This window comes from Arvicanthis niloticus, chromosome 1 (assembly GCF_011762505.2).
Source record: "Arvicanthis niloticus isolate mArvNil1 chromosome 1, mArvNil1.pat.X, whole genome shotgun sequence".
Classification (NCBI taxonomy): Eukaryota; Metazoa; Chordata; class Mammalia; order Rodentia; family Muridae; genus Arvicanthis; species Arvicanthis niloticus.
In genome coordinates this window covers 97,373,043-97,517,221 of record NC_047658.1, presented here as the reverse complement: position 1 = coordinate 97,517,221, position 144,179 = coordinate 97,373,043, and the positions used below count along the sequence as shown (strand labels likewise).

Genomic DNA, 144,179 nt, shown 5'->3' with positions numbered 1-144,179 from the left:
TGGCAGCCACAACATCAACAAAAGGTCTGAAATGCTACTAATGACAGTTGACAGAAATATATTCTCAGCTATCTCAAGGCCAACAGCAAGATAAATTTTAAAATAACGGTCCCCCTCTGTCTTAGGGGCTCTCAAGTGATCATTCTGCACAACCACCAACACTTGGAAAGAACAGAACCTCAGAGCCCATGAGAAATTACTATAGTTATCTACTGCCTCATCCCTCATTTTATAAACGGAGGGACCATGGTCCAGATTCATGTTTGTATTTTACCCAAAGTAACCAGTAACGTATTAGAAAGAAAAAAAAAAGACAAATCATTTGGTTTAGAAGGCTATGTGGGGGGAGGGGAAGCACAGATGTGCTTTGAATTTCACTTTATAAGGAGAAACTTGTGAAACCCTCTAACCTCAGTAGCCAAACCAGGTTACCAGCATGCATCAAGGAATGAAGCCATCAGTCTGAGACTCACCCAGTGTCCTCCTCTTAGTGTGGAGAGAAGTAAGGGGGTAAGAGGCTTCTTTCTGAGGTCACATCAAAGCACTGTCCTCTGGCTGTGGTCTGCCTTCCACAGGATCACATGAAATTGTTCTATAAATGTGTACTGGCTTAAGGTTGGGAACACTGGCTTGGGAGGCAGCGGTGTGTAAGCAATCTGACCCGGGCCAGGCGGCAGCTTTCCAGAAGTCTCTTGCAGCCTGGGAGGGGAGTGGAGAGTGAGAAGGTTAACAAGGAGCAGGGTGCTTGCAGGTGCTGCCAGCTGCCTCCTCTTTGTTTTCCTCCAAGTTCACCTGGAATAGTTAATGTCTCATGCCACAGGCTGCAGCTGAATCCACCTGAAACGGTACCACATTGAGGGAGACAGCTAGTTTGCAAAACAAAGCAACCTTTAAAAAAAAAAAAAAACATGCAAAGACATGAGAAGTGTTTCTAGTAAATCAGACAGGTCCTTGTCAGCTTCAACTGACCTTACAATTATCAGGTGGTCCTTTCTGAAATGCCAGTAGGCTTCCTTGAGAAAAGAATGAGAAGCTATTACCAAGCACCAATTCCGAATGAGACACCTATAACTCTATCAGTTCTTAATGGAGTGAAAGAGTGACCATGCAATGGCAAACTTGAAGAGGAGATGGAGATCTCATTGGGCCAATGCTGAAAATTCTTCAACTCCTAAGTGACACGTGTAAGGCACAGAGAAATGTCTAGAACACGATGTCACTGGTGCAAAAGAAAGGAGAGTGGGACTGGCCTTGATCTTAGGTGATTCTTTTGCCACAGCCTCCCACCCCCAGATGCTAAGGGGGAAAAAAAAGAGTTTATAGGGAAATAATGTTACAAACTGGAGAGACCATCTGTTTATGGGAGGTTTCTCCGTTTATGTAGACACGGAAAGTGGGTGGTGGTCTGGTCACAGAAGCAAGCAGGAGAAATGAGGCTCAGCCTAGAATTGAGGTGACATCAAGGTAGAAAGGACCCAACTAGACAAGATCCCATTCCTGCCTTGACTTCCCCATGATAATGGAGTAGAACTTAGAACTGTAAGCAAATAAACTATGTTTTTTCCTAAGCTGCTTTTTGTTAGTTTTATGTTTTATCACAAGAGAAATGAAACCAGAACACAGATGGTTACATAAAGCTACTTTCCATGAAAGGCAGAACAGGGAGGGGTACAGAACATAACGACTACTCTGACTCTCTTGTTTTAAAAGAGAGAGAACTTTATTATATGCTGCAAAATTAGCCTGCTTGGGAATTTGGCTGTTATCGCTAGACCTTCTGCTTTCTCAGGTCAGTTAAACAGCTTGCTTCCATCTTGATGATGTGGTACTTTAGCATGAATGACGCCAGTTTGTCTGGTTTCTTGATCCTAGTGCAGGAGCTCAGTCCAAACCAATAACCTCCTATGCAGAGTTGGGCTGGAGGTCCGTAGTGGCTTGCTAACATGGCTGATGGGAGACACAGCCTTTGTCTGGGAATGCATCTGTGGCCTTCATGTGGCCTGTTCATGTGTCTTGGGTTTTTTACACAACATGGCAGGTGGGCTCCAAGAGTAAGGATTTCAGCAGACAATGTGGAAGCTGCCAAACTGTTACAGTCTAGACCCAGAAACTGGCACAGTGAGCCAAGCAAGCATAGGGAGTAGCTTGGCAAGCTGAGACTACATTTAGCTTGAGGTGTCATAACCCTCTTCTAACAATGCTTTGGGCAACATTGGACCCTCACATGCATCGAGCTGTGCACTGCCCCCACCCCAAGCAATGGAATACTTTTGAGGCCCCTGGCAACAGTCAATAACTTCCCTTTCCTAAATAATCTCTACTCAGATGTATTCCTGGATATATTGAGGATTAAGAGGGACTAGGTCTGGCCTAGAATGGTTTTGAGTGCCTGGGCAATAAGGCAAACTGCATCCTCTGAGTGAGTTTTTAGGAGGAGTCTTCTAGATACACCGATGCTTATGCATAAATGGGAGCATGTACAATTAAAATCAGATGCATCACAAAAAGCAGATGCACACTAGAGAAAAGGTTATGTAATTCAAACCTGTTCAAGAACTAAGCCTTAGTAACTGGCTCCTCCTTCTCTTGAATCCTATAAATGGAGGCTCCAAACACTAACCTGGGCTTCTAAATCCTCTCAGGGAGGCCGCTGCTTGGTTGGAGTGTGTTTCTGACACATAGTAACTCTTTGCTTTTGAATAGTTTCTTTTGCTCCTTTGCCTTTATTTCAATTCCAAGAACCTGGAAGCCCGCTGTCCAGACATTGACCATCAGTGATAGATTCTGAATTATAAAGGAATTCATGACCATTTTTTGTCCACTACAACTACTCCTAAATATTTACAGAAAACAAAAACAATACAAACAAAACAAAAACCTAAGCAGATCACTTGTCCAAAGGGGTCCAGAACGTACCACAGTGACAAAAGGATCATTTTGAGCTGCAGATATTGGAAACTCAACACATGCAGAGGGGTTTGCTGAACTCCCACTGTAGGCCTAAAAGCAGACCCTCCCAGAAACAAATTCATCTGTTTTCAGTTCTCTCTAATAGGCTTCCATTGACAAGAGGAGACCTGTCAGCACTATACCTAGACAGTCCCACATCCACATTTTTATTTTAATTTTTTAAAGACAAAGTTTTACTACTTTCTAACCAATTAGAAAAAAATCTAAAACTCTGTCCCATAAAGGGATCAAAAGATGAAAGCAGTTGTTTAAACCAAATCAAACTGAACTGATCCAAGCAAGCAAGCAGACAAGGCTCCCCTTTATGCAGCCCAGGCTGGTCTAGAATTCGGAGATCCACCCACCTCTGCCCCATAGGTGCTGGGATTAAAGGCGTGCCACCACACCTAACAATTTATTCTTTTTTTTTTAAAGATTTATTTATTTATTTTATGTACGTGAGTACACTGTTGCTATCTTCAGACACATGGGAAGAGGGCATCAGATCCCATTACAGATGGTTGTGAGCCACCACATGGTTGCTGGGAGTTGAACTCAGGGCCTCTGGAAGAGGCAGTCAGTGCTCTTAACCACTGAGCCATCTCTCCAGCCCCACACCTAACAACTTAAATGGCACTTTTTAAGTTGTTTAGTTTCCTTTGAGACTGTGTTTTGTGTCTTAGGCTAGCCTAGAATCCATTTGTAACTATGTCCTTGAATTTATGATCCCCCTGCCTCTACCTCCTCAGCACTCGGATTACAGGTGTGCACCATCATACCTGGTTTTATGCCATGCTGGGGTTTGAAATCAGTGCTTCCTCCGTAGTCGGCAAGCACTCTATCAATTTAGTCACATGTCTGATCCAGCACAGAAATATTTTTGTTTGGGGGGGGAGGTCATCACAACATGAGGGCCTGCATCAAGGGGACCACTGCTCTAAGCAATGTCTTAGGAGGAAGTCTCCTTTAAGTTCTTTATAGAAATTCATTTTCAACTAAGCATTCTATATGTAGTCAATTCACCAACCAATTAAGGGGTAAAAATAAATAAATTTTCTTTTCATTTATTTATTTATTTGGTCTTTTTAAGACAGGGACTCTCTATTAGGGTTAGGGACTCTAGCTGTCCTGGAAAATGCTAGGAATGTAGACCAGGCTGGCTCAGACTCACAGAGAGCCATCTGTCTCTTCCTCCTGAGTGCTGGCATTAGGGGCATGCACCAATATGCCTCACACAGTGGCATTTTTCTTGACTCTTAAAACTGTTGGGGTCCAGGAATTGCCTCACAAACCACAGGAACACTGATCTCAGTCAGACAGGGATCGTTTATTGAGCATATACCTCAGGACTTGTCAACCAGGGCCATGATCTAGATTTAGGAACTGAATGTGACCCCTGAGTTAAGATCCTACACGGTTTTTAAGCCCCAAATCCACAAACATCTGTGCCAAGTTACTTCACCAGTCAGGATCTAGGGATATGGGATTTCCTTGGGAGCATGTCTTTGTTGTATACTGATCCTGCTCCCATTGGTTGGGGTATTCAACTGTGGTGGGGGACTTGCCTTGTCTAACATTCATGTCTTAACTTGTCTACAAGGATGGGTAGCCTGGCCCTGCTTCTTTCCCTCCTGTGCCAGCAACTGCCCTACAGACTTGCTTTCTGGTCTGTGTTCTGGTCTGTTTCTGGCAGTATCTGCCTCCTGTGCTTGCATTTTTGAAGAGGGCTCCTCAACCCAACACATGCATAGGACAGGATTTACTGTGTCACCCAGATGCTATCTGAATTGTCTATGGTACAAGGTAACAGTGCAATGTTAAATGTTTTCACGGTGGTAGCATAAGTGGTATTATAGGAAGAAGATGGGATCCCTGGGATGTATCAGGTGTTAGAGGTGTAAAAAAAAAATGATGGCTGCAAGACTACTGCCAAGGTTGATGAACACTTTGAACAAAGATAGCAAAAGCTCACTGATTCATCAGCAACTGCAGAGGATGGAAAGCTAAGAGCCTTGCACAGCAGGGACTTCAAACGGAAGGATTAGGTAAACAAGGAACTGCATTGATGATAATAGAAACCAGACTTCTCACTGTCGAGGAGGAATTTATAAATATAAAACCAGAATGTATCAGTCAGGACTCTCTAGAGACACAGAACCAACACCACTTACATAGATACGAAGGAGGAGTTTTATTACCTGCCTGGCCTCATGCAGGCAGGGAAGCCAAGAAACCCATCAACTAACATATGGTCTGGAGAGTAAATTTAGTCTGTGTCTAAAGCTGATGCACCAGGGCTGCAGGTGGTGTATCCCCTACTCCAGGGTCAAGGGCATGAGTCATGGGTAGAGGAGGAGGAGGACAGGGCATTACTGGTCTGCAACCTAGAACCAAGAGTCCAATGTCTGAGGGCAGAAATAGATGTTGTTGCTCAAGAAGAAAGATACAAGGTTCTATTTGTCTCTGCCTTTTTCTTCCATTTGACCAGGCCCTCATGAATTGGATGGTGCCCAGTTAGATTTCTGACAACAGAGCTTCTTTAGGAATCTGAAAACCATCCCAGACTCAACCTACAAATAACATTTTTGCCAGCGTTCTGGGCAAAGTTATCATGTAAATAAATGGCGTAAAGTTCAGCATCATAAAGTGGAGAAAAGCCCCCTGGATTGCTGCATTAGACCCAGAAACACCGCTATAAGCTTGCGTTTTATTTCTTAAAGAGATTTCCTGTGTGTGTGTGCCTGGTGATGTTACATACATCCCATATGTGCAGGAGTTCAAAGAGGGTGTTGGATCTTCTAGAACTTTGTTCTAGACAGCTGTGATCCACTATGTGGATACCAAGGACTGACACCAGGTCCTCTGTAGGAGCAGTAAGTGCTCTTAACTGTGGAGCCATCTCTTCAGCTCCACGTTTTATTTCTTCTCAGTAGTATATATTAATATAGAGAATGGTAGATTGCATCAATCACACTCACCCCTTCTTCCCCTGTGATTTCGATGCAAATTTGTGTTTTAAGTTAACCCAGCAATAAAATGCAGTTATATAAGTGTAAGGATCTTTATGCATACCGTCCTAGCTCTCCCCTTCTCACCCCCCAGGCTCTAGAAGCAATGATATGTCAGTAGCAACGAGCCCACTAGGCTTTGGATCTCGGTTTCAAAATCCACTCAGTCCTTGGGAGGCAGATTCAGGAGGATCAGGAACTCAATAGTATCTTCAGCTACAGGGTCAGTTTGAGGTCAGACTGGGTTACATGAAATCCTGTGTGAGAGAGAGGAATGAAGGAAGGGAAAGGGGAAGTGGGAGGGTAGATTACCTCAAGATCCCTAAGGTGACATAAGGACTAGTACATGGCACTGTGGACCTATAATCCTAGTGCGGTGGAGGTGACGACAGGAAAATCCCTAGCTCTTGCTGGCTATCTAAGTCCTGTCAAAATGACCAGTTCCAGGTACACCTAGAGATATCTTATGGTAAAAAAAAAATGCGGAGAGTGGGCTGGAGAGATGGTTCAGAGGTTAAAAGCACTTGTTTCTCTCACAGGAGCAGGGGTCCATTGCCATTCTCCACAGGGCAGCTCACAAACTCTTCTTAACTCTGGTTTCAGAGGAGGGCTGCACGTACCTATGCTGACATCCGAGGGCACTGCATGCATTTGGTATACAGTGTGCATTCGAATAAAGCATGTATATACAAATAACAAATCTAAAAAAATAAAAAATAAAGTGAAACTGATAGAGGAAGACCCCTGAAGTTAACCTTCAGTCTACACTCTCAGATGCACATTTAAGCATGTGTATCTATGCACAGTGAGTGCACACACACAATTACATGGAATAAAATGTATACATGCATCTTTGACGCCACATTGCATATAATTATCTTTCTTGGACCTGTTATAGGGTATTTGTAGTCAGAGAATCAGCTGTGAACAAGCCATTGTGGTGCAGATACTTAGAAGGATGCTCAACAGTTTACTATGATATAGTCAAGGAACTCTGTTTTGTTTGTTGTGTCCTCCCCAAGGTCAGAGGAGCCAAAGAGTCGATGAGAAGATGAATGGCTAAGTGGTGTGGGCATCAGGATCAGAGCTCCAAAATCCTAAATCTCTTGCTTGCAGTGTGGAGTAAATGGTGACAGCAAGGAACCTCAGAGAGCCAATACTAGGCACATCTACAGTCAACAACGTCGCCGACCTCCGGGCCACAGGTGTCGCTGTGCGCTCGCGCGCCAGCCGGGGAGCTGCGTTGTGCCTGGAGCCGGCGCTCGAGCCCAGCTGGGGGTTTCAGTTTCTGGCGCGAACCTCCGCCGCCGCGAACTTGCAAAGTGAATTGGCGCGATGTCTGGGGACAGCAGCGGCCGCCGGTCTGAGGGCCGGGGCCGGGGTCGCGACCCGCACCGGGATCGCACCCGCTCCCGTTCCCGCTCCCGGTCCCCGTTGGCCCGCCGCGGCGCAGCGCCGGAGCGCAGGGAGGCGGCGGAGCGCCCGAGCTTGGAGGATACGGATACGTCTGATTCCGGGGACGAGCTGATGGACCCGGCCTGCTTGGAGGCCGAGTACGACCAGGGCCTGTGCCGCCAGATCCGCCATCAGTACCGCGCTCTCATCAACTCCGTCCAACGTAAGGTGGCGCTTTGGGGCTGCGCGGGCCGGCGGCGTTCGGTGGCTGGGGAGGGCGGCGGCGGTGCGGGCGCTGGCCGGTCTGCGCGGGCTCGCGGCAGCGTGCCTTCGCCTGTTTACTAAGTGCACCCTCCGCGACCTTGGCGGCGGGCACGCAGGTGCTCTGTGGCTGGCTGGAAAAGCGGGAGACCAGACCTGGTGGGGACTTGTTTGAGCTCAGTCAGCCTGTAGGGAAGGCAAGCAAATAACACCAGGTGCTTTTTGTTCAGTCTAGCTTGCTCCGCGTGGGCGCCTGAGCTATGGAGTCCCTTGGGATTGCTAAAATGCACATTTCCCTGCCCAGCTCGGATGCACTGACTCAGAAGTGCTGGGTAGGCCCAAGCGTTTGTTGTGTGGCTCTCCAGGTGAGCCTGTTGCTTGAGAAGTTGACAACCACTTCTTAATCAAGTCCTTGTATTGAGGCGCAGAAGAGTCATCCTTCTGGCGTAAGGTTACATACGAGGGAGCCAGTGTTTCCTGTTAAGAGTTCTAGTTTTAGAGGCTGGGGAGATGGCTGAATCGGCAAATGCTTTTCTTGCAACCATGATGACCTTAATTAGATTCTCCAGAACCCCCTAAAGTGTCCCCTAAAAATAGTGGTGTAAACTCGTATGCTTAGCTTTGGGAAAGCAGAGACCCTGGGTCTCTCTGGCCAGCTCACCTAGCCTTCTTGGCTAGTTCCAGGTTAGTGAGAGCCTGTCTCAAAAGGCAAAGGTGATGGTGAGCTGAGGGAATGACATCTAAGGTCGTCCCCTTCGGCACACACAGAAGTTCAATTTGCTTGAAACAGTAACATTGTCTCTTTCTGTAAAAAATAAAGCCTTTTTCTGTTAAAGAGATAAAGACATTCTAAGCAGGAGTGGGACTTAGCTTCATTACTGTAAGTGGCAACTCTCAGCTACTTATTAATGAAGCACAGCTCTCTTAACTTTGTCTTCTTTTAAATAGAAAACCGGGAGGACATACTGAGTGCTGGTGACAAACTAACAGAGGTCCTGGAAGAAGCCAACACTCTGTTTAATGAAGGTAATTAATGATTTTAAATCTGTTATTGCAGCGTATACTCATTGGATGACTTTTACAGGTGCCAGTAACTGTCATTCCACAATTCCCATATACTGGTGCACGTGACAGGCCCAGAACCATTTTCGTTTTAGTAACAATGCTGCTCTCACTGTGCTCTTACCATTTGAAATGCTCAGTGCACACTTTAGGGTTCTTCATGGATTTCTGGGAGTCAGGGAAGAGTTGTACCATCAGTTTTAAGATGCCTCTTCCAGGAGCTGAGCAGTGGTGGCTCACACCTTTAACCCCTGTACTGGGGAGGCAGAGACAGGTGGATCTCTGAGTTCAAGGCCAGCCTGGTCTACAGAGCCAGCTCCTGTGCATCTAGAGATAACACAGACAAAGCCTGTCTCAGATGAAGCCTCTTCCCTTGATTCTTTTGCTAGCTGGAATTTGAGAGCTTCACTTGTATGTTCCATTAAGCAGATAGATGAACTAGAGAAGAATGCAGCTAGCCTCAGAGATCTTCTTTCTTTTCCTGTCATGTAAAGGGTCTTCCCTCTAGCTGTTGGCCCACCTATAACATAGTGGAGGTGGTCTTATCTACAGGCACAACTATTGTGTGTGGTTGGGGGCAGTGGGGAAGAACTTTCGGTGTTGAAATCTGTCTCCTGGGAGTTTGTTTGTTTGATATATATGTGGGTTTGTGCACACGAGTACTGCATCTGTGGTGGCCAGAAGAGGATATTGGATTCTTCCCGGAGCTGGAGTTACAAGGAGGTTGTGAGTTGTCTGACAAAGGTGTTGGAAATCCAACCCAGAGGGCCTCTTGGAAGAACAGTACTCTGTGTTAACTGCTGACTCTCCTCCCCAGCCCCATGATCATGGGGATTTAAAACCACAATCTTAGTTTCAATTAAAAGCATCAACAGTCGGTTATAGTGGCAACCGCTTTGGCCGGTATCCAATGACGGAGGTGGGTATACTCCCTGACGGGAGCCCCGGGACAGCTACACAGACCGTGTCCTCTTCAGGCCTCTGTCACTGCTTTGGGGACAGAAAGGGGTGACTGCAGTGATAAGGAGAGAAGCCAGGGTGGGCCTGTTCCCTGCTAACCACAGTTCTTCATGTTCTTGTGGACAGTGTGCTTCTAGTCATCCAGGATGCCTGGTTGTTTGCATTGTCACAGCATTTAGTGAGCATCCTTCTTTCTGTCTTTCCTGCTCTGGCTGTGGCCTCCTTACAACTCACCTTCTTGTTCTAGAACATACATTAAGCTACCTCCAGAACTGAAGGGCTGGGGCTCCTCTTCCGCCCGCAGCAGATCCCTTTTTCACTGTCAAACTTTCTCTTCCATCATAGCCTGGACCCATGGTCTCATCTGTGATTGGCTTATTTGCTCCCCCACCATCAACCATACATCATACTGACTTCTTCCACATCACCTCCCTCAGCTACTGCCCACGTTTAAAGTAGAAGACAAAATTATTCACCCAGCTGGGCCCTCAAGAGCCTCCCTGCTTGGCATCCATGGGTGTTTCACCTGTTTTAATTCTATAGGGAACTTGTTCTTATCCAGTCAGATCTGCACTTTTCTTGCAGTAGCCCATGGGGCTGTTGGGCAAGGGGAGGTGTAGACGAGAGCCCAGGAGCCAGCATCTGCTTTCTCTTTCTCTGTCACTTCTGAAGTGACTCTTGAGATGATTAAAATCTTTCCTTCTGTAAAGAAAAATGATGGCTAAGAACAAAAGCCAGAGTCAACGAGTTCCCTAGCTGTGTGTTTTCTGTTTTTGTGAGGATTCTTCAGGAAATCAATTGGCTCAAATGAAAGTGGCCTTGAGGGGCATGCTGGGCACCGCATTTCTGTTTGAATTTGCTAGGGTTTGTTTGGCTTGTCTTGTATTAGAGTCTTCCTACATTGCTATTTCAGATCCTCTGTGATGCATAGGATAGGGGCTGTTTAACTTAACCCCCTTAGCTCGGCCTATCTTTCAGTTGAACCTTTCTTCCTCTATAGACTTTGTAGCATCTCTCCCTACCTGTAGTGGCCATTCCCTGTGACTTACCCCAGCTCAGGTGAGGATGGACATTAGAATGTGGGAGTCAGAGAGACAGGTGTTACGTTCCATACAAGTCTTTGTTATACTGGGGTTGTTAAGAGACTATGGCTCGGTCAGTCGGGGCTGGAGAGATAGTTCAGCAGTTAAAAGCACTTCTTGCTCTTGCAGAAGACCCGGGTTTGATTCCTAGCACCCACGTGTCCAATGTATAACCATCCATAACTCCAGTTCCAGGGGATATGTTGACTTCTTCTGATCTCCATGGGCTTCAGGTTCACACATGCCATGTATACATGCATGCAGGAAAACACTCATACACATAAAATAAATCTAAAAGAAAAAAAACCTTGAGATTCTGGTTCAGCGACCAGGAATATGAAAGCTGGAGAGTGAACTCTAAGGCGGACTGGTCAGCTGTGCTTAAGGTTTTGGGGTGTGGTGGGAACCGGTTTCCAGAGTCCCTGGGTCCGTTTCCAGTCTCTTGAGGATTATTTTGGCCTAGTGGAAAGATCCTAGTAAGTGCTTGGAAATTTGGGGGAGTACCTGTGGATTCTGTGGGTTTCTTAACATTTACTTCTTGTTCTGCAGTGTCACGAGCAAGAGAAGCAGTTCTTGATGCCCAGTTTCTTGTTCTGGCTTCTGACTTGGGCAAAGAGAAAGCCAAACAGCTGCGTTCTGACCTGAGCTCTTTTGATATGTTAAGATACGTTGAAACTCTCGTAAGTTCAAAGCTACAGAATTTTAATGAAATGCTTCTTAAAATGTCTTATTAGATAATTCTCTACTTGCCCATATCAGTTTGCAGATGGTTTCCTCTTATATTTTTTGGTCTTAGAGTGTTCTACAGAGGTTTTTAGGATGTTAACAGATTAAACAGATCTCTATGGAACTCATAGTGATCCCCCTGCTTCTGCCTTCTGAGTGCTGGGATTAAAGGCGTGTCCTTTATCCTACCATACCCAGCAGAACACCAAATTCTAATAGTGCTTTTATGCTTTAAAAAGTTATTAGAATGGCTTAAGCTGTGTGTGCTAGGACACACATGTCATCTCAGCTACTCGGGAACCTGAGGCAGGAGGATTGTAAGGCTGGGTTATGTGAAGAGGCCCTTTCCTTAAAATTGTAGGACAGGGAGTGTGAAGGTGCAGTTCAATAGTAGAGTACTTGCCTAGCGTGCAGAAGACTCTTGGTTTAATACCCAGTGTTGGGAAAAAGTCAGCATTTGTGAGGTTGGACCAGATAAAATGATTAAATTACTTCATAAAATAACGGGGAACACTATTATTTGCAATTTGTTGTTTTTAAAGTTTTATTGTTTTCTTAAACTAAGTCTTGTGAAGTACAACTTACTTTGGAAATGTTGACTGGTATACACATGCTAATTTTTTTGTTTTTTGGTTTTTTTTTTTTGGTTTTTCGAGGCAGGGTTTCACTGTGTAGCCCTGGCTGTCCTGGAACTCACTCTGTAGACCAGGCTAGCCTCAAACTCAGAAATCCACCTGCCTCTGCCTCCCAAGTGCTGGGACTAAAGGCATGCGCCACCACTGCCTGGTGCTAAGTGTTTTTAAAATAAAAGTTATGCTTTAACCTTTAAATAACATCACAGTAAGTTGAAGTCTTAAAGCAGGAAGTGGTTTTCTGGAGTCTAGTTGGGGACACTTTTCTAAGTGTAACATCACAATAAAACATTAAAGGAGAAGGCCGGGTATGGTTGCTCATGCCATTAATCCCAGCACTCAGGTGGCAGAGGCAGGCGGATTTCTGAGTTCCAGCCAGGCCAGCCAGGGCTTCATAGTGAGGCCCTCTAGATTGGATGGCAAAAGAGTGGAGGAGAGCTGGGCAGTGGTGGTGCATGCCTTTAATCCCAGCACTTGAGAGGCAGAGGCAGGCGGATTTCTGAGTTGGAGGCCAGCCTGGTCTACAGAGTGAGTTCCAGGACAACCAAGACTATACAGAGAAACCCTGTCTCAAAAACCAAAAAAAAAAAAAAAAAAAAAAAAAAAAAAAGAGTGGAGGAGAGCCATTGTCCCACTCTGATCAGGTCCTTGCAGCTTCCCTTCCCTCTCTCAAAGTCTGGGTACATTAAAGGCTTTCTAATTATTGTTTATACATACTACTTCCTTAAGAACTTGTAGGCATATTACCACCTGATATAATAAATGTATTCTTTCTTAAGAAACTAATGTAGTATAATACCCACTACACCTGGCTGTCATAATACACTTCTGTAAAATAGAGACAAGAGAATTGTTTGATTTGTTGCCAAGTCTCCTCAGGAAGAGACACTGTTAGGAGTTTCTTCTTGTGTGTTGCTGCTCTCTGGATATACTGAGGTCCCTTTTAGGAAATTGACCAGTCACTGGCATCTGAGAGCCAGCTAAACTTTTGTTTCTATACTGGAGTGCTCGGTTTGAGGTCTTTGGTTTCCCTGCTAGTATGGTTTTGCTCCTAATGGAGCGGCCTGTACCCCAGTAGGCCTCTCTGAGCTCAGTGCCTGCCATTCTCAAGCTCCTTAGGCTGGAGTGGAGAGGAACAGGGTTTCTCTGCCTTAGCACAAATGACATTTGGGTTGGGTACCTCTGTATTTTGAATGCTTCCACTGTGCACTCTAGGACGGTTTCCCTGGCCTCTACCTACTAGGTGCCACAGCATGTCAGTTGTTGACTGCCAAAAATGTTTTGTAGTGCCAAAACATCCTTTAGGGGAAAAATTGCCCTGGTTGAGAACTGCTAAACCAAACCATCTCACTGTCTCACCAAAAGTTCTCAGTATATTGAGGAATATTTTCTCACAACAGAAGGTACTTTTGAATAGGGATCTATAGGTAAGATTCTCGTTGCAATAAGAAGTCAAGCTAAGATGAAAGATGAAAACAGGTACTCCCTCTGGCCTCTGTTGACTTTGGAGAATGTTTGCCTGTGGTTTAACTTTTTTCTTTTGTTCTCTCTCGCTCTCTCTTTCTCTCTCTCTCTCTCTCTCTCTCTCTTTTTTTTTTTTTTGTAGCTGACACATATGGGTGTAAATCCCCTGGAAGCTGATGAATTCCTCCGTGATGAAGACAGAACTGATATTGAATTAATTGTCTATGACTCCTGGAAAATATCAGGCAAAACAGCAGAAAACATCTTTAATAAAACCCATACATTCCACTTTCTGTAAGATTATTTTCAAAAAATCCAACAGACTAGCCATAATCATAATTTGTAAACCTTAAACTATCTTTATGTAGTGACAAAGATTTTAAAGTAGTAAGGAAGTCACAATCATGAAGCCATTGTTCAGAGACTCCCCAGACATGAACAGAAATCCATAAGTGTGACTGGAATCAACAGGCCCCTGTACTCCCTTAGCAAGAGATGTCACAGGGCAGGACCCCTACCACGGTGCTCTTGGTTAGTTTGCTTTTTAGTTCAGAGATTTTGAGGTTTGTAGCGTGTTTCTGAATCTGTTTATCATACCTGAAATCTTTATCGTGCAGGAGGATGAAGGCTCCTACTGAGATTATCTTGCAATTATGGCAGTTTATTATTTATTAGAGCATCCTTTTGCATGATCACTCACTGTATTTGAAGACTGTTTAGCCAGCTCATTGTCTGGACCTAGGAAATGAAGTGGCTACTCTAGTATTGTGCCTGAAAACCAAGGATGCTTTTGCTGGTTCTTTTAAGGTAGCCTCCAGGTGTACAGCTTCTCTTCTGCAGTAGACCCTCTCCCTGGGGCAGCTGTCCAGTGTGGTCTAGTCCTTTCTTCCCCCATAGCTCCAGGATACTGGTCTTTAATTCCTTTAAGCCTGAGATTGGTAGAGTCTGTATTAGAGTGATTTGTGGAATTAGGTTGTAGCAGGGTTATAGGTCCTGGCCCAGGCATCTGTACCATACCTGGCAACTGAGATGCCCAGAACTATTGTATAAACGATACACACTTTTTTCTTGTGTGATAAAATCCAAGTGTGTTTTTGTTCAGTGTTAATCTCTGTCTTAAGTCCTGGCATGTAAAGGGAAAGCCTTAGCCTTTGTCAGCATCCAGTGCAATTTCTAGCCATATGAATTGTTCACAACTCTGCCCCATACTTATGTTGCCTGGTCCTCTGATGTACATTCCCTCATCTTTCTGGTGAGCTTTTCTCACCCATTGGTCCTAACCTGGATGCCTCCAGTAACTTTTCCCTAGTGGATATCAGCAAATGATCACATTTCCCAACTGGATCTTGTCTGTGTTTGGGTAGATATTTCTGCCAAAAGGCTCTCTTAACACTACGGTATAGGAGCTATCACATTGAGGTAATGTGCAGATTAATTTTGCTCCATCTGTACTATATACGTTTATCTCAAATATATCAAGGAAATGGGATTAGTTTCTAGGGACCTTGAACTAACTGTACATGATACATGTATTACTCAGCTGAAGGCTGTATTAGGATTAGTTTTTGTTGTTGTTTGCTGATTGGCTTTTGGGGGAGGATAGAGTCTTGAGAGAATCCCATCATTATGCTGGGTGTCGTCAGTTGTCCTCAGCTGTGAGCCACTATCCTGGCTTCCCTAGACCTGTGCTCATCTTTCTGAACACAGTTAGCTCTAACCAGATGTGGTGGTCACTCCATTAGTCCCAGCACTTGGGAGGCAGAGGGTAGTAGGCAGATGTGACAGTTAAGAGGCTAGTTGGGAGGACTCCACAAATAGCTTCAGCAGCTTACTGTAGTCTAGAGCACCAGGGAAGTGTCAGAGAGGGCATCTGAGTGACAAACTCAAGTTCTTGTCGAAACATAAATGGAGCAGACAAGATGTGACAGCCTGAATCTCTCTCACTAGTTTGACTCCAGCAACAGCTTTTATTTAGTCAGGGAAGTGGGGTTGTTTATAAAAGAAACAAAAAAGACATGAAAGCATATTTTTCACTAGGTTGGGTTCAATACATGGAGACTTCCCTGTGCCAAAGCCACGAAGTGACCGTCCAAGACAGCCTCGAATGATAGAAGAGCAGCGGGCAATGCCTGCTCAGGTTTGTTTTTCAGATATTGTGTTTTTAGACTAACCTATATTTAATATATATGAGGTTGGGTGTTGTTGGAGTTGGGGGCCAGCTTTGCTTACATAAAAAGTTCTAGGTCAGGCCATCTGGAGCTACATAGTAACACCCTGACTCTATTTTTAAAAAGTCTCTAAGTGTGATGGTCTAGAGTCAGGTTCTTGTCATTCAAACATTTTATTTCAAATGTCTCTTAACATGTGTTGGATTGTTCACTTTCACTTACTTGTATAGTCTTAATCATTTCTTCCAAACCAGAGTTTCTCAACCTTAGTGCTGTCAGCTCTTAGGGCTGGGTGATTCCTATTGTGAGGGAACTGTCCTGGGCATTGTTAAGATGTTTAGAATTCTTGCCTCTACTCACTAAATACTAAAAGCACCACACCAGCTATAACCAAAAATGTCTCCAATATTGACCCCTGTGGGACAAGATCATGACCACTCGAGAACTACTGTCCTAAACCATTGGTTGTGACTTTGTTTAATCTAAAGACAGTTGAGCTAGCTGTTTGGTGGCATTGTCCATCTACTAAGAATATAAGGATATTACTTAAATGAGAAGACTTTTTTTTTTATACTGTAAAGTTTAAGATACGTAAGTTAAAAAGCTAGCAAGCCCAAGCAGAACTTTGAGGTTTGGATGTGCAATAGAGAGGGAAAGATTGTTAACTACTGTGTGCCGGGTGGGTGAGCCTGTTGATGATTTGTTTCCCAGTTGAAGTGCATGGAAGAATCTCACCAAGAAGCAACTGAGAAAGAAGTAGAGAGGATCTTGGGATTGTTGCAGACATACTTTCGAGAAGACCGTAAGTATGGCGCCAAGTTAAAAAGTGCTGTCCACGGTGTTTATCGGGCGTGTCACTTTCTACAAGGTTATTTTATGTAAAAGGCATTTTCAAATGCATATATTTGAGTCATTGTGACTCTTTCCTGTTTTTCTTTTTTAAAGTAGTTATTGCCCAGACTGGCCCAGAACTCAGTAGTTTAGGCTGGCCTCAAATTCAATGGGAGCCTGCCTGCCTTAGCTTCCTGAGTGCAGGGTGTATTACAGGCAGAAGATACAACACCTGTCTCACTTTCTTTTTTTTGTTAAACATATTTTATGAAGCTTTTCCTCCTTAATATCTCATGTGATGTTGATAAAGTAACTTAAAAAGTATTTAGGTCACTATTTTTTTTTAAAGAAAGATTTGTTATTTTTATTTTATGTGTTTTGCTAGCCTGTATGTCTGTGTACAACATACATGCCTGTTCCTGTGTTCTTAACCTTAGAGGCTTGTCACCAGCCCCAATAAAAGTATCTACCTCCCTCATGTAGGCCACTTGTCAAACGGGTGCCTACTTAAGCAGTGTTTTCTGTTTATTTTGTGTAAATATACATGTCGTTAGTTTTTGGGGGGAGGGTACCTTTATTTTTCTTTTTCTAGTCTAATCATGATCCGCACCTCCGTGGTGTGGCTTTCCCTGTGGTCATTGTTCGACATCACACAACTGGCTCTTATTCTTTTCACGGTTTCCCATGGTATGGCTGTCTCATAAATGTAGTTAATAATCCTTATCACTGGAAAGGTTCTTTGTTGCATTTTCCTCTTGTACAAACTGCTAAAGTGGGATCTTTCCATGACTTGGTGTGTTTGAGCCACTATCTCTGAGGGTGGCTCTCTGGGTGGCTGCCAGGTCAGTTATCTATATTTTAATGGAAAAGCCTAACTGACCTTCAGAACAACTTACTTCCCACAGCAGGAGGCCTGTGTGTTCCTTTTTGTCTCTGGTGAATGTTAGGGCATAGACCTTGTTCTGAAATAGTTTTTTTGTGTGTTTTGAAGATTGTCTTTTTTTTTTTTTTTTTCTACAGCTGATACTCCAATGTCATTTTTTGATTTCGTGGTTGACCCACATTCTTTCCCCCGTACAGTGGAAAACATCTTTCATGTTTCCTTCATCATACGGGTAAGGCTTCAGGTTTCTCTAACATCTTAGATGTCTTTAAAATGATACACAGCTGATAGAGGTATTTGTCCATTATAGCAGAATATTAATTGGTATGTTAGGTAAACTAAAATTTATGGGTTGCTTTTAGTTTTTAAAAATCACAAGGTAAGCATTACCAACCTGAAATTCACAACTACTGAAGCAGGACTGTTAATAATAGAGTATGAAGTTACCTTCTGGAAGCATGAAGGGTATAGGGAGCAAAAATGAATTTAATTAAATAGATTAGGTTCCCAATTCCAAGACACCTCACTGTATCTATGCAGATAGTCCCATATTCCCCCAAATTTGAAATACTTCTAGTTCTAAGAATAACGGTAAAGCTTGAATATGAAATGATTACAATATGGTAGAGTTCCTGAAGTTTTCATGCTATTTAAAAATAAGCTTGCCAGGTGGTGATGGTGCAGGCCTTTAGTCTCAGCACTCAGGAGGCAGAGGCAGGCAGATCTGTGTGAGTTCAAGGCCAGTCTGGTCTACAGAGTGAGTTCCAGGACAGCCAGGACCACACAGAGAAACCCTTTCTCCGGATGGTGGGGAGTGAGACAGAAAGAAAAAACTTATTCTCAAGAAACAAGAGACCAAAGAAGCAGGAGGAGGGGGCAGTCTCACATCTCTCATGTAATGATAATAATAATATAGAAGTGATAAAGTTAATATGGTAAAACAGCTGGTGGGTGTGGATAAAGGCTCTATGGGAGGGCTTGCAGGAGTTTTGTAGTTCCTTCCGTGTGGACCGTCTACACATCACTAAAAGGAACCCTTCACAGTGTTAAAGATTTGAACTACGACCCAAGCTTCACCGCATGTTGCATTCCTGAGCATGTAAGATAAGTTTGATTTTTAAATTTAGACAAAAGCTTGTATTTACCCATGTACTCTGTCAAACAACAGAGGCATGTTTGCCAGTGGTCCCAGTGACAGAATAATGCATGTTAAAACGTGGAATATATGTAATAGAATGCATAAATCAGTTAAAGAAGAAGATGGTTGCCCCTGAGAGTTTCTCAGGGGAGAGGACTGCTGAGTTGGCACAGTGGGTAAAACTGCAGGAGAGAATCAACTTCACAGGTTGTCCTCTGATGTCTATAAGTCCACCGTAGTTCCGTCCATTCCTCCAAGGATTAGCATAGTAATAATAGTAATATAATAAAGTTCTATGGAATCTGTGTCTGGTAAAAGTCAATTAGAAATGTGAGCAATAATCTTTGTGACGGTCGATGTGAGAAAAGTCTTGTCTGTGACTTACGGTACGTTTTGGCTATCTGAGATTTTTCTAACTATTTTCATGCAGTAGATTTGGGTGTTTGCTTAAAATCATGTTTTTGTTTTAGGATGGTTTTGCAAGAATAAGACTTGACCAAGACCGGCTGCCAATAATAGGTAAATTGTACTCTGTTCATAGAAATTAGTTGGGGCTGGAGAGAAGGCACAGAGGTAAGAGCACTGGCTGCTCTTCCAGAGGTCCTGAGTTCAATTCCCAGCAACCACATGGTGGCTCACAGCCGTCCGTAATGAGATCTGGTGTTATCTGAAGACAGTGACAATGTACTCACATACATAAGATAAAATTTTAAAAAATTAGAGTTTATGAAATGCATTTATTCTGCTAAATGTATTCTTTTTTCTTTTCTTCTTCCACCCCCGGCTCATCCCCCCCAAATGGTCTAGGCTAACCTGAAATTTGTTTTGTAGTCTAGGCTGGCCTTAAACTCTCAATCTTCCTTACTCTTTGTGCTGGAATTAAAAGCTTCTGGGTTTTTGTTGTGTTTTTGTTTTGGGTTGTTTGCTTGTTTGTTTGTTTTGAGACAGGGTCTGTCTCCATAGTCCTGGCTGTCCAGGAACTTACTATGTAGACCAGACAGACCTGATACTCACAGTGATCCACCTGCCTCTGTTTCCCAAGTGCAGGAATGAAAGGCTCCTGCCACTACCTCTTTTTTTTTTTTTTTTTTTTTTTTTTTTCTGTTACTGAGATGGCCTTACCATGTGCCCCTGGCTAGCCTAGAGCTTGCTCTGTAGAACACACTAGCTTTGAACTCAAAGAGATCCTCTTGTTTCCGCCTTCTGCATGTTGGGATCAAAAGCATGTGCCATCGTGCCTGATTATCTGCCCTAGTTAACTGAAATTTCTGAAAGTAGTATGGTTTTAAAACCATCTATTTTAAAGATTAATAAAATGATAAATCCCCCTAACTTTTAATGTTTATAACTTTTGTTGTTTCCTTCTTTCTGACTATCACATGTCCGTGTTGCCAGCGCCTTCCCTCTGTGGTTCTGCACTTTTCACTCTTACCTGCATACAGTCTCTCTCGCTCGTGCCCTTCTGAAGCCCCTTGTGGAGAACTAAGGACTTCCATTGCAGTTATTTGTTACGTGCGCTCAGCTTCATCTTGGACTCACTAAGGCTTAGCTAAGTGCCAAGTGCACAGATATGTGAAAATGTTTAGAAAAAGACACCATGATTAACGTGGAAATCAGCGGGTTTACGTGGTATGCAACTAAACTGTTTGTAGTACGTGGCATCCTAGGAAGTACATATAAGTATCTTCAGTACCAGCTTCAATCCTGTGATCAATTGCTGTTCAAGTTACCTGTTCTGATTGATTATTTTTGAAATCTTTGTCTTTTAAACAGAGCCTGTGATTAATGAAGAAAGTGAGGGAATTGACCAAAACATTCAAATTAGGAGTCAAGGAATTATAGCTTTGAGTTATCATGACTGGGAGGTAAGGCCCTGCAGCTCACCCCAGTGCGGTTCTGATCTGAGCTTCCCTTTGCTATGAATCCATTGCCTAAATGTTCATTTCTGAGCAGGAGATTGTGAAGACCTTTGAAATTTCGGAGCCTGTGATCTCTCTGAGTCAGAGCCAGCAGCGGCTAAGTGCCTGATGCCAGCTGAAGGTAACATTTCCAAGACAGCCACACAGTTGTATTAAAATTCTATTAGGCAACCCAAGCCTTAGTAGTTCCTCATTCCCATGACATCTGGGGTTTGTCTCCCTCTAGCGTCCAAGTCCTGAACTGTGTAACTGGTAAAGGCAGGCAGGAGTGTGAGGCCCGCTACTGTGGTGGTCTTGAGATCTGTAGATGCAAGAGCAGGGCAGGAGGATTCTTTGTGGGTTTGTTTTCACTAATGATAAGTACGTGGAATATGGAGACCTCCCCAGTGTTGTGACTGCACAAAGCAGAAAAGGAAGATGGGATAGAATTCCTATCAGAATAGAATTCCCTCAGAGGGATGCTGGTAAATGCACATTTCAGAAATGAATTATGCTATGAAAAAAATCCCATTTTTACAAAGGTGGATATTTCTAGAAAAAAATCTTAGTAAACGAAATGGTATTCTTTCCTGAAGACAGCAATGGGTGGAATCAACCTTGGATCTGTTGGCTCTGCCCCTTGATTTTAAAACCTTGTGGGGTCACTTCATTTTACACATTTTCTTTATCTGTAAGTCTGTTTATAAAATAACTAGATATATCATTTAGCTTCATTTTTTAATAATTTTGAGAAAATGCGCTTTTAAAGTACATTATGTAAACTCAGTGTGTATTTCAATTAACTGAACTTTTGTTCCGAGAGAGCTTACCTCTGTCAGACGGTCTTGAGGGAAAGGGAGTTAACTCTATGAGGAATGCAGTAGTTTAACCTGGTCCTACTCGGTGACGAGGGGCTGGTCACTAAATTGCATTTCTGTGTATTACGTGAGCTTTGGCTTATCTGCTATTAATCTCTTTTATTTTTATTTTTATTTTTTAGAACTGAAGGCAATAGTGAAATCCTGAAAGGAGACCAGCATGCATTGTATATATGTATGATTAAATGTTTTTAAAGATGGAGATTTGTTTTTAGTAAGATGTAGCTTTTGATAGTTATTGGATTTGTCATGGTTGTCTTTGATTAAAGGAAATCCACTGCCATATTCACAAATGATTGTCTTTATTGTCTCTGGGAGTGTGTGTTGGGGAGTGGGGGTCCTCTTTTTTTCTAGTCCTTTCCCAATAAGAGCTTTACTTAGGATGTTAGTACCTGATAACACAGTGCTTCTTATGTCTCTGTAGTTGTAAAGTTAGCTGGCCAAGCCAACAGATAGGTTGTGCCAGATGAAAATTTTTTCTTTTGTCAGTTAAAAATAGTTAAATATTTTTGACGTGGCTTGGCCTATGCTTTCCACCCAAGGAGCTATCACATCATCTGGCAAATCATGCTGGGTGATGCCCCTAGCAGCACCAAGTGTCAGTCCATTCTGCTGCATGTTCCTCTGCTCTGCCCATCCATGTTGGGCTTTCTAGTCGGCCCTTTCTGGGTTCCTTCTCCCGAGCTTTCTGCTTTAAGTCTTTTTCTCTTATTTCAGGTACTCTTTCAGCAGAAGGCTCTGGATTCAAGTTCTTTCTGTCTCCTAGGAGACTGCCCTAGCAGCCATCGATTCTACTTTGGGGATTACCCTGCACCATACTTCTCTCTTTAAAAAAAAAAAAAAGATTCTATGATTTTCATCAGGCTGTGTCTTACTTTAATAAGAATCACTTGGTGACTGGAGAGATGGCTCATGAGTGAACATTTCATACCCACACTAAAGTGGAAGGAGAGAATGAGTTCTACAACTCTGGCCTCCACCTGTGTGATGTGGCCCCTCCCCATGATCTGCCCACACAAGTGATGCATAAGCATTTAGTAGGAATCACTTGGAAATCTATCTGCTTGTGAACCCTGGCCGAGGAGTCCCTCCTTTCCTGGATCTCCTGAGTCTGTGTTATGCTACTTTTACTAATTCCTTTCCAAATGAGCTCTAATGGATAATGCTGTATATTTGATGAGAACTTTTGTACCTCATTCATTTTTTTTTTAAGATTTTATTTATTTTATGTATATGAGTACACTGTAGCTGTCTTCAGACACACCAGAAGAAGGCATCAGATCTCATTATAGATGGTTGTGAGCCACCATGTGGTTGCTGGGAATTGAACTCAGGACCTCAGGAAGAAGAGTCAGTCATCTTAACTGCTGAGCCATCTCTCCATCCCATCTCAATCATTCTTAGTTGATGTCTGTCTCTCCCTGGTTTCCTCCCACTGTTTTACTCCGGTACTTTATATGATAATACATATATATTGGCAATAGTCCCAAAACCTTTTATGTGTCTAAACTTCAAGAGGCTAGATCTAATGTTACCTGATTATTGGTCAGCTTATGGACCATTTAAAAACATATACTAAAAACCACTTCCCAAATCTTAAGATTTTTGTACCAACATTTTTACTGTATTTCACAGAATGTTTTTCATTCTATAACGCAACCCCCACTTTCTCATCCCTGACCTGTCAGTACTTCCCTTGTAGTCTGTAGTCTGTCTGTCTTGCACCTGATACTGCTCAGACACCTATTTAGTATCCATTAGTCTATCCAAACCACTTGCCAGTTTCTCAGTGATTACCACACTGCCTTCAAGATTTTATTTCTTTTTGTGTATGTGTATATATGATATGTGTGTGTGCACATGTGCAGGTCTGTGTTTGGGCACATGGGTACCATAGTGCACATCTAGTGGTTAAAGGGTAACCTTGGGTCTCAGATCTCTCCTGCAACCTTTTTTGAGGCAGGAGTTCTTTTGTTTGCTGCTGTAGTGTGTAGTACTTACCGCCCATAAGGTTTCTGGGAATTTTATTTCCACCTTCTTTCTATCTAGCTATGAGAATACTGGGATTATGGACTTGTGCACCCATGTCTGACTTCTACATGAATTCTGGGGATCTTAACTTGACTCCTATGAATTGGGTAACAAGCACGTTTGCTTGCCGAGATGTCTCCCCTGCCCTATCTTCAGGGTTTTAAAAGTGAAGACTTTGTAATGATCTTTCGGATCTTGGCAGGATGATTGGCCCTTTGTCTACATTGTCGGGATTACTTCCTCTTCTCTAAACACTAGCAATCCTTGCTTTTTCTGTCAAAACAGCTTTGTTGAGAGCACACACATAATCCAACTCAATTAGGGTGTGATTTGTTGTATTAAAGTCAATTAATGGGGCATGTAACCATCACCAAAAAATACTACAGTATACCCCAATCTTATACCATAAGCTGTCATTCTGTCTTCATTTAAGTTTCTTACTCCTTATCCCAGAGACGACTATAAAAATGGAGCCATACATTTTGAGGTCTCAACACCACCAGGCTGTGCTTACAACACCAGGTATGTGTGTCTGGAGCCGTCATTTCTCACCTTTAATGTCTGTTTTCTATGAGTTCATTGTACTAATTACTATGAACTATGCTAATCTAAGAAAGAAATAACAATAAGCAAGGAAATAGCTTAGGCTTTTTATTTTTTTCTAGTTGACTTTTCAAAAACGGTGGCATGCACAGGAATTCCCTTTCGAGTGGTTTTAGCACGGTTTCCGCTTTCGACTTTTCCATCAGAACAGTCACTTCTATAAGGTTTTCATTGGAAGGCTGGAAGATAGGGTAAGCTTTGACCTTTTCCAATTCTTTCTCTTCCTCTTTCTTCACTTTTGACTTTAAGTGAGGGCGGACGTGGTTGGTGACCTTGCGAGTCGTCCTTTGGTCCTTTCTCTCTTCGGTGAGTGCCCTCCCTCTCATCATCCGGTCTTTATGTTGCTTCATCTGCTCCTTTGCCCATGCTACTTTAGGCTTTTTGGGTACAGTTTTATGTGGTTTTGGGATATATTTATTCTTTGCATCCTCTGGTACTAATGGTTTTGGGGAAAGTGTTTCACTTGAAATGTTCTGAGGGATTAGTCGGTATTTGTGGTCCCTGAGGCCTCTAGCCCGTTCAGCTCTGTGTATGTGCTTCTCTATGTGATTCATTTCCCTCTCCGTTACTAGATAGTCCCATTTTTTACCATTCTCTCCCCATTTCTTACCATTCTCTCCCCATTTCTTACCATTCTCTCCCCATTTTTTACTATTCTCTGGTTTTTTTGCTTTTTGGCTTCTCTTCTTCTGGGCTAGTGTCCCATTCTGCGTCTGGTTTGTAATTCCACGCTTCTCTGATCATTTCCTGACGCTGTTGATAGTAGTAGGAATCTGCTTTGGCAAACCGGAAGTCAAAAGACATGGTCTTAAGTTTATCAACTGTTTCACTCTCCTGTTGGAACTCCTGGACTAACAGTTTTCTCACTCGCGAAGAATAGGTGCCACCTAAACACTTGTCAGAGGGAGCAATCAGAACTTTTTAAGTTGGATGTTCTTTATTCTGGTTCCATCACACAGCTGTCAATGGGCTATCACCTCTGTCTGGCACTCCTACACTCCTCCCCCAAACCATATTCCCTCCTAGGTGAAGACTCGGATTTAGACTTCCCTGAGAAAGTGGAAGCACCCAACACACCCCCTTTCCCACCATCAGAGCCGCCACCCATCTACCCAGACTCTACCTTCTTGCTTTTATACTGAAGACATTATTGTCTATCAAAAGTGAATTCTTCACCTGTGCCTATTGAGCATCCAAGATTTCATTTCTGTATCACCAAAACTACCTACTGGGTCACTTGAATGAGCATGTAGGACATCTCAGCACAAATGCTCTCCAATAAAAGAGACTTCCTTACTTCATATCCTTGGCTTTTACCCTTCTCCTACCTCATTTGCTAAATAGCCCTGTTCTTTTCCTACCTTATGCCTACCCCTTTATCTGCCTTACTAGTCTGTCCTTAACACCAACATATTTAGCCTTTCTTATATGGACGCTCATTAAACGGTGCTCCTCATGGGTCAGGTACTGATTTCGAGCGGCAGTAGGGCTGAACCAAACTTGAAAGGCACAAAGACAAGGCCTGTTCTTGCTCTCACTTCTAGGCTTCAGACCTGGTCACTGTATTTGATATATCCACTTGCTTTTCTCCAGTTTATACCATTACAATCCTATCACTTGCAGCTTCCTTATCTTTTCCTTTAATCCTTCTGCCTCTGCCATGGGGTGTTAGTGCATATTTTTGTCCCAGCTTCCCCAAGCCCATCAAACGAATCACTGTAGCCAGACTGATCTTTTTATTACATAAATCTGAGCATTTTACTTTCTTGCATAAACCCTGGGGCGGAAGCTTCTCATTAACCCTCAAACCAGGTTTTCAGCTTACTGTATATTCCTTGTGCTTCAGCCACACTGAATTCTGTTCTCTAAGAGTCTTCTCTTTCCCACGCGAATACACCCTTCCTAAACAGATACTACTTTCTCCAACCTTCCTCAGTCTTCATAGAAAACCTAATCCTGTTGTGACATCACAGTTTGTATTTTAGTATCGTCTCTTACTAGGACAAGTCCTATGAGACTACAAGTCGTATTTGTTCTGTTTGATGCTGTCCAGCCCGCACTGCTCAAAGAACCAAATGCGGAAGTAAGTCTGAGGATGCACTTTCCCCCTTGAGATGCTTAGAACCCTTTTACCTCCAATAAACTTTATGATCTTACTACAGAATCCAAAGTTCATGCCAAATATATTTCCTCACCTTAATTTTCTTTTCTAGTGGGGAACAGGGACCTACTGCAATCCGAGGGTCTTGAGTTCTCTTAGCCCAGGCCAATCTAGAAAAAAAGAAAGAAGAGAAATTATCCTGGGATTGGAGAGAGGCGTCAGGAAACATGTTCTGAGATGAGCTCCCATGGGGAGTTGATTTGGGACCTGCTCTTCATGGGTAGCAGAGGCCCTGCTCTCTGCCAGCAGGTTGGACTCTGTTGTGTGTGTTTAGCTTCTGTCTTCATACAGTGAAAGAATGTTTGTAATTTTGATTGAAGTCTAAAGAAGGAGCCATATTTTGTTTGGGGTTGTAACTGCCAGACATGCCTTAAAGCTGGAGAGGAAAGACTGAGTTGCTCTTACTATTTCAAATACCACAAACTACTGTATATATTGTAAGAAAAAAAAAGTTTTAATATGAAATTTTTTTAAATTTCAAGTATAACTTTAAGTTACATAGAAATATATAATAGATTTCCCATGATACCTATCTATAATGATCCATGATTTTATCACTTAAAATTGACTATTTATTGGTTGTAAATCTCAGTTTTAATGGCTGAGCCATCTCTCCAGCCCCATTCTTCTTTCTTTTCTTCTTTCTTTCTTTCTTTCTTTCTTTCTTTCTTTCTTTCTTTCTTTCTTTCTTTCTTTCTTTCTTTCTTTCTTAAGACAGGTTCTCACTATGTAGTACTGGCTAGCCTGTAACTCACAGAGATCTGCCTGTGTCTGCTTTCACTATGTCTGACTCTAAAATTTACACCTTAAATAGATTATAAAACAATTGGAAGGCAAGTTTTAAAACTTAACGAAGAAAAATATAGCAGGGAAATTTGTTTTGTGGGCTAAAGTCACATGCAGACATCATGGAGTTATTAACCTGATTAGTGGAAATTAGTGCTATATTATTCAACTTAGGCATAAACACTGGTCTATCAGCAACAGAAGAATTCTGTTTTATAACAGAATTGTACAAAACCCTCATCATATTTCATTTCCAACACACACTTACTGTTCCTCTGCACTCAGACCAAACCACTGTGAGTCTGTCACCATGGGTGGCTGTGAGGTGACAGTCCTCAGTGTCTTGTCCTGCTGTGGTAGTCTTTCGCTGCATGTTCTCGAAGCTTTTGCGGCAACTTGTGCTGGCTCTGTGGTCTGGTGCTCTTTCTCCTCCGTGCTCTTGGCTTTAACAGTTGCCCTCTGTGCCAGCTTCATGAGTAGCATCACCGTTCTTTACTCTTCCTCTCTGCCTCGTCTCCCTGAGCTCTAGTTTCTCATTCTCTAGTTTACAAAGAATTTCTGCCTTCAGTTCAGATTTTCAGCTACCTACTGTTAATCCTTGAGGATGCCTTGGGTTGATTTCTGAGGCAACACAAAACAGTCAGGGCTCTCTGTGTGTCATCACTGTCCCAGAAGGAGCCCACTGTGAGGTGGTATATGATGATACAGTCTGTTGGCAAGGGATGCATTTCCCTCTGAGCTGTTCAACAACTAGAAGGAACTATTTTTGAAGACATAGGAACTCAAGTGTAGTATATGTAGTCAGAGACAGTTCTAGGAGCACTGAGGCCATCTTTTCAGCTTTTTGTGTTTTAGAATATAAACTGTTCTAGACTCCATGTGAATGGAACCAGTAGAAATAACTTGGCGAGCCTACATATCTGTGTTGTTGGCGGCTAAATGTGTGTGCTGATGGTCCAGATATGGTCTCCTCATTTCCTAGCTGGTATGTCACTCCACTAAATACTGCTTTGATGGAGGTTTTAATATATCTTTAGTCACATTATTTAATTTATGCTCATAGGTGACCAACGTTTAAAGACAAGGAAGCAGAAAGTACCTCAGTGTTAAAATACAAATTAGTGAAAATCATACTTAATTCATGACTTTTTTTTTTTTTGTTTTTTTTGTTTTTTGTTTTTTGTTTTTCGAGACAGGGTTTCTCTGTGTAGCCCTGGCTGTCCTGGAACTCACTCTGTAGACCAGGCTGGCCTCGAACTCAGAAATCTGCCTGTCTCTGCCTCCCAAGTGCTGGGATTAAAGGCGCGTGCCACCACCGCCCGGCTAATTCATGACATTTTATGTGTGGAAATTATTCATCCCAAGAAAATTATCCTGTAGCCCATTGAGATATCTCTAGCTCTCAGAAATACAATGTGAAAAGGAGAAATTGTGATCAATTACAACCTGGCTTCTTATTTATCAGAAATAAAATTTGTCCCTTTCAAAATATCCTGTCTGCAAAGAAGTGCTTGAAACTGCAGGCTTCAAATACAACATTCAGAAGCAAGGTTATAAAAGTAGACTTGGCTGACACACAGGAAAGATGGCTTGAGTTGCATTTTCTTCTGGTAAATAAAAAGATTTATACTAAATTTTAATACTTCATAATAATCACAAAATATTTTTAGTTATGAGAAATTCTGGCTCATGAAGATGATGGTTTCTGAAGGAAAGTTGACATTTCATGTCAGTTGAACTTGAACTTCACAGTGTAATGTTGGAGAAACTTCTAGCATTGGGATAACTATTTGTAGGGGTTCATTATTGGGTTTTTCTTTTATCAATATTGCACTGTCTTGAATAATATAGGTGTGTGTGTGTGTGTGTGTGTGTGTGTGTGTGTGTGTGTGTGTGTGTGTGAGAGAGAGAGAGAGAGAGAGAGAGAGAGAGAGAGAGAGAGAGAGAGAGAGAGAGACCTTCCATGCAAAGGCCCAAGGAAGATGTATTCTTATTCCTTTAAGGGGAGCTATCTCCCAGAAACTGGGGCTCCTGTCAATATGGGAAGCCAACAAACCACAATGTTTATCCTGGTTTTGCCCCCTTCTCAGATCTGATTTGTGAGGATGCCCAGCTTGTTATGGAGTCATTGGGATCTGAACTCATGTCTTTAAAACAAGCATTTCTTTTTCTCTTCTCTTCTCTTCTCTTCTCTTCTCTTCTCTTCTCTTTTCTCTTCCTCCCCTCCCCTTCCCTCCCCTCCCCTCCCCTCTCCTCCCCTCCCCTCCCCTCCCCTCCCCTCCCTTCTTCTCTTCTCCTTTCCTCATCTCCTCCTCTCCTCCTCCCCTCCTCCCCTCCTCCCCTCCTCCCCTCCTCCCCTCCTCCCCTCCTCCCCTCCTCCCCTCCTCCCCTCCTCCCCCCCTCCTCCCCTCCTCCCCTCCTCCCCCCCTCCTCCCCTCCTCCCCTCCTCCCCTCCTCCCCTCCTCCCCTCCTCTTTTCCTCTCCTCCTCCCCTCCTCTTTTCCTCTCCTCTCCTCTCCTCTCCTCTTCCTTCTTCTCTTCTTTTCCTTCCTTTCTTCCTTCCTTCCATCCTTTTTTTTTGTTTTTTTGTTTTTTTGTTTTTTTGTTTTTTTGTTTTTTGTTTGTTTGTTTGGTGTTTTCAAGACAGGGTTTCTTTTCTCTGTGTAGCCCTGGCTGTCCTGGAACTCCCTTTTCTAGACCAGGCTGGCTTTGAACTCACAGAGCTCTGCCTTCCTCTGTTTCCTGAGTTCTGGGATTAAAGGCATGGACCACAAACATTCTTAACTGCTGAGTCATCTCTTCACTCCATTCCCCTACTAATGTGGATTTTACAGTAAGTTTTGAAGTCAGGTAATGCCAGTTATCCAACTTTGCTTTTAAGTATTTTGGTTATCCTGGGTTGTAGGGCTCCCATACAAACCTCTAGGACAGCTTGTTAAAAAAGACCCAGCTTGTCTATGTTCATAAAATATTAATAACTTGCTGTGTTTCTGACTGGATTTTATTACTCTAAAGATCAAGGTATCAGGAACTAGTATTGCAATATTTTCATTTTTTTTTAAATAAATGAGCATTACTTTAGTATTTACTCAGATCTCCTTTCTTTCACTTCACATCTGTAGTTTTTAAGAGTGTAGCCCTTACCTATTTTTGTAAGATCTGTACTTAAGCATTTGATTTTATGATGCTAATGTAAATGATATTGTTAACTTCAAATTCTAAAATTCATTTCAGACACATCAGAAAGCAAGTGACTTGTACATTAGTCTTGTACTCTATATTCTTGTTATAATTGGCTATTTAGGTTCCCTCCGCAGGCAATTGTGGACAAAGACGAATGTCTTCCTTTCTACTCTCTATGCCATTGATTTTGTCTTATTGCATTGGCTAGAATTCTTCCTGTGGTGGCCAACAGAAGGGAGTAGTGTGAGGGGATGGCTTTGTTTTGTTCCTAATCTTATGGAAAAGTATTTTTTTACTGTGGATTTAAAAAAAATAAACTTATGTATTTGTCTATTTAATAGACAGGGTCTTATTATGCAGCCCTGGGTGGCCTGGGACTATCTATATAGTCCTGGAACTCAGAGTCCTCTTGTCTCTACATTTGGTGCTTGGAGTGTGTGTGTGTGTGTGTGTGTGTGTGTGTGTGTGTGTGTGTGTAGATGTTCTTTATCAAGTTCAAGTTCCTTGTTTTCTTTTGATAAAGATTTAATCATGGATGAGTTCTTTTGTCTATTATATAATCATAATTTTTCTTTACCTATTAGTATGATAAATTATATTGGTTGTTTTTCTAATGTTGAGTCAGCTTTGGGTATCTGAACCCCATCTGGTGATTGGAATTTTCTTTTCTTTTTTTTTATGTTTATTGGATTTGATTGCTAATATTCTGTTGATTTTTGCATGCATGTTCATTAGAAACAATGGTCTATAGTTTTCCTTTTATCCTTGGCTTGGAAAATAAGGTAATGGTAATTCCTTTTGGAATATGCTAGAATATATTTTATTTGCTTTTCTTTTCCATAAAAACCTGCAGAGAATAGGAATAATAATTTCCTTAAATACTTGGTAGAACTTCTAGTGAACCCATTGGGACCTTGTGTTAGATTTTATAGCTGTGAGATACCTGAGATAAAGATGAGACCATGGGGTGGGCCTTTTACATTTAACCCATGATAGGCACAGAGTTCTCTTTTCAAAGGTCATTAATTATTAATTCAATTTCTTTAGGAGCTATATGCCTATTCCTATTTTGTCTTTTATGGGTTTTTGCTCAATTACTTCTTGTCTTAGATTTCTATTACTGAGATAAATACTATGACCAAAAGCACCTTGGGGATGGAAGAGTTTATCATATAGGTAACACTCTATCACTATTGGAAGTTAGGACAGAAACTTGGCAGAAACTGATACAGAGGTCAGAGAGGAGTGCTGCTTACTGGCTTTTTTATACAATTCAGGACCACCTGCCCAGGGGTGGCATCATCCACAAATGGCTGGGCCCTCCCACATCAATCACTAGTTAAGAAAATACCCTACAGACCTGCCTACAGGCAAATCTTATGAAGGCCTTATTCCCTCTTTCCAGATGACTCTAGCTTGAGTCAAGTTGACTTAAATCTAGCGAGGGCAGTGTCTTTTAAGGAATTAATTTGTTTCCTCTAAACTGTCATATTTGGGCACAAAGGCATTAATAATCCTTTATTATCCCTTTAAATGTATATAGGATCATAGATCATTAGGGATTTTTCTTCTTCTTTCTTTCTTTCTTTCTTTCTTTCTTTCTTTCCTTCTTCCTTCCTTCCCTCCTCCCTCCTCCCTCCTCCCTCCTCCCTCCTCCCTCTCCTTCTTCCTTTCTTTTCTTTTTTTTTTGGGGGGGGGGACAGGGTTTCTCTGTGTAGTCCTGGCTGTCCTGGAACTCACTCTGTAGACCAGGCTGGCCTCGAACTCAGAAATCTACCTGCCTCTGCCTCCCAAGTGCTGGGATTAAAGGCGTGCACCACCACTGCCCGGCCATTAGGGATTTTTTAATGTCTTCTTCTGGGGATCAACCCCAGGGCCTGTCTTTTGTCCTTTCTTACCTTGGATACTAGAATTTTCTTTTGTTTTTTTAACTTACTGACTTTTATCCCCTCTTTGGTTTCACTGATTTCTTTTGAGTTTTTAATCTTACTGATTTCTGCCCCATTTTTAAATCTCTCTCAGTCTTGGATTTAATTTTTCTTTAATTTCCCAAACCAGAAATCTAAATTATTTTTTCTTTTGTATTCATATAATGCTTTAAAATTCTAACTATGGCCTTGGTTGGATTTCACAAATTCTAATTTGTAGCTTAATATTTTAAAATTTGTACTGAGAGTTGACTCGTTTGCTTGCTTTAAGACAAGGTTTGGAACATGCTGTTTGCTTCACTTTCCTGAGTACCAGGGACTGCAGGTGTGCACTACCACATATTGAGAAGTGTAAATTAGTTTGGAATTTTCTAGAGATCTATTATTGATTTCCTAGTGTAATTTCACTGCCCACATTGTACACAATTTCAAATTTAAGGTAGTTTTTTCATAAGCCACAATGTGTCTATTTTGGGGGTGCTGTGTGACTTTGAGAAGAATATATTCATTCTGCTTTCATTGGATGAACGATTTATAGGCGATGATTAAATCCAGTTGATTGATTACCCTGTTCAGTTCAACTGTCATCCTTACTGATTTTTTTCTACCACTTCTCTTCTGGATCTGTCAGTTATCAAGAGGGAAATCCTGAGGTCTCCAACAATACACGAAGACTCTCCTATTCTCCCTCAGTTTTATCAGTATCTACTTCGTACACTTTGCCACTCTTCTGTTATGTGCATGCACACATTCAGGATTGTTGTGCCTTCTCAAAGAACTGGTCATTGTACCATTCTGTAATGTTTCTCTTTAACCATAATTTGTACTGCTGCTGAGCCTCTCCTATGAAATTAATTTAGTGACTTCAAGTTTCTCAAAGCATGATGTTTTTACTCATCATTTTACTTTCCATCCATCTATTGTTTAAAGTAAGTTTCCAGTCGATATTATTATTTTGAAAATGCCTCTTAGAGACAGGCCTATTTCTGAGTTTGAGGCCAGCCTGGTCTATAGAGTGAGTTCCAGGGCAGCCAGGACTACAAGGAGAAACCCTGTTTCGAAAAAAAACAAACAAACAAAACAAAACAAAAAAAAAAAAAAAAAAGAAAGAAAAAAGAAAATGCCTCGTGTGTAGACCAGACAAGCCTCTCCACTTGTTTTCCTCCTGCCTCCACTTTCTAGCTGATGGGATTACAGTCATGTACCACACAGGTAAGCACTTTATCATAGAGTTGTGCCTGCTGAGGGACATTTTACATTTTTCAATTGTAATTGAGGTCACTGACATTTAAAGTAATTTTTGATTGGATTGTTGGCATATCTGTTGCTTTTCTATAAACCTTTTCACTTTTTTTTTTTTTTTTTTTTTTTTTTAAGGTAGGGTATAGTTATGTAGCACTGACTGGCTGAACTCTCGATGTAGATCAGGCTGGCCTTGAACTCACCAAGAATCATCTACCTTGCCTCCTGAGTATTGGGTCCTGGGCCTGAAGTCATGAGCTACCATACCCGGATATAAGTTTGTTTTAGCATCTCACTTTTTCTGGATTTTAACTATTTAATGATTAGGATTCTACTTAACTTAGCACATCAACTACACTTCTATTTTTCTTTTAAAAAATACTTGCCCTTGAATTTGTAGTATATGTTTACAACTAATCCAAGTTCTCTCTCAGATACATTTTACTACTTTATGGGTTGTGACAGGGCATCTGCAGTACCTATCTCCCATCCTTATAACCCTCCTGCCATCCATTTCCAAAGCAGTAATTATATTATTCATAACTTATCTATACTTATCCATAAATATAATTACTGAATACAAGTTGTTAGTATCTCAAATCAGTTATTATGTTTGAGCAATTAAGATTTAAAAACAAATTATTTTACATCCTTTTTTTCCTTTATCCGGAGCTTTTCCTTTCCTTAGAACATCCGAATTACCCATCTTTCATCGACTTCCTTTTCCTGAAGAATATACAATTTATTCAAAGCAGGCAGACTAGAAACACATTCCTTCATGGGAAACTCTGGATTTTTCTTTCACTTTTGAAGGATAAGTTCTCTGGATATAAAACTCTAGCTTTTGTTTTCTTAGAATACTCAGAATATTACATTCCTGTTTCTATGGCTTCTAATGGGAATTCTTTCACTTTCTGGATTATTTCATTATTTTCTGCAGTATGAGTATGATAAAACTTTGGATTGCCTCGAAAAAAAAAAAAAGTCATTTCCTTTTCTGTGTGCTTGTGTATGTGTGGGGTGCATTTTTACTAGAGTGGGAGGGGAGGATTTGTAGAAATCAGTTCTCTCCTACCATGTGGGCCCCAGGGATGGCATGTGATGATCAGAGTTGCCTTACCTTCTGAGTCACCTCACCAACCATTTTCCTGCTTGGTATTTATTAACTCTAATTTTGTTCCCTAGTGACATACACTACATTTTAGGTGCTTAGTAGCCTCATGTAGTAGTATGTAGCAGACTGAGGAACCAGGTCTTGACAAGATGGAGTCCAATCCAGGTCTCCTCTGAGGAAAGCATCTTCCGGGACTCTCCTGCCACTAGTGCTCTTCACCATGCCACTGCCCCCTGTGGAATGCTCCCTTCTCTGTCTGTCTCAAACCCATTGTTCTCTGGCTTAACTTAGGTTCTCTCACAGAATCCTTTGGAGGGAGAGGAGAACCTCTCACTTCCCTCCCTTTAATTGCACTGCATGGGCCTCCTAGTCCCCCACAAAATTCCTGCACCTTACCTCCATGCTTTACAGACCAGATGCTTGGTAACATAAACCAATGTTACTGAGTTACTGAAACTGAGCAGTGTTATTGGCTTAATTCTGTCAAGTAAGAAAATTAAAAACAAAGACAACTCTATATTGTTCCTTTAATAGAGAGGAACAAATAAAATACTTTGCTTTTTCCTTCTCTCATCTGGCCTAGAATAGAAAAAAAAAAAAATCTGTCTTTGGCTTTTAGCAAAATGTAGCCACCCAAGAACCATTGTTTCACATATGTCTACACCTAGTACCTATGGCTTTGTTTTTCCCCAGACAGGATCTCATTATATAACCCCGGCTGACTGGAACTCACTATGTAGAGCAGACAACAAATTTACAGTGATTCAATCTGCCTGTGCAGTGCTAAGATTAAAGGCATCTGCTTTCTTATTACTGTTTATCCCTCCTGTTTGCCTCTTATTCGTTGCATGGCATTAAGCAAGTTACTCAGCCTTTCTGCTTTAAATCTTCCACCTGGCAATGTTGCTGTAATACAAGGTGAATTAACACACATGCCCAAGGACTTTGGACATTCTTCTTCCTCTTCTTATTTTTTTAGTATAGAATAGTGTTTATTCAGGGCATGGGGAAGGGAGTTGAGAAGGTAGCAGAGGCAGCGAAAGGGAGAGAAAGAGAGGGAGGGAGTGAGGGAGGGAGACAGAGAATAGAGAAGTAGAGGCTGGCCATGAGCACATGGAGAGAGGGGGGGTAAGGGACTGGGGAGAGAGGGGAGAAGGGGCAAGGGGACAGAGCTGGAGCAAGGCAAGGGCAAGAGCAAATATTCTCATTATTATTGTACAAGGTTAGAATATTGTAGAGCACACTGGCTCAGGCTGAGACAAAGTGAGAGGAGAGTACAGTAGTTTCCTTTTATTTCTTCTTATGTTATTATTTCAAGACCCACAGTGCAAATCTGGAGCTGTAGGTAGATATTACTGAAACCTACATATATTGTTTTTCTCCTAAACTATACATATCTATGACCAAGTTTAATGAATAAATTAGGCACAGTAAAAGATTAACAATAGTAAGGCTATTATGACAATGTACCATAATAACAAAAGTATGTGAGTCCAGTCTATAAAAAACTAAGTGCCGGGTGGTGGTGGCGCACACCTTTAATCCCATTACTTGGGAGGCAGAGGCAGGTGGATTTCTGAGTTCGAGGCCAGCCTGGTCTACAGAGTGAGTTCCAGGACAGCCAGAACTACATAGAGAATCTCTGTCTCGAAAAAACAAAAACAGACAAAACAAAACAAAAAACAAACAAAAAAAAAAAAAAATGAAAGAAAGAAAGAAAAGAAAAGAAAAACTAAGTATTGTTTTGAGTCAGGGTAGTTCTGTAGCTCAGGCTGGCTCCCAATTTGTGATCCCCTGCTTCAGTTCTCTGAAGATGTCTTATTGCACTGTATCTTAGCAACCTCAGCAAAAAAAATTTTTCTTATTAAGTGGAGAGTTTTTTCACTTAAAAGAAGCAATTTCTGGCTGATTTTTGGCATGCTCCAAATGCCAGCATCACTAGTTACGCTTTGATGTCAGTTGGTAAATAAGGGCTACTTGAACACAGAGCTTGCAATACCCTGACAGTCAATAATGGAGAGTAACTGATGGGAGGTGACATATATATCATGGAACTGTGGGACAAATGGTTTATGTGCCAGGCAGGCAGGGACAACGAGCAATTCCATCACCTGACACAGAATGATGTCCAGCTTAAAACTTCTGAGTTGTTCATTTTAGAATATTATACACTTTAATTTTAATCAGTGGTTGACAATGAATAACAGAAAACAAAACAAACCAATACTGGTCATGGTGGTGTATTCCTTTGATCGCAGCACTTTAGATGCTGAGGCAGGCAGATCTTTCTGAGTTTGAGGCATGTCTGGCCTACATAGTGAGTTCCAGGATAGTCAGGACTGCATACTAAGACCACATCACCAAGGGGGGAAAAAGGTGAAATGAAGGGGTGAAGACATGGCTCCACAGTTAAAAGCACTTGTTGCAATGGCAGGGGACCTGGGATCTATTTCCCAGCTTCCAGGAGGCAGAGCACAACTATCCGTAATTCCAGTTTCAAGGGGTCCTGTGCCCTCTTGTGGATTCTTTTGGCACTAGGCACGAACTGGTGTGCACACACATACAAGTAAAACAGTCATTCCCCAAAATAAAAATAAACAATCTTTTTTAAAAAGTGAAATTGTTTTTGCGGTTTGGGATGGGGAGTTCACCAAAGGGTCAAAAGCCTTTCTTTGTACCGTCTATATAGAACATGGCATCTGTCCTTTTCGGGACATTGATCCTTGCTATAAAAAATGAAACAGAAGTGTTCAATAAAAATATGGGCACTGAGCTGCAACAAGTTATCTCTAATTTTACTCTTCTTTATGGCAAGATCACATTGTTAGGTTCTTAAACAACTGTATGAGTAATGTAGGTCACCAGGCCATGAATTATTAAACTTAACTAGATACATCTTTAGCATAGAAAACCTTAGTGTCAAAATCATTGAATTTCCTTTAAAAGTTTATATATTTATCCAGGTACAGTGGAGCCTGAGGCAGGAGGGTCCAGAGTTCTAGGCCATCCTGGGCTTCATTAACAGTTGAAAAATAAGTTTGTTCACCGGCAGGAGAGATGGCCCTGTCGTTACGAGCACCATATTTGATCTTACATGGTGGCTCAGAACTGTCTGCCAGTTGGGGTTTCAGGGTCTACAATGCCTTCTGGATTCCTCCAGCATTGGATGACGGTGGTACACATACCTACTTGCAGGCTAAACACCCACAAACATAATTTTTTTTAAAAAAAAACGTTTGTTTCCTCATTGCACTTTCTAGACACTACAAAAAGGAATTAACCTTATTGTTAACTATGGGAATTATACCGGACAGATTTAAACGTCTGTGTACCCAGAGGGAAAAGCTAAGGAATAGTACCTTGGTAGAAGAATGCATTCATTTTTACACTTTGACTCACAATCTTATTCCCTAAAACATGCTCTTTAAAACTGCTTGCAAGTTGGAGACCCCTGGAGTGGATTCAGCTTATCTAAACGTTCAGCCTGAAGAGTTCAAAATTCTTTTTGAGTGATATTTAAAAATCCCTTTAAAAGATAAAAGCGTCACTTCGTCATCGGGCATTTCGCTGTAGCCATCAAGCCAGCTCCAGCTCATCATTCCTTACAGGTGGTCAGGCGCAATCGTAGTGGTTAAACTTTCAACCACAGAGCGCAGAAAATGACTTAGGTGAATAACAACCTGGAGCCTCAGTTTCCCTATCTGTAAACCGGGCTGATAACTCCGGTCAGCGATAAGGATTGTGGTTGACTGAGCTGGGAACTTAACCCAGGGCTCAGAGACGCACCCCAGCAACCTGGGTTGGCGGCCAGAGGTCGGCCCTGGGATCAGGCGGAGAGCCGCGAACCCGGCAACCCCCGCGCTCTGGGCCCTCCCGCCTTGGTTCCCCGCGCTGAGAGGCGTGGCCGGTCCTCAAACCCACAGCGGCGGCCATGGCCTCGGTGGTGGAATACAAGGGCCTGAAGGCCGGCTACTACTGCGGTTACTGCGAGTCCAGGGAGGGCAAGGCGTCGTGTGGTGAGTGTCCCGCCGTCCAGGTCGCCGAAACCGGCTCCAGCCAGGCTCTCGCTAGGTCCCGGCAGGTCTCTAGCGCGGGTTAAGGCCGTTGGTCACCGGACTCCAGCCTCCCTGTCCCATTGGTCTCTCCTCAACCTGCTTCCTTCCCATCCTGGTCTTCCCGCCCTCACCCCCGACAGAGGGTAGCCGCCCCTCACTGAAGAGGAACGGAAATAGCGGAAAGCTGCCCTCAGTCTACATGGCGCGGGCGGCGTCAGTCACGTAAGGTGCCAGGTCCTTTCCGGCCCGCGAGCGCTCGAGTGGCTTCGCGCGATCTGCGGAGGCGCGCGCGTTGCATTGTGGGGTGGTGGAGGCGAAGGCGGAGGCAGCGCAGCGGCGGACTGGGTGGTGCAGCGGCGGCCGGGCCGTAGAGAGATGGCTTCCTGGAGCGCGCCCTCGCCCAGCCTTGTAGAGTATTTTGAGGACCAGACCTCCTTCCAGTGTGGCTATTGCAAGAACAACTTTGGCAGTCGCTCCCATGGTGAGCGAGCCGGGCCGGCGGGCGTCTGCTTCGGGGTCGGTGAGGGACTTGGGTGGCCGCAGCCTGGGGGCCATCGAGATGAACCGGGTGTCCTTCACCGTTGCTCCCTCGGCAAACGGCTGCTGGTCTGGGAGACGGGAAGGGGATTGGGAGGCTCCTTGGAGCTGACGGCTGCCCTGCAGCCATCCCCGCGGCAGCCGAGGCTTCCTGCTGCTTGTGTAGAGGGGCGTGTGCATGCACACCTGTTCACTGTCATTTTGGATAAAGTGTCTGGGAGAACGTACTGGAAACCGAGATCTGCTTGATATTTTGATAAAAATACCTGCTCGATTTTTTTTTTTTTTTAAAAATCAGGGATTTATACCATGTCATTGTGTCAACCCACCTCGAAGACCACAACAACGGTGTTCCTTGAGGATTTAGGTTTTTTTTTTTTCTTTTTAATTTTGTTCTGCCTTTTCGAGACAAGCTTTCTCTATGTATCCCTGGCTGTCCTGGAACTCGATCTGTAGACCAGGCTGGCCTGGAATTCAGAGATCAGCCTGCCCCTGCCTCCCGAGGGCTGGGATAAAAGGCGTGCGCCACCACTCAGGTTTCTTAAGGGAGATTTGTTTGTAAACCAAATAATGTACTTACTGTCTGCCGTGTCATGATTAGCAAATACAGAATCTAGGATGGACGATTTAGAATAATCCTGCATGTGGGAGACAAGATAACTATGAAAATATAAATTTAGGTTAGGCATTAGTCCATTTTGGAAGACAGTTAAGTGAGGAATGATTTGGCTGAGCGCGGTATGCTGGTTTATGGATGTATTAATAGTGTTTATTAGGCGAAAGTGTGTTATTAGGTGAACTGAGGTCTTGGGGAGACAGTTACACAGTCATTAGATGTACCGATTATGAAGACCAGTTAAGTGGAAAAATGCTTGGAGTATAGGGTTAAATAAAATAAACAGGATGCAGATGACAGCTGAGTACACGTGACAGCTGAGAGGAATAAGGCCCAATAAAGCCCAAATAAGGCCAAGAAAGCACACCAAATAATGACAGTGGCTGCCTTTGAGTGATAGAGGTACAATTCTTTTTTAGAATTTTTATATTCTGACTATAATATTTGTCAGTGTTATAAATGTGTCTGAAACTAATACTTTAATAGGGAGGACCTTATCACCCCCCCTCCCCCAGTAATTGTATTAGAGAAAATTGGCCAATATAAATGTTTTGTGTTTCAAGATTTGTTGAAGAATAGGCTTATCGTCTAGAAAAATAACTATACATTCCCAACATTTCAGTTTTAATGTTTATTGTAAGGCACCCTTCTGTTGGGTGACAGTTACTCCTGTTGTAGGAACTCCTCCTGTATCTGACTGGCCTCAAAACTACAGAGGATTTATTTGAGGCTCAGAATAAGTTGTTGGTGTCAGTGAGTGACTGCCTTTTGAAGTTATTAGTTTGCTTTGTATTGCTGTGATAAACACCATGATCAACTGCACTTGGGGGAGGGAAGGACTCATCTAATCTTAGAGCCTACACTCCATTAAGAAGAGAAGCCTGTTCTTTATATGTTAATCTCCATTATTTCTGTCTCCTCCCTCCCGTAGTGTCATAGTTATTCTACCATATTGATAATCTCAGAGGCTCTGGCATCATCTTCTTGTTCCCTCGGGATTTGCGTTACTGTCAGCTCATTTATTCCGAATGAGTATTTCTATATATGTTTGTCCTATTTTTAAGAGTCAGGCCTGTGCTAAACATATCGTGCATGTCAAGAATTAGAACTAACATACTTTGTTCTGCTTAGTTGTTTGTCAGCTTGACACAGGCTAGAATCATCTGGGAAGAGGAAACCTCACTGGGAAAATGCCTCCCTCCCATTGGCCTGTAGTTAATTAAGTCTTTTGTGGCAGTTTTTTGATTAGTGATTAATATAGGAGGGTCCAGCTCACTGTGACTGGTGCCACCTCTGGGCAACAAGAAACCAGTTTAAGCAAGCCACGGAGAGCAAGTCAGTAAGCAGTGTTCTTCCATGACCTCTGCTTCAGTTCCTGCCTCTAGATTCCTGCCTTGAGGAACTTGCCTCCAGGTCCCTGCCTCCAGTTTCTTCTCTGACTTCCTTCCATGATGGATGTGAGCTATAAGATGACATAACCCCTTTCACCCCTGAACTGTATTTGATCCTAGTGCTTACGGCATAGCAATAGGAAGTAAACTAATGACAACTCTCAAATAGGTGAAACTAGTGTGTTAACTCACTGGAGATACTATGAAAGTTTGTGTGCTGAAGTCTTCAATTCCAGTGAGAATTTAGATTGATGTCATAGAGATTTTATTAATTTTTAATTAAATGGAGTTAGAATTACTTTTGATATATTTGATTCTTTAGATTAGATTTCTTTTTTGGTTCCTGTTTTGAGACACAGTCTTGCTTATATAGCCCTGGCTGGCCTGGTCTCCTAGACTTGCTTTGTAGCCAAAGTCTGGCTTTGAACTCATAGAGATGTTCCAACCTCTGCCTCTTGACTGCTGGAATCAAAGGCATGTGCGGCTACACCTGACTTAATCCCCCCCCCACCCCCCCGCCCCCCACAGGAGCGTATGTTACTCAGGTTGGTTTCAAATTTATTATATAGCTGAGGCTGGTCTTAAACTCTTGTTCCATATGACTCCACCTGTATTTACCTTCTAAATTCTGGGATTACAGGTTTGTGACACCACTCCTATCTTAGAATCAGTATATTTTATTTTTGTTTGTGTTATATGTATTATGATAAGTGTAAAGTACATGCAAACTTTTTATTATTCCAATATGAATGTTCTAGGATGTTAGTCTAAATTTGTCATTTTTATTTTAAATTTATTTTTTACATAGGGTCTAACTAGGTAGCCCTGTCTGGCCTGGGATGCTCAGAGATCCACCTGTCTCTGCCTTTGCAGTTTTACCACACCTAGGCTAATTTACCTGTTTTTTCTTGTAAAGAACACTGAAGGGTTTTGACAAGAAGACAATGCAGTATGTGGGAATTAACATGGTACTTACTTTTTCAGGCATGTGGGCACATTCCATGACAGTGCAGGATTATCAGGATCTTATAGACCGAGGATGGAGAAGGTAAAGTTCTTTAACACAGATGCTTTCTGTTATCGTTTAGTTTCTTTTTATAACTGCACAGTGAGAATTGCCTTTGGAATACAAGGAAGTTTAAGAAATTGTTTATTATGTGCTTTTGTTTTCAGAAATATATTAGCAAAGTTAAAAATTATTCATAAAGTAAAATATATTATAACAAACCTTGTGTGCTTATTACTAACCTTTGACAGTTACTGGAATTATTCCCTCCTCCCCAAAGCTTTTGACAGCAGATTACATGTTAATTATTATTGTAGAAAGCATATTGCAACATATATATCTGAGAAGAAATATTTTTCCTTTTAACTTATCTACCATGCCTTTATTATCTTATAAAATTAATACCAATTTTTGCTGAATGTGGTGTCCCATGCTAGTAATCCCAGTACTGGGAAGCAGAGGTAGGTGGATCTTTGTGCGTTTGAGACTAGCCTGGTCTACATAGTGAGCTTCAAGCCAGCCTAGGTTGCATTATGAGGCCCTGTCTCAAAAACAAAAAACAAAAATTAATGTAATTTTTTGATGGTACTTAGCATTTATTTAAAAAATTGTTTTCAAAATATTTTTATTATGTGTGTGTGTGTATATATATATATATATATATATACATATATATGTGTATGAGAGAGGGAGAGAGAGAGAGAGAGCGAGAGAGCGAGCGAGTGAGCACACTCTTGTGCATGCTTGGCAGTAAGCATCCTTTCTGATGACCTGTTTTGCTGGCTTTCTGCTGAGCTTTGTTTTCTAGACTCCTTTTTGTTTTTATACATGTTTGGGTGTACATGTGTATAGAGGTTGACTTCAGAAGTTTCCCTCACGATACTCAGACTTAGTGCCATTTTGGCTAGTTGGTCTAGCCAGCTTGTTCCAGAGAGTTCCTGTCTCTGCTTCCTGTAATCCGGCATTACAGACCTGGCTTTGGGACCTGAACTCCAATCCTCATTCTTGCATAGCAATGGCTTTTATTACTGAATCATCTTCCCAGTTCTTAGATTGTCTTAAAAAAAATCATTAAAAAATGTTTACTTATTTGTGTTTGGGTATGAGCTTGTGTGTGCTACAATATATGTATAGCTCAGAGGACAACCTGTCGGAGGGTTCTTTCCTTCTACCATGTGGGTTCTGGGGAGGAGATCAGACCATCAGTCTGGGCAGCAAATGCCTTTATTCACAGAGCTTTCTCACTGACTCAGGAGTGCCTTACACACCTGCAGACGCACAGACACACACCAGTTAGTCAGTTGATTCTATAGTTATTCATACACTGTGTTTTCTTGGTAAGGTTTTTTTTTTTTTTTTTTTTCCTTTTTGAGATAGGGTTTACTATGTATCCCTGACTGGTCTGGTAATCTATGTAGGCATTTGTCTACCTCTTGCACACTGGGGTTAAAGGTGTACACCACCAAGCCTGGCTGGATAGTTATTTTTAAGTAACTTTTGGGAAAGTTTCTTATATAAATAACATTAAGCATTAAGTACTGAATGCTAGTGTTTTTTAAAGCTAAAATTGAGCAAACCAATTAAAATGTTAATACTCATCAAATTTAATGTGAGTCTCAAAATGTAGGTGAGGGTTAGATGTTGTAGGATTTTAGTTGACATAAGGATCACTTTTAAGGTGAGGAGGAGACATTCAGAGAGTTATATGAGAGTGATGTGATGTAACTTGTTTCAAGAGGTTCATTTGTGTGTCAGAGGGGTATTTGAAAGGCAGGAAGACAGAATTCCAGAGAAGAAACAAGGACTTCTACTTTATCTTAGTGTCGATGAAGAGAGGATGAATTTAGATATGTTTTACACATAGATGTTTTCTGATAGGATACAGAGGTGAGTTAGAGAAATAGACTAAAATGACTCTGGCTTGAGAAATGGACGAGTGGGTCTATCCCTGACTTGTCTGCAGTGTCTATAACTGAGGCTAGTTGTGTGGTACTGAGGTACATGGGCGGTTGTGTGTATGTGCCGTCCTAAGCAGGCTCCATTAGTCCTACAGCCTCATGGACAAAAAGTCTTTTTTATAAAAATCTTTTAAAAGATTTTTATAAATTTAAAAATTATGTGTATGGGTGTGTGTCTGTATTGTAGCATGTACATGTGAATGCAGGTACCCGAAGAGGCCAGAGGTGTTGGAGCCCCTGGAGCTGAAGAAATGGGGTTTTGAGTACTGGGAACTGAACTTGGGTCCTCTGGAAAAGCAGTACATGCTCATAGCCACTGAGCAATGCTCCAGCCTTATCACAAGTGGCAGTTTCATTACTGTCTCTGTGCTACTGGGATATAGCAGCTGAAGACACCGAAGGAGTTGCAGGTGCTGGTGAGACTGTGAGAGGACTGACCTTGTAGTACACCTGTTGAGGTTTTAGAAGGAAAAAGGTTTTTTTTGTTTTGCTTTGTTTTTTTTTTTGTTTATAATGCTATTGATGAGATTGTTACCCCTATTTTAGGGGTTTTCTAATCTATTTTGGTACATGAGAAAAGTATATAAGAAATTAACAAGCTTTTTCTGTAATTTTAGAAGTGGAAAATATGTGTACAAACCTGTCATGAATCAAACATGCTGTCCTCAGTATACAATAAGGTAAGATCTACAATGAAAAGATTGCATGTATTTAAAGTAGAATCTTAGACTTTTAAAATTCTGTTTCTACTTTAATTAGACATTATAAGGAAAAGGAAAGTAAATGAATTGTCTTTCTACATACTGATTTAACTCATGTATTGACAAATGGATTCTAATTGTTTCGTCAGTCTAGTTCTGGTACAAAGATGATATGAAAAAATTCTTTGTTAGATAGTGGATACTATGAAATATTGGTAAGCTGGGCAGTGGTGACACACACCTTTAATCCCAGCACTTGGGAGGCAGAGGCAGGCGGATTTCTGAGTTCTAGGCCAGCCTGGTCTACAGAGTGAGTTCCAGGACAGCCAGGGCTACACAGAGAAACCCTGTCTCCAAAAACCAAAAAAAAAAAAAAAAAAAAAAAAAATTGGTAAATATTTAAATTACTTTGTTTGTTTGTTTGTATCAGGGTTTCTCTGGCTCTGTAGACTAGGCTGGCCTCAAACTCAGAGATTCGCCTGCCTCTGCCTCCTGAGTGCTGGGCTTAAGATGTTCCCTACCCTTTGGCAGTCTTTTTTTTTTTGGAGATAGGGTTTTTCTGTATAACAGTCAGGGTTGTTCTGGAACCCACTTTGTAGACCAGGCTGGCTTTGAATGCACAGAGATTTGTCTGCCTCTGCCTCCTGAGTGCTGGGATTAAAGGCCTGTGCCACCACACCTGGTGGCATTCTGTTTTTTATTCCCTTGTTTGAAATGTATTCTTTGAAGTCTTTGTGCTGAGTGCTCTGCTATTCCAAGTTTTAGTGGTGTGCCTGTTTTCATTCATCACGTGCACATGAGAGGATATGAGAAAGCCCTTATCAGAGTTGTCCTCATTGTATCCTTCAGATTGGAAGCATTTGCTGGAAATACTTTGCTAATAGGCTATTTTCCCTCTAGTGCTTCTATTCAAATATTGAACCCTTAGATCGCTTTTTTACTTTTTTTCTAGTCTTTTATCTCTCTTTCTCTATTAATCTTTTGAGAAATTTTCTTTATTTTTTAAATCTACTTAATTTTTTCTCCATCAGTTTCTACTACTGAGAACAATTTTTTTTTTCCTGGGGGTGGTGGTGGTACTGTTGTTGTGGTTGTGACAAGTTTAGAAAAAGAAGAGATTTCCCCAAAAAAGTTTTTAAGTTTTCATTTATACATAGTCTGTATTCTTCAATTTGTTTGGCACCTGTCTTTGTAGTAGAGACTGCTCAGTGTTCTGACTCTAGCTTTTCAGTGTCCTAGTAAAAATTTTATCTAAAGAATTTTTTTCTATAGGCATTAGATGGGCTATTCTGTGACGTAAATATTTTTAGGTCTGATCACTTTTTTGAGAGAATGTGTGCAGTGCTGATGGTCAAAGGTTTGATGGAGCCCTCAACATTCAGTATGTAGACTTTGTTCTGCTTCTTGTTTTAAGTGTATGTGACACACAGAAGGCCCTGTCTTTTGCTCTTCCCTGAAAGCTGAATTGTGTAAGGAGTCAGCTATGTGGAATTAAGAAGGAGGTCTGACATGGGACTATCTTAAAAATCAATTTTGAATTTTTTTTCTCTTTTTTTTTGAGACAGGGTTTCTCTGTGTAGCCCTGGCTGTCCTGGAACTCACTCTGTAGACCAGGCTGGCCTCGAACTCAGAAATCTGCCTGCCTCTGCCTCCCAAGTGCTGGGATTAAAGGCGTGCGCTACCACTGCCCGGCCTTAAATGGGTCTTCTTAATTTTAGTCCCAGTTTCACCTCAGAGGTACCACATATTAACAATATATAAGATTTTTAAGGTAATGTATAGAATGGTTCTCAACCTCCCTAATGCTATGACCCTTTAATACAGTTCCTCATGTTGTGATGACCCCTAACCATAAAATTATTTTTGTTGCTATTTCATAACTATACTGTTAATGAATTGTAATATAAATATCTGTGCTTTACTGTGGTCTTAGGTGACCCCTGTGAAGGGATCATTTGCTACCCAGAGGGGTTGTGACCCACAGGTTGAGAACCACTGATATAGAGGAAATTGAATATCTTATTGTTTTGTCCATTGTTGACTTAGGATTGGATTTTGTTTACCTAAGTCAGTTACCCCCCCCCCCATGTCTTTCTGTCTGTCTGTCTGTCTGTCTGACTGCCTGCCTGCCTGCCTGCCTGCCCGCCCGTCCATCCGTCCGTCCGTCCATCCATCCATCCATCCATCCACCCACACATCCACCTATCCACTCACCTACCTACCTACCTACCTACCTACCTATATTTTTCACCTTCCAGTATTTTTTTGCCTTCTCTTTTTCCTCTGGTTTATATGTTTTTTCTCCTCTAACTTCTCTTTTTTCTTTTTACCTTTTAAAAAAAAACCCTTAACTGTAGTTACTGTGAGATTTGGAATAGGATTAAAGGTTGCTTTATCTCTTTCCTTCACAAAAAAACCCCAAGCATGAAATTTGCTGCAATCTACAGTATACTATTCTGAACTGATCCTACTAGAAGCTTTAGTTCACTTTTAAAACATTTGTTTGCTTTTCTAGGTGTCATCCTTTACAGTTTCAGCCATCAAAATCTCACAAGAAAGTTTTGAAAAAAATGCTGAAATTTCTGGCTAAAGGAGAGATCTCGAAAGGCAGTTGTGAGGGTAAGATGAGATCTGGTCTGGAAACTGTTTGCTGTAAACATTAAATGTATCTCTCCAAGGCTTCCCCTTTCACATGTCTAATGCAGGTCAGGTTGGGGAAGGAGACTTTTATAAAATAATCCTATACTAATGTACCAGTGGTGTAGTGACACTGCCTACGTCTCACTAGACCCACCACTGAGGATGTAGGGAATACATACTAAGAGAGCCTGTCTTTAAAAGAAAATTAAGCGCCATTGTAAAGATGTTGTGAGTTTTGAATTGTAGTGTTTTATTCAAATGCTTTGACAAGCCATCTGACTTGATTCTAATGATGTCTCTGTGAGCAGATGCTCAAATGAGGGAGAGATGACTCAGCAGGTAACTGTCCTTCTGTAAAAGTCTGACTCCCTGAGTTGGATCCTGGAATCCAGGTAAAAAGGCAGAAATAGTGTTGTGTAACCCCAGTGTCCTAGCCGGAGATGAGAGAATTGCCCTCAGCTTATAGTCCAGGACATAGACCTGGGGTACACAGCACAGCAGAAGAAAAAAAATGAGACACTCAATTTACAAATAAGATAGAAGTCAATAACTAACTCCTGAAAGTCGTCTTCTGTCTTCCACACAGCATGCATGACAAATGCACAATAGAAAAAAATGCTCTTTTTCACTAAACAGTATTTTATGAGATTGTCTTAGTTATCTGATCAATTTTAAATTATCAGTGACTTGCCTATACCTAAAAGATTATTAGTATCATTTAACTTATTTTACTTTTTCAGATTTTCTTTTCAGTGTTTTAACTTTTAAACCTTTTAAGTTCTCCTGTAATTGATACCTAATTTCGGGAGTGTCATTCTCTGAGCTCTTTCTCACTACTGCCATAGGAAGCACCTAATCCTGGGAACTCCTTACCTTCGTTTTAGCTTATTCACTCATTCCACAAGTAGGTTTTCAATGCCTATGGGTGTTGTAACTGTTTTAACCACTGGAAAGACAATGGGCGGCCAAGCAGGTAAGTTCTTTGGGTTCGATGGACTGTCCTAGAGTAGGTGTGGCTTAGCAAAGAGGCCAGAAGGCTTGGTTTTAAAAGTTGCTAATTAGAGCCTTGGAAATAGTTTTGGTGCACCCTCTGATGGAGATATATGTATGTATATATATGTACATACATATATATATAATAATAATAATATATATAATATCACACACACACACACACAAGAATTAAATAAGTTTTGAATTTCTTTTGGTGTCTAGAAATCACAGTCCATAGGTAAATTGATTGCCTATGTGGCTTATACATTGGTTCTTTGTTTAACTTGTTATGGACTTCTCAATTGTGTCTAAAACTGATCTCATAGGCCGTGATAGAGTCACCAGGTCAAGGGGGAAGGGTTGAAATCTTAGGTCACAATTTTCTTTAAGTGAGACAAGATTTGTTATATCACTTGGGTATACCCCATCCTTGGGAGCTTGAGTACAGCTGGCCCAGTGACATATAGTCCCCTGCTAGAGCACTGTGTCTCAGGTGAAGTAGCTCCCTTGCTTTAGAGGGCAGGGCATGGATTTGGCAGTATAGTGACAGGGTTACTTACAGTTACATAATCCTAACTGTGTCAAATGATACAGCTGATGATGGGCTTTCATTCTTCATTTGTAGATGAGCCCATGGATTCTACAATGGAGGATGCTGTTGACGGTGACTTTGCATTAATTAACAAGTTGGATATAAAGTGTGATCTTAAAACACTCAGCAGTGATCTCAAAGGAAGCATAGAGGTTGAAGAGAAGGAGAAAGAAAAGAGTTTAAAGAAAGAAGGATCTAAAGAGTTAATTCATCCACAAGCTATAGAGGAGAAGTTGGGCTCTGGTGAACCATCACATTCAATCAAAGTTCATATTGGTCCTAAGCCAGGTAGTGTAAATTTTGTATCACTTGATAGTTATACCTGGAGACTTTGATTAGATTTTCTTGTGTTGTGATTTTTTTGGGGGGGTGGGGGTGGGGGTGGGGTAAGGGATTTTTTTGCCTTTCTCCCTTTCTTTCTCTCTCTTTCTTTTTCTTTCTCTCTTTCTCTCTTTCTCTCTTTCTCTTTCTTTCTTTCTTTCTTTCTTTCTTTCTTTCTTTCTTTCTTTCTTTTTTATTTTTTTTCTTTAACTTAGTTTTTCAAGATAGGATTTCTCTGTGTAGCCCTGGCTGTCCTGGAACTCACTCTATAGACCAGGCTGGCCTCGAACTCAGAGATTAGCCTGTCTCTGCCTTCTGAGTGCTGGGATTAAAGAGATGCTTCACCACACTTGGCTTGGGGAAATATCTTAATAAGAGTAGCTAATTATTTATTTGAGGACAGTTAAAGTTACTTTAGGGGTGGTTACATATTTTTTCAGGAAATATGTAATTGTCTGGGTTACTCAGTTTTTATTGGTTTACAATAGGGTACATTAATACATGATTTTAAAAATTAGAGCAGACTTCATCAACCTGAATTCTGTGAGCACAGAGTGTAATTGGAGACACAAATATGTTAAAATGAGCAAGGATTTTTTTTTTTAAAGATTTGTTTCTTTTTATATATGTGAGTACACTGTAGCTGTCTTCAGACACACCAGAAGAGGGCATTGGATTACACATGGTTGTGAGCCACCATGTTATTGGCGGGAATTGAACTCAGGACCTCTGGAAGAACAGCCAGTGCTCTTAACCACTGAGCCTTCTCTCCAGCCCCAAGGATTCTTCATAATTAAAAGAACTAGCACAACGATCAGCCACCAGAGTGTGTTCTAGGTTCAGAGTGTCCCTAGAAATGTGGGCCCGAGAGGTAGCAGATCCTTGAAGCATTCGTTTCTAGTTGCAGAAGCAGAAGAGTGGGCAGATGTTTAAAATGGATAAATGGATGGATAGATGAATGAACAGGTGACTATCTTTCAATAATAGAGCTGCTTGAGACAGTTGTGTGACCTCTTGTCTTCTTTGACTGCTCCTATCTCTAGGGTAGAAGTTTAATGATCCTGTGAAACTTCAGTTTGAACTCTTTGGACTTACTCTGTGTAATCTATAATACTTGAAAAAGACATTTATAGCGCTAAATGTCATTGATCTAATATTTTGACATTATTTTTAGGTAAAGGGGCTGATTTGAGTAAGCCTCCATGTCGAAAAGCAAAGGAAATGAGGAAAGAAAGGAAAAGGTTGAAACTGATGCAGCAGAACTCAGCTGGGTCCTTTGAGGGTTTCCAGGCTCGAGGTCAGCCAGTGTCTGTTCTACCAAAGGCTAAATCCAACCAGCCCAAGTCACTTGAAGATTTGATTTTTGAATCTTTACCAGAGAATGCATTGCACAAGTTAGAGGTACTTGGAGGGTTTTTGTGACTTAGTTGCATTGTGTTTTGTGTTGGGTACTTATTTTCTTTGCACTAATACTTACCAGTTAGTATTTTACTACTTAGCATTTGTATTACTGTAAGTCAACTGCTATTTGAGAAAAAATTTTAAGAGCTTTTGAATATATTTTAGGCAACTAGTAATAATGTTTTAAAAAATTCATTTGTAGCATGTTTTTAAGCAAGGTACTCTGGCTTTTTGTGTTACTTGATTGTAATTAAGTAGTTGATAAAAACAAAAATATTGTAAACTTATCTTTGAAATTAAAATGGTAAAAGATAATTTAGATATTAAAAGACTAGAACTTAATAAGCAAATTGGCTTTATCATCATTTTTCCATCTAGGTTTTGATCAAGGTATCACTGTTGGCATATATACAAACCTGTACTAACTTATACTACTCTCTCACCTTTTATACATGCTGTGATAAAACATCATAACCACAAAGCAAGTTGGAGAGGAAAGAGTTTATTTGGCTACACTTCCCACATCACTGTTTATCACTGAATGAAATCAGGATAGGAACTCAAGCAGGGGAGGAACGTGGAGGCAGGAGCTGATGCAGAGGCTGTGAAGGGGTGTTGTTTACTGGCTCTTCCTATGGCTTGCTCGGTCCCCTTTCTTATAGAACTCAGGGCACCAGCCTAGGAATGACACTACTTGCAATGGAGTGGACCCTTTTTTATCAATCATTAATTTAAAAAATGCCTTACAACCAGATCTTACAGGAACATTTCTTTCAATTGATGTTCCTTCCTGTCAGATAACTAGCTTGTGTCAAGTTGACATAAAATTAGCCAGCACAACTACCAAATCCTTCCTCATTAAGAAATCCCAACCAATTTAGCTAAAACATTTTTTGTGCCAAATTCCCATTTTTCTCAAACTTTCATATTTCAACAACAAATTAAAAATTCCAATATTAATTATATATTAAAATTATTTTAAAAAATGTTAGTCATAATGATGTAAAAATATTCTCATGCTTGATTTGAATTTTTAGCTTAATATCCAAGGACATAATGCTAATCTTAATGGGGCTGAAGTGATGGCTCAGTGGGGAAGAGCGAAGACCTTAGTTCGAATCCCTAGCTCCCATATAGTCATGGCTGTGTGTGCCTCTAACCTCAATTTTGGTGGGTTTAGGCAGCCAGATCTCAGAACTTGTTGGCTAGCCAACTTACCTAGCCAAAAAGATGAGCTTCTGGTTCATTGAGAGGCCTTAATATGTAAAACATGAAGCTACAATCAGCTTGCCACTACAATCACCACACACACACAGATATCACACACACACACACACACACACACAGTATTCACTACACACACACAGACACACAGATATTTTAAAAGGTTTGCTATAGAGGTTTTATCAGACAAATTTTAACAACTTTGACTATTACAACTACTTGTTACTTTGGTACTGCTATTAACTCTCTTCCTTCCAGAATTGTAGAGAATTGAATATACTACTTAAGATACAAAGGGGCCTTTATCCATAAGTAGTCAGTGAATCAGTCACACCTCAAGTAACAGTTCTGTAGGTCTTAGCATTTCCATTTTTAATATGGTAGTACCCAGGATGTGAGGGATTTGTATCCACTGGGTATCACTCTTTCCTTTGCCAACATGAAATGCCCCATTATGTCCTCATTATATTGCATTTAATTTTCTTTTGCTAATATTTTACTAATGCATCTTAACTGTTAGTAATTAATGTTAAGATAAATGTTAGCTAGTCCTTTGCAGAGTTACCATTTTTAACTTATCCTCATTTAAGGTCCTGAAAGCTTTGGCTATTTGTCTAAGATGTTGACATTGTAAGATAATTGTAAAGGAAATATAATAGTGCATTTAACTCTACAGTGACATGCACACACTTTGGGAGAATTTCCTCTCATAGTTACACACTTGTAGGTTTAGAGTTATTAATGAATAACGGTATCTAAAGGTATATTTACAGTTTTTAGTCTTTCTCTCTTTCTTTCTCTCTCTCTTTCTCTCTTCCTTTCTTAAAGATTTATTTTATATATATGAGTACATTGTAGTTGTCTTCAGACATACCAGAAGAGGACATCAGATCCCATTACAGATGGTTGTGAGCCACCATGTGGTTGCTGGGAATTGAACTCAGGACCTCTGGAAGAAGAGTCAGTGCTTTTTACCTCAGAGCCATCTCTCCAGCCCATTTTTAGTGTTTCTGACTGAGTTTTAGTAAGTTGTGGACAACTAAAATTTGAGAGAGTTTGTGTTAAACACAGCTAAGAGGAACCTGTCAGTTTACAGTAGAGATAGATGTTTTTAATTTGTCAGAGGTGAGGCTTAAATTTGCAGGCGATCTTCTTTTGTTTTCTTTAAGTAGACTGTAGATTGTAGCAATAACTTTTTCTTCATTTGCTAACTTAGCTGATTTTTAATGTTAAAATACATGCTTATGCTTTAATATTTTTTGAAACATGGTTTTTTGAGTGAGCATGTTTGTTAGTGCATATTCTATAGAAATGAATCAGTAAATGAATTAATAAACATTGTTTTTTAACTCCTTCTGAAGGTGAGGGTGGTAAGATCTTCTCCACCAAGTCCTCAGTTCAAAGCCACATTTCAGGAGTCTTACCAGGTCTATAAACGTTACCAGATGATTATTCACAAGGATCCACCTGATAAGCCAACTGTGAGCCAGGTCAGCAGGCCAAGTATGAGATTTTGGTATAATTGTACTATATTTTTGTTTATATCCAATTTGTAGCATAACTTCACAGAGATAAGACCGAGTGAGTGGACATTCTGTAAATGTGAATTCACTATCATTATGTGTTAAGTGCCAGTCATACAGAGTTTCAAAGTGGAAAGTCATGCCACGTTGTCGTTATTGAAAGCTGCTGTGTATTTATCTATATTTATCTACAAATCAGTCCTGTAGCTTCAAGTTAAATATCCATGAGAAGGTGCACTTGACCTGGTGTGTTGCTATGTTTCATCCATGTTTGAAAGTCATCTAGAGAGTTCATAGCAGCTCAATTTTTCCTTATTAATGGAATACCCATATATAAAAGAGATGGACTGGAAAAGGAAGAAGGTAGAGGTCTTTAATAGACTCCTTGTCCACTTACAATTTTATATAGCAGATAATTTGAAAAAAACCAAAAAACAAAAACATGTGGGAATGAAAAAAGCCTAAAGCACTTCCTTCAGTAGAGGTGGCAGAAGTGCTGGCTGAGACCAGTTCGAAGCAGTAGCCATTAGTGTATGTGATAGTACTGCTGGTGAATAGAGAAAAGCCAAAGTAGAAACAAATTGTCTGGCTCTTGTGAGTTTAAGGTTGTCCTGAATGTTGGTAGAAAGTTGGCGCTTAGACCTGTGCCATTCCATTCCATTCCTGCTGCTTTGTGACAAATCCAAGGGCTGAACTTTGGAAGTGGTTTGTAGAGATCTTCCTCTAGCCTCACCTTCAGAAGTGTGTCAACAGGTAGAGTTGGTTCAATAGCATTGGCTTATATTTTCCTTGCTCTGAAGGTGAGGCTAGTACCTGCCTCCTTTGAGGACCCAGAGTTCAAGTCATCCTTCAACCAGTCCCTTTCTTTATATACCAAGTATCAAGTGGCTATACACCAGGATGCACCTGTTTTATGTGGAAAGTCTGAGGTACTGTTTCTTAAACATTTTTTTCCCGTATATTGACAAGGTTGTAAAGAAGCATGATATATCTTGACTATTAAGTAGAGCTGATTGATGACTCTTTGAGTATCTCTTACTGAGCTTTGTGGAAAAGATTCATACCTAGCATTTTGAATCCTTTAATAAAAATAATTGTAAGTTTAAAAACAGTTTTTCCACCAGGAATCTGAATGCAGCATTATTAGTGTTTTGTCCTGCAGCCTAAGTCAGCAGACATTTACTGACTATACCTCAAGGTGGAAGAAGCAGACCTGTTGAGATTGTTGTATAGAGCATCATCTAACAAGCACTTTTTGGGTCAGAGCATCATCTAACAAGCACTTTTTGGGTCCTCCATTTCCCAGGCTGTGGATCTTAAACGAGTGAGACAGTCTACTGTTGTAACAGTGGGATAGAGGTGTGTTGGAATAAAGGAACCGACAGGTACAGAGGTGACATTGAGTCAGGCATGGGCAGAGGGGTAAGAGTATGTCTGGCCTGAAGAGGAGAAGGCTGTTCTTGGCAGCAGTTCAACCATGCTCAACAGTATGGAGGCTGAAGTACACAGGATGCTTGACGAACCTCTCCTTAGCTGTGTGTAAGGCGATAGAGAAATGAGTAAGCTCTGCAGTTTTAGTTAGGAGCAAGACTTTTTTACAAGTTATTTTGGAAGCACAAAACACCTAAATGCCATCAATCATTCAATAGTTCTCAACATGCCGTCGTCTCTATTTTTGTTTTTCTTTTTATGCTCTTTGCTATTATGTTGGGTTATTTTGTTCCAAATCTTAGCCATTGTACCATTTTGTTTATAAGTACTTTAGTATGTATCTTGACTTAATAACACTGTTTGATAATGAGCTAAAACAATCCAGGAAGAATTATAAACATGTATAGAATACTTTAGTCCTTAAGAAGCACAAGAAACTAAAGTTGAACTGATTTTTTTTTTTTCTTGTGGTGCTGCATATTGAACTTTGGATGTGATAGGCAAGCATTCTACTATAGTTTAGCTCTTGAAGTGATACTTTTTTTTTTAAACAAGAGAATTTTACTTGTACTTGTATATGTAATTCAGAACTAGCTTTATTCCTCCTGTCTCAGCTCGTTGTCTTCCGCTCCAGCCTTCTCTGCAGTTGTTTAATTGAAGACTGACTCATGCTGGTGGAGAGGACTATTGTTATTTTAGGGCTCCTCATTCTAACAGTCTAGCCCTCAGCTTTTAAAAAGCAGCAGGATTCTTTGCTGATGGCTTCAGCTTTCCTGAAGTTGCAGAGATGTATATTCTAATCCTGGAGACAGTCAAAGAAGCTGGGACAGTGAGGAACTGAAAATTAGTGGGTGGTGGAGGCTCTTCACCTGAACCACAAGTCTTTTTTTCTTTTTCTTTTTAAGATTTATTTATTTTATTTATGTGAGTACATTGTAGCTGTCTTCAGACACACCAGAAATGGATAGCAGATCTTATTACAAATGGTTGTGAGCCACCATATGGTTGCTGAGAATTGAACTCAGGACCTCTGGAAGAATAGTCAGTACTCTTAACCACTGAGCCGTCTCTTCAGCCCCGAACCACAAGTCTTGAGGAGGGAGTGATTACTAGCATGCTGGATCTTCTAAGATCCTGTCTGGGGTAAAGTCACCATGATGGTGGATATACGGAGGAAGTCCATATTCAAGAATGGGGTGTCTCAGGGTAGAGCCCAGAAAACTTGATGGATTTTTACCTGTATTTTTCATTTCTGTGTATCTGTCATTTCATTCCTCTGATTGTTTTTACTGCTTTCTTTTGTAATGCATGATTTGTTTCTTGTATGACATTTAAAATTCTTTTAAGATTTTTTAATTTAAATTTTGAGGCATAAAAGTATCTATAAAAGTGCTTAATCTAGAATGTATTCCATAGATTTTATTTTATTTTATTGGGTCTACTTTACATCTATACTAACTTCATTCTTTATAGATAAAGAAGTGGCTCTGGTTTCTTTTATCTAATCCCTTTTGTACCATTCTATTACTGTTAACACAAGTTTCATGTATGTTTGTTATAAATCAGTTATATTTTATACAATTTAATTATAAAATATTAATTTCTGTTTTATATAATTGTTTATGATTATATTTTATGTAAAATAAAAATATAGTTATATTTCATACAGTTATTTTTGTATAATGTCTTGGGGCTGGAAAACTAGCTCAATGGTTAAGAGGAAGTAGTCTTCCTGAGGATTTGAGTGTAGCTCTAGCATCCATGTAAGGTGGTTCACATTGAGAATAACTTTAGCTTACAGAAGATCCGACACCCTCTCTGGCCTCCTCAGACATGCACACACACGGCAAACTTTCATGCAAAAAAAAAAACAAAAAAAGAAAAAAAAAAGAAAAGAAATGTCTAGTGTATGTGTGTGTGTTGAGATTTTTTTTTTTTTTTGAGAAAAGATTTCTCAGTGTAGCTTTGGCTGTCTTGGAACTCTGTAGACCAGGCTTGAACTCAGAGGCCTGCCTCTGCTTCAAAAGTGCCAGGATTAAAAGCATACGCTGCCACCACCACCTGGTCGTAATGCAAATATCTGTGTTTTTTAGTGGTCTTAGGTGAGTCCTGTGAAAGGTTGTTAGCACTAAGGGGTTGCGACCCACAGTTGAGAGCCGCCGATTTAAGACGTATAAGATGGTGTCACTTCCTAATTCTAGTATAGTTTTACCCCTGTCCAGTTTCATTACAGCCTTATTGTCATTGCATTCATGTTGAATATGTTACTGCTCCAACAAAAGAAGAATGCACATGCTATTTTTATAGCTGCTTTTTAAATCAGAGAGGCAAAGAAAGGAGAGTGCGCCTCAGTGTTTGAGAACCTCTGTGTTAGAGGCTTAGTCTTAGACATGTGTGTAGTCCCTCACTGACAGTGTTTCAGTAGCATTTACCTCCTCCCTTTGTCTTTCTAAGTGTTTGCTTCTGTTGGCTTCGCAAGCAGCTTTTCTGCTCTTCTGGCTGATTTGTCTCCAGCAGCACTTTGGGGAGAACGTTGTTCTGTAGTCAGAAGTAATTAAATGTGGATTTCTTGGCTGAGGAGGTTTTGAGGGCAGTCACTGAGGTTTGCTGTGATCCGAGAGGGTTACTTTAGTTGTCTCCTTTTCTGTTTCTCTCTGGTAAGCCACTGGCCTCCAGGTTAACTGTTGCTCAGAAGGAACTTCTGGCTTCCTTATTGCTTACCACCATAATCTCTGTTGTTGTCAAGAATATTAATGCTTGAATACCCTCATACTCTATCCCAAATATAGCTAGTTTCTTTGGGCAGAGAGAAGCATCTTCTTTCCTTATTATCTTGCTCAACACTCATTTGACCTGTGCAGAATTGTTCTGGGTTTTTTGTGTGTTTTATTTTTTGTGACATTCCTGAGTAATTTATCTTCATGAGACTGTACACAGTTCAAAGCTTTGGACTTCTAAAATAGATAAATTGGACCTGCTGACTCCCAGGACCCTCCCACTGACCTCATGATAGTTCTGCGTAAGGAGGTGGTTTTTGCTGTGTGTGTGACCCTTTTCCTGCTGTATCCTTTCCGAGGAATTAATTGTTACTGTACACGCCAAGTTGTGTTCTCTATGGGGCTGCCTGCTGACAGGGGTTTGGGTATGCTGCTTTGTTCTTTCCAGTTGTGAAGTATGTTTTTATATGGGGAAAAAGCTAATTTTTACATGGACTTCCAAAGACATTCCGTCTTATATGATTTCAATTTTCTGTAGGAGCAAATGGCTAGTGTTCCTCTTTTCAATGAGACAAAAAGAAAATCCCAAAGTGTTATTTTTTGAAAAAAATTATTTTCCTGACTTGTTTTAAGAGACTCTATAGTACCACATTGTAGTGTGAGGTTTTGTTAAAGTAATGGGAGAACTACTTTTCTTTATTTGCTTTTCTGTTTAAGAAATTTAAAGTAACAGTCTGTTATTAGTATACAAAATCCATTTTGGCTGTGTTGTTAATCATAAAATAATTCCTTAAAATCCCTAAGAAGTTTGTTTTCTTTTTGAGAAATTTGATAAAAGGATAAATATGGCTTAGATATTTCTGATAAAAATTCAATTTTTTTTCAGTAGCATCTTTAGGAAGGTATCATGTAGTTGCTCATAGAAGTCACATAGGATTCATAACTCACTCCAGTATGTATTTCCAGTATGATTTTCAATCAGGAAGATGTCAGATTTTCAGAAAATAATATTTATAAATAAAATAGGTGATTTGTGACCTACCTTGTATATAATACAGTATAAAGTATAAAGACAACATCTAGGAATATTTGCTTTCTAAAAACCAAGTTTATATAAATATGCGTTTTTTTTTGCTGAAAATTTGATGTTGAATTTTAGAAAAATGCTATTTAATAAAAATTAAGTACAGTTTTTCCTAAAGTAATTACAATGACTTTTCTAGTTCTTAATTATCTAAAAAAAACTATAGTTATAGTCATGATAGCCTCAGATTTCATAGTCAATAGTTGTTTCTCAGAATCTATTATGAGTGTTATCTAACACAGAGAAGCTGAAGGAATGGTGTCCTCATATCAGTGTATCCATCCTCTAAGTTGAACCATGTTCAGTTTTCCTTTGTTTTATCTTCTGTGTGAAATGCATCAAGAAAAGAAAAGAAAAGAAAAAGAAAAGAAAAAGAAAAGAAAAGTCTGAGCACTGGCTGCTCTTGCAAATGACCTATGTTCGATTCTCAGCACCCACATAGTAGCTCAAAAGTGTAACTCCTGTTCTCGGTGATTCAGTACTCTCTTCTTGCCTCCCTGGGCACCAGGCACCCACATGATGCAAAAACACTCAAGCAAATAAAAAAATAAAATTTAAGGAAGTCTCTAAGCCAATTGGTCTTTTAAGAATCTTGTATTTAGGGTTTACTTATTAGTAATTATAGCCTTAACATTAAATGTTCTTACCAGTGAAAGAGTTAACTTGTCTTTAGGTAAAGTTTATTATTTCATTGAAATAGAATCTTCTGTATCCCAGGCTGGCCTTAGCTTGTGCTAAGGTTAACCTTTAACTTATTATCCTGCTGCTGTCTCCCGATTATAAGATTATAGGTGTTTCCCCATTTGTGTGGTTTTAGAATTGGACTCAAAGCTAAATGTGTTCTAGTACTCTATCAATTAAGCTGCAACTCCAGACCCTGTAGGTGAGTTAAAAAAATATTGAGGCATAATATATATACAGAAAAGTATGCATAAGTGCACACACATTTGAACTCTTAAGAAACTGATCACTAGGGCTGGATGTGGTGGTGCATTCCTTTAATCCCAGAGGCAGGTGGGTTTCTGTGTATTTCCGTGTATTCTGTGACCAGGTCAGGAGGTCATTGGATCCTCTGGAACTGGAGTTCAAACAGTAAGATCCTCTGTATGGGAAGTGAGTGTGGGCTAAACCTGAACATACTATGTAGACCAGCCAGATTGGCCTTGACTCACTGAGATTTACCTCCTTATGCCTCAGTGCTAGGATTAAAGGTATGCACCATCACATTACGTGTGTGTGTGTGTATGTGTGTGTGTGTGTGTGTGTATATATATATAATCTTTTAAGAGGTTTTAAAAAATGAACACTTGATTTTTTTTTTTAGAGCAGTTTTAGGTTAAAGGCTTTCTTGTGTTTTTGTTTTCTTTTTTCTTTTTTTCTTTTCTTTTTTTTTTGTTTTTTGTTTTTTTTGTTTTTCAAGACAGGGTCTCTCTGTGTAGCCTGGGCTGTCCTGGAACTCACTCTGTAGACTGGCCTTGAACTCAGAAATCCGCCTGCCCCTGCCTCCCAAGTGCTGGGATTATAAAGGTGTGCACCACCACTGCCCGGCAAGTCTTTCTTTATATGTTAATAATTCTTGTGGTTTCAAGAGAAACTAGAGCATGGGAGTTCAATTTTTATTTTGAAGTTATATCTCTGACTTTAAAAAGGACATCTGAATTATGAATTTTTACTTTAGTTAAGATGTTTTAAAAGTGGCAGCTCTGAAGCCTTTAGAAGTGTTGAGCTGACAGTGTTGTGAACCCTGTGCATGCTCCCCTTCAGCACTGTCGGTTCTGGAAGTCTTGTTTCTCTTGCCACCATTTAGAAACTGCAGTGGTATGTAAAGAAGCTGTGGTGTTTTAACTCCTGTAAATGTGTTTTTGCTGTTGATTTGTGACGTAGTCTTGTGTGAATTTGAAATTTGTAGTGATTGGCATTAGAGGCTGGTATGCTTTCACCAAAAGATCATTTTAAAACTTACCTTGTCTGCCTCCCTATGACAGTCCAGAATGTAAGTAGACCTTCACTTCTGGAATCCTTACTTAAGGGAAAGTTATTCATAGTCAAGTACTCATGATTGGGCAGCCAGTGTGCACGACGGGAAGAGGTCTTTCTGGTTCCTTTATGACCATCAGACAGGAAAGGATCTGGTGGAGTCTTGATTTGCTGTCTTACTCAAGCCTCCAGGCCGGAAACACCTTTGCTGTTCCCTTTTCCAGTGTTCTTCCTGTGTGATTGTAGCTTGGTGTTTGCAGCCCCAGGAGAATGAAAAAGGCTGTTTGTGTTTGCTAGACATAATTTTCTTTGAGGAAGTGCAAATACAGGCAGTTTATCATGTTGTGAGTGATTTAAAGGTCATCATGTTAACTAACCCAGAAGAGCTTTCAGCTTCCTTTTCTCTTAGTAGCTCTACTCTATTGTATTTAAAACTTAAAGTTATCCAATGTGTCAAAGACTGAACATCTGTCAGTTATTCAGAGACAAGTCACACGTGGTCACACACTGCTTGTATAGATACTGTACTCTAGCTTATAGTTAGCTGCATTTCTATGATGGCGGGATCTGAGTGTCTTAAATTTAGGGAAGATGTAGGGGATTGAATCTAGGGTCTCATGCTAGGCATGTACTCTACCTTTGAACTATTGTGTATCTCCTAGTAAGGTACTGTTTCGAAGGCATTAGTACAGTTAGCAACTCACTGTAAAATCACATACAGATCCTTTGCTTTGGTGGAGCTTCCTTTGGTGGAGTAAGACTGGGAATGGTCAGAGATAGTCATTAAACAAGCATAATGAAGTAGTAGTTTGCAGGTTAGCAGGGTTTATTTTTAGAAAAGGTAGATATAAACGTGGTTTAGAAATACTAGTCATTAGCTCAAAACCAGGCCACCAAATTTTTGGAAAAAGATGCTTGAGAGATGTTTTGGTAAATAAAACAATTTTTTTAAAAGATTTATTTATTTTATGTATGTGAGTACACTGTAGCTGTCTTCAGACCCACCAGAAGAGACCATCAGATCCTATTACAGATGCTTGTGAGCCACCAAGTAGCTGCTGGGAATTGAACTCAGGACCTCTGAAAGAGCAGTCAGTGCTCTTAACCACTTACCCATTTCTCCAAGCCCCCTAAATAAAACAATTTAAAATATTTACTCTATTTAAATTATGTAGATGTGCCTTTGTATTTGTAGATGTGTGGGTATGTGAGCACAGTGTAGCTGAGGCCAGAGGTTTCAGATACCCTGGAGCTGGAGTTTCTGGCAGCTGTGAACCATCTAGAGTGGGTTTTGAGAATCTGAACTCAGGAATTGCAATTGCAGTAGGTGCTCCTAACCAAGTAACCATATGTCTAGCCCCCAGATACTGTTTTGTGTCTTCATGTTAACTGTCACATTGTTTTCTTTAGGGGTTTGGACTTTGGTTGAGTACCTGAAGTTCTGGAGCAGTGCTATGTCTGAGCACTAGTTAGGTTTAACTTATTAAATACAAGCACAGTAATTGCTGCAAGTAATCTGTGGGCACTTGTCTTATTTCTGAAAGTTGAGGAATGAAAGATGTGAAATGACTTGCTATGAAAGGGATGGCAGTTCTTTTTTTCAGTTTATTACATTTATTCATTTATGAGAGACATTGATTGACAGTGGAGCGTGTGCTGTGATGCTCATTGAGTTCTGAGAATAGCTTTGGGAGTCAGCTCTGATGGCCGAGGAGAACCCGGGGGAGGTAGAAACTCATCAGTTTTCTGCCTTAAACCGTAGCCCTCCACTTGTTTCCTGTGTGGCTCTAAGAGAGTTCCCAATCCTTGAACTGTTTGTGCTGTTTCCCATTTGTGCAGCATGGAGGAGGGAATACAACAGTGTTTATTGTGGGGAGGGAAAATAAGATCGTCCTTGTAATGGTGTCTGACCCCAGGATGTGGATTGGTGATGATGTACATCTGTACTAGAAGGAGTCATCAGGATATCACAAATATCAAGACCACTGATTTCCTGAGGGGTTACAATCTGGCGCCACTGATCTCTCTCCCCGCTGTTCCTTACAGACAGCCTGATCTCCCGCTTACTCATTGGACTGGAGCTCACTGGCTTTGTCAGGAAGATCAGGAGCAAATAAATGAGACTGCTGCTCCATTCAGTCAGCATTGGCAAATAAAATTATTTTCTTGTTGCTTTGTGTTTTCACTTGCATTAGCATATTCATTTGAATTGAAGGTCACATGTTTTATTTGATCACTTTTTTTTTTCCAGGGTTGAGAATCGAATCCAGGGCCTCATGTACTTTAGCTAGGCTAAACTCCCAGCTCTAGTTTTGAACTTTAGTATTAATTTTTTCTGAAAGGGAGAAAATAAAATTCATCAACATGTAAGGAATTTTTATGCTATTTTGACTCATCCTGTTACACCACAGGAAACATGAGAAGAGTACCACTAGTTTTCTTTCCTTAGAACTGGAGAAGGAAAAATAGATCTCTCTAGGTTTCATCTGATGGTAGAACTTGCTTAGATTTGGGCTAGTTCTTTTGATAAATTAGCTATATTGGGTTAGTCAGTCATATACTTTTTCTTGTTATTCCAACTTAGAAAAATGTTTGCCAGAGCCAGAAGAGAGGCATAGTACCCAGCAGTGATAACACAGAGGCCAGGGAGCTTCGTCCAGCGAATGAGTTTCAGAATTGGCAGTTTTTAAGAAACAGCTGGAGAGAAATTTAGTTTTTGCCAAATTGTAAATATCTCAGGAAGAAAAAGGAAAATTTGAATGATGACTAGAGCTCTTGACAGTTGTCACAGTAAAAGCTGCTTTTAATTTTTTGAGTGTTGAGAAATTTACCTACAAGGAGTTATGCACATTTTAGTGAGTGAAAGCTCATGTGATAGGAGTGGTCTTGCTGTGAGTGTCATTTGTCTTTAGGCTTTCTATTTAGGTCTGCTTTCCCCATTAAATCTGAGGAGCTTGTCAAGTGAGCTTCCTACTCACTTCCTACTGATGCCTGCTCGAAACAAGGAAGATTTGGCTTTTTGCTGCAGTTAGTTGTTTATTTGGTATGCCAAATAATTTTAGGTAACTGCTTGCAGGACTTAAAAGTTGGTTTTCTTCTAGTTGGTAAATTTTATTTATTTATTTATTTATTTATTTATTTATTTATTTATTTACTTTTTGAGACAGGGTTTCTCTGTGTAGTTCTGGCTGTCCTGGAACTCACTCTGTAGACCAGGCTGGCCTCGAACTCAGAAATCCGCCTGCCTCTGCCTCCCAAGTGCTGGGATTACAGGCATGCACCACCACTGTCCGGCTAGTTGGTAATTATAAAAGTAAAGAATAATACTTATCCAGAGTATAATTCTGCCTTAAAGTATGTCCAAAAAGAGAATCTATATTTGTGTTGGTTTATAAATATTGGTGCATCTATTTCTGGATTCTTATGTGGCAGTCATTCTGAAATAGCTCAAAAATTTTACATTTATAACATTTCCCATATTTATTTCTCCTGGGTTATAGAGGAATGTGTTCTTTTATTCACCAAATCATATGAACATTTTAATTTCTTGTGTGTTTCTGTCACTATGGTAGAAAGAGTCCTCAATGAATAAAGCATAGTCTTGCACATTTTAGCTAAGAAATAAAAATAAAAATGAACTTTAAACTAGTGTTGCAATCAATGCTGATGCACAAGTGTCATTGTCATATGTTTCTTTGGAGTCCTTTACATAAGTGTGGTAAATGTATTTCTTGTAGGGTTTTGTTGTGGTTTTGTTTTTTTTTGTTTTTTTTTTTTTTTGACAGGAATTTTTCTATATAGCCCTAGCTGTCCTGGAACTTGCTCTGTAGACTAGGCTAGTATCAAACTCAGAGATCTGCCTACATCTTGTGTTCTGAGTGCTTGGATTAAGGCATATGCCACCATGCCTGCTTCTGTATTTCTAGTTTGAGAAAAGTCTATATTAATTTCCACGGAGACTGAACTAGTTTTCATTCCTACCAGCATAGAAAGACCACTGCAATGAAAGTTTTAAAACATTGATGAAAAAATCTGAAGAAAGTACTGTGAGTCAGAAAGACTTCCTGTGTTCATAAGTTAGAAGAATTAAAATTGTGGCAGTGATAGCGTCCCCATCAAAATTCTAGCACTGTTTTTCATAGAAATAGGGAAAAATTTTTTCAAATTCATTTGAAGGCATAAAGATAGCCAAAGCAGTCAGTCCTAAGACAAAAGAATATTGATGATTTCAAGTTATATTACAGAGGCATAGTAACCAAACAGTAAGATACTGGCACAAAAATAGGTTAAGCTGGGGCTGGAGAGATGGCTCAGCACTTAAGAGCACCGACTGCTCTTTCAGAGGTTCTGAGTTCAATTCCCAGCAAACACATGGTGGCTCACTAGTGTGTGTGTGTGTGTGTGTGTGTGTGTGTGTGTGTGTGTATGAAAGTAATAGCTTGAGCTGATATCTGTAGAACAGAACAGAAGGTCACATGCAACTACACAAGCTAAAATCATCTTATTTTTTATAAAGATGCAAAAATAAATGCTGGAGAAATGACAACTTTGTTAACAAATGAATGAGATTAGATTGTTTTCTCTCACCCTTCACAGCAAACAGCTCCAAGTGGATCAGAGATTATAATGTAAGACCTGTAACTCTGAAACTACTAGAGAAACTGTTAAAGAAATAAAGAGATGCAGATTAGAAACTGTTAGAGGAAACACTTCAAGATACAGTCAGAGGGAAGGGCTTTCTTGGGGCTGGAGAGATGGCTCAATGGTTTAAGAGTACTGACTGCTCTTTCAGAGGTCCTGAGTTCAATTCCCAGCAACCACATGGTGGCTTACAACCATCTGTAATGGGATCCGATGCCTTCTTCTGATGAGTCTGAAAACCATGACAGTGTACTCATATCCATAAAATAAATTAAAAAATATATTTTAGAAAGGGCTTTCTGCATAGGATCCTAGTTGCCTGGGAAATAAGGCCAACAATTGATGAATTGGACCTCATGATAAAAAGCTCTGTACAACAAAGGAAGTAGTTAATTGAATGAAGAGGCATTCCATTAAATGGGAGAGATTCATTTGACAGAATTAATATCTAGAATATAGAAAAAACTCTAAACAATATAGAAACAACATAAAACATGAGCTCAGAAGCTGGCAGTTTGTGAAAAAAGAAATACAGATGGCCAATAAACATGAAAAATATTCCAACTTCACTATCCATCAGAGAGATACAGATCAAAGCTATATTGAGATTCATCTTACTCCAGTCAGACTGTCAGTCAATTAAGAAAATAAATAGCAACAAATGCTAATTTTGATTTGTAGGTTTTGTGGTATTTTCTGCTTATCCTCAATTTATATTTTTCTGATTTTTGCAAGGTATCTTATTTTTCAAGGTCAGCTTGAATTCTGTGTGTGATTGTGCATGTGTGTGCGTAGAGGCCAGAATTTGATGTGGGGTGTCTTCATTCATACTCCACTGTATGCTCTGAGAAAGGATCTCTCACTGAATCTGTGGTTTTACTGAATTTTTTTTTTCAGCCTCTTTAGGACAAATTTAGAGAAAGAAAATTTCCTTTTAAAGATAACATAAATCTTAGCTATACAGTATGTTGATTTTTATATATGTGAATTCTCCTATAGTCACCACTTAGCATAAATGATAGAACCTTTGCTACATGCTAAAGGGTTTGATTTCTTTGATCAGAATATTGCCACTCAGAGGTTACTGTAGAGTAATTTTAATCATTTTGCATAGATAACCAGAATCTTTCAAGGGGCATTTTATAGTTAGTTACTCCTGTGGTTGTTGGCCCATTTGTAAATCCCAAGTGTTGTTAATACCAGAATTCTCTTGAAAGATATCATTGGATAGAAACCAGAACTCATTAAAACAAAATTTTAGGTTATATTTTAATTTATTTTATGTATTTTTGTATGGAGGTTAGAGGACAACTGGCTGCAGTTAGCTCTCGTTCCCTTTGGATCAGACTTGGGTTGTAGACTTCATGGTGGCCTAGGCTCTTTTACTGGCTGAACAACCTCACTGGCTTTAGAAAAGGACTTTTTATTTCTTTTTATATTTATGTGTATGGTTATTCTGCCTGCATGTATATGTGTGTATCACATGCATGCTTGACATCTGTAGGGGCCACAAGAGGGCGTCAGATCTCCTGGAGCTGGAGTTAGAGGTGGTTGTGAGCCATCATATGGGATCTGAGAATTGAATCTGGGTCCTCTGAAAATAGCAGCAAGTGCTCTTAATTGCTGAGCCATTTTTCCAACCTCCTATAATTGAGTTAGTTGGCAAGGACCAGTGTTTCTTGAAGTTTTGTAGAGAATTGGTTCTGTGCAGTATTGATACAGCTTATATGAAATTTAAAGCAAGCACAAGGTTCTTATGATGTAACTTTACAAACACTATATTAAATGAAAGTCAAGATTTTTATAAACATTGGGAGTCCAGAGTCCTTAGACTATCAGGATTCCTTGTAATTGAGGTAAGGCAAAGTTGAGGAAAGGCAGCTGTAGCTGGCAGAATTTATCAATGTACTTAGACCTGGAGTCACTGAAGTGGATCTGGTGTCTGGCATTCATGGGGCACCAACTTGGGACAGTTGTTTGACTGAAATTGGTTTACAGATTCAAAAGAAAAACAGGCTGGACTGGCATAGCACATGCTTTTAATCTCAGCACAGGAGGCAGAGGCAGGAGGATCTCTATAAATTTGAGGCCAGCCTGGTCTACAAACTGAGGTCAGGAGGTCAGGATAGCCAGGGCTACACAGAGAAACCCTGTCTTGAAAAACCAAACCAACCAACTAACCAGCCAGCCAAACAAACAAACAAACCGGAGGCACAATGATTTAAGTGAATCAGATGAGCATATAGATAAAAGCCAATGAGATCCTAGTTCCACCAGTATTTAATGCATTACAGTGTAAAGATTTTCATTGTCATCATTTAAGATTCATTGAGGTTTGTTTTGTGCAGAGTTTGGGTCAGAATGTAGTATACATTATTAATCTTTCAACTGATTGTTAACATATGGATTAGAGAATATATGTAACAAATTTAGGGAATCATTTTTTAACATTTTTATTATTTTTTAAAAATTTATCTAATTATATTTTATGTGCATTACTGTAAGGGTATCAGATCCCCTGAAATTAGAGTTACAGTTTTGAAGCCACTGATTTTAACCACTGAGCCATCTCTCCAGACCCACTTTTTCTTTTCTTAATAGAATAAACAACCAGTTGTTTTCAGACCTTAGTTGTGACTCACTATTATGTACATATTTGACTGTTTTTCTTGAGAGACTAAAAAGACTGCTTGGCTTGTGTCTTTAGGTTGCTCCCGAAGGCTTAAATTTTTTTTTTTTGCAGTATAGTATACAACTTTGTTCCTTTGTTGAATTAAATTTCTAAGAATTGTACATTTATGAGAGCCACATTCTATGCTATGCATAAAAATTTCATCCTGCCTGAAAACAGCCAGCTTAAGCTAGTGTGAATGTAAATTGTAGGGCATTAGAAAGGAGTCTAAAGTGTGACTCAACACAATGTACAGTGGTGGCTGAATTAAAACTTCCTAAGAGAACTGAGGATTTTACCTTGAGATTGATTCAGATTAATCATTATAAAATTCTAATAAAGACTTTTTAAGGCAGTATAGACCGTGTAATAAGGAAGAAGTCGAGGGATGATGAGTAGTGGAGATGCCTTCTCGTTAACACGAGCTGATTCTGGGAAGTTGATCTGAACAGTTACAGGACTGGAATTGTACTTGGATTGAGACAGCTTACTGCTGTTCTTTGTTTTGGAAAAATACTGCTTTCTTTTAATTAATTTGGCTATTTTGAAACAGGGTGTCACTATGTAGCTCTTGTTGTCCTGAAACTCTTTCTGCAGACCAGGCTGGCCTCAAACCCACAAGAAATCCACCTGCCTCTGCTTTCCAAGAGCTGGGATTAGAGGCATGTATCATTATGCATGGCTCAAAAAAAAAAAAAAGTTTTTAATGCAGTTTATCTTTATAAAAATTTCATTTTAATGTTCAGTATTTTCTTTAAAACACCAGAATTCAACCATGGTTCCATGTTAAACAGTTAGCATTTTAAGAACATTAAATGATTTATCTGTTGAAAAGTTTTAATACAAAGATAAAATAGTTGATAATAATTTGATTGTATTTTTGACAAAATCAGAAGTGTGTACTTCTCTATTCTTTTTTTTCCTCATTCAAAACAAGTAACAAATCTCAGAACAAGAAGGAATTTTCTAAATGTAACATACTTTGGAGGACAATTTGCACTTGGAGTGCTATTTAGAGAATCAGTATAAGCATTACTTGCCTCTCTGGAACTGTTAGAAGGTGGTGTGAGGCAGGCTACCAGTGATGGATAGGGTAGTGGGTACCAGGATTAGAAATCAGAATGCCTCTTCCCAAGCAAGGTGCAAGGTGAACCAGTTGCTAGGAAAAACAAATGTTGATGTAAACATTTTCTTTGTTTCCTTCCTTCCTTCCTTCCTTCCTTCCTTCCTTCCTTCCTTCCTTCCTTCTTTTTTCTTTTTAGAAGTTTAAAGCACTTTAAAATTGGAAATTATACATTGTATGTTGAATTTTAAATATAGACCATAATTGTTGATATTATTTTATTGGGAGTTTCTGCCTCTCTTTCCCATTTAGCTCTCGAATAAAAGACATAGAAACCTGGTATTTTATTTACAAGCTACATTGTGCTGAGCAGGTTCTAAGCTATAATTTGCCACCCAAGTCTTGCTCCGTTTCATGTGTTTCCTCAGTGCAAGCTTCCTTTGGACATGTGCTCATGGTTCATCCTGTCTCTTGGTGACTTCCTCCTCCTTCTCTCTTCTTCCTCTTGTGGTTCTTTCTTACCTGAAAACCTTCTACTCCAGTCCTGCCTTCTTCTTTCTCCTGCCCAGTCACAGGCCCTAGCATTTTATTAATCATAGACTAGGGAATGGGGAATATTCTTTACAGCACATTGGTTTACACAGTACCCCAAGATCAAGTTGTAGTCTGGATGGGCACAGAGCTCAGCTTCTAAATACACAGTGCACAAGTGGTTAAGAGAGTGTACTACTTTTCCAGAGACCCTGAGTTTGGTTCCCAGCACCCATGTGGGGTTGCTCTCAACCTTTTGTAACTCCAGCTCCAGGCACATGCACACATGTACACAACTAATTATGAAATACAGATTCTTAAATTTAAGATAGTTGGCAGTTAAAATTTTATACACATTTAAGTGAATTAAATTTATTATTTACTTAAAATTTACATGTCTGTGATTGAAAAGCTAAATCGCCAGTTAAGTTATACCTGATTTCAATTATATTAAGATTATTTTTTTCAGAAAAAAAGAATATAGATTGATATGGAAGGTGACTATTTTTCATCCTATCGTTTCTGGAGTGATGAAGTATATTTTTATCTATAAGACAGTAAGGAACTTTATACAACATGGTAAAAATGTTTATTTTCTCAATAGGACTAACTATTTTGAGTAAGATCTTATAAACTGTTAACTAGCATGAATATACCCATGTTAGAAATGGCATTGAGGTGTTAATATGGGTTACTTACTGTGGCCATAGTAGTTTATTTTAAAGGACTTAAATGTTTAGTAGCTTTAATTTCACAATAAAATTAAACTTAGTCATTTTCTTACCTTGACCAGTTGTTATGATGCTAGTTGTTGAAAGGAATCTGTTTCTGTAGTCAGTCTTAGTGGATATAAAAAGGTCATTTTGCCAATTATTGTTCAAGGTATCAGCATTTGTACTGAGAATATAACTTGTATAGTTTTTTTTAGGGCTTCTCAGAGTAACTGACTGAAATGGAACAAACCAACAGGTTTTTCTTTCAGATGAAAAGGAAGCATTTCTGGAGTCTTTTTCATGTCATAGAAATAGTGTGTATATTTGTGAACTCTGTTTTTGGTGCTTCAAGGTTGAAAACTTTTATGTATTTCATATTTTGGCAGTTCAAACAGGATAAGGATTTCAAATTTCTTATTTTGAAATTTGGCATCACTAATAACAAATATTCGCACTAAGCTGTGTGTATGCATGTATGCATATGTGTGTGTGTGTGTCTGTGTATGTGTGAATTGTTGGCCTCTAGAAGACATTAACTTCCTTAGATAGTATTTTCATAGTTCTCGGTTTGTTATTTAAAGTGACTGTTACCTTTCTTGATTGATTTATCAGTTGCTACTAAACCTGGACTGGGCTGCTTACAAATTCAAAGGCATGCATTTAATGTAGGTGACACAGACATATAATAGTAAAGCATAGAAGCCTTAAAGTAGCAAAGAGAATACAAATTTATTATTCCCCATTTTCTCCACTGATAAGATGATCTAGAGTTTCACCTGGTACTTTCTGTTGTGGGGAGGAGGAGTATTGATTCTTAGGTTGAGTTAATGCGGTTGGGGATTTAGCTCAGTGGTAGAGCGCTTGCCTAAAGCACAAGGCCCTGGGTTTGGTCCTCAGCTCTGGGTAAAAAAAAAAAAAAAAAAAAAAAAAAAAAGGTTGAGTTATTGCAAAAGACCCAAGACTATAAAATTTGCATTTTTATAAAATTGTGTCATATCAGCATTATGAAAACAGCATTTCAGTATACTTTATATTTTCAGAAAAGTTTTATGAATAGAATTGTGTTTGATATTAAAGAAAAATTTTATGGTATCAATATTTTAATGCATCTTACAGTCTAGAGCCTAGTTGATACTAGTAGCTTTGATATGCCCTGTGTTATTTTAGGAGTATTATTTGTATAGTTTGGGGAGGATGTAGCTGATATTTTTTAAAAACTGTATTAAGGGAAGTTTCTCGTAGAAAACCTAAACATTCACTGAGCGGAGCTAATCATATATGAAGGAACCCTCTGTCTTCCTCTCTTACCCTCATATTTAATATGAATAGTCTTGTTTTATTCAATTTCTGTTACATACCTCGACACCTTTCCCCAGTGATGTAGAAGGAAATCCTAGACATTATATAAGTTTACTGATAATTTCAGTCTCTTCCTTTCCTAGTTATGGGGGCTCAGATCCAAGAACTCTTACAGGGGGCAAGCACTCTTATTTTTGAGCTATATCCCTAGCTTTTTAATGTGTATCTCAGAGAGAACAAAAAATTTTATTTCCTGTGAGTATAAATTAGCTTTGTTGTAGAGAAAAGTCAAGAGTGCTTGGAAACAGGCTGGTCACTGAAGCTTATTATAGTTAATATACATTTAGAAAGATGGGTTTATAGTACTTGGATATTTGATTATTATAGTGAATCTCAAAGGATTTAGAATGTTGATTCTATAAATATATCTGTCACGTGAATTTCCTGCCATGTGTATATGTGAGATATCTGAAAGTTTACATTGTCCCTTCCTCTAGAATTGTTAGCATACTGAGACAAGCAACATGGAATAGTAACATTCAGTGCTCTGTCAGCCTATGCATGAGTCATAGTCAAAGAGAGGTGAAGGAGAATAATAGGGAGGTAGGAGAAGGAGCGACAGAACCACAAAGAAAGAAGGGATATGGGATGGAGGGAAATGATAGAGTAAGTGTGGCAGCAGGGGTACACAGTGCAGGGACACCATACTTTTTCTCTCATTCTCTACTGTGTCTTGAATTGTGTATTTCTGCCTGTTCTTGGCATTGACTAAACCTTGCTTTACATTTATGATTTGAACGACTGTCAATTCCTCTCTTACTGGGCATTTTGTTGTTGTTTTATGTTCAGAGATAAAATTTAAAAGCTGATCTATTTTAGGACTAATTGTGCTGTATATGTTTTTACACAAATATTTAGGGTTTATATAAATTAATTCAAATAGTTGAGTACTGCTTATGGGCTGATTTGAACTGTCTGTACTCTGGATGAATTATATATTGTAGAAAACATTAACTTTGTACAGACTTTTGCTTCAGATACTCTTACTGGAAAATTGTATAATAACTTTTCTTTGTATGTTTTTCTTACTGCTCCATTCTTACTGGATGAAATCAATCCTATTCAAACTGGACTCTGCAGTTTACAAGATTCCTTTGCAGCTCACCATTGGAGGTAAGAGATTGCTCTCCAGTTTTCATGTTAGCATTGCCAGTAGAGTAACTCTGCATGATTCTTTTTTCAGGTATTTATCTGATAATTTAGGAGTGATTGTTTTAAAACAGTATATTTTTCAGTAATAGTAATGGGATGGACACAGCCAATTTTTTTTTTTTTTTTTTTTTTTTTTTGCAACTGTTCATCTCTGTAACTAGTCTTTGCTCCTTTAGGTACATTTTCTTTCTTGGTAAGTAGGGAGAAGTCAGCTCTAGACTTTATTTTTGTGAACCCTATGTTGCTTTGTCCCTGCTTAAGTCACTATTGTACCTCAGCAGAACTGAATGGGCACAAGCTGTCATCCAGGAGGCTTCACCTGCATCAGAGACCAGAGGAACAGAGGACTTGCCTGGCACTGAACATTCGTTAGAACACAGGCACTGTTTTCCATGCTTCCTTAGCTTCTCATTTAGTCTTCATCCTGGGTCTCATTTGGTACTCAGAAAGGGATAAACTGTGAGGTTAAAAAGATGTCACTGGATGTTCAGAGAATCAGAATCATGTGAGCTGTGATTGCAGAAAAGTGTGTAGATGATAGTGGAGACTTAGAAAAAGCAAAGTGCTGTGAATATAGAGGCTGGACTTGGAGCCTTGCCAGGGTTTAAGATGTGTCTTTACTTACTAGCCATATGACACTAGAAATTAAAATGTCCCTGAGCTGTCTGTTGAAATGAGGCAACATATTTGTGAACAGAATTATGTTGTTCAAATCTTGTAATATTTTGTATTCTCCTCTTAAGCTAGACTTAGCCCTTCATACTCCAATTTATTTATTTTTGTTTTTGTCTTAGCCTCATCTGTTTTTTTGCTTCTGTTGTTTGTTTCACTTTAAGAGCCTCCTTTCTCAGTTCCCAGCTTTTTAAATCATACTCCTTTTTTAGGGTTGAACTGTAGCCTTATATTTTTCTTCTTATTATTTTATTTTTAAAAAGATTTATCTTATTTATATGAGTATGCTGTAGTTGTCTTCAGACACACCAGAAGAGGGCATCAGATCCCATTACAGATGGTTGGGAGCCACCATGTGGTTGCTGGGAATTGAACTCAGGACCTCTGGAAGAACAGTCAGTGCTCTTAACCACTGAGCCATCTCTCCAGCCCCTAGCCTTATATGTTTTCTAAGACTATCTCTGATCACTTTACACATAGAGAGTTGTTCCTTTTTCTGTTCTATGATGTTGTATTCATTTGATAATTGAAGCTGTTCTTAATAATGAGTGATGACCTATGACCAGTTTGAATCATCACCAGGGGAAATGGACCAGACCAGAGAAGTTGTTACCAACAGGTTTAGTCACATTTTCTAATCTTTCAGTCTTAAGATGGAGGCAAAGAATAACAGTGAAAGGGTGCTGGGCTGTGAGTTGAGAGGGATGTGGGTGGCCTGTGGGCAAATTAATTCTTCTGGGCTGCCACTTTTTAATCTGAAAATGGGAGTAACACAAGGTTATTATAATTTAATGAAGTGATTTGTGTTCAACACTGAGCGTAGTACAGGAAACATAGAATTTTAAATAATAAAATAGAAATAAGAAATCATAAGACTCTTGGAGACAGTATACATTCTGTTATCTGCTGAAGTTGAGGAAATGCTTTCTGACCATAGAAGTGAGAAGTATCAGACAGAAAAGGCTAGAAAATTTTGTTTGGCTGTATAAAGACACTTAATTTTGTACATGAAAATAAATGTAGTTAAAGGTAATTCAGGGCTTAGAGAGATGGCACACTTGGTGCTTTTATGGAGGACCTGGGTTTGTTTCCTAGCATTTCCTTAGTGGCTTACAACTATCTATAACTCCAATTCCAGGTAATCCAAGCCCCTCTTCTGTCTTCTTTGGGCAACAGATGTGCATGCTGTACTTACACACACATGTACACAGAATACTCCTACACATACACGCTGTACTTACACACACATGTACACAGAATACTCCTACACATACACGCTGTACTTACACACACATGTACACAGAATACTCCTACACATACACGCTGTACTTACACACACATGTACACAGAATACTCCTACACATACACGCTGTACTTACACACACATGTACACAGAATACTCCTACACATACACGCTGTACTTACACACACATGTACACAGAATACTCCTACACATACACGCTGTACTTACACACACATGTACACAGAATACTCCTACACATACACGCTGGACTTACACACACATGTACACAGAATACTCCTACACATACACGCTGTACTTACACACACATGTACACAGAATACTCCTACACATACACGCTGTACTTACACACACATGTACACAGAATACTCCTACACATACATGCTGTACTTACACACACATGTACACAGAATACTCCTACACATACACGCTGTACTTACACACACATGTACACAGAATACTCCTACACATACACGCTGGACTTACACACACATGTACACAGAATACTCCTACACATACACGCTGTACTTATACACACATGTACACAAAGTACTCTTACACATACAAATGAATAAATTGTTGAAAACTAAGGCAATGTAGGAAAACTAAAAGGGTTATTTAATATTTTAGAATCAATAAAAATCTTTGCTATTTTGTATAAAGTTATGTTAAATGTAATAAATAGTTGATAAATGCAATTGATAAATGATAATGTAATTGTGTATTAGTAATATGAGAAATGCAGTTTAAAACAGTAAAGTTAGGTAGAGTTGCTTCCATGTGTAGGATTTAGTAAAGAGGCTAAAGTTGAAGATCCTCATCCCGGGTCAGTTAACACTTAAATCAGTTGTTCTCAACCTTCTTAATGCTATGAGACTATACAGTTCCTCATGTTATGGTGACCCCAACCATAAAATTATTTCATTGCTACTTCATAACTGTAATTTCACTACTGTTATGAATCAAATATAAATATCTGATATTCAGGATATCTGATAATGTGATCGCTGTGAAAGGATCATTTGACCCTCAAAGGCGTCACAACCCCCAGGTTAGGAATTGCTGATTTAGATGATATTGACCATGGCAAAAATGCTTTTAAATGGGTCTCACCAATAAATTTCTCTTAAATGTAAGTTAAGTGAGAAGAGGACCTTGTTTCTCCATGATAATATTTTTAATGTAGTAAGTTGTATGTAGTAGGCACAGCTTTAGTAAATACTTGTTTGGATGGGTTGACGGATGGGTTGGTGGATGGATGGGTGGATGGATGGAGAGATGACTGAATGAAGTTGGTGTACTGAATGAGGCTAGTTGAAGCAGACTTTTATTCATAATTTGACAGTATTCATCTGACAGCAAATGAAGTTTACTGTTTGTATTTTAATATACTTAGCTCTCTTGTCTTCTTGGCTTGACTGAGCCTACTTGAGACTAGAAGCTCTGTCTTTTTATCTTTGGATGTTATTAGTTGTAGAAAGGGCTTGGAGTTTACTAACTCCCCTACAGTGGATCAACCAGTAAAGATTTTAAAATCCCTGGTCACTACTCTGGTTAAATACTGGGCTGAGTGTATGGAATCTGCAGTTTTTGGTGAAAAGTGTAAAGAATTACAATCAAAATGGAGTAATAGCTTGTTATTTTCTGTTAGTTTTCTTGGTGATTTGAAGATGTGTTGCATCTTGGCAAAGTTGATTTTCAAGACAAATTTTTATTAGGGTTATGGGTATACAGGAGGAAGATGAAATAATTAAAGATCCTCACCCCTTCCTGGATTCTCTTTTAGTAAATACCTTGAGGGTTTCTGTTTATAGTCATTAGCTTGGAATTCCACAAATGCTGCCATCTGAATGGCAGCCATTCCCAAATCTCCATCAGTAGCTTTGAGCTCAGTCAGGATTTAGTTCCATTTCACTACACTGTCTGAGAGGCAAACCTAAGCAAGGTATTTTCCTAATTAAACAAGAATAATTCCAGTAGAGATAGTAAAATATAGGAGACTTTCAGTTCACATAGCCAACTTTAAGCTTCACTTTGTCCATAAGAAGCTATGGTCCCTTTGTTGTAAGTCCTAGCCATTTAACTGACACATGAATCTAATGAAATTGTCAGGTTATAGTAATTATGCCAGTAATCTGATATACTGTCACTTGAATGGACGATGTGTGGAGTCAGTTACTTCTGTCTGTGGGGTTGACTCTTTTCATTCATGTAGACTAATAGCACTCATTAAGCTCTATGGGAAAAGAGCCTTCATCACTTTGTCAAGCCAGGCAGTGCATTTCTATTATATTTCTAATTTTGTGTGATTGTGTGTAGCTGCTGATGTACACTTCCCTGCTAGGTTTAGGGGACTTCTGCCTTATAGAAATTTCTGAGTCTGAGTTATATTTTGTGTGGCACTACTTACAGATGTCTTCAATTAAATGCAGGTAAGTAAATGGGATTATGTATCAGAGGTCAAGAGATTACTGACATTCTCTTTAGAGTCAGACTTTGCCTGTCAGTCCAGTAGGCTGTGGTTTCCTCATCATGTTTGTAGAACAGAGGAAGCTGCAGCATAAGTAAACACATGTTAGATCATGTGTCAGTATGGGGACTTGGTCATCTCTTCAAGTGTGTCCTGATCCTTCATGTCAGATTCAAGTCCTCTCTGTTAAGAGTTATAATAGTTATAATATTTACTTACTGAGAAGCTAGTATCTGTAACACACATTGCTTATCACATTCTTTATATTCTCACAGAATATCTACCTCTCATGATGAAAATTGACCACGGACAGGTAGATCAGACTAGCTAGGGGCTGAGAACCACAGCTAACAGCATGGGTCAGAAAAAGCAAAGTGGGAGAGAGACAGAATGGCACAGTTGTGAGATGCTCACATTCAAGATTCTTACTTGAAGGAAGCTAGTAATCAGAGCAGGATTTATGAACCTTACCTTACACAACTTTGTTGTGAGGTGCTGTGTGGCTCTGATCACCAATGGAAGCTTAGCTGCACTTCTAGCTGCTGCCCACTAGATGCCAGTAGTACTCTGTTCACCAAGATGATAAGAACTGTAGGTAATGATAGATGGCCAAAAGTCCTGAAGAGGCAAAATTGTTCCCTTGTGGAAAATCATTATGAGATGTGTATGATGTGTATTACAAAGAGATAATGTTAATAAGACAATAGTGAAGATAAGATACAGTAGTAGATTGTTTTCAGTTCAATAAAGATTTAAAAAAGTAGGAAAAGTGAAATAAAATAACTGGAACAAATATAAAAAACTGTAAGACCAATGTTAAGATGGCCATCTTAAACTCAATTATTTATTACATTAAATATAAAAGCCTAAATCAAACTTGGCTGCATGGGAAATTTTATTTTTGCATTGTTTCAAGCGTTTTTGATTATACTTGGCTGAATTACACTTAAAATTTTCACATTTTTGTTTTAGTTAAATTTCAATAGCTACATGCGGCCAATGGTTATGTTGTTGTATAGTGTAGGGCTACATACTCCATTTAAAAATTAGAGATTGTCAGACTGGATAAAAGAATAAAAAACAAGCTCTACGCTTAAATATGAAGATGCGGATGACTTACAGGTAAAAGGTTGCAGTAAGCTGTTCCCATGAATATTTACCATAAAAACACTGGATGGGCTGTCTTTAAATCAGACAAAGACAAAGATAGGAACCGAAGACAGAAAGATGCTTCATAATGAAAAAAAGGTCAAATGTATTCTAAAATGCGATCCATTAAAAATAATGCACTTAAAATAAAAATAAAAGCCAATAGAAGTGAAGGAGAAAGAGAAATAGTCAAATTAGTGACACTTAAACATTTAAGGACAATTTCTTGATACTTTGAGAGAACATTAAGATGAAGTTAGAAATAATCTACAAGACTTGAACAATACGGTCACAGTTTTATTTAATTGACGTCTGTAAATACTATACTCTTCAGTGACAAAAAGCCACTTTTGAAGTCAAGCAAGTCATAAACTACAGATAGCATGGTTCATTTGTAAAGCATTCCTGCTTTAACTGGCTTCCCAGCTGCTCCTCTTTGTTTTTTGTTTCTCTCAGTACTAGAGATTGGATCCAGGGCATGGAGTAGCCTGGGCAAGTACTCTGCCACCGAACTACATCTTGTTCACTGCCCCCTTTAAAATCTCAGTTATCATACAAAATGATGGGTTTCACTGTGACGTTGAAAACAGGTACATTTCCAGGTGCACCACGCCAGAGCATATTCTGCAGTACTTTACAAAGTTCACTAAATTGAAAAGGTTGGAAATGTAATTAAATGTCATCAAGAACCAGCAGAATACAATAACACTCTAGTAAAAACAGTAGAACCTAGTTAAAAGTGGGTAAGATACTTAATGTTGTCCTTCTCCAGAGGAGAGGGATGTCTAGAAAACACAAGAGAAACAGTCTGTTGATATTCATTTGAGAAATAGAAGTTAAAACCAGGGAGAAATCACCATGAACTCACTAAATGAATAGAATCAAACAACAGACAGGGATTGGCACAATGTGGAAAATTAGGACTCTATTACTTTGCTGGTAGGAAAGCAAAATGTAGAGCCATGGTTCAGCTGTTTTTCAAAACATCACAGTTACTTTATAAGTCCGAAACTTCTTTTGATTATGTCTAAGTGAAATAAAAATATGTATCTTCATAAATAATCATACATAAATGATTATACCAGCAACAGTCATCATAGCCAGAAGCCAGAAAGAATTCAAACTTCTGTCAGCTGGTGAGTGAGCACAGCACAGTGCAATAGAAAGGAACAAAGATGAATCTTAGAGAGACTGTGATAGATGGCATTAGTTGGACACAGACTGTACTGTGTTGACCTCTCTGAGGCCAGCATTGAAACTGATATGCTTTAATTAATATTTTAGTACTATTTTATTAATTCTCATAATATTAGCTAACAAGCCGTAGATACTCTTAAAAGCTTTCAAACCATTTTTCAAGATTTGTTTTTGAATGGGGAACTGCTTAGGTTTCTGAAGAGACTTAGGAAAACACTCTGGGAAGACACAGGAATTTCACTTCTCTCAGCATAATATTGTGAGGCAGCTTCCTGTGGTAAAGTATTGCTAATGGCCAGAATTTGGGAAGAGAAGGGGTAGGAGGGAGAGAACTGAAAGAATCCTTGGAGACTTGAGGGGAAGGGGCCGAGTTGTTAAGCTGGAGTTTGGATAATTTTCCTAAGTGTGGAATACACTGATGACCAGATATGCTGAGAGCTGGCATGAGCTGGAGTGCTGTGGAGATGGGGCTAGCCAGTGAATGGGTGGGAGCCTTTACCTGTTTCAGTCCAGTGCTTAGGCCCAGCACTTTATTTGAAGAGGTAAGGCCTGGAAGCAGGAGGTACCTAGTGAAAGCCTAGTTATTTGTAGGTGATGGTCAGCAGTCTGTTGGTGATAATGAAAAACCAGAAGAGGAAGACAAGGCCATGGCTTGAACGACTGGGCCAAACCAGAGAGGAGCAGGGTTTTGTTACTTGTAGCTGTGTATGTTAGGAAAGAATCCTGTAGTTTCAGACTGTGTTCCATACACTTGAATTGGGAGTTGAGTGTTTTTACTTAAGGGCACCAATTAGAAATCTGGAACAAAAGCACTAGATTGTCACTTAATAGCTGTCTCCTTTTCCTTGCATCTAAGGCTTGTTGGGCAGGCCTTAGTTCTGGCTTGGGCAGAGCTGCCAATAAAGCCAAACAGTTGAGCTGAAGACATCCTTTCTTGTTTTGAGTTTGCTGTGGTAAGTGTAAGCGTCTTGCATATGTGGCCACATAGTGCTCCTGAAGCTAATTGGTCAGGAGGTGAATGTTCTTTAGTTAAGTTTTGGAAATCACACGATTGTTGAGACAGTATAAATTGAAAATGTGAATTGCTTAGTGAAATGAAATGACAGTTACTAAAGTCTTCCTTGAAAACTCCAGGGTGACTAAAACGTAAAAGTTGATTTTGAGACTAAAGAAAGCACGCTTAAAGTAGAAATTTGGACACTAAATAGAAAAACGTCACAAATTTGTCTTGTTCAAGATTTTTCTGCACAAACTCAGGTTAGTTTAGGGATCTTAAAAATTCAAGATATTTTCTTGCTATGTTAGCTAGCTTTCCTTTAGCAAGTAGACGTATTCATCATTACTCCCAAGACCTTTTTAGCTGTGTTCAAAATTAGGGTCATCTTCCCTGACAGTTTTCATTGCCCATTAGTTGTGCGTGAATGCTTCAGAAAAACCTTGAATAGTAAATCCTGGGGTGGATTAGTCTCCATGGGGACATCAGTCTTATTTGATCTCAGCATTCATTGAGTTCTCAGTCTGCTCTGTCACCATGGAATATGCTTTCCTGTAGGAAGGACTGTGAGAGCAGGAGTTGCCGGATGAACGGCAGTAAGGGAAGCTCAGACTAGTCAGTCACTCTGCAGTCCACAGTTGTGGTGCAGTGCTCAGTAAATACTGTCTGGTTTGTAGAGTTAAAGCTTGGAATTCTATTACTTTTGGTAAACCATTTGGAAAGTGCCTTACTTTGTAAAGTCTCTATTGAGAGAATTAAGATTTAAAATACACAAAAATCAGATTAAGGCAAAGCACTTAGCATTAACAATTTAATTTTTTATCTGTAAGTTCTATAATAATAAAAGCTTTTTTTCTTTCTCTGTTTGTATATTTATTAAAACTTTGTGGCTAGTTCTTTATCATTAATTTTAAATCAAGTGATACTGCTTATAAATATAAGAAGATATTACTTTTTTCTTAAATTAAAATTTTCATGTCAGTGGATTTATCCAAAGAGTTGCCTTAGTTATGTATATTTGAATTATTTTTTTTAAAATAACGTATTTACTTTTATTTTATGTACATTGGTGATTTGACTGCTTGTCATCTGTGTGATGGTGTCAGATCCCCTGGAACTGGAGTTACAGACAGTTGTGAACTGTCATGGTTGCTGGGAATTGAACCTGAGTCCTCTGGAAGAATAGCTAGTGCTCTTAGCCCCTGAGCCATCTCTCTAGCTATATTTGAATCCTTAAAATTGCTTCTAAGCTGTTAGTTTCTATGAGGAGTTTGTTTTCTGTGAATTTGAAGACTGATTTATATACCTTCCTGCTTATCTTTATAAATCAGCTTCACAGAGCTAATACTTGAATGCAATTTAATATCGCCTAGAAGTGGGGAATCAGGAATAGAAGTAAAAGCTTTTCTGTTTATGGATGGACATGTAAAAAACTCTTCAGTTTTGTAACTTTAGCAATGTGCCAAACACTGGTTTCAGGTAACAAAGAACTGTTTTATTAATTGGTTAAATTTACAAGTACACAAATAAAAATAGTAAAAAATCTAGATTTTCCACTTTTCGGTTGTTCAGAAGAGAATAACTCTTCATCATCCATCCAGCAGAGATGTGTCATCAGATCCAACTCCTAGTACAGTAGTGGGGACATAGTCCTGGTCCTGAAAATGGTAATGCAGACCCAGTAAAGAGGAAGACACAGAGCAAGAGCGAGCAGTGGCTGCACTGCACGGGAGCCACTTTAGGATGTAAGGACCAGGGTGCTTGACTGAGTGCTTCTCCTGTATCCTCCATCCAGGGAGCTCACCTGAGCTTCTCACAGAATGACCTCTAGGGCTCTTAACTACAGGTTTTTAAAAGATAAAACAATAATCTTACCCAGACATTGTAAACACATGTCTGACTTAATCGATGTGTTATTTGTTATAAAACCAGTAAACATTAAAATTCTTTCAAAGAGCATTTGCAGATAATTTAATGAAATTTAATGAATTGAGATTCGATTGCTAGATAGATTAAAGCAACTACTAATTATCTAACATTAGGTAGTATTCATTCCTCTCAACTCTGCAGGTTAACCTCTGTCCCTACAGAGCTGTAAAATAATATACTCAGAAGAAAATCAGTAGTAGGTTTTTGTGTCCTAGAAGAACAGTTTGGGAGAGGTGGTTTTGGGTTGCTTTGGAAGGGAGGAGGACTCAGTCTATCCTCCAAAGTCTTCTCCCTCCTCATCTTTACACCCTTTAGAAAGTCCTTTCAAATGACTTCCTTTTTGCTAATTACTCTGAGCCTACCTTGTCTGGGGCATCATGGAGGCACAGGAAGGCAGGTGGGTGAGGAGACATGTGCATTTTGTTAGGATAAATAAGCACTCATTTGGGGAACAGTTTGGATGAAAGTGAGAACTGGCCTATTAATATTCATGTCATCACTCCATGGTGCTTTGGAAAGGGAAACTGCAGGTATAGCTCATTAATCACCAAGCTCAGCCATCTTCCCCTGAATTCAAGGTGAGTTTTCTTTTGTATAGCTGAGGGGAGCTTTAGTATTTTTTCCTGTTATCAGCTAAATCCTTGAAACGGAGGATATTGTGAAAATTTTCTGATTATTCCTTTGCACAACCTAAACTGCAAACTGCAGACTTGGAAAGAAACATTAAGTATTGCTAACCCCATCTCTGATGGACTTCTGAGGAAATAAAAGGTAGCAGTTGTAGTTTACATGACTTTGCTCTTGAGTGCCCACTAACTGTGTAATTCTGTAAACACCAGGTCTTTAGAAATGTGCCATTCAGACTGAACAAAAGTTGGCCTAAGTTTGCTTATTGGTCTCCTTTTATTTGTATCTTACCATTTGTTTCTCAAAACTGAAATAGAAGGCAAATGTTACAAGTCCAGTTTTTTGTTTGTTTGTTTTGTTTTTTTTTACCCTATAGTTTGTAGGCTCCTTGTATTTTAAAGACAGAAAAAAAATGTGCCTTATGCCTTGCTGCATGTGTCGAAGGGTCCTCAAGACCAGTGCTGTCTTCATAGTGCTGAGATACCATTAGTCTCCCTGACTCACTTTCTCATGAGTGTATAGGCTGTTTTTCTAGAGGCTTCATGGTAGCAGTGGATTAAATACACAGGCGGACATGAGACTCGGGTCGTCTTCTGATATGGATTTGAAAAAAATGTAATTGTCCTCTTGCATTGTTTTTTTTATTTTGGAAAGTGCAGTATCTTTTCCCCTATCACAGACTGAATGGAATATATTGAACTTATTATTGTTTTTAAATGAATTATTAGATATATTTTTAAAAATCCCTCTTTTGATAAATTGGTAAATATCTGTAACTGTATTCCATTAGAACTCTTTGGAGTTCTGTCTACTTTTCTAATTATAAAGGGGTTTTGAGACCTGTTAACTTACATGATATCTGTGGCTTTAAGGCAAATAGCCCTTTACTTTGTTTTTTCCTCAAATAGTGTGCTTTCATATAGAATATGCAGTTTTTTTCTCCCACTGTGTTTGTGACAGTTGAGCAGTGTTGACAAAAGGCCTTAACTAAAGAGATTTATAGACATGTGATAGCCACACATTAATGAAGTGGTATTCTCAAGTCAGTAAGCATTGGTGACATAGGGATGCTTCTTTAGCAAGGGCTTCTGAGCTTCTTGAAAAAAAGGGGGCTGTTATTTTCAGACTTAGCTCTTTCTGATCTCATTGAAATGATGGTGGAAGAGGAGAGCCTGGCATGTCCAACCTTTTGATGTTGTGACATGATGATGTCACCTACAGAGTTTACACTAGAGAACCACGCAATTGAATTAGAGAAAACAAAGAAACAAAAGAAAGAAAACAACAACGGGCCTGCTTTATGCATATCTTATGTTCCCTTGGCTTCAGGGCAGAATATCTATGTAAATTTGATATTTTTCTGCATGGGAGGTTTCTCTTTGTTCTTTTATTATTTTTCAGTTATACATAGTAGGGGTACATGGATTTTATACTCAGGGTTATAGATCACTTTTATTATTTTTCAGTGATACATAGTAGGGGTGCATGGATTTTATATTCAGGGTTATAGATCACTTTTATCTTGTTGCTTAAAATAGTGTAGTGATAAATTAGCTCTCTCAGTTAACTCCTGTGCTCCTTTGAGTGCATCAGTTGCTTGAGTACTGACCCTGGGATCCCATAAGCTCATTTGTGTATTTTGTGCCCCGTCCTAAAGTCAGTCACTTCTATCACTGGTTTCTTTGATTGCAGAAAACATACCAAGATCTTGGTAGTAGGGTGTGCCCATTCCCCTGGGTGTTTCTTTCAGGTCCTCTTAGCTTACAGAAGCAACAATGTGTGTATAGTAACCCTTGAGTATGCACATCCTTACAGTATACACATTTCTGTGTGTAACCATCTGTGTTTACAGCAAGCCAAGCATGAGTTCTCACATTCAACTATAATCCATCATAGCTTGGATCACTCTAGCCACAGCCGTGAGAACCCTACCACATGCTGTCTGTTTGTTTAATTGTTTGTTACACATACAGCAGTATCAGAATTGTTAACCTGTACCCACCCAGTACAGGTTAACAATTGGGAAGCAGTTCTATCAAAGTGTAGTAAGTATATGTACTTCCTTTTGTCTTCACCCTCACAGACCACTTTCATTTCCAGACTTGATTATTTCACCTCTTTTTCTCTAGTCAGCTCTTCCAGTAATACTCTTCCATACATTTGTACTACAGTTACATTTTATTTTCAAGTTATGTGCCTTCATAAGACCTTCTAAATGATTTGCAGAATTTTGCATAATTAATATTTACTCTCATTTAAAGTGCTGAGTTTTGATAAAAATGCTTAACATGATGTCTTTGCCTTAACATGATGTCTTTGCTGTTATGGTATCATACAGAACAGTCTTATCCCCTAAAAGAGCTCATGTTTCATCTATATTACTCCATCACCAAGACCTCGCAAACTCTTGATGATAGGCTTGCTGCAGTTTTGATCGGGATTGTACTGCTTGTGCAACAACTTGAAAAAAACTGTTATCATAACAGTTTTAATCAAGAAAAATGTGTGGGCTGGAGAGATGGCTCAGTGGTTAAGAGCACTGGCTGCTCTTCCAGAGGTCCTGAGTTCAATTCCCAGCAACCACATAGTGGCTCACAACCATCTGTAATGGGATCTGATGCCTTCTTCTGGTGTGTCTGAAGATAATGGCAGTGCTAAAATAAACAATAAATAAATCTTTTTAAAAATGTGTTGTTCCGTTTATTTAGGTTCTTTGACTTCCTTTGTAAAAGTTTTGTACTTTGCGGTGAATAGAATCCATACATGTAAGCTTTAATCTTAGCTTTCTTTTCATTGTGTTTTTAATCTTACATTCCCGTCATCGTTATTATAAAGGAAAAGAATTGAATTTCACATCTTAACCTTTCAGTCTAGGCTTTGCTATAATTACTTATTAGTTACAGTTTTTCTCCATTCTTTGGGATTTTTTACAGTCAAGTCATCTGTAAAGGGTTGATTTTTCTCTTCCTTACTCTGAATTAATCCCCTTCTCCCTGTCCCTCTCTTTTTCCTTTCCTTCCCTTCCTCTCCCTCTTCCTCTCCTTTTTTTTGTTTTTTTGTTCCCTTCCCCAGAGCCACTCTCCCTCAGGACTTGCACATGCTGGGCAAATACCTTACTACTCACCTACTTGCCAGCTCCCTTTATTCCCTTTCTCTTTCTCATTATATTAACTAGGACTTCAAATCTGATACTAATAGGACCCAGCTATCTTCATACTCTGAAGTGGAGAAGGAGAGAGAAACATCTAGTTTCTTATTGTTAAGTACACTGTTAGCTTTGGTTTTTGTGGATGTTTTTAAACAGCTTGCACCGTCTCTTCCCTGTAGCTTGTAGAAGTTTTTGCTCAGTTGTTGGAATGTGTCAGATATTTCCTGATTAATGGACTCACATTGTTTTCTTGGTGTAGTCCTGTGGGTGAGGTGGGTCACATTAGTTACCTTTCTCTCTTTCTGTTTTCCCTTTCTTTTGTTCTTTTCTCTTCCTCATCTTATTCTCTCCCCTCCTTTTCTCCCTTTTTCCCCCATTCTTCTCTTTATTTTTAAAGATTGAGTTTTTCATGCTAACTCATTCTTTATCTGGATGGTGGTTACAACAAACCAAATTTTAGGACTTATTAACTCAAACAAAATAAAAGCTTACTTAGATTAAGAGATCTTTTTAATATAAAGAAAATGACTCCCTGCTGATGTTTCTGTGTCTGCTTTTTCATAGGCAGAACACCCTGCTAATGGACCAGAATGTGGTTATGGCTCTTTTCACCAGCAGTACTGGCTTGATGGGAAGATCATTGCTGTGGGGGTGATAGACATCCTCCCATACTGTGTGTCTTCTGTATATCTGTACTATGATCCTGATTACTCATTTCTGTCTTTGGGTGTCTATTCAGCATTAAGGTAAGACTGCTTTGTACAGTTGTAATGAATTATACCAATTTGTCTATATTTCATTGTGTAATAGGAGAAGTCCCCTTTTGGTAGTATGTTAATTTGTTGGTGCAATAGTCCCATAACTGTATATTAATATTTAAAAGTAACAGTTTTAGGGGGCTGGAGAGATGGCTCAGCAGTTTAAAATACTTCCTGTTCTTTTATAGGATAGGAATTCAGTTGCCAGTACTCTTAGGTAGCTGTTGACAACCATGTGTAACTCCCAACTCCAGAGAACCCCGCTGGCCCTTTTCTTGCCTTTATGGGAACTTGCATATAATATGTGGGCGTGCGTGTGTGTGTGTGTGTGTGTGTGTGTGTGTGTGTGTGTGCGCGTGTGTGCATGCACATGGGTGCTGGGGAGAATAAAATAAACCTTTCTCAAAAAGATAACAGCTTTAGAAATGATGCCATTGTTATATGATAGTTCTCTAGCTCTTAATGTTTTTATATACTCTATGAATATAAGAAATCATTGTGGATTCCTATGAGATTGCTTAGCAGGTAAAGTGCTTTCTGGGTAAGCCCAGTGTTCTGAGTTTCATCTCTAGGACTCATGTAAAGGTGCTAGGATAGAAGTGAGTCTAAAAAGGCCATGGCATAGTCATTCTCTCCACCCCCATCGTACACACATAAGAATAGTAAATATATTTTTCAAAAAGAAACCATGCGTTTGGTTGTTTCACACACACACACACACACACACACACACACACACACACACACGTATGTATGCACGCATATGCTTATATTGACATTGCCTGTTGACATTTTTCTTTATATTAATATATCAACAAACTTTTATTACACAGGTTTGTAACTGATCTCTGTTCTTTATATGAAACAGTTTAAAGGCTAGACTATCTTAGAAGTAGTTAAGGTAGTTAGAGTCAGGCTGTATTTTGGAGAGAGAGCCCAATAACTTAACTAGTTGAGGGTGGCTCATGGATTTGGGTTAGTGGCAGTGCAGTGATCCAAAATATGAGGGGCTGAGAAAACAAGCACCGTCTTGACTAGCCAGTGTTTGGCCCAGAGCTGTTGAGTGTGTTGGCTGTGGTGTGCTGGGATTTGCTTGGATACATACATTCTTTCCTCAGTTTGATTCTTGAAAATTGATTAGTTCTAGGAACAGTAACACTTATTCTGTCAAAGAAACATTTTAAATATTTTTTTGGATAACCTTTCAGAGATTTAAATTTGTACATGAAAAATGAACAGAGTATTCCATCAATTAGTACTTAGGAGGTTGAGATTGGAAGAGTTTGAGGCCAGCCTGGGCTACAAAGCAGATTATGAGATAGGCTACACTACAAAATGAAACCCTAACAGAAGATAAAAGCTCTTGAATGTTATATATCCATTGTTACTATTATAAATAAAAAAAGAACAAGAAAAGAAAACTTTCAAAAGGCAAAAAATGTTCTTCATGCTTTAGAAATTATTAACATTCTCCTATACAGCCTGCTTAACCAGCTGGACAAGTAGGAAAATATTGTGCTAAGATTTATCTTACTACAAATTATAATCACTTCACATATGAGCCTTGCAGTGAAGACTCCATTTCTCTGATTGAGCAGCCCTCATCTATGCTAACAAATAGAGAAGGCATGGAGAGAGGGTGTGCTATCAGTCCTCCCTCTCATTTTAAGGAAATTGTGTATCCACTGTGCTGCACAAAGAGTAATAAATCATATATGCCAAAAGGGCTGTCTGTAAATGCATATATAATTTTTCCTGAAATTTATTGGCTATTAAATTTTTAAAATTTTGTTGTGCTGTTAAAACAGCCCAGATTCCTTGGGCATTATAGGGCATAGTGAATAATATTATAGATACCTTTATTTTATGTCATATTGGTTGTAGATCAGCTCTTTTTCTGAATAAAGTATAAAATCTGAACTTAGAAGTATTTATTTGAAATAATTTAGAGGTTATTGGGGGTACCTCAGTAGTAATAATCATTTTATGTTTTAATTTTTTTTCTCTTAAGAATTGAGTATTTTGATACTTTGCATTAGGTTTTATTTGAAAATTGAAACAAAATTAACTGTATGGTTTGTTTCGGTTTTGTGTTTTTTGTTTGGTTTTTTTTTTGTTTTGTTTTTTGTTTTTTTTTTTGTTTTTTTTTGCAGAGAAATTGCTTTTACTAGACAACTGCATGAGAAAACATCGCAACTCAGCTATTATTACATGGGTTTCTACATTCATTCCTGTCCCAAGATGAGATACAAGGTAATGTCAGTTTCGTGCCTGTGCCAGTTTTCATCACAGAAGATGAATTTTCAGTACAATGTGCATCTTGGGGCACACTTGGTTTGTAGAGTTGGAAATGGATTATTAAGGAGACAATTTTGCTTGCTCATAAGTAGTTCTTTCTGAAGTGAGAGGGATCATAGCCTCCACTGTGCTGACATGTCCATATGCGTTGTTGTTGTGAGATTTAAGGAAGTGTTACAATTTCCTTTTAAAAAGTAGTTGTCAACGGTCTCTTTAGTGAAGGTTGTTGATACTTCTTCAGCGGTAGTGTGGAGCTTCAGAGGATCTGACTGCTTTGCCACTTAGACCATCACTCTTGTCTGCTTCACTGAGGGGTGGTTTGCTCTGAAAATCATAGAAATACAGTGGGGACTTCCCTTTTAAAGAGTGTATTGCAGGTGATGCTGGGCAAGTTGTAGCATAAAACAGAGGTCATGCAGTAGATGGCCTAGGAGGACATGGGGTTTTCTTCCACAGAGTGGAAGAGGAAGGAAGGAGAGGCTCACATGAAGAGTTGGTATGATGGGGAGGCAGGAGTCAGAGTGCCAAACCCATGAGGCCTTCATAGGAGAAAGAACAGGTAGACACTTGGGAGACCTGTCCTGTCTATAAATAGGATCTATTTTTTTCTAAATAATGTGAAACAGTTTAAAAACATGTAAAAGGAAAAACTGTTTACTGTGTGCCCACTACTCTGCAATATCTCATCTGCCTTCTCTTGCCTGTTCTTTCACTCAGTTCCTGCCTTCATCTCCTTCTAAATTATTTTGGAACATACTAAGGATAGCCCCTTTTTGGAAGACAGGGTCTAAATCAGGTGTAGTTGGTCTGGAATTTGATACATGAACCGTGTTAACCTCAAACCCTCGTCTACCTGCCTCCCAAATGCTGTGATTAAAGACATGAGCCACCATGCCAGTCACGGATACCTTTTTAAACTGAAGAATCTAGGACTGCTTACCCCCCCCCCCCCCCCGCTTGTATTTTGAGGTGCTGGGACTAAAACCCAGGACCTTACACATACTAGGTATGTGTTTTACCATGAGTTATACCTGAGCCCCCAAGAATATCCTTTTATTTGTAAATGTTTTAGTGGCTATTTATGAAGCATAAGCACTTTGAAAATGATTACAGTCTTAACACTGCACCTAAAGAGTATCGACAGTGTTTCTAAATATCTTCTATGATACAGTCAGTGATCCTATTTCCTCTTTCATAATCTGCTTCACCATCAGTTTAGTTGACTTAGGACCTGAACAAGGGTTATACATTACCTTTGGTTAATATATTTTAAATCTCTATAATCTATATGTTTTTTTGTTTGTTTTTTACTTTTTTTTCTTCTTCCTGTTCTTTGAAAGAATAATTTACTGGACTTAATAGTTGTGATCTTGACTTTAAAGCTACGAGGTTGAGTATTGAATAGCTGGTGCTTCCATTGTTAGCAGTCCTGGTCTCTAAAAGCAGAACTGACTTCGGTTTCCTCAACCATCATTTCTGTGTTTAGGAATTACTTCTGCAATGTATCCTGGATGCTAAAACTAAATTTGACATTTATATAATAACAGCATTTTATATTCCCCAACCCCAAATTTAAGTATGTCCTATTTATATATTCCAGGTGAAGTCTGTTGATAGTTACCTTCATTTTGTTTCCTAGCTAGCTCATAGTGGCTTTGCTGCATAGTAGATTTTGTGCATATGTGTTCATGTTCCTGTGTGCGTGCATGTATGTGTGTACGTGCATGCACTCAAATGTAATTGCTCAGGTTTTATCCAATTTTTAAAAAATGCAGGTTTCTCATTGGCTTGGATTTTACCCAGAGAGTTTATCTCCAGGGATCTGTCTATCTCTACCTTCCAGCTCAGGAATTGCAAGCATGTGTCACCATGTCTAGTCTGTTTTACTTTATTCTGGGGATCAGACACAGGTTCTCCCTAGCACCTTACCAGCTGAGTCATCTCTCTAGCCCATACGTAGTTTAATACTTAATGAAAACTTATTAATGAATAGAAATGCTAATGAGGAGGAGGGAGCACTAAACAGCTATGTAGGATGGCGAAAAATTCATTTGTTGAGTGTCAGTTTTCACACCTGTAAAGCAGAATGGCTTAGGATGAGATACAGTTGGTTAGTATTGTCGTGTGAATATGTGTTCTTTTCAGTTGGATAGTTAGTTGTACTAACACAAGCACTAAGACTCCCAAGGAGCTTGCTGTTAGCTGGATCTTTTTAATTCAGATGGAAGAGGCTAGTTAGAACTAACTTTGCCTTTCTGTGAAAACATTTAAAGCTGTGAACTCTTCTTGCCATTGCTCAGAGGAAAGTGGTACTGGGCTCCTTCCTCTGTTGATGACGCATGCAAAGGCTCACTTTGTGGATATGGGAATATTGCCTTTGTGCTAACACACATCAAAGATGTTCTGAGGAGTAGTGAATTTCTAAGCCTTCTTGTATCTTCCTACAGCCTAATTTCCTGTCATCCCCTTTACCTCCATTCAGTAAGGTCTTCTAGAAGCAGAGGGTGACAGTGTGAAATGCTGTGGAAACTTGTGTGGAACATGTCCTTTCACTGAACCACTGTATCTCAGCAGACTGCGCAACTAGCACCTTCTAGTGTTTACTGTATTTAAGAATACTACCCAGAGAGTTTTTATTTATACATTATCCTGGTGGCTGGAGAGATGGCTGAGTAGTGAAGAGCACTGGCTGTTCTTCTAGAGGACTTAGCTTTAGTGTTCAGAACCCACATGGTGGCCCACAATCATCCAACACTCCAGTTGAAGAGAATTGAGCATTCTTTTTGGCCTTTCCTGGGACCAGACATGCACATGGTACATGTGTGTACATGTAGGCAGACCATTCATACACATTCATATACATGAAATAAAAGTAAATAAATCTTTAAAAAAAAACCTTGAAATCCTAATTTTTTTTAAAAAAACTGAACAAGGAAACATAAAGACTAGTATTTTCTCATGGGATTTTCTTCCTGGCATTTTGATATGTTTTTGAAATCATGAATCCCAAAGAAAGTCATTTGAAAAGTCAGGAAATTGGGGAAAAGTATATAATTCTTCCATAAAAGTTAAATCTGAAAATTCAACATTAAAGTGTTACTTGTTTGAGAAATCCCTGTATGTCAGGTGGAAGGAAGGTCTAGAGACGTGACTGAGGAAGCTGACAGCTGATGTGGCATTGAAGGAAACAGCACAGGCTGTGGTAGAGGAGGCTGTTTGGTCTAATGAAAGACTCTTGCTTATGGCTGCTGCTGTTACAGTAGGGGATGGAGCTGGTTGTTAACAGTGTAAATAGTGAATGCCAGAAGAGGGCATCGGATCCCTTTATAAATAGTCATGAGCAATAGAATTGAACTCAGATCATCTGGAAGAGTAACCAGTGGGTGCTCTTAACCACTGAGCCATCTCACCAGCACTCTATAAGAAGCAATTTTAAAACACACAGAGTTAGGTAGTACACATCTGTAATCCCAACACTAGGGAACTTGAGGCAAGAAAAATCAGTTTGAGGCTAGGCTGGGCCACACAGTGGATATGATTCAGGCTATCTAGGTCTAGGGTTACACAGCAAGATAATACAAAAGGGAAAAAAAAGAGAAAGAAAAAAAGACAGCCAGTGAGTGAGTGAGAGGGAGTGAGGAGGGGTGTGAATATTAGCCAGTAAAGACTTTAAGACTACGCATGCCGTCTTCAGTTTAGTCCTTAGTCTTTCCACATGGTGGAAAGAGAGCCAGTTCTTCCATTTTTCCTCTGACCTCCTCATGCACACAATGGCAGATGAGTCTTCCATACACATGTACACAATAGATAAAAGTTGTTGTTGTCTTTAAAGAAAAGTGTATAGAGTAATGTACCAAGGAGTAATAAATTTTGGAAGCAAAATCCCATTATAAATTGATAACCTGAAATTAAGATTACATGTAGTACTGCTGACCTACATTCCAAGTGTTAGGTTATCAGAATAGTACCAGTAAGGTTTGCTGGCATTCTCCATTGCTTCAATACTTGGAATAGTATTAACTTAACATTTCTTACTTGTTAAATGTTTTAAAGGTATCTATAATGGTGAGTGAAAATATAACTTGGAGTTCCTAGAATTTTCCATTTCTAGAACCTCCAGGTCAGTGTTTGTTTAGAATTTAGACACTATCAGGACTGTAAAATAAGATAGGCAACAGAGGGTGAATTGGAAGTCAAAAACAAAACAAAACAAAACCCTTTGACTCTTTTTCCATATAATTTGTGTTCATGTTTTATCTTCTAGGGAGAGATGTTTTGTCATGAAGTTGTATCATTAGTGATTTTGTAGATCTCTGTTGTATGTTAGAATTTCTGTGTTAATTTATTTTGTAAATTTAGCTAGCATTTGCCTGGAATCACTGTTTTTGGGCACTTGGGTTTTCAAGAAACTACTGATTTTAATTTTTATATTGTTAGTTCAGATTGTTTCTTAGGGGCTGGGACTTAGATACTGCTCAGTAGGTAAAGTTTCTGCTGAGTAAGCATGGGAGCCTGACTCTGGTATCTAGCACCCATTTAAAGTGCTGGGTGTGGTATGTATATCTGTAACCCCAGTGCTGAGGCACAGGATTGACAGACACTGCGGCTTGCTGACCAGCTAGACCAGTGAACTCCAGGTTTGAAAGGAGATCGTGTCTCAAAAAGTAAGGTGGAGATAAAGGAAAATACCCAAATTCAACCGCCGTCCTCCACACAGCCATGCACTAAGGAAGTTTACAGCTGTATGTATTTTCAAGGCTGTGCATAAAACAGTATACCAAATGTATTTAACTATGCTTGAAGATGCATTAATGGTTTTTTTTTTATTTTCTTGTACAGATTTGTCCAAATTAATAGTACTCTCTATGTATTTGATATATAAAATAATATTATACATATAAAAGCAGATCTGATATTGACAAAATAGTTCTTTTTGCCTGCTTTGTATTACTGAGTAAGAAGCTTTCATAGAATCATGATCAAATGATGATTCTGTCTTTTCCATGTAGAGTTGATTAGAGGTCTTCATGGTCATTGCCTTTTCCCTGCCTATCAGAGCTAGTGTTCACTTGCTTCCCCTAGATGGGACTGGCCTGGTGACTGACTTTCACTGACTAGTGGAGCCCGTGTAAATTGTTGTTTAGGATTTCTGGGCTATAGCCTTGGAGAACCAGCATTTTTTACTTCTATATTTTGAGCCGGGTGTCATGTAAAAGATCCAGCTGCTCTACTGGAGAGAGAGGCCTGTCTGTGATGCCTGAAGCTACCTTGGATAGTTCAGTGCAACTGTATGATTGTTGAATCCAGCAAATCAATAGTTGAACTCTAATCAACAAGGAACTCTTGTAGATTATTTTAGGCTACTGAGTGTTGGGGCAGTTTGCTGCACAACAGTAGATGACAGAAGCATGGTGTTGATATGGAAATCACCCTGTATTGATTGTGTAGGCTCATGTCCTAGAATAAACTGATCTGGGCAGTTGTTATGTTAGCTCAAAGTAAGGGGTTTTGCAAAGCCACTGAGTTTCTCTGTGGTTATACCAGAAATGCTGTGTAGTTAATGAGAGTTCATCTTTATAACTTTTTATTGAAAGCTCTTATTTAGCGAGTCATTGTCACATGTCAACAAATTTTGCTTTTGTTTGAGTTATTAACCATGAAGTCACCATGTGGTCATCTTTATAAACAGCACATGTACATTCTCCTCTCTGCTTATGGCTCCTTAGTTTACAGCGTTTATGTTCCTGAAGATGGTTTGGGTTAAAGATATATTTTTATGTGTATGCCTACATGTATGTCTGTGCATCATGGGTACTTAATGCATGAGGAGGTCAGAGAAGGTGGTGGATCTTCTGAAACTGGAGTTAACAGACAGTTGTGAGTTGCCACGTGGCTGCTTAGAATCGAACCTGGGTCTTCTGGCAGAGCAGCCAGTGCTCTTAACTGCTGACCCATCTCTATAGCCACTACATTTTATTTTTAGTGGTTCATTGGTATAAATGTGTTTCTGTGATATTTATAGTATAACCTCTAGGGTTATGGAGTAAGTCTTTATTTAAAAAAAGCTCTTTCAGCTTTTGTTCAGATTTTTACTTTGTTTATGGTGAATCATAATTTATTTTTTTTGTTGTTTTCCTTCTAATTCCATCTTTGGTGTGTTATTTTCTAAATTCCTTTATTAATTCACATCTCAATATTTATCCTTCTCTATGTATATTCATTTTCCTTCTATGCTAAAAAGATTTACTTCAAAAATTTTACTTACTTTGCTAAAGCTTTTCAAAAAAGCATTTTCCAAATCCTTACTATTTACATATTAAGCTTACATTATTTTTTTCTTTTTACCTGTTTTTGATATATTTTAAAATGACTTGATTACTTTTGAATGTAAAGATGGAGTATACTGAAGTTAGGCATAACTTAAAATACTTTGCTCAATTTTAAGTCTCAGTGAGTGCTGCTGAGAGGCTGTTGTGTAGTCTGAAAGGGGTGTTTTGATGAAGTTCTTCAAGCAGACATGTATGCAGGCCAGAGTCAACAGTGATTTCAAGCTGTCTTCTTTGGTGTCATGACATGGCCAGACATCAGTAGAAACACCAGAAGGGCTCTGAAATAGCAGAAAAGAAACAAAGGGCTAATTCATCTTTGAGCAGTTCTCCTTATACTGAATGCCTCAGCTGGACTGTGGGCAGACAGAACCCCTGGAATTCTACAGGACTTTGCCCACAAGAAGGTTTTGGCATTACTGTTACAAAAGCTTCTATAAAAATGTCAATTGCCGTTAACAGAGCTGTGTTAGCAAAATCCTGTGCTACTGAAACCCCTGAGCTTCAAAGTTTCTTGACCAAACAGGCCAGCAAATGTTATTTTACTACAGTTAGCAGCCCAGGGTCTTACATGTGGGTACATGTGGTAGTGACTTTTTCCTATTGCTGGACTGAAAGAAATACAAATGATCTCATCGGTTGACCACAGCACAGAACAAAATACTGAATTCTTTTGATTCAGCATCTTTTTTCTTTTTAATGTCAACTGTCCAATGGATTAGACATAGCAAAACAAATCACTACAGAATATTTTAGTAAGGGATTTCGATGCCTCCTAGAGGCACTGGGAGGTAAAGAATCTGGTACTCATCACAAAATTATGTTTCTAAAATTGTCCCAAGTGAAGACATGTGACACATTGGAACCAAAAGTAGTTCCTTGAGGGTCATCTGGATTAAGCTTCTCATTACACATGAGAAAATTAAGATCAAGATGGCTGATTTGACTTACCCAGTGTTTGCATTATCTCACATTTATTTTTGCAACATAAGGGAGCATCTAAACCAAAGATGACTGTGGTTAAAAGCACTTGTTGCTCTTGTGGTAGAAGACCTGAGCATGATTCCCCAGCATCCACCTCAGGCAGCCTACTGCCATCTGCAACTCAGCTCGAAGGGATTAAATGTCATTTCTGGCCCCTCAGGCACTCCTGTGCACATGGAACAGCCCCACACATACCCATTTACAACAATAAAGATAAATCCATTGAAAAAGAATTGGAGTTCATATAAATAGTTATTATTTATCGGATTTTTGATAATTACATGTTTTTCATTTTGGCTATTCTAAAATGCTTCAATTATTAATTTAGTTTTACATTTATTATTTGTTTGTGTGAGTGCACATGAATGTCACAGCACATGAGAGGGCAGAGAAACCTTGTACAGATTTGTTCTCCCCTTCCATCATGTGGGTTTGGAGTCTAGAACCCAGGTGGTCAGGCATTGTAACAAGTACCTTTACCCACTGAGCTAACTACTTTTTAAAGTTAAATACTAATTGGGAAAATCACTCCTTTTAATCATATGCCATATTATTTACTTTTATCACCTCTTTGCAATGAAATAAAATGTTTGGAGGTAGTACATAATTCTTAACCTTAAAAAAAAAAAAAAATCAGTAGTCTATAGCTTTGGAAAAATACTAGTGCCTGAACTTTATCCTGACCTATTAAAGAAGAGTGCTTGCTTCCTTCCTCTATGTGACACAGTCACTCTTTTTCTTTGCCCACAAACTTATTGCCTCTGAGCTCCTTGCATTGGAAATTATAGCAGAACTATCTTGGATCCCCCAGAGATATAAATAATGACACAGAGGCTTTTAAATATTTTTATGCTTAGGCTTTTTGCTAGTCATTCTCCTGACTACTCTAAACTTAACTAACCCTCACACTACCCGCTCTAACTCTGCTCTGCTCTGGTCAGTTCACTGACCTCCATGTCCCTGGCAAATCTCCTGCTTCTGCCTCTTCTCCCAGTGTGCCTCTCTCTGCCCGGAAGTTCTGCCCTCTACTTTTTGCCCAGCCAATGGCTCTCAGTTCTTTTTATAGCCAATCAGATACAATTCTAGATTGTTTCTAGGCTAGTAAGAACGAATGACTATTTACAAAATATGAAACCTGTGATGGATCTTAGAAGTAACAATACCAGGATTCTACCAGCATTTAGCTCTCCGCCAGTACAGGATCAACAATTGGATATACAGAGACACACCTTCATACAATGTATCCCAACAAGAAATGTTTTCCCTTCTTGTGTCAGGGTGGTGCTTTCTTTCTAAACCAAACTTGTGCCACAACTATCATAGCTCACAACTATCTGTGACTCCAGTTCCAGGCATCTGACACTCTTTTCTGGCTTCTGTAGGTAACAGGCATGCACACGTTACACAGTATATTCCAGGTAGAACATATATACATAAAATAAGATTAAAAATTTAAAAGTTGAGTTGTTTTAAAGAAGTACAAGTTTATGAATGTTAATTTAACTTTTTTAGTTTATGGTATATCTCTATTATCCATAGAGGCCATCCAAGATCCTCAGAGAATGGTAGAAACTACAGATAACACAGAAACTTTTATTTTTTCCTATGCATACATATCTGTGACAAACTTGGTAATTTGTAATTTAGGTATAATGTTACCCGGGGTGGAAAGGTGACATAAAGTGCTTGCTATGCAAGCCTGGTAATTTGAGCTGGATCCCTGAAATTCATGTAAAGGTGGAAAGAGAGACCAACTCCATGAAGTTTGTCCTCTGACCTCTGCTGTGACACTGCCCCACCATCATGTATTTGACCACATGCGCTCAACACACTCACAGATAGTAACATCAACTAGTACTAAGGGCAGAGATTCTGTCAGCATGCTATATAGTAAGTGATGGGTAAATGGTTCTATTAAAAACAGCTTACCACACTTTTACCTTTCGCATTAGAGGACGAACTTGACAGCTTTTCTTTGGTGTGTTTGAATTGCCAGCATCACCTTTGTGCTTAAGGGCCATTAGTGAGTAAAATGGGGTTACTTGGATGCAGCAAATGCTTCTGGGATAGTCTTATACCCAGAGACTACCACATAGTAACTAATGGGCGGGTAGCATTGGGTATTCTGTAGACAGATGGATGATTTATGTCCCATTAGAGCAAAACAAGATGGCTTGATATTTTGTCATGGTACTTAGACTAGCACACCATTATAAATTTCTTCTGGAATTTTCTTTGTTTTCTTGTTAACCACAGGTAACTGAAATTTTGGAAAGTGAAACCATGGATGGGTGTGAGCACTGTTATATAGTATCCTATCTGGCTTCTGTCGTTAGCAGTAAAGCCAGCTTTTTTCCTTCCCTCTGTCCTGGCAGGGTACTCTGTCGTAGCTTAGGCCTTCAGATACAGAGAGAGGTTATTCTTAACCTCTTCAGCTTTCCTCATACAAGTAGGCCATCTGAAGACAGTGTGGTGGCACATGCTTGTAATCCAGGCACTTGGGAGGCAGCTAATATGTGACAGCATGAATCAAGAATCAAAGATAATCCTCAGCTACATGGGAAGTTTGAGAACAGCCAAGTTATCTGAAACTGTTCCAAAAAACAAAAACAAACAAACAAACAAAACCAAAACCATTAACAAAAAGATAGAAACTTTGTGAGATATTTTTTATACTAAATGATTTGCTTGTTTGATTTGAGGATCTTGCTGTGTAGCGCAGTCCTCAACTCCCTGTGTAATCCTGACTGGCCTCCAATTTGCAATCTTTATATCTTAGTCTTCTGTGTGCTAGCTCTAAAAGTATATACCTGCCACATCTACATTTAATGCATTCAAATGCCTTATTGTCAACCTTTTTGTTATCAACAAACTTTGAGCAGCATAATTATCTTGGCAATTCAACAGAAAGTTAGAAGTGCTAGTGCTAAGAAGCAAGGTTCCTACTGCTAGGAGGGCCTTCAGCAATTCCTGCCCGGCCTCCAACTCTGTCATTTGTGTGTGGCCTGAGACATGTGTTATTTAAAGATGACTTATGTAGTATACGGGAATCGTTTTGCTAGGAATCTGTATTTCATGTGGTTCTCTTAAATCCAAGTTTCTTTGCTTGGTCTTTAAGGGTTTATTCCTGATTCTTACCTGTTTGCCTTGAGGAGTATTATTATGCAAGTGTGCTTCCTTATTCTCTTTCTACCAGTGCATTGCAGTTACTTTATAGTTAATCTGTAACCCATTTAACTTACTGTAATCCTTCAGTTGGTTTCCCAACTCCCCCCCCCCCCGTTATGTTTGCCCTTTTACTCAGATGTATTCTATTAGCTACACGTTTTTTTCCTGAGAAAAATTGCTATTCCATAGACTCTGGTGAAGAAAATGTTGCCTTGACTCTAGGTCACCATTCTTGGAGATGAGGGTACCTCACCCAAAGGCTGCAGCTATTTTAGGGTAGAATGGCTCACCATTAAACCTTTGGCTCTTCAGACGGCCCCTCCTTCAGTTTCTGTCCCACACTTGGTCTCCATATTTGCTCCCTTGAGTATTTTGTTGCTCCTTCTAAGTAGGACTGAGGCATCCATACTTGGTCTTCTTTCTTCACGAGCTTCATGTGGTCTGTGAGTTGAATCTTGGCTATTTCAAGCTTTTGGGCTAATATTCACATATCAGTGAGTAAATACCATGTGTGTTCTTTTGTGTTTGGGTTACCTCACTCAGGATAATATTTTAAGGGGCACATCCTCATAGAAGCAGGAGGAGGGGGGATGGGATAGGGGTTCCTGGGTGATGGGGGGAATGGGGTAAGGGGATAAAATCTGAAATGTAAATATAATATCCAATAAAAAATAAAATTAAAATTAAAAAAACAAACAAACAAAAAACCCTTTGGCTCTTGCAGAGTAGATGAACAAAACTGTGAGACCCTCTTCTTTAGAGATAATGCTGGGATTGAACTGTGAAGAGGATCCATAGTTACAGTGAGGACATTCAAAAGGAGAAAAAGCAAGCAAAATGCCATTAGGTTTTCTAACCATGCAAATTTGAACATTGTAGAAAACTTTTGTTACAAGACACATTATCTAGAGAGTAGAGACCTTGGCTTTCTTTTAAAAAAAGAAAGGGTTTTCAAAGGGGCCAGTGAATAAGAAGATAATCAAGATGAGAGAACCTTCGATGGCAGGGGAAGCAAAAGCTGAGAGTTAGTAGCAGGTGAAAACACAAATCGGAGCTTCCTGCTGCTGAGCGGACATAAATAACTGCTTGCCAATTTTTGAGTATTATTTTGGATCCATGAAGCTTTTGTCTAGCTTGGTTTCCTCTTGCTAGATGTCTGAACTCTCAGGGGACCTGACTCTGTAGCTAGTATTTCTATGCTTGTCTCTATAAGCATAGATATAAAATAGTGTGTTCTGTTTACATATTAGGATGAGCTTCTTAAGGGGATCATGAGTGAATTTGTTTTTGTCCTCAAGCAAAGGCTACTTTAACAACCTTGTCTGCCAGCAGGAGATGTGCTTTAAGGGGAATAGCAGATAAGGCAGATCTTGCTTCTTTTTCCCAGGGTGCTAAGTATCTGTGACCAGCACCACTTTATCTGCCTGATGTTGAGTGATTAGTGGGGAGGAAGGAGCTTGGTAAAAGTGAATTTTAATCTCCTCCTTCATATTATGTCACAGAATGGGTAGCATACATCATGCTCTTCTGCTCAGTTCCATAGGACAAAAGCTGCCTCAGGAAAGACATTCTTGCAGTTATGGGCATGCCAGTTGAACTGCTCTTTAATTTGAATGCATAATTTTTACCAGAAATGGACATTTTTGAGTTTTCAGACTTGGCTGTTTGACGGATATTTTCTCAAAGTGAATGGTAAGAGCTTGTGACTCTAAATAAAACAATTGTTTTTATTATAGTGGAATAGGAAATGTCCATAGCTGTGACTTTAGAATGTACCTTGTGAGTAAACTTTAAATAAATGTGAAACTCACTCATGAAACTGTTAGTATAATTTAGGGTATCATCAATGAAGAATATCCACAGTTATGAAAAGACTTATAATACCTATTTTTCCAATTATCAATGTTAGATAGACTTTCTTCTCATACTTCAACCAAAATAACATATTTTAACAGTCTTGAATACTGTTGCCTAGGTTGGGATATCTCTTTTTTTCCACAACAAAGCATTTGTTTGTTTGTTTCTAGAAGCAGGGCCATCCCATTAAAGTGTTCTTATGACATCCTGTTGGGACTGTGTGGTACCTATATTATATTCTGATTATTTGCAAAATATATGTGACAATCCAGGGATCTTCTACTAAATCAAAGATTAAAATAGAAAGTGTGTTAATTCATTGATATAAAAGGCTCTTTAATTTGGTACTTTGAGGGGTGGAAAGATATCTCAGCAGTAAAGAGGACCCAGGTTCAATTCTCAGTTCCCATGTGGAACTCCAGTTTGATGGGGATCTGATGGCCTCTGTGGGCACCAGATGTGCTTGTGATACTCAGACATACACGTGGGTAAAACACTCATTAATATAAAAATTTAAAAATTGATACTTTGATAGATTGAATTTTTAAAAATAACTTGTTTAGAATAATTTTTCATTTATAAAGGGAGTACAGAGTGTTTTATTTTCATTTTGATTTAAAAACTATGTGTATGGGTGTTTTGCCTTCATGTATGTTTGTGTACCACATACAGTCAGTGCCTCTGAGGTCAGAAGAGGGCATCTAATCCCCTGGAACTGGAGTTAGATTCAATTGTTAGCTCCCATCTGGGTACTAGGAACCAAACTGGGGTCCTCTTAAAGAGCAGCCAGTGTTCTTAGCTGCTGAGCCATCTCTTCAGTACTTTTTTTTTTTTCCAGTATTTTTTTTTTTTTTTGAAACATAGTCTTAGTAAACAACCTAGAGTGGACTTAGACTTAATATTCTCTTGTCCCAGACAACTGAATTCTAGGATCACAGGTGTGTACCACAGCTTGCTTACAGCATATTCTCATAACTACTCACCCAGTTTGTTCCCTCAAATACATTGTTAAAAATCAGAGAAATTATTGTTGGGACCTGATTGACTAATGACCATACCCTATTTAGATTTTACAAGGTTCTATACTAATAGCCTCTCTCCATCCTAGATCCATTTCAGGTCACTAGCTGTTTTCAGTTGTCTGCCCTTTCTCCTTTGGTCTATGATAGTTTCTTAGTCTTTCTTGCTTTGTTTTTGACATTGAAAATCTTGAATAGTACTGTCAGATACTCAGGAGAAGGTCTCTTAATGTTGAGTTGTGGGTCTTCTGGTTAAACTGAATTGGTAGGCTTTTATGAAATAACGCCTCAGAGATACAGTTCCCTTCTAACAGTACATCTGAACTATCTGACCTAAGATTCATCTCTTGAAGGAGAGACTATCTAGTGTGTATAAAGAGAATCTGCGTAAGGTTTGTCTCTGCCTTCCATTTCTTTATTCATAGTGTGGATTCACGGATATTAACCTTAAATTTTGTGTTATGATCCAATATTATAATACTCTTTTGCTTCTCAAGTTAATTTTGTTCTTTTATATTTGACACTAATGTGGATTGTTTTGAATTTTAGCCAGCTTGGTAGATGTGTGATAGTATTTCATTGTTTGTTGTTTCTGAGACAGCTTCTTGTCTGTAACTCAGCCTAGCCTCAAAACACAGGACAGCCATCGTGGGGTACACTTCCTATCCAAGCCATGATAGAAACTTTTAGCACTCTGAGAACAGACGTATGTTGGAGATAGAGCAGAAAGATGTATGTGTTTGAGTGTGGGGCAGTGGGCTGTGAGAGGCAGCGGGGTACCTAGTTGAGACTGCTTTGAACCCTGGAGACCCTAAAGGGGCGGTAGGAGTTTGGCGGTGCTCCTGGGCCCCCTGGTTCCTCTCACTTAGCTTCAGCCCTCCACAGCCCCTCCCACAGAGGGGTCTGTGGCCATCAGTCATGTAGGAACAGTGTCTCAGCCTCTCCCACATGTAATAGATGAGTAGGAGTTACCTGCTGCCAGACCCTAACCCACCCCAAAACTGTATATAAGAATCCTATTCGGGAGAAGTAAAGGTGTGCGAGAATCATCCCGTTGTCTGAGAGTTTCTGTTGCAAGAGCTGTAACACTACCACTTGGGAAGAGATCTGCTCTCCTGAAGCGCCTTCAGGACCCTTCTTATACTCCTTGCTAGCTAGTTGGCTTTTCACTGTCCCAGCCCAGAGGGACTTAGGGACAGGTGCAACACCTAGGAGCAACTGGGTGACAGCAGTGGAGACCTGGGTAGAGGCAAAAGCGGAGGCAGCAGAGGCAATTCCCCCTCCATGCTTGCACTCTATCCCCTTGGCCTGAACCCTCTCACCTGGCTGCACCAGAGATCTTCTTGGAAAGCCTTCCAGTACCAGAACCCACATTTGAGTTTGACAGTTACAAAACTTCAGAGCTTCAGGAGAGGTGTGAGACCAGGACCTTACATCAGTTCTTTCTTGTCCATTTGTTTCAGGGTCAGCAGTGTTGAATTAGCATACTTATCTAAAGTCGCCCCTGCCAGATTCTCTACTGGCATGCTGCCTTTTCTTCAAGGCAGTTACTCATCTGAGCTGAGCTCATACTTGGAGACCAATTTTTTTTTTTAACACAACTTTTTACACAGTGGTAAAATCCTTTTCAATTTAACTGGTTTATAATCATAGTAGTTTGTGAAAGTTTAACATGTATTTCTGCATTCTTAATCAAACATTATTGAAGCTCTGTTATAGAATTTAAACATTTTCATTTAGCATTTTACTAGAGAAAAAATGTAGTTCCCAAAGACAGCTGAGTTCAAACCTTAGTATCATGCCTTACTGTACAGCCTTTCTGAGCCTCTGTCTATCTGCAAATGAAGATAATAACCACCCCTGTATAGAAAGTCCTTGGGAAGATTAATGTGGTAGTATATAGATAGCAGGCAGGATAGTGATCAGTTCACAATAGCCACTGGATACTAATATTTAATTTTTACTAATGTAAAATTATTTAATTATATATATTCACCAACATTTTGTAATTGTTATAAAACTCCATTGACTGACTCTAGTTTTTAGATCAAATTTGTCGTAGGCTAGACCTCTAGTACAGATGCTTTGGAAAGCTTATGCTTGGCTCTGTCTTGGTGATTCTTTGTGCTATGGTATAAGTGCTTCCTGCTGTCTGTGCAGAGAGAATGAATGCAGTGCTCACTGATCACTCTTCTCTCAGAGTAAGTAGCTTCATGCAGGCTTAGAGTATCTGGTGATAGATCTTAAGATCCATAGCTCACAAACACGCAGTCAGATCTGAGGGTTGTTAAGACGACTTTAATAAGTAGTCTCTGAAGATAAAAAGAAATCAGCAAGCATGGAAGCTATCATAAACTACTAGGGCTATGTTGGAAACACAAGACAACTTAAATTGGTTCCCACTGGCCAGAATATGTACAGATTGAGCATCAAAAAGGGGCAATTGCATTGGAGTCAAACACATTCAGTATCTTAAGTTCTGTAAGTTCATGTTGATATAAAAAGCATTGCTAGAATGTGTGCTTGCTACCACTTTCAGTTACTTAGATGCTATGTCACCAAAAACCAATAGATTAGCACCTGATAGGTCCTTGGCCTGTGTATCAGCAGCTTCCAAACACACCCGACATCCCAAACTTGGAATCTCTCTGAAAAAAAAATTGCATGGTTGCAGGTTCTGTGTAGCAGTAGCTTGTCAGGATTACACTTTCTCACATCTGGAAGTTGTAGATTTCAGATTCAATTGTATCCATGTTTTCTCCACAAATTGCTGATGTGATAAAATGGTAATTGTGCTGTTTTGATTTCTGCAAACTGTTACTGGATGGAAAGGTGACGATTGGCCCTAAACGATACTTAGAAACCACATATGAAAATATTTAAAATAAAATTTAAAGACTTTTTTTAGTGTTTAATGCATATGTGGTTTTGTAATGGTTAATATAATAAATAGATAAATTTCTAATGTTTATGGAGACAGTGATTACTCTGTTCTTACAGGCTTTCATTTTCATACACTGTACCTGCACTATCAGGGTTGCTAATTGAGTTTGGATGTATGTGTCCGAAGTTGTATAATTATGTACAATGTTCACTGAAATTTACTAAAATCTAAGGCTCTTTGGACCGTGTATCACAATTCATTCTTTCACATTTATTTAACTAAAATTCAATGAAATTGATGATTTGTGCTTATCAATTGAGAAAATTAACTATCAATTAATAGTTAATTAATCATTAGGACAGAAGGCCACCAGCCACGCAGTGTCTTTAGAATGTGCTAAATATAGACACTCTACAAGAGCTCTTAAGCTGTTGTCTTCATAAGCTCACAGAATACTGGTGGCATCTAAGGGTATAGAATGTCAGTTCTAACAGGACCCCTGCTGCTGCACCGTTGAGGGAAAGAAGGTTATCCTAAAACCTGAATTATTTAAATCATTTGTGATGAATTTTCCATCAGGCAGGGGAGTAAAAAAAGAAGAGGAATGATTAGCAAAGATCACCCTCGTGGGACGAATACAAGGTTAGACAGCCAGCTTCTCATTGCCCTCAGTTGTGCAATAAACAGACCTTTATGATTTAAGATTTTGGGGCACTGGGAAATATTTGGTGTTTTTATATTCTGGAAAAAAACCACAATAATTCCAGTTAAGAGATAGTTTACTGACTTTATTAAAGCTATATATTTAATGGGAACTTTAAAAAAAACATTTGCTTGACTTGAGACTTAGAAATTTTTTAGAAGAATATGAAAAAGTAAGAAGTAGGAGTCTGTTCCTCCGGAGCCATCTCAGAGACCATGTCAGAAGTGTCTAGCTGGCCAGTCTTCATCCACAGAGCTGAGATCACTGCTGACATGGGCTGGAGGTGGAAGTCTACAGTAACATTGATGCTGTCTGGGGAATCTGAGCAGGAAAAGAGTAGTCTACATTTCTAATCTTGGTTTCACTAATAATTAGACTTTTCTGGCTCACTTAATTTTTCTTGTTCTACCTCTTCACCTTTTTCAAAACATTAAACATTAAAAACAAAACATTAAAATGAAGCAGATTAATAACTAGGAAGATGTTAGGCCCATCTTCTATTTTAAAGATTCTCTGATGCTTTTTAAGAAATATAATTGGACACAATTCATCTTAATAAGTATTTCAGTAAGTATTTATTGGAAACAATCTATAATAGCATTTTTAGGTACAAGAAATGGAAAAACTGATATATTTAGAAAATACTACATTGGGGTTTGGGGAGGAGGAGATGACGTTGAAGGACAAATAGCACACAGACAGAACAAAAACAGACTGTTGAGTTGTACACTGTACTGTAGAAATTCAGGGGATGTTTCCCAGAACAGTGACTCTAGCCCTCAGGTCGCACTTAGGCTTCCTTGCTGTTCTGATGGGGTTTATCTTGATAGCATTGCCATACTTCAGTATAAAGTATAAGCTTGTGTTTCTGTATGGCAATTACCATACATTTTGTCTTTCTCCTTAGATCACAAGGTCATTGAACACCCAGACTGGCAGAGTTCATCATGGCATGCACAAGACCTGTGTGTGAACTCTAGTATGTGGTAGGCATTTAACAGTGACCCACTGAGTGCAAAAATGACAAGTGTGGTTTAGTGTGGAGTTTGATATTTGTACAGGACTGTTTGCAGAACCAAACTGCTGCCATTTTGGGGAGTTCATTTGTGCTTCTTTGCAAAGAAGTCATTCCAACTGGGCTTGTTACACGTTTACATCCCTTCATGGAGGGACAGGGAGGGGTAGGAGACCCTCACCTGAGTATCTTGTCAACTGTTGTATGAAACTCTGCCCTAACTGCATGTAGCTTCAAGGAGGGTATGTTTGATAGTTTTATATCAACTTTGACACAAGCTAGAATCATCTGAAAGGAGCGAGCCTCAATTGAAAAAAATACTTTCATAAGATCTGGCTGTAGGGGATTTTCTTAATTAGTGATTGATGAGGAGAGTCCAGCCCATGGTGAGTGGTGCTATCCTTGGGTTGTTGGTCCTAGGTTCTTTATGAAAGCAGGTTGAACAAGCCATCATGACCAGACCAGTAGACAGCACTCCTTCGTGGGCTCTGCATCAGCTCCTGCTTATGTTTTCTGCCTTGTTTGATTCCTGCCCTAACTTCTTTCAGTGATGGACCATGATGTGGAAGTATGAGCCAGATAAACCCTTTCTTTGTGTAACTTGATTTTGGTCACATTGTTTCATTGCTGCAATAAAATCTCTTAACTAGAACAGAGGGGCTAAGAATAAATAGGGAAGGAAAGACTGGAGAAGACTGGCGAGGGAGTCCATCTATGTGACGAGTCATTATCTTTATTGGGTAAATACTTGTGATGATGCCTTTTTGAGGCAGTGGGCTGTGTATGTGAGAAGGATCCATAAGTAACTCCCTCCAGTAAGTAACTCTTCACCTACACTCTTTAAGTAACTCAGTGGTTCCCCAGACTGAACTTTGGTAGGATTGAATCTTGGTCTGTTGTTGGGACCTTATGAGGAGGGGGAGACCATCGATTTTGGTAATAATAGTGAATAGTGAAGTGAAAGGATCCAAGGAAGTCTTAGTAAAGTACAAAGTAGTAATTGAGTTTGGTTTTAAAAGGGGGGTATTACTCATATTCAGTGGGTATGCAGGAGCTAGCGGCTAGCCTAATACCCTTTTGAGTGCCCTTGGGCTAGTGTCTTCCAGGTGAGAGGCTGGATGGAAAGCTTAACTATTGTCATGTGCATCCCTGATTTATATGAGGACCCTGACTGGAGGTTTGTGGATTCATCTGTACCCTGTGGGTGTAGACATGTTCCTGAGGGATTATGTGTGAGTTCCTTAGGGAACATGTAAACAGTACAGATTCAGACTCTTCAGTTTGTGGTAGGTTTTCATCATGTATAATTTCTTACCATCTCTAACTAAAGTCACGATTCTCACTTAAACACCTTCAAATACTTTAAAAAGAAATTGTTCCACTTTGCTGTGGATACTGGGGAGCTGTAGGCAATGATTCATAGGACTTGATCCAATTGGTTCCAGTGAGAGGATGAACTTGAAGAGAACTTGAAAACCTCTTCATTGCTGGCCATGTGAGAGTGACTGTTTTGAGGTAGTGGAGGCAGGGATCTGAGTGTTGTTTCTGAAGCCTGAAAAAGCAGATAAAAACTTGAATGAGCTCTGTTCTCTAGCATGGTGAGTAAACACCTCTCTCTCTCTCTCTCTCTCTCTCTCTCTCTCTCTCTCTCTCTCTCTCTCTCTCTCAGACACACACACACACACACACACACACACACACACACATTCACTCATGTATCCTTAACAGAAATTAAAGCTTTGAATTTTACTTTTTTTCTTTGAATATTATTTTCTTTGTCCCGATTCATTCATTTTTTTCCCTCCTTATCCTTTTCAACTTGTGACCCTTCGGTTGAAATTAAATTTGCACTGTAAGTTGACTCCCTGAATCTTTTCTTCACAAGCTTTCTTTGTATTTTCCAGAAGAAAAAGGATTAACTCAGGCTTTCCAAAGTAAAAGCAAAGATTGTGATTAAAACTAAATTAGAATCTTTATTCTCTATTATTTGCCAATAGCAAAATAAATATCCTAGTCTTAAAGAAGCTTTAAAGTAAGTCCCGGAGCCTTTGAGAACCCTTGGATTTTAATTAAAGAAACACAGAATACCATCACTTTCTGTTTGTCAGTGGAAAAAAAATATGTATTTTTAAAATTTCAAAGCTTAGCCTAGCAGCACGTGGAGCACATCTGTTGGTGTTCAGAGTTTGGGAGCACAAATGGATTCAGATGTTTAGGCTCTTTGTCTTTACTGGCCCCAGCGCACCTCACCAGCTGAGTGTGGCACCACCGCAGTGCTTGAAAACAGAGCAGCTCAAGTTACTTCTAAAGCACTCTCTCGGGAACCGATAAAGTCAATCTCTGTTTATGTAACGAAGTCAGGAGCAAGGGTCTGCTGCAGTACTCTGCAGATGAGATTCCATTGGTGTTGTCTTTCAGGGAAGAGACTGGGTTTAATAAACCTGAATTTCTGACCCTAGGGGCAGTGCAGTGCAGCACACTCTAGTGGGTCATTTTGAACTATATTTGCTTAGGTAGTGTTAGTGCAATTGGTTTTAGTAAAATCAATAGGTTTATTGTGGAAAGTGAGATACAGATACCAGTTTTACCTGATAAAAGACTTAAATGTCTGAGACTTCTTTTTTGTACATTGCTATTGGTCTTCAGTCAAGGGCAGGGAAGTGAGTGGTCTGTGCATGTTTCAGTGATTTCATCTTTTTCTGTATACTTAAATTTCAGTTTAACTTGAACTTTCAAAACAGACTTTGCTAGTTTAGCCTATTCTCAAATGCTCATGAAATCCTTCCCATTTCACAACATATTTACAAAGTATTCTTGAAAGTGAAATCTCATAAAGGTCTTTGGTTTGGTACCAGAGTTCAAAGGGAAGTCCGTTTGGTTTTGATTTGAAAACTGTAAAAACAAAATACCCTCAAAATGGCAGGGTGTGAATTGGCAACTTCAATTTTATTACAGTCGGCCAAGCCCATCCCCAGATGTTTCCAATTAAAAGCCAAGAATGTAACTTGGGTGAATATCATATGAAAGCGTTTCTTTACTTTTCTCTGATTTTTTTCTGAGAAAAATAAGTCTCAAATCTTTTAACTTTAATTAAAGAAATAACTTTTCATTTAAATGTTTAAACTTTAACAAAGTACAGTATTCAAAGAGAACTTTTACATCTCAGCTTTGCAAGCATGCATGGCCCCAAGTACACAAGGGTTTACATACTTCATTTTCCAAAGGCCAAAAAGAAAATTTGGAAAGATGTTAAAGCATTTAGAAATATTTCTGGATTTCCTACAATTAAAAAGTAGTTCTTTTAACAATGTAAATTATTTAAAGAGGAGTATTTACTCGGTTTATTGCTTTCTTTGGGTATAGGGGAGCATATTCCATTATAATGTAAAGACTACAATGTTCTTTAATTTCTGATCAATTGCCTGTCAATTGTAAGCAATGCTTTGATGGGAATCTGCAAGGCAGGAGATGGAACAAGATGAAAGAAATCATAATACCATTTTAGTGTCCACCTTTCATGATACTTCTCTAGATAATACCAGATTATATATGGATCCATTCATGAGTTTGAAACTTGCTTCAAATGTGTCAGTCTATGTTAAGAGGAAAGGTAGTGGTAATAAATTTGACTGTATGGAAATTATTGGGTTTTTTTTCCCCTGAGAAGATGGAGTTACTCTTTATAACTAACTCAACTTTCTCATTTTAAATGCAAAGCCCATGATTAATTTGTTTTTGAAGCTTGCTCAAACCATGAAGACACAGGACCACATAACTAGCAGTAAAGATGAAACAGTTGTTTCTCTTTTTATTTCCTGTGTGGAATTTTGATGGGTATAGATTTGGAGTGCCAGAGGGAGATGGCAATGTAGTCTTAGGTCTGTATTGGCTGTTGTTGGCTTGTTTTGTTGTTGTTTTTAAACTTCTAATATGATGCTACTTAGCCTTTAAGACATGATGCATAGGGCTGTTTGCTGCTGCTCTGGAGAAAGCCGATTCTTTGACCCTTGACACTACCAGCCTATGTCCAGTCCTCATTCTTGTCAGTACTGCTGTGCTGGCAGCTGCTGTGCTACTGTCTGGCAAGTCACTGGACACAGCTGCCTCCTCTTCCCTCATAGGTGATGAGCATATGGGTAGGGTCAACACGTCTTGTCATGTTTGATGCTAAGTGGATATATTGAACTGGCTCTGAGTTTTAAGACCTGGAGGTTATTTTGTAAATATGTGGGGGAAATGTGAATACTTTTAGATTAAGCTGTGAATTAACAAAGGAAATGTTGAATAGTTTATAGCTCATCACTGACATTGCTTGATCTTGCTGTTTTATCTCTACAGTAGTAGTAGTATCTGAGATCTAGGAAGGTAACTTGGCTAGAGTGCTTATAGCCATGCACAGGTCCTGGGTTTGGTCACTAGTATTCTGCCTCCACCATTGAAAAAGAAGAATACCATTTTCACTACTTTTAAAGTTATCACAAGATTTGATTCAGATATTATGAGGATTATGCTCTTGAGATTTTATTTTATGTGTGTGTTTGCTTATGTCTGTGTACTGTGTACATGCCTAGCACCAGAAGACACTGTTGGATCCTCTGAAAATGGAGTTATAGACAGTTGTGAGACAGTTGTGAGACACATGGGCACTGGGAATTGAATCCAGGTCCTATTGAATTTTAGCAAATGCTCTTAACCACTAAGCTGTCTCTTCAGCCTAAGGACTATGCTCGTAACTAACACAGGGAGAAAGTAGTATTGTCTTTACCAACAGAAGTTAAGAGGCTCTTTCTCAAGTTGTATTTCAGCCCCTTCCATTATAATGTAACATGGTCTTCATTTAAGTGAAGCTTTATAGGAAAAGCCATGCTCTTCGTTTTAAAGAAAATGCAAGTTTTTAAAAGTAAATGCTTTGAGAGAAAAAGTGAAATTGACATGAGTGGGTAGTTCCTAACTTTGTCTGCTATGAAATGTCTTTAATTTTAGTGAAGTTTATAGACCCTTCATGATAGTGAACTTGGCCTTTCAGCATTTGGGCTTTCCCAGAACTAGCTGAAAGCTAGTTTTGTGCAATACAGGTATGGTAGAGGTGTATCTACAGTGTGAATTCAACAACTATTGCTTGACTCCTGCATATTATATTAGTACATAAAGCAGAACACCCACCATGTTTAAAGGAAAGAAGCAAAGGTGGAGTGTGGTGCTAGATTCATTATTGATTCATGTATCATTTGTTTACTGAATGTAAGTGACAAGCCTAGGCTGAAAATAGAATCTCTGACCCTATATTATTACAAGTTTTAGGTAAGTACAAATTAACAAAAACATAAACAAGAGTGTTGATATGCCCTACAGGGGAGAAACAGTAAGGGGGATTGATGGGCTTCTTTCAGAGTGTGACATCAAGAAAAACTTAAAGTAGGTAATATGCCTGGCCTTGTGGTGAAGGCCTGCAATTCCAGCTACTCAAGAGCACGAGACAAGAGGGTTCCAAGTTCACAGGACAACTTAGTGAGACCCTATTGTATAATTTTAAAAATTATTTTTAAAAATAAGAAAGGAGGCCAGGGATTTAATGTAGCTCTATGGTACAGGGTTTGTATAACATGCATAGAGGTTCAGTCTCCTATACTATATACACATACACACATACAGACACATAAACATACAAACAACAACAAATAACAGGCATAAGAATGACTAAGTTTAGAGAGAGAGACAGAGAGAGACAGACAGACAGACAGACATTGAGAAGCCCTTAGATGTATGTAGGCCTAACATGTTCCAGGAGCTACAAAGAAACCAGTGTAGCCAAATTTGGCATGATGGAAGAGCGGACAATTGCAGAAAAGCCAGGACAAAAGGGTAATGACCACTTAAACTAGGGCCTTGTAGACTCTGCCACAAATCAGGCTTGCATGGAAATCAACTATGCCTGGAAGTATGCAGGAATACTACACTCCCTTTAACTACTTTTTTTTTTTTTTTTTTTTTTTTTTTACATTTTGGGCAGTGGCGGGAGTGGAGTGGGATTCATGTATGCCATTGTTTGTGTGTAGAGGTCAGAGAACAGTTGTAGAAGTTGGTTGTCTTCTTCCACTATGTGTATTCTAGGGATGTACTTGGATCACCAGACTTGGTGGCAGGCTCCATTACCCACTTGCAGGCCTTCCAGTTTTAAATTGATTGCCTGTACACTGGGGTGCGGATTGGGGGTGGGGGTAAAGACTGTGAGGGCTTATGAGTAGGGTTTCTTTAGGACTTGATACAAATATACAGCTTTGAGAAGAATAAAGAAACAGTGGATCCTGTGCTAATGGAAAGATTTTGTTATTATATGAATCCCATTAGTAAAAACATGACAAAACTGATGCTTGAGGCTTGCTAAACCATTTCTTGTTGCTGCTTCATATCATTAGATACCTTTTTGCTTTTGGAAATTTGGATTTCTAACTAGATGTCTTAACTGGAGGGAAATGCCTGTGTTGTTTGCTGTGTTTCATTGGAAGTATTAAAATACTAGTCTATCTTAAAGTCTATTATTACTGCTGTGCTTTACGTACTCTACATTCACATGGAGTAGGATGTGATAGCAAGATGGTTCTTTTAAAAAAATTATTTTCCATTTATTGATATTTTGTCTGTATGTATGTCTGTGCCTGTGGAAGCCAGAAGAGGGTGTTGAGCCCCTTAGAACTAGAGTTGCAGATGGTTGTGAGCCACCACATGGGTGCTGAAAATTGAACCCAGGTCTTCTAGAAGAGCAAGCAAGTGCTCTTAACCACCAAACAAACTCTCTAGCCATACTGGTGAGATATTTTAACCTCTGCTATCAAAATGAATGCAGTTTTTAGGCTGAATTCTATTTTGCTGGACTAAGATATGTTTTACATAATTTGCTTGGTGGCTCTTTCATAGGGTGGAAAATTTGATCAGTATGGTAATCCTCTTCAAATTATGATCTAAAGCCTGCAAGTTAGAAGAATGCCTTTGTTCACTGCAGTGCCAAACCCAAAGCAAACAGCCCCCTTTGGGAAGATGGTCTTTATTAAAGACGTGGGACAGGAGATGGTCTTAGCTAGGATATGCAGGGTTCGTCCTTGTACATGTTTTAGATTTAACTGTGGTATTTTCTAAAGTCTTACTATATGACAGCCTAGTAAAGCTGATTGAAATATTATATGGCCATGTTGTGATCTCTCTGTGTCTCTTTCTTTTCCTTGATGGGTTTGAGTTTTACAAATAGCCACGAGACAGTTACTGGGTATCACAGCTGTATTTAGAACAAAATATAACTCTTCTTTAGCAACTTGAACTCCTCTTCTGAATTGTTCTTCACTTTGAAAGAACTCAAAGAGCTGTGGAATAAGCTGTCAAAGGTGTTACATTTTCAAAATTCTGAGTACTTCAGAAGTCTGTGCTAACTCAACATTACTCATTTATCTAAAAGTCAGCACCCTAGGAGAGAATTAATCCGCTTTTACTTCATTGTTCAATCTGAACGAATATACTTAGAGGTTGATTAAATATTTTTCTTCTGACCACGGGAAAGTCTGTCCAAATCCTTAAGTAATTACATTCTTAATGCAAACATCTCTCATTTTCTTTCAATAGGGAACAGGCAGGGCAGCTTTCACGTCCCTGTGGTTCTCCTTTGTGGGATAGTGACTCTGAATTAATCATTTCAGTCACATACCTCTCAACCAGCTTAGTTTAGAAAGCACAGCATTTCACAGTAGTTTATGCCATAAAACTGCATTCTTTGATGGCTTGAGAAGACTATTTGAAGTATTGAAAGAACCCTATCCTTTGGAGAATAGTGTTTAATGGAATTGACAGACTTGATTTCAAATGATATCAAGAAGTCAAAATGTATTTCTGATCTTTTAGTGAGTTCACTGTTTAAAGGATCAAAAGTAAATATAGTATTTCTCCTATGAGCAAATAGGATCTTTGAGAACATTGTGAAACCTAGGCGCTTTGAGTTTGTGTGCCTCTCACACATATGTAATTCACATGGGCCTCACATTCGAGTGACTCTGACAATCCAGTGGATCGATTCCAGTTAGCTCTTGTTCCTGGTGTTTGTTCATATATTAGTGTGTATTTATTATGGAATCTGTCTAAGGGGAAAGTCCTTTGTTTAACTTTCAGGATTCACAGATGAGGGCTGGTTACCCTCACTCCAGATGCTGCCTTAACTTCAGCCTCAAGTTAGGAATGGAATCAATTGGACAGTTGGGGTTTTCATTGTTACAGTAACATATATTTCTTACTAGATTTTCTTGGGGGAGGGGGTTCTCTCATGTTCTGTCACTACATAAAGACATACTCTTCCAGTTTTATTAGTTTTAAATTGGTACTAGTCATTTTTATACAAAATTGGGAACTCTAGAATACTTAAGCAAAATGGAGATTCTACAAATGGAGTGATAAAAGACTAAATTTATCAGAGTAAAATATAACATAAGAATTTAATATTGAAAACTGTGTGGCTCTGGCACATGGCAAGTTTAGAACTCATTATATATAGGAATTTAGGAAGAAATGCTTAATTACTAGGGGAAGTTAAGAGTGTTCAAAAAATCATGTTGAGGCTATTGAGTAAATAAAAGAGAAATTATGTTGGATCTTTCCATATACTAAAATAATTTCATATATTAGATTATAAAAAATTTACATATCTGCACTAAATTTTATCCTGTATATCAAATTCAAATTTTAATATTCAGAGAAAAGACATTTTAAATTTTGAATAAGTTCAAAGCAAATAAAAGCTTTGTTTTTTTCTGAAAAAATTCACTAATGCTTTCTTATAGTTTGTATCCCTTTCTTAACTATTATCTTTCTTAACTGTTATACATAAATGAGTCATTTATTTATTTATTCCAGCAAAATATTGTGTAGTGTTGTACACAGTTCTACATATTTTGATAAAGTATATTTTTATTGTTTTGTTTTTTTTTATTTTTCAAGACAGGGTTTCTCTGTATAACAGAGTCCTGTCTGTCCTGAACTCACTTTGTAGACCAGGCTGTCCTTGAATTCACAAAGATCTGCCTGCCTCTGCCTCCTGAATGCTGGAATTAAAGGCCTACACCACCACACCCAGCTATAAAGTATAAAGTAGAATTTTTGAAGTTATATCATCACAGAAGTTTTGTTAGAATTTGAATTTTTAAGCTTTTTTTTGTACTTTCACTAATTTAGATTGTTATTAGATGTGTATTAGGATTGTATTTTTAAAACATTAGCATGGACTGAATATAAACTTAAAATTTAGTGAATGAGGACAGTCAAATTCTACTTTTGAAAATAAAACTTGCTTTATATGGCTTTGTATGGTTTTCTACTATATGCAAAGAAGCTTCTGTCCGTTCTTCACTAGCTTTTCAAAGACAACTTGATTTATTCCAGAAGTGTAAAAACTCAGCTTCCAAATCAATATAATCTGCTAAATGGTAATATGTCACTTTTAGAGAACCTTATATTACATGTGCATTCTCTAAATACAAAAGTGATCAGTAACAGAATAGCAAAGCTTTTCAGTTGACATTGAGCCTGTCACCATACATTTCCTGGCTTCCTTGAGCCTCAGAACCCAGGAGTTAGTGTTTCTAATGCCTGTGCCTTTTTCTTTCTTTCTTTCTTTTTTTTTTTTTTTTTTTTTTTTACTTCTTATTAGGGTCAGTATAGACCTTCTGATTTGCTGTGTCCTGAGACATATGTCTGGGTACCTATTGAGCAGTGCCTGCCTTCTCTGGACAACTCAAAGTACTGCCGTTTCAACCAGGACCCACAAGCAGGTATGTCTAGAGCAGAGCTCATCTGGACATCACTACCCTTTTTGTGGCTTTTCATAGTTTTTTAATATATTGTTTAGTGTGTATGAATATGTACATGTTGGGGGAAGGCGTTGGGGAGAGAAGTCATGTGTACTCTTGCTGCTTACTGTCTGTGTTTCTCTTTTTGGATTAGTTTTCACATGCTTTGAGAGCTGACATTTAAAACTTTAATTCCTTAACAATTATCACAATATGAAAGTTGCCTACTAGTTTGTTTATTTGACCAATGAAAAGACCTATTGAGCAGTTGAAGTTGAGGTTGTAGAACAGTAATTATTTTGTGAAGTTTTGGGGGTGGTACTTTCTTCTTCCATCTTTAATGAGTTTACTTTTGCTATGTCCTCTTCCACTCCCTGTGGGGAGCCGACAGAAGGAGGATATCATCCTTGCAGCCATCTTGAGCCATATACCCTGATAAGAGACTTGATTACAATAGCCTACAACAGCTGAGCACACTCTGATAACATCTTGTCTTAGATACCCAGGATTTTCCCTTGGGTGTAAGAGACTTATCAGATTTAGAGCCAAGACTTAAGGGTGTGACTTAAGGGTGTGACTTAAGGGTGTGACTCAGAGGTGTGGCTTAGAAGTGAGACATATAAAAGGCAAGAGGCAGACAGAAGAGTTCAGAACAACTTGGAGTTAGTTATTAGACATTAGGCACTTAGCACTTGGAAGAAGTAACTTGGAGAAAGAACTTGGAGGCACTAGGGACTAGGAACTAGGGACTAGGAATTTAAGATTTGGGACTTGGAGAAGAAGAGAGACTGAAGAATAAACGGGATTGAATCACACTCTGTCTGGTCTCCATTCTTTGAGTCTGTCCTCACTCTCTCTCTCTTGTTGAACCCTGACCCTCGGACCGGAGCTGCTTTTGGCAGTGCGGGGGCCCAACATTAACAGAATGGTCTGAGACATTTTGGCCCCCAAATGTGGGGTAGTGCAGTTCTCAACATTTTTGGCGCCCAACGTGGGGCAGCTCGGGCCGCAACAACTCCCTAGCTGGAATAGCCTTGGCCACATTTTGTTTGCTGTTCTTCTCTTTTGGATATTAGTCTGTATTACTACATATAGACACTAAAAGTGTCAGACTCCCTAAGACCCTGACTTCATGACCAGCAGGCATAATGTGTACTGTTAGGCACTCCCAAGGAGTTGTCCTGCACTCAGATTTCTTACTTATTATTAAGATAAAAATAGGTGCCAAGTGTGGTGTCATATGCCCAGAATCCCAGCAGTTTAGGGTCAGCCTCAGCTATATCACGAGTATGGGGTGAACCTGAGCAACATGAGACTCTGTAACAAAACAAAAAATAGTAAGTAGTAGGATACCTCCCCCCACTTGATCAAAGTATGTGTATATATGAAAATGCCATAATAAAACTTATATATAATTAATATCTGTTAATAAAAATATAGTAAGACTTACCTTATTGAGTTTATAACAAGAGAGAAAAATCAGACCCAGATATTAAGAATTGCTCCTCAAGCCAGGTAGGAGGCAGAGGCAGGCAGGTCTCTGAGTTTGAGGCCAGCCTGGTCTACAGAGTGAGTTCCAGAATAGCAAGGGCTCCACAGAGAAACCTGGTCTTGAAAACCAAAACCAAAACAAAGCCTCCTATAGTTTTGGTTCTGTTACCCAAATTGAGATACTGCATCAGATTTGTGTCTGAGACTTGTGTGGGGCATTTATTTCCATTTGCTCTGCAAAAAACAAACAAATCATTGTGGTTTTGTTTACCTTTCTGGAGTCTGAATGCTACTCAGTGTTTCAAGTACCTGTTGGTATACAGGGCATCAGATCACAGCTTTGTTAAGTCGGCACACGTTTGATGCTCTCAGGTGGCTTATATTATGCTGCTGTGTGGCTTCCTCAGAATGAAGTCCTTTAGTGTTACAAATTGTGCTTACTTGCTTTGAGTCTTCATGGAGTCTACTTCTGAGGTGATGCCTTATATATACTTCATTAGAATATAGAAGGAGAGAAATGCAAAGCCTGGCAGAAGGAGTGAGTAAATGGCAATCAATGGAATGAGGGATGTGAGGATAGAAGTGTGCTCATTTCTGTCCATTTTTTTCTCACCAGGCTTTGTTTGTTTGTGGTTATATGAAATTGGTTTATGAGTATATTTTGTTGCCTTAAAAGCTGATATGAAATCAAAAGTGCAATGTCTCACCTGTGGTGGTGCCTTAGAATTATTGGCCACAGGAGAGCACAGCTGACTCATTTGCCAAGGCAAGACACTCTAGCTATTAGTATTTATTGTTTAGGATTTATTTACCTGGTGTTGCCCCAGTTTTCTAGGCAGAACTTAAATCCCATCCCTTGAGTTGATAATCAGAATGAGATTGTTTTATTCTAACTTACAGTTTACTGATCAAACAGATACTGTTACTTTAAAACAAACATGGGATTTGTCAGTTAGCTTTGGAGTCATGTCCATAGCCAAAGACAATCATGTTCAAGAGGAAAGCCAATAATTACCCACTGTCTCACAACTTAGAAAACATTTTTCCCTTTGCCTTCCTCCAGGTCAGTTTGGGTTCAGCCATCTTATACTGAAAGCTGCTGACCACTTTGTTGAATTACTCCTTATTCACTAATAGTAGTTTCTTCTTGTCTGAATAGTACTATGATCTTAAATTTCTTTCTGACTCCCAAACTTAAGATACAGTTTTACTTCCTCTCTCCCGTAACTCTAGTTTAAATTACTTGGAGAAGAAGCAAGAGACTATAAGTGCTCCATGTTTTGTGAGGTTGAAAAGATGACTGAGTCATTTCCACACATGGAATAGGCGTGGAAATAAATAGTCATTCAGTTTATAGATCTTAAAAATTTTTTCCAAAACAAGTGTTAATAAGCATTTTATAGTTGAAACAGTTTAATCTCTCGTTGCCTTCTGTTAATAAGAAGACACTCTATTTTGGTGAGTTTTGCTCGTAGCATGTTATTTCCTGTATTCTGGGTTCTGTTCCTCAGGGCAGACACTCTAGCTGTTACTCTTCATTGTTTAGAATTCATTTACAAAGTCAGAGTAAACTTCTTTGAGAACAGTGCCTTCAAGCAAATGAAGATTTCCCATATGCTGAGTCTTTGGAACTTTGAAGAGAATATAGTATAGTTTTATCAATATTGGATTGGATAGCACAGTCCAGACAGTTTTTGAAATCATACTTATATCCTGTGGTTTTAGGAAATTAAAATGCGGTTAGATGCTGGGATGTATGGAGCCTGCTGTGAAACATGGCCATTGGAGGTTTAAATGACAAACTGTTAGAAACTCTCCTCTTTTCAAGGACAGTTTTACTTTTCCATAAGCCAAACTCTGACTCAGACAAAAACACAAAGCCTGATGTGAGTGATATTGCTAGCTGGCCTGGGTTTTGGTTTGGTTTGGTTTGGTTTTTCTTGTCTGCTTTGTGGTTTTTTGTTTTGTTTTGTTTTTTCTTTTTTTCCTGTTTTTTTTTTTGTTTGTTTGATTTTTTGTTTTGTTTTGTTTTGCTTTTAATCACCAAGTCTTTTTCTCACCACAGATGTTCTGTGGTTCAAATGCCTTCAGAAGGTGCTTCAGCTGATCTCATCATGCTCTGTGACAGTGGCTTCAAGGTGTATCAGTGGTCTCTAGTCAGAAAAATCTCATGTTTTTCCCACCCTAAATTGCTGTATGACTCCAAAATACCCACCTCCAGTCCCCTTGGCAGTCTGCTTTTCACCCTCTTCCTCTTCCTCTTTCTCTTCCTCTTCCTCTTGAGTTTTATGAATGTTTAACTAATAAGACTATGCAGCAAACCCTCTATATTTACCATGTTATGGGTACTATATGGGCAAGAATTGACTATTTTAACTTCTGAAGCCACTAAAGAAGGTTTTTTTGTTGTTATAAATAGATATTTTGTTTTCAGTTTAGAACATCTGTATTCCAATGAAATGAGTCTAGAAGCCTCTTAAAAAACTTTAATGAGAATATATCCCATTGTTTTTACAATTAGAAATTAGCTATATTAGGCTTAAAATATTTCAGTATGACACACTTTGCTGTCTTAAGCATTTATATATTATTGTATATATGATGTGTATATAGAGGCATGGTAGTATGGTATGTGTGTGCAGGTCAGGGGACAACCTTATGGAGTCAGTTCTCTCTCTGTCCATCATTAGATACGGTCAGGCAATGAACTCAGGGTCAGGCTTGCATGGCAAGCACTTTACCAGCCAAGCTGTCTCACCAGCCCATATTTTACCTTAAATTATTCCTTTAAAAATACTTTTTTGGAGCCTTTGCAGAAATGTGGCCAGGTTGTGGACTGAGCAGGTCACCCAGTGACAGATACTTACCTAGTATACACAAGGCCACAGGGTTAATTAGGGGAATTAAGAAGATGCACAGTCTTTGCTGCAGCAGCAGTGGTAATGTCTCATGCTTTCTGCCGCTCTTCCTGAGGCACATTCATCTGAGGGTGCTTTATAAAGTAGAACAAGAGTCATATGTCATAATTCTGTGGATGCTTGTGCTGCTTTACTTTTGATTAAATAAAAGGCATTTTGGTAAGGTAAAAACTACTTGGCTGTTAATGTGACCATTAAGAAATACTACAGGGGGTTTGGGAGTGAGCAAAAATGAAAACAAATACTATTATGTGGCAGGCACTGTCTAACATAGACAGTCCTTATACATTTTGTTGAAACAGAAGACAATATTTTGGAGTTGATTTTTAAGCCTTGATAGACTGTAACTCATAGTATTAAGCAAACAATTTGGTATTACTCAACGGTTTATAGTCCTTGTTTCAGTGTTTTTCACAGTGAAATTTTATTGAGTCTATATTATTTCTCAAGCACCATCCTGTTTGTCCCCATATTACTCATTTTATCCTCAAACAACATTTTATACTGACTGCTCAATGTTTGTTGTAAAAACACATTTTTTTCAAAATCTTCATTTTTTTCAAAGAATGAAAACGAATTTTATTCCAGTTTTGCTCTGTACTTTTTGAAGTACCTTATTTTTAGAAATTAAAAAATTTTTATTTCTGTTTCAGTTATGATTATAGTAATGTATACCTTTTACCATAGATTAGTCTAGAGTTTGTTTGGTTCTCTACAGACTTTGAAGTGTTTGCAAGGATTTTTCCAGTTTGCTCCTAATGTGACCAAGCCATACATCATTGCTTTTGAATGTGTTTGCTATGAATATAATGATATTTTGGACCTAGTGCTTTGTATATTTCCTAGGGTAGGCTATTTCTAGCACATCTTGACTCTTCTCAAAGTTGCTGAAACAACTATGGAAAAGCTCAGTCCTAGTGTGGCCCCTGAAGCCCCAATGCTCCAATTGGTGTTATTTCAAAGGGGCTTCTTTTCTTTTTCCTCCATTCTGTTTTTTCCTGGCATAGTCTGCTGGCATTTTCTGATACTTATGTAGTTTTTCTATCATATGCCCATTGAAAACCCAGGCTCACTCAGATAGAATGTCTGGAGGAAAGCTCTCTGTCCTGTATTCACTGATCTGGCATGACTTTCTGACATTGTGTTTATGTTCCCTCAGAAGAGTAGATGGAGCTAACACATCTTAATCACTAGGAAACAATACCTACAAAAGGGCAAACTTCCTTAGGGGTCGCAGAATCCTCTGCAGTGATAATTCATGGTAAAGGGAGGACTCTGTCCTAACATGTACAGAGTTGAGTTGCTGTTCCTTTTGCACCTTTGAGGATAAATTTTTTTTTTTTAAGAATAGTAAGTTTCTTTAAAAGAAAAAGGTGTGTGTGTGTGTACCATCATTAATGTGTCTACCTCACCTATCTTGTGTGTTCCTGGGATTGAATTTAGGTTTTTAGTTTTGCTAATAAGCAACAAGCACTTTATCCATTAAGCTATGTCAGTGGCTCCCAGGTAGTTTTTTTTTGTTTTGTTTTTTTGTTTTTTTTTTTTTTTAAATTTGATGTCAGCATAACTACTCAAAGTTATAAAGAAAATCGTATTACTTGAGGGATAGTTAATAAATCAATATTTTATATTGTCCGTAATGATGGTAATGATTAGATAAAGCCAGCTGGAGGTAGAACCAGTTGTACCACAGCACATGTTCTAAAGGAAATAGGCACCAAAGCAAGAAAATAACTGATTTGTTTGGTTCAAATTGTTGGTAAGTCTAGGAAATTTGTGTTAACATGGCAAAGGTAAAGCATTAAAGTGTTGTGAAAAAGTTTTGCTTGGAACATAGCTGAACACATTTTGTTTTTCCATGATGTTAGAATTTATGAATGACAACTAATTCACGAAGTTGCAGTGGCTGCATTGTGCCAGCTTCTCCCACTTTCCTTGATGGCCACAGCCAAGACAAATGTATGCTTTTTTAGTACAACTGTAATTACCTATATTAAGTCCTGACCATATATTACACACAACACAGTAGATTTATCTGTTTGTTCATCCATCCATCTGTCCATCCATCCATCCATCCATCCATTGCTGAAAACTGTTAAGAGACTTTCAGAAGCCCTTAGAATCTGAGGAAGTGAAATAACCAGAAGGTCTTTGGAGAATCAGAGTCTACCACAGAGGCAAAAGGATGAGAACAAGTCTAGTATTTGATTTTCTTGATGCAGCTGTAACACATCTGTGCCCTTATAGTTCCAATTTTCTCCGGGATCAACTTAGAAAAATAAGTCATTCAGCAGATTGTGCCATGTGGGTGGTGACAGACAGGTAGTGCTGTTTATATGTCCATTCTGCCCCCCAGAAAGGAACTGCTGTAGAGTTCTTCAGTGCATGCAGTCTGCAGAGCCTCTACTTCACATTGTATTTTATAAGTGTGTGAGTATCCCATACACTTTTCGGGACTTGTGTGGACTCTTGGACCCAAGTTTCTGCATGTTGAGGGATGGTAAGTGGGACTCCTGATGTTAAACTAGAGACCAGCTCTCCCTCATTTGCATGTGTGACAGACAGTAAAATTTTACTGTTTGTATTTTTATTTTAAAATGTCAGTACTCAGACATATTAAGGTAAACTTTAGTTGCGAATGATCTAATTTCTGAAGGTTGTTTCAAAGCCAGTGTTGGCAGAGAATTTTAGACCAGATTGTTGCATAAATGTTTGTTAGCTCATTTTCATTGAGTAAGCTTGCACATGTAGTATATGATTTGGGTGTGAGATAGAGGTGAGTCCAAAGAGATGAGCAACAATACCCAGGAAGATCTGACAGAGAAAAATGCAAACTGATGTAGTGTGTTTGTTAGTGTCAGAAGAGGACCATGTGACTTTTTTCATCTATGTGACCAGATACTGAAGACAAAACAAGTGAAGGGAGTAAAGATTATTTTATTCATGGCTGCATCCATCATGGCTCTGGGGACCTGAGTGGATCAATGAGAAATAAAAAGACAGATAGATGGAAACATTGATGGAAAAGCTGGAATCAGGTGTGTTGGACTATCTGCTGGAGAAACCACAGAGTCCCAGAATCCTGGATTGTTTATTATATAGACTTGAACAGAAAGGCAGGGTTACCACATACAGCTGAACAAGGAGGTGGGGTTATTACATACGGATTAGCAAGGAGGCAGGGCTTTATGGTACACATGACTCAGGACTTGACTGACTCAGGGCTTCCTCTACTCTCTACATTTATGAAATCAGAGCACATTAAGGCGTCTGAGAAGTAATGAAACACAAAAAAAAATATGGAAGACAGATGGGAAGACTGGCCTCAGATAAGAACAGAACACCTTCTTGGCATGAGAAGAAGGGAGAGTGCTGTGAGGGTGAAGGTGCAGTGGAGGCCTGGAGCTCCTTCCCCTGCGCCTCTCTTTCACTGCAGTGGGCGCAGGGAAAGGAGGAGATAGCAGCATATGTGTAGATGTGTAGATACGTATAGATATGAGGTATGTGTAGATTAGGTAGATGTGTTGAGGTAGCTGCTATAAAGCATGGTGAACAGCTGACTGCCAGGCCTTGCTGAGACTAGTGTTTGTGGAACTCTGGGTGTAATGCTTCCTGCACAAGTTGTGTGCTATGGCCCCGGGGCTGCAGGGCTAAGGCTTGTCTGATACAGAAAAAAGGTGGGGTTCACAAATGGCTGGAGTGAGGAGGTAGTATCTGAGTCCAATTCAGAAGAAACTGAAGATGGGGTGAGTGAGTAGAACAAAATGATGAAACATGAAGAGTGAAGAAGTAGAGCTTCTCTGAGGATCATGTCTGTGGTCTAACCAAACAAGCTGAAGGGCAGGAAATGCTGTTCTGTTTTAGAGATATGACAGATTTGGCATTGGGATTGGGAACGTAATACAGAATTCATGTGAAGGTCATTGAAGATAATGAAGTAGTCACACTGGTGAAAGCTTCTGGGTACCACTTAACTGTAAGGGTAATAAATAAAGCTCCTTTTCACTTACCAAATAGCTATGATGATACCAAGCCCAGTGAAGATAAATGCAGTATAGAGTTCTTCCTTTTTACTAATGTATCAATAGAAAAAACACCAATCCAAGCTTCTAGAAGAAGAGAATTTGAATTGATGATGGTAATCAGGTCACCTGTCTTAGTGTTTTTAAAAGTTCTGTCTGTTTCTAGCCATGTGTATGTGCATGTATGTGTATATGTATATGTGCATATATTGCTGGAGAACTAGCAAGTAACTTGAGCCCTCCACCTGAGGTTAGATGTGCCTCTTCTAGAACACAGCTTCTTAAACTTTAGCGTGACAACTTATGTGGGGTTACATAACTGAATGTGGAGGTTGTGAAAATTCTGGCAAAAATGAGAAGTTTCCTAATGTACCAAAATTAATTTAAAATCTGACAAATAGAGGTGTTTTGGCAATGCTCACCCATGTATGTTGCATGACTTCATCACAGCCTTGGCTCTGAACATGGTATGCTGGGCTTTGAATTGAGACTGTTGTAGGTGATGAATTGCAGTGTATTCTTTTATAAAATTTTGTTGCAGCTGAGTAGTGGTAGCAGATACCCTTAGTATGGTATTCAGGAGGCAGAGATGGATTTCTGGTTCGAGGCCAGCCTTGTCTACAGAGCAAATTCAAGGACAGCCAAGGCTACACAGAGAAACCCTGTCTCAAAAAAATAAAAGCAAGCAAACAAAAAGTATTTCATTAAGGAAAATAAAGACTTCATATTTTTTAATCATTTATCAGCATGTATTGAATTAATAGATTATATTGTGTTAGAATGTTTTACTTTAAAAATTGCTGTTTGAGTTGCTGGTTTGAGTTTTATAAACAAATTATTAAATGAATTTTGGATTATAATTAAGACATAATTTTCAACATTTTTTGAAGTGGTCCTAAACATATTATTTATATAAGCATTGATAATTATAAAATCAAAGTATCCATCAGCTGTGAGAAACATTGAAGATGCTTCATCAGATACTTAGCCAAGATTGAATTCTTTATGTGGAAATAAGCAAACATATCTCACTAGTATAAAATTTTTCTTTTTCCTTTAATAAATGATAAAATTATATGTTTACCAAAGAGTGGCTTTAAAATAAATTTATGATTTGTTATGTAAAATGTCAGCCTTGAATACCTATTTTATATACCCAAATACCTGGGACTATATGCACATTCTCAGGTGAGACAGGGTTGTGAGTGGATGCCCAGAGTGGATGCCCAGGATGGCATGAGTCTTGGTTAGGAAACTGCCATCCACTTCCTCCAACCAACTAAGGAAACAACTTGGCATAGTCCATTACTGTTGCTTAAACTTTGCAGTCACTAAATCAATAGCTGTTCTGGTAGCCCAGGACTCAGAATGAGTGTTTGAGGTAGGAATAGTGTACCACAAACTCTTAGCTTGTTAGCGTAGGCCAGGAAGCTGTGACTGTCTGTATTTCTTATTCAGGATGCTCAACTGTTCTGGTTCTCTTCTGCTGAAATAGTTGTATTTGAAAGTTTGAGCTGCCTCTTTGAGGGTCTTCCTCCTTATCCTGTTCTGTTAACTCCTTACCTATCCCAACATATACATGCAAGTATGTGGGAAGATTTAAAATTGAAACAAGTTTCATGAAATGAATTTACTCTCATTAGATATGATGCACTCTGTTTTCTTTATTGATCCACTAAATTGATTTTACGGTCCACTAAAAATCATAACCTATAGAAAGACTTCAGTTTTTAAAGTTTGCATTTTCAACGTGGTGTGAGTACAGGTACTCTTACTTTGTATTTTAAGAATGACTTTAGTTTATAGGAAAATGGATTAAAAAATTTTCCTAGTTTTAAAAATTAGCATTCAGTTCATGAAGATAATAGTCTATTTAAAAAAATTTGTTCCTATTTGTCAAATCTAAATGCAGATTATTTTCAATGTATAAGGCTTTCAAACTTTAGCAATAATTTAAATAAAAAGGACTTTTGAATAACCTTTGATTGCATTTACAAGATGCTAATTCAATTTTTAACATTTAAAATTTTTATAAATGTATTCAGTTTCCCACTTAATTCAATTGTCTGACAAAGTACTCTTATAAACGTAATTAGATTTGTGGGCACAATGAACTAAATATTTACCTAGTTTGATACACAGTATAAATCAATTAGTTAATTAAGCATTTTCTGTTGAAGTAATATATTATTGTGTACATGAAAAATCTTCAGGCAACCACTGTACAACTACTGAAACTAATAACTGAATTAAACATGATTGCAGGTCATAAAATTAGTATCAGAGGTCAGCTATATTTTACATATTAGCAGCAAACAAAATGAATTATAAAAGAATCCACTTAGAATAACTTAAAAGAATATTCATTATTTAGAATTACATATATCAAAAGACACTCAAGACCACTGCATTGAGAACTACAAAGCACTGTTGAGAAAACTAACCCATGTTCTGAGTCTTCAAGACTCAGTGTTATTAGCATGACAAGTGAAGTCTTGAGTAGGACCTATTGTTGTCCTGATGATCCAGTTCTAATAGTCCTAATATATAATAGTCTTGCATTCCTTGATACCATTATTCGTATCATGTGTTTGTTCTCATGAACGTTTTCACAATGTATTATCAGGTTAAAGGACACACTAAAGCCTATTTACAGTGACTTTTCAGTGGCTCCATATCCCAAAGGAGGTGGTTATATTGTTCATGACTAAGTGCTCCCCTGTCTAATTATTTGGTCATGCCAAGGAAGCCTGCATCTATTGAGCTCATAGGTTATGTCTTAACCAGTGTTTTATGTTTCTTTAGCTCTTAAGATTAACTTCATTCACAGCTAACTTTAAAGAGCTTTGAACCTGATGGAATCCCACATTGAATCATACTCATAAAATTACTCAAATTTTAGCCATATTCTAATTCTGGTTGAATTCAGGTTTCTCTCATTGAGTTTTCTGCTTGTTAGTAACTTCCAAACCCATTCTGTTTACATGCACATTGCTTATTCCTAATACCTAACCATTGCTAAGTCACTCATAGACTCATGTCAGTTTAGTGCTTCAGCTAAAAACCTAAAGAGCAGTTCTTTAGTTCTTTCCACAGGGCACTGGCTCTCAGGCTATTTAATTATCAGTGAAATGAGAACCTTTTATTTGATCTCTTTTCCTCCGTTGAGACAAATTAAAGTTGCAATTTTAGGTGAAGCCGTGATTTTCTTGAATAGTATTTCCGAAACTGTTGATCATGAACACCTATAAGAAATCTTAATAGTGATAATAGTGATAGCAATTAGTTTGATTCATATTTACTGGCCCAAGAAAACTGTGTGTGTGTGTGTCTTATTTGACAACTTAGGCTGACTTCATTGGTCTTTTCTCTAAATCCATATTCTGGAGCCAAAAGCTGTTTAGAAACAAGGTTAGGATAAGGTATGAATGTTAAAAAGTACTCCTGTCACTTCTGGGACCTGTATAAATTACTAACTAGACATTCATAATTTTGCCTAATGAGAGTCTTTTTGCCAAATGCTGGATACTGTCTACATTATGCTTACTTATATGTAGCTTTGTAACTGAAAGCTGTTGTAAGACCAATGAATGTGCTGTGACCATATATAATCGACTGCTTGTGTACATCTGTTTGGTGATATTCAAATGTTTGAAATAATGGGTCCATTCATAAAAAGCTCATATTGTGACAGTAGGCATGAAAAGACAAAGTAAAAGGTCTATTTTCTGAGTTTTTTTTTTTTTATTGTGAGTTGGCTTCATTTTTTTTTAGTTTTGTTAAAGGATCTGGTTTCTATTTTTTAAATAAGCTTTACATTTTTATTGCATCTATCTATTTATATATGGAGAGAGAGAGAAAGAGAAAGAGAGAAAGAGAGAGGGAGGGAGAGGGAGAGAGAGTTGGTCTTGGGGTTTGAACTTGGGTCTGTTGGGCTTGGTGGCAAGTCCTTTTACCTACCTATTAAGTTTCACCAACAAAGGATATGGTTTTTAAAGGGTCCACTATCTATCTTAGTTAAAGATGTTAATATTTTATATATAAACTAAAGTCTAATTGTAGTTTTGTTGGTTAAGTATATTTAAATATAATGTTCTTAGTTAAATATTTAACTGAAAACTGTCTATAACAAAACAGTGCTATTCTGTGTACTTCCACTGTGTTTAGCTGTTTTTAAATCAGTTTTGCTTTTGCTTTGTTTGTAATGTAGTTATTTTTGTTTGCCAAGTATCTGGATTCTCCATGTGTTTGTCTGCCTTCTGAGAAAGGTGTGACTTTATAAGCTTGAAGTTAAACAAACTCTAGATTGAAATATGTCTGTCTGTATTATGTATTCAAAGGTACACTTGGGAAGTGTGTTTGTGTTGTTTGTACTTTAAAGGTTGACATCAAGTGTTTTTCTCAGTCACTGTTCATATTAATGTCTGAGAACTCTCGCTGAGCTTGGAGTTCACCAGTTCAGTTAGACTGGCTGGTAAACAAGCCTAGGGGCTCTCCTGTCATAGCGTCCTCAGCATTGAGATTACAGGCACACTCTCTATACTTCCTTTTTTATGTGGTTACTCGGTATCTGAACTCAGGTCCTGATTTTGCCTGGCAAGCACCCGTACCAACTGAACCATCTCCCAGCTCTTCATTTAAAGAACATTTTGTGTATCTATTATGGCATCAGTTTAAGTGACTTTATAGCATTCCTGAGTATTCTAATGAGTGAGTATGATTCTTGTGCCTTGTTTTGGGCTCTTTTCATTCTGTTCATTTTGTCCTATTCTGATGTCTTAGTTTTTGTTTTATTATTTAATAAAAGAAAAAATTTACTCTAGTGAACATTATTTGAGTGTGTTGTGGAAATTTAAAGAGGTATTTGTTCTCTTTTGGTTTACTTCATTCATTCAGTGGTGTGAGCATTGGATTGGAAACTCTTGAATTATGGCTTTGGAGTTCCAGCTGTTTTCTTAGTGAAGAAACCCAATTCTGTTTCCTCCAAAGCTTAAGTTGTGGTGTGCCTGCTGTGCTGTGATGCAGTGTGATGCAGTGTGTGCCTGCTGTGCTGTGATGCAGTGTGATGCAGTGTGATGCAGTGTGATGCAGTGTGATGCAGTGTGTACCTGCTGTGCTGTGATGCAGTGTGATGCAGTGTGTGCCTACTGTGCTGTGATGCAGTGTGATGCAGTGTGTGCCTACTGTGCTGTGATGCAGTGTGATGCAGTGTGATGCAGTGTGTGCCTGCTGTGCTGTGATGCAGTGTATGCAGAGTGTGCCTGCTGTGCTGTGATGCAGTGTGACGCAGTGTGTGCCTGCTATGCTATGATGCAGTGTGATGCAGTGTGTACCTGCTGTGCTGTGATGCAGTGTGACGCAGTGTGTGCCTGCTGTGTTGTGATGCAGTGTGATGCAGTGTGTACCTGCTGTGCTGTGATGCAGTGTGATGCAGTGTGTGCCTGCTGTGTTGTGATGCAGTGTGACGCAGTGTGTACCTGCTGTGCTGTGATGCAGTGTGACGCAGTGTGTACCTGCTGTGCTGTGATGCAGTGTGACGCAGTGTGTGCCTACTGTGCTGTGATGCAGTGTGATGCAGTGTGATGCAGTGTGTGCCTGCTGTGCTGTGATGCAGTGTGTGCCTGCTGTGCTGTGATGCAGTGTGATGCAGTGTGTGCCTGCTGTGTTGTGATGCAGTGTGACGCAGTGTGTGCCTACTGTGCTGTGATGCAGTGTGATGCAGTGTGTGCCTGCTGTGTTGTGATGCAGTGTGATGCAGTGTGTGCCTGCTGTGCTGTGATGCAGTGTGACGCAGTGTGTGCCTGCTGTGTTGTGATGCAGTGTGACACAGTGTGTGCCTGCTATGCTATGATGCAGTGTGACACAGTGTGTACCTGCTGTGCTGTGATGCAGTATACGTAATGAGAGCTGTAGTGCACATGAGTGTTGTTCACATGGGTGCTTTGATTTGCAGTTTAATATCATCTAATTCCCCAAACCAAAATTAAACCAAACAATTTTTTTCAGGTTACTGACTGCTTATGACCAGTACAGACTTGGCGGTTAGGGAGTGTTAGAATGGTGGAGACATTAGATAACTGTGCTGTGTGGACTAACTGTAGACACATTATCTGAGCAAGTTCATTTACCATTTAAAATGGAGTTTAAGAGCTTAAACTGTAGTTTTAGCATCTCTTTCTTGAAAAACCCCATTGTTGTAAATCCTTTGATTAAAAGCAAAGATTGCTTTGCAGTATACTTCTTTTCTTTTTTTAAATTAGAGTTTTCAAGAATGTTTTCTTAAGCACTCAAACTGCACTCAGGAAGGCAGTCAGAGAAGGAACCCTTTAGTTCATTTGTACTTTTTGAATGTGCCAGTGGTGCTAGAGTTTGCTTTTGGACATAGTTCTGGCTCTAAACTACAAACTACAGGTATTTCTTTTATATAACTGCACACTTTCAAAGTATGTCTGAAAACAAATAGTGCTTTTGAAAAAACTGTTTTTCCAGGAGGAGGGGCCGCAGGGAGAGCCGCTCTTTGTAGCTTTGCTGTTCTGCTGTTACTCTCAGTGCTTCCTTTTGCTTTTCAAAGTCCACTGAAGAAAAATGCTTTTCTATTTTACAGAGTTTAACAGAAACATATGTGTGAAAGTGAGCAGCTCTGCTGTCTGGAAAGGGCCTCTGCTTCTGTAGACTCCTGTAGCTCTATTAGATAAGGGAAGAGTTCCCAAAGATTAAACTGAGAAACTGGAACTTAGAGAGTCTTGTCTTTGGAGTTCTTGTAAGCCCTGTGGAAGCTGAGCTTTGTAAGACAGAACTGTGTTTACTGCTCGTGTGGTCTACCTTGACTGATATGGCTGCTGCTTCACTGTGTAAGACATGAAGCTTACAGCCTTCCGCTTCAAGGCAGTTGTTGAAAAGTGCAAAGTGTAAAGTAAAAAGGAAAGCCAAGGGTTCCTGGTCATTGTGGAGATGCCAATCAGGAGCTAGCAAGTGGCTTTCAGCATGAATAGAAGTACTTGTCTGAAAGCACATACAACTCTGAAGTGCATGGACCATACCCCTGCACTGCTACACAAAGGAGAGAGTAGACAGGCAGAGTCAAAATTAAAGCCCCAGACATCAAACCTGCACAGTTAAATAGAGAAGTTTCTGAGAAAAACTGTCACCAGGAGCACAGGACAGCTTATTCTCTGGAGAGCTCTGTGTCTATCCCTTTTGTGAATAGAAGTTGTTCTGTACAGGTAGATTGCAAGTCCCAACCTACTATCCAAATGGAACAAAATCATAAGTCTTAGTTGTGTGTGTTGAATATGAAATGATTACCAGACACTTTAGAGAATTTGACACAGTCTGCATATATTAATAGGGATATCAGGGTCCTCTCTTGGGTTCTTTGTCTTGTTGATAAAAGAATTTAAGAGCAGACTCAAAAGGAAGCTCGAGGACAGCTTTATTGGAGTTTAAAAGAAAACCTGCAAAGCAGCACGCTGTTAGTCTCAGCAGTCCTGAAGGAAGGACGTGTGCAAAGATAGAGGAAGGCATACCTTTGGGATCAACCGGCACGGAGGACACATGGGGGCCATGCAGCCACATGGCAGGGGGAAAGGTGTTTTAAAGGGGGGTGACTCCCACAGTGTTAGTAAAGCATGCTTAGAACAGAGATAGAAAGAAAAGGGAAATTACTGTCTTCTAAGTAATTTGGGGAAGTGAACAGTCATTTGAAGCTACATGGCTGTGGTTCTCTCTGTAAGCTTCTATGCTAGGAGGCAAGGATTCTGAGAAGGAAAAGTATATTGTCTCATTAAAGGGGTAATTATTCTTCCTGTTTCTTTAGCATGGTGAGCCCTAAACAAGACATATTTATCACAGCACCTCTGCTCAGATCTGAGAAATCATTTCTGAAGAACACATGGACAGATCACAAGAGCCAGAGGTTGTTGGTGACCACAGGAAGCAGGTTTATACACACAGCAGGCCAGTTTCACAGCGTAGCCACTGTGACGTGACAGCATGCACAAGACTTGAAAAACTCAAGCCAAACGAAGTGCCATCAAGGAGAGAGGATGTAGACACTGGAGAACCATCCATTCCTAGCTGAGGTGCTGCCATTGACAATTGACAGCTGCTGGGAGAGGGAGAGCATGTGTTCTTCAACAGTGTATCTCTGATACATCTGCTGTGTTCTAATGGGAGGCCATATGTTTAAAAACATATAGCTGCACAAATTGGACTTGATTTTTTGATCTTGTTATTAAAGTTGAGTGGGTAGTGAAGGGGTGAATATGATCAAAGCATATTGTATGAAAATCTTGTGAACTTATTTAAAAATTTAGTAAGAAATTGAGAAAAGAAAGTTAAAAAATTAAGAGTAAAGTTATGGTAGTAACAAATCATGATCACATGGGCTGCTGCTGTGGCTGCCTTTATTCTGAAGGCATTCACACTCTTAAACTGGTTCTTAGGAGACCATCTGTGTCTGTCTCCCTCCTTTCTGTTCTCTCATTTACTGTTAATTGATTGGCTTTTATTCTCTATGGAGTCACTATTGAATTATGTATGAAATAAAATGGAATCTTGTTATCTTCTATTACAAGTTAGTGAATGAAAACATTACTATAATTAGGATATAAAATGACCGTATTTTGTACTCTTTAAATTTCATCATCATCATCATCAGTGTCTGGGTATTTTGCCTGCGTGTGTCTGTGAACCACTTGTTCTCACTTGTACTCGTAAGGTGTGCCTCTCTTGCTGAAATCATAAGGAGAACAGAAGTAGAAAATGATTATTGATTACCATAGTATGCTGTGCCAGAAATATAGATAGCAAGTTTGTGACTTTTCACAATGTCAGAGTTTATTGAATAACAATGAATTCACAAACTATCAACTTTCACTAGCTTCAGTTTACCTAGTCCTAATTTTCCTTGATTGCTGGCTTTTCGCAATTATGGTTCTTTTATCTGAATCTCAGTTACTAATATTATCTCTCAGATTATACATTAATTACACTTAACACAGTGTGTGTGTGTTTGTGTGTGTGTGTGTGTGTGTGTGTGTGTGAAGGAATGATTGCATTAGAGGTTAAAGAGACCACAGAGGGTGAAAGAGCCTTAGTGATAGGCAAGGAACAGATAGATACAAAGAGAGTCAGTGTAGGTGGTTCACTAAGACATCAAGGAGCTGTAGAGATGCTGGGAATAGGACCAGGTGGAGGGATGAGCAGACTGAGGTAGAGTGCAGTTTGAGTAGGCCATATCAAGTGGTGGGAGAGTGTTGAGTTGAAGCCTCGGAATAGCCATGTATTATCTGCCATAAGTCTCTTGACTGCATCACATAGTCAGGTGACTCTTCAATGGAACCATTGACACCACAGTATTAGGAGACACTCCCTCTCCCACCCCCTTTCAAAATAATGATTACTATGATGTTTATTCTGACTTAAGATCTCAAATTAAATTCTTGCTATTCCTTTTCTTAAAAGCTACTGTGTCTGTTTGTTTTTGTTTCTCAGTATTGGAACAGTGGACGACAGTGTTCACAGTTACCTGCTAGTCTATCCCAAATCCCTTTATTGTTTTACAGAGAATTTCTGCATCTTATCACATTAAAGTAGCATTGGCAGTTATGGAGTAGCAATAAAATAATTTTATGGTAGGGGGTCACCACAACCCAAGGAACTGTACTAAAGGGTCACAGCATTAGGAAGGTTGAGAACCACTGGTCGAAGGAATACTGGACATTAAAAACCAAGTGGTGATAATATACGTCATGTACTGCTTTCTTAAAGTTTTTATATATTTGTTACTGTGGCTTCCATCACAGTCTCTTGCATATGTTTTGAGTGCCCCGAGGTATCTTATTTAGTGCCCTTTGGCTGGCTTGATCTTGTGTAGGTCTGGGTAGGCAGCCATAGCTCTGGGAGTTCGTGCATGCAGTAGCCATTTTATTTCACAGCACTACCCCCTTCCTCTGGCTCCCACCATCTTTCTGCCCCTTCTTCCACAAAGCTCGGAGCTGTGATGACATTGATCATAGTGGTAATTCTACTTTATAGAATATGTCTTAAATTTGTGTTTATCATGCCTCTTTGTAACTAGAGTCAAGTTACATAGTTTGAGTAAGAATATTAGAAATGATGAACTTATATCAGGTGGTATGTAACCGCTTGATGACCTGATGAAGTGTGTTGCAAGTCTGCACTCTAGTCAAAGTTAGTGTATTGTATAGGTCAAGTAATTAATAAATATTTTGTGCAAATATATCTTCAGATGATGTAAGTATCCTGCCACATCAAACCTACATCTACTAGTTTTTAATACCCTTAATAGAATGATTAGGTTCAGAATATGAATCCAAACTTGAGACTCCTTTTTCGTTACTATCCCATAGTTTTACAAAATGTGTATGTATATGTATATTATTTAAAGTTTGTATTTAGGGCTGGAGATGGTTCCATTGGTATAGCACTTACATTGCAAATTTGAGGACTGGAGTTCAACCCCCAGAACCCATGTGGAAAGCCAGTGTGTTAGCACTTGCTTGTAATGCAAGCCATGGAGAGGTGACTGACAGACAGATCCCTGGAAGCTCTCTGGCCAGCTAGTCTAGCCACCTTGGCAAAGTTCCAGGCCAGTGAGAGACCCTGTCCCAACAAAAAGTAAGTGTCCTTTTAGACACCAACTTGTTCTCTTACCTCACACTCACACATAATTAGGTGCACAGTCTGAACCTGCAGAGTCTATTAAACTTGGCTGGCTTCCATTCAAAAAATTATACAATTGTTTGGAAATTAAAAGAGCCCAGAATAGCTTTTTTTTTTTTTTTTTTTTTTTTTTTTTTTTTTTTTTTTAATTTAAAGAATGGAGTTAACATACTCATTGGACCAGTATTTGGGAGTTAGAAAAAAAGACTTCATATTTATGACTAATTACTTTTCAAAAAGTAAACTCAGACCATTCAGTGGTAGACAAGAATTACAGTGTTGTCACCAAATGACACTTGGTTAGTTGAATATCCAAATGCAGAAAATGAAATTGGTCCCCAGCTTTACAATTGCAGAAACTAAAAATGAATTGAACCTAAAGTAGGAGAGATAAAATTTAAAACTCTTAGGGAAAAAATAAACACAAAGTAAATCAAACTGTTTGATATTTCCAGACACTCTTAAGAAAGGAAAGTTAGCCGGGCAGTGGTAGTGCACGCCTTTAATCCCAGCACTTGGGAGGCAGAGGAAGGCGGATTTCTAAGTTCGAGGCCAGCCTGGTCTACAGAGTGAGTTCCAGGATAGCCAGGACTACACAGAGAAGCCCTGTCTCGAAAAACCAAAAAAAAAAAAAAAAGGAAAGTTAGCTGGGCCTGGTGGCATATGCCCTTAATTCTAGCATTCAGGAAGCAGAGGCAGGTGGATATATGTGAGTTTGAAGCCAGCCTGGTCTACTTAACAAGTTCTAGGCAAGACCCTGTCTTAAAAAAAAAAAAAAAAAAAAAAAAAAAAAAAAAAGTAAAGAAAAGGAAGGGAAAGGAAAGGAAGGAAGAAAGGAGAAAGAAAATTGAAAGTATAGTCGAAAGGAGAAAGTACTTAAAAAACCAATATCTGAACATATATACAAATCAGTAAAAAGACAGCCAAATTTGAAGATGGGCAAATGATTCAAGTAGATCCTTTCTGAACAAAATAAACCATTCATGAAAGGATGTTCAGGGCCCTCAAGACCAAGTTCTCCATCTAGAGGGACAGAGGGTTGGGAATAAGAGACAAAGAGGAGATAGAGGATGAGGAAGAAGAAACTTGAAATGTTTGTGGCTTAGTTGCAGATTTCATTTCTAGCCCTGTATGGTAGAGCACAGCCACGCTTACGTCGTATACTATGTCTTGGGTCTGGATTTGTTGAGTAGAAAGCACAGTGACTTTCATTCACACATTGGCTTGGGTTCCTTTTCCAGGTCTCTACAAGTATGCATGTATCCCAAATTCACTATCTGAAACCCTTGTATACTAAGCATTTTTGTTTGGTTGGATTGTGGGGGTTTTTTTTGGGATGAGTCTTGCTGTGTATCCCAGACTGACTTAGAATTTTCTATGTAGCCAGGGTGGTCTTGAGCTTATGATCCTCCTCCCTCTCACTGCCAAGAGCTAGGACCACAGGTGTACTCCACCACACCCAGTTCATCCTGAGTGTTTGAGCCAGAGACTCAGACAGCCTGCCCTGGACTTTCAGAAACTACCAGTTTCTGTTCTTTGCTTTTTTCTCTTCTGTGCTGCTATCTTTAACCAGCTCCTCACTGGTAGACTTTTGGGGTGTGTGGTTTCCAGATACTGTTGTGAGGACTTGTACACAGAAGCATTTCTGTGGGTGTTGCCCAGCTTAAGAGCTTAAGAGCAGGACTTAAATACTTCATAAAACCCTGGTGCTTAAGGTTCGCTCAGACTAGTTTTCACGTGGGATTTCTGCAGAAGGATTCCACAATGTTTGGAGGCTCCTAAAATCCTTCTCTGGTAATTCCAGTATGAAGTCATCTATAGGTAGCATGGTTCAGTGATTTAAATGAGTGTACACATTAATAGATACAGTGTAACACTCTCTGTGGATTAGAACCAGCAATGAGTCCAGTAATAGGACTCTAGAAGAATGTTGGCTTAAACATTATTTTATGTAACTATCTAGGCGTAGGCAGCTCAGGTGACATGACAGTTCCATGAAGTCAGAGGTTGCCCCGCCCCCCACCAGTCTTGTTCTCACTAAACCAAAGGCAAGCTCCCGGGCAGAAGTTAGGGATCCTGCCCTTGTGTTGGTCCATGTACAGGCTATAGCCTGAAGGAAGGTACAGATGAGCTTGTTCTCTCTGAACGGCTCTTGCAGTCTCAGAGAGCACACTTGTGCTGACCAGAACTGAGGCATAGGCCACAGCCACTTCAGAGAAGGCAGGGACACAGGTGTCCTTCTAGGTTGTTGTATGCCTTGATACAGGCTGTGAGCTCTAGTGTATGGATGCAGCAGCCACAGCACCCTGTGCTATGTCTCCTATGGAAGCTGTGAGAATCTGCCCTTTTCCCTCCACAAAACCAGACCTCTTTATGCCTGCTAAATTGGCCATAAGTTTCCATGCAGAGTCAAAGCCTCAGGTAGCATGCTGAACTAGAGAGTTATTGGAGATGTGATGTGGACTCTAGAAATATTCAGGAGCATCGTAGATGCCACTGCATTTCAGAAAATCACAAGGGTAAAGTATGGTAGCGTGGATCTCAGTTCAGTGCAGTTCTTTGATTACTCTGTTTTGGCTAGTGTGCTGGGCAGTGCCTATTGCCTCTCACTAAAACCCTCCTGTTTGTTCTTATGAGCTACACAACAGGATCTGCTAGTCCATCGTGTTTCAGACTACACACTTCAACGTTACATGTGTGCGGCTTTGATATATGGTGGTCTTTGACCTGTATTTGTTTCTTTGCAGAGGATGAAGGGCGCAGTAAGGAACTTGACCGACTACGTGTGTTTCACAGACGATCTGCCATGCCTTATGGTGTTTATAAGAACCACCAAGAAGATCCAAGTGAGGAGGCCGCTGTGCTGGAGTATGCAAACCTCGTAGGGCAGAAGTGCTCGGAGAGGATGCTGCTGTTCAGACACTGAAGGCCTGTGCCATACCCCAGCACCAGCCTGGGCTCTCCTGCCACAGTCCTGCCTGCGTCTTGGCTCCTGCAGCCACTTACCAAGTACATTCGTAGAGCTTTTTAAAAATATTTTGTGGAATTGTATTTATGAGAATCTTGTGGTTAATATAAAGATTTTAAAATACTCTATGATCTAGTCCTTTAACTGGGACTTGTCCTTTTGAAGTTTGCTTCTGGAGCAAAGTGTGCTAACTGTCTCCAGTAAATATTTGAGGAAGGAAAGTGAAGAAGTAAATCTAAGTAATTTCCTCATAGTTACTGTTTTGTGCTGGAGAAATTCTGACACAGAGACTATTCTTTTAGACTAGTGGTTCTTAACCTGTGGGTTCATGACACCCATAGGTGCCAAATGTTAGATAAGGACTGTAGCAAAATTACAGTTATGAAGTAGCAACAAAATAATTTTATGGTTGGGGGAGGAGTCACCACAATGTGAGGAACTGTATTAAAGAATAGCAGTATTGGGAAGGCAGAGAACCACGTTAGCTTATGCTGACATTAGCTTATGCTGGGAAATTCAGGTGGGGTCAAAGGTGAAGAGCACATTCCATCACCAGGAAATGTGCCTTTCCCACAAACCAAAACTCTGTTGCTCTGTTTGATATTAAATTCGTCCAGTGTTATAGTGTATTATTAGTAGACAACCTGTAAAGGAAATGTAAACATTGCAAACATCAGGTGTTCACTCTGGGTGTCTGTCCAGGATGGTCCTGCTTATATCTGTTGTCTTGGCATAATTGTTTTCCCTGTCACTAGTGTTCCCTTGTGCCCCAGAGTTATCGCAGTTTGGATGATAAAATATGCAGTGTGATCTTAGTGGTGTTTGTTCTATTTCTGCAAATCTAAGAAACAACTTTTTAAAGAAACATAGTAACTCCTGCTTGATCTGAGGCTTATCCAAAGAATATGTTCCTGTTTTCCATTTTCTGGAACACAGACACTCTTTTGTGATTAGTGATAGAATTGGTTATTAACTAGTCCTGGAGCTGTGCACAAGCTGTAGTGGAGTTGGTGGGGCCTATAGCCTCTGCATTCTTCTGATTGTGGGTCAGAGAGTAAGCACTGCCATTGGTACTTCAGAATGGAGAGCAGCCACTCACTTTCATTCTTGTGATGTTGGGCCTTTTGCTTGCTCACCAAATGCCTGCTGTCAAGGAGGCAGGCAGCCAGCTGGTTAAAGAGGCACATCAGACATGGCGAAGCGAGGCTCCCCTCAAGTGGGCTGGAAGCTGGATGTACAGGTTAGCTTTTTTTCTCTACTTGTTCTCAGTTGGACCCTTCTGGCCTTGGACCTGCAGAGAGCACCCTATCCTACAGTGAAGGTAGTGTTACTTTATTTCTTTTTATAAAAATTACTCCAATAGTAATCAACTAAAACACTAAGAAATTAAGTAATTTGAAATCCTAGACCTAGGGAAAGGAACATTATGGAAACCCACACATCACTAGTCCACCTCAAATAAAATTGCGCATTCTTTGCTATGTAGTTGTTCTCAGTGGTAACGTGTAAATGTATCTGAGATTGAAGATTGTTGAAAATGTGATAGGTAATCTCAGTATTATTAAGTAGAGTGGGGTCAGCATATATGCCCTTGGCATTGGGTAGCCAGGCATACTGCATTCCCCCTTTTCCTTGTAGGTGGTATATCCATGCTACCAGAATTTGGGGGAGGGGTTCAGCCCAATATCTTACCCTAGCTCTGAGTTCCTCCTGCAGAGTGTAGAGGAAAGTGGCTCACTGTCCCTGTTACTATACTAATGAGCCTACCCTAGGGTGAAAACTCTTCAGCTCAGTTGCTATGTTCTCATTCTCTCCCTCTACTCTTCCTCCTGCCCTCTATTCCCCCCATGTATGTGTGTGTGTGTGTGTGTGTGTGTGTGTGTGTGTGTGTGTGTGTGTGTGTACACACACACACACACACACACACAAACTAGAATGAAATCTTAGGGGTCTACATGTTGTCAAAGATGTGCCCTTGGGTGGGGCTGAGGAGATAACCCAGTTAGTACAGTGCCTGAGTTCAGTTCTCTAGAGCCCATGTAAAATGCTGGGTTTGGTAGCATGTGTTTGGAATGCAGGTACTGGGGATTCAGTAGAGGAGTACATCTGGGGCCCACTGGCCAGTGGCCTAGCCTACTGAGTGAGCATGGAGCCATTGAGAGACCCTGTCTAAAAGGAGGCAGACAGCATTCATGAGGACATTAGGTGTTGTCCTCTATACATGGGTTACAAAAAGGAGCCTGCCAATGTTTTGAGCTCTCTAGTGAGTGTCACAGCTAGGATAGGACAGTCAAAAGTATCCCAACTTGGCATTTTTGTGAAGTCTAACTGAGGTACCTAATTCTGTCAGTGATTTTCATCTAAATAAAGATACATGGAAGCCTTTGAGGGACAGTGTCTGTCTTCTTCAGGCAGGAAGGTCTCTGTGCTCCATCTCCTTCTTTAGTCCCCTTCTGAATTCAAGTAGAGTCACACCTCCCTCCATACCTGACAGCACAGGGGTTATTTTGATTCTCAGTGTACCATCTTTATTTAAATTATTTTCAGTTCTCTGAGACTTTTGTTACTTTTATTACAGGTAATCTAAGCACTTTTATATTCAAAGATAGAGACTATATGATCAGATGAATATATTCACTCAATTAAAATTATTTAGGTAAAAATTATTGTTTATGTTTCCTTTCAAGCAATCTATCCTATTTTTATCCATTTGCAAATGCAAGTTTTGTGTGGTTTCTTAGCATATCAAAATTATTATGTAGAAGAATATTTCTAGCTTTCTGAACAGCAAATAGTTCCGTTTATAAATATTGTATTATTTCAGTATGAATAAAGGTGAGAGAGAATACAAACATTTAACCAAAATGATTCTACTGTGGCTGACTTAAAAGAAAAGAAGGAAATGAGTGGGGACTTGATTTGTTTGAATTACAAGTTATTCAAATGTGTTTTCCTTTCCTAAGGAAACCATTGGCTATAAGGCAAAATAAGTTTGATTGCATTGGATATTTTTGCTCTTGTAAAAAAGCCCAAAATAATAATAATAAAAAAATAAAGCTGTTTGTATCTGCAGTGGTACTTGTCATTCATTATTTAATAACATATAGGTCCAGCACCATATATGCCTGTAATCATTCAGTGTCATCTACGGGTATGCATGCACACACACACTCACACACATACCCTTGAATACATTACACCTGTAATAAATATGTAGAAAATGTTAGCTGTGTGAATTATAAAATTTAATTGTGAATAATCAGCTGTAGACCATTTGGTTATGTCAAAGTATGGGTGAGTTTCTCTCTAGAGAATAAATCTCAGTATAAGCAAAATGTATAAAATTTCACAAAAATTAGGATGAACTTATTTCTTTTATCCTGAGGGATTTTCTAAAGTTTCCAGAGGTATTTGTAAAACTGTAAGGCCACAGTGTATTTAATTCACAGTTGTATTGGTGGGATACATTTTCCAGTGTTTTGTCTTTCCCTGTGATAAAGAGGATCATGGTAGATTGGTGATAAAATGAACCTCATTTTCAAGAGAATTAAATATTACTTTTAATTTTCTCCAGACAGAATAGTTATGGTTTTATTATTTTTCTGATTTTAAAGTGACAGTGGTGTACACGTATGTAATCCAAGCACTCAGGAGGCAGAAGCTGGTAGATCTCTGATTTTGAGGCCAGCCTGGTCAACAAATCAAGTTCCAAGACAGAAAATCACTAATCATCACTTTGTGCTGTTCACATTTTGGTATATATTCTTTCAAACTTATTTTCTACCGTGTGTGTGTGTGTGTGTGTGTGTGTGTGTGTACACATAGGTACATAGGTGCACTTAAACATACACTTTTTTTTTTAAAGTGAAGTCATACCATGAGTATGGTCTCATGCTTCTTTATCATTTTACTTTGAGTGTATTAATATAGAATGGTCTTGGCCTGGAGACATGGCTCAGAAATTAAGAGCACTGGCTCCTCTTCTGAGATCCTAAGTTCAATTCCCAGCAAACACATAGTGGCTCACAACTATCTATAATGAGATCTGGTGTCCTCTTCTGGCATGTAGGTAGACATGCAGGCAGAACTCTATACATAATAAATAAATAAAAAATAAATAAATAAATAAATAAATAAATAAATCTTTAAAAGAAAATAAAACTGCCTTAATGCTTCCATAGTATCCCAGTGTACATTTGGTCCTAATGCTTGAATAGTATAAAGCGTGTACTTATGTTTGGAGAAGAAGACTTATACCCCTGAGCCCTCTTTATCCGTAACAGGAATTATTGTTAACAGCATTACCAGGTTTTTTGGTTTTTTGGGGTTTTTTGCTACTAACAACAAATAACAATTTATTGTTTTCTTTTTAAGAAAACCCAAGCTTCGTTTTTAGAATGTAAAATAACTAACATTCGATATACGTTATACAGACATGATAAACAGTACAAAAGGAACATATATCTGTGTGGTCCAAGTGATCAAACCCTGCACATGCCAGCCAGGCAAGCATTCTACCCTTGAGCTCCACTAAGAGGAAGGCCACCTCCAGCCTTGTGAGCTTATCAACATGTAATTATTATGAGCTCTGTAGTTCTTACTTCATCAAATTACCTAAGTGAAATAAAAGGCTTTGCAATATTTATTCATTGATGATTGCATGTATGTCTGTAATGTATTGTGAGTATATTCATCCCTTTACCCTTTTGTATTTACCCTTTGCAATATTTGGGGCTTAGACTATCCATGTCCTTGTGGGCGTTCTATACAGTATTGAAAGCCTTAGCTTCACAGTGCTAGCTTAGAAGGTGAGGCGCATGGCAGGTCATCAGATCACAAGGGTCTTGTAAGTTTATCTGGTCCCCTTGTAAGGCCCTACCTCTCATCCCAGGAAGATAAAGCAAGCCAGTATCTGTGACTAGATAGTGTGTTCTCATCAGACACACAGTATCCTAGCACCAGGATCTTAAACTTCCCAAGAAGTTCCTCCAGAACTCAAGAATGAATTCCTATTGTCTTATGCCCCCTATCTGTGCCTTGTTATAACAGCCCCAACAGACAGCTGCTAGCATTATTTCTACCCTTCATTCCCCAGCTGTCTTTACCTCTTTACCCAACGCTTCAGAAAAATAAGC

The 144,179-nt window shown here is 39.2% G+C and overlaps 4 protein-coding genes across 13 annotated transcripts in view; 2 read left to right on the top strand and 2 right to left on the bottom strand.

Annotated features, from left to right (window-relative positions):
- Tacc2 (transforming acidic coiled-coil containing protein 2) overlaps positions 1–571 on the bottom strand; it is a 214,624-nt gene extending 214,053 nt beyond the window's left edge. For both annotated transcript variants that reach the window (XM_076911611.1, XM_076911624.1), the window contains exon 1: positions 474–571. The gene's annotated coding sequence lies outside the window, so the exon portion shown is untranslated. The remainder of the gene's footprint in view (positions 1–473) is intronic.
- A 6,599-nt stretch (positions 572–7,170) lies between these two features.
- On the top strand, positions 7,171–21,628 carry Nsmce4a (NSE4A component of SMC5/6 complex). The gene is made up of 11 exons (XM_034491149.2): positions 7,171–7,575; positions 8,562–8,639; positions 11,267–11,397; positions 13,682–13,833; positions 15,577–15,676; positions 16,419–16,509; positions 17,559–17,653; positions 19,030–19,078; positions 20,333–20,424; positions 20,513–20,599; positions 21,458–21,628. Exons 1-10 carry the CDS (start codon positions 7,293–7,295, stop codon positions 20,585–20,587), a joined length of 1,146 nt encoding a protein of 381 aa, XP_034347040.1. The 5' UTR covers positions 7,171–7,292; the 3' UTR covers positions 20,588–20,599; positions 21,458–21,628.
- Positions 21,629–23,974: 2,346 nt separating this feature from the next.
- LOC143441315 (uncharacterized) lies at positions 23,975–27,399 on the bottom strand. Its single transcript, XM_076928812.1, has 4 exons — positions 27,185–27,399; positions 26,165–26,240; positions 24,631–24,863; positions 23,975–24,566 (listed from the first exon to the last, which is right to left on the bottom strand). The coding sequence occupies exons 1-4, from the start codon at positions 27,397–27,399 to the stop codon at positions 23,975–23,977; spliced, it is 1,116 nt and encodes a 371-aa protein (XP_076784927.1).
- A 10,868-nt stretch (positions 27,400–38,267) lies between these two features.
- Ate1 (arginyltransferase 1) lies at positions 38,268–142,116 on the top strand. Of its 9 annotated transcripts, none has more exons than XM_034506392.2 (13): positions 38,268–38,398; positions 41,966–42,029; positions 44,563–44,625; positions 47,162–47,265; positions 48,905–49,159; positions 50,367–50,593; positions 53,179–53,307; positions 54,141–54,269; positions 72,608–72,640; positions 86,691–86,872; positions 89,038–89,137; positions 116,821–116,941; positions 138,824–139,151. In XM_034506392.2, exons 1-13 carry the CDS (start codon positions 38,314–38,316, stop codon positions 139,000–139,002), a joined length of 1,671 nt encoding a protein of 556 aa, XP_034362283.1. In that variant the 5' UTR covers positions 38,268–38,313; the 3' UTR covers positions 139,003–139,151. The 9 variants fall into 9 exon arrangements, with proteins under 9 accessions (XP_034362283.1, XP_034362306.1, XP_034362315.1 ...); XM_034506384.2 differs by lacking the exon at positions 38,268–38,398 and adding an exon at positions 38,731–38,918; XM_034506415.2 differs by lacking the exon at positions 53,179–53,307 and having other exon boundaries at positions 138,824–139,172.
- Positions 142,117–144,179: the final 2,063 nt, after the last annotated feature.

Excerpts from the sequence above, each read along its gene's own strand:
- Nsmce4a (XM_034491149.2), top strand. The coding sequence starts at position 7,293 with ATGTCTGGGGACAGCAGCGGCCGCCGGTCTGAGGGCCGGGGCCGGGGT. Across the intron at positions 7,576-8,561 it reads TCTCATCAACTCCGTCCAAC|AAAACCGGGAGGACATACTG; the intron begins GTAAGGTGGCGC and ends TCTTTTAAATAG. Across the intron at positions 19,079-20,332 it reads AGACCGGCTGCCAATAATAG|AGCCTGTGATTAATGAAGAA; the intron begins GTAAATTGTACT and ends TCTTTTAAACAG.
- LOC143441315 (XM_076928812.1), bottom strand. The coding sequence starts at position 27,399 with ATGCTACTCATGAAGCTGGCACAGAGGGCAACTGTTAAAGCCAAGAGC. Across the intron at positions 24,864-26,164 it reads CACTAGAAAAGAAAATTAAG|TGTTTAGGTGGCACCTATTC; the intron begins GTGAGGAAATAT and ends CCCTCTGACAAG. Across the intron at positions 24,567-24,630 it reads AAGCCAAAAAGCAAAAAAAC|AGAGAATGGTAAAAAATGGG; the intron begins CAGAGAATAGTA and ends TAAGAAATGGGG.
- Ate1 (XM_034506384.2), top strand. The coding sequence starts at position 38,813 with ATGGCTTCCTGGAGCGCGCCCTCGCCCAGCCTTGTAGAGTATTTTGAG. Across the intron at positions 44,626-47,161 it reads TGTCCTCAGTATACAATAAG|GTGTCATCCTTTACAGTTTC; the intron begins GTAAGATCTACA and ends TTGCTTTTCTAG. Across the intron at positions 116,942-138,823 it reads CAACCAGGACCCACAAGCAG|AGGATGAAGGGCGCAGTAAG; the intron begins GTATGTCTAGAG and ends GTTTCTTTGCAG.